The sequence below is a fragment of the Haliotis asinina genome, chromosome 2 (genome assembly GCF_037392515.1).
Source record: "Haliotis asinina isolate JCU_RB_2024 chromosome 2, JCU_Hal_asi_v2, whole genome shotgun sequence".
Taxonomy (NCBI): domain Eukaryota; kingdom Metazoa; phylum Mollusca; class Gastropoda; order Lepetellida; family Haliotidae; genus Haliotis; species Haliotis asinina.
Window position 1 is genome coordinate 61,376,267 of NC_090281.1, and position 144,179 is coordinate 61,520,445.

At 39.0% G+C, this 144,179-nt stretch overlaps 3 protein-coding genes across 5 annotated transcripts in view; 1 reads left to right on the plus strand and 2 right to left on the minus strand.

The window, feature by feature from the left end:
• Positions 1 to 19,956: 19,956 nt before the first annotated feature.
• Positions 19,957 to 45,123, minus strand: LOC137274070 (putative uncharacterized protein DDB_G0290521). Of its 3 annotated transcripts, none has more exons than XM_067807057.1 (5): positions 45,107 to 45,123; positions 22,530 to 23,591; positions 21,955 to 22,056; positions 21,235 to 21,317; positions 19,957 to 20,698 (listed from the first exon to the last, which is right to left on the minus strand). In XM_067807057.1, the coding sequence occupies exons 2-5, from the start codon at positions 23,488 to 23,490 to the stop codon at positions 20,465 to 20,467; spliced, it is 1,380 nt and encodes a 459-aa protein (XP_067663158.1). In that variant the 5' UTR covers positions 23,491 to 23,591; positions 45,107 to 45,123; the 3' UTR covers positions 19,957 to 20,464. The 3 variants fall into 3 exon arrangements, with proteins under 3 accessions (XP_067663158.1, XP_067663157.1, XP_067663156.1); XM_067807056.1 differs by lacking the exons at positions 21,955 to 22,056; positions 45,107 to 45,123 and adding exons at positions 21,821 to 21,916; positions 28,353 to 28,507; XM_067807055.1 differs by lacking the exon at positions 45,107 to 45,123 and adding an exon at positions 28,353 to 28,507.
• On the plus strand, positions 41,541 to 102,416 carry LOC137271933 (uncharacterized). The gene is made up of 5 exons (XM_067804315.1): positions 41,541 to 41,618; positions 80,862 to 81,102; positions 96,502 to 96,610; positions 99,597 to 100,349; positions 102,337 to 102,416. The coding sequence occupies exons 1-5, from the start codon at positions 41,587 to 41,589 to the stop codon at positions 102,414 to 102,416; spliced, it is 1,215 nt and encodes a 404-aa protein (XP_067660416.1). The 5' UTR covers positions 41,541 to 41,586.
• Positions 102,417 to 143,024: 40,608 nt separating this feature from the next.
• Positions 143,025 to 144,179, minus strand: part of LOC137272759 (E3 ubiquitin-protein ligase MIB2-like) — a 2,183-nt gene continuing 1,028 nt past the window's right edge. The window contains exon 1 of the mRNA XM_067805148.1: positions 143,025 to 144,179. This exon is cut by the window's right edge and continues 1,028 nt beyond it. Within this exon, the coding sequence (XP_067661249.1) occupies positions 143,624 to 144,179 (556 nt within the window). The 3' untranslated portion in view covers positions 143,025 to 143,623.

Below are 144,179 nucleotides of genomic sequence, written 5' to 3' on the forward strand. Positions count from 1 at the left end.
GTGTATAGGCAAAGTGATACAGAGAGATAGGGGTGCGTTCATGAGATTTCTGTCTTTGAAATGTTTGTTAACGATTATACTTCCAATCCAAACTGAAAGCTCAGGTTCCCCAACTTTTTTAGAGCCTACAACTAGAGACTATTCTGGCGTGCGCAGGGAACACAACACTCGACGGCATTGTTATTACACTGGTTGGCGTATTATTTTACACCGTGAGCCTTCTTAAGCCGAAAAATCCTTTTTTGCACGTTCTTAAACCAATTTTAATGTCAGTTTGTGAAACCACATATATGCTTGAGAACATGCCACCCGTCTTGCATCAGCTTGTTCCCTGTTTACGCCATATAAGGGGTACGTCAGGAGTATACTACTCACAAATTGTTCATTGCGAACCTTTCACAATAAGGAGCTTCACTTCAGTCAGACTGATAAACACTCACAGACATTATGAACTAACGAACGAACGAACGAATGGACTGCCTCGTGCGGTTTGATGGACGAACGAATCGAACAAACTAGCTTCGTATTGTTGGACAAGGCAGTCCTGTGATCACAGCATGCACATCGGTCTATAAAGCTGTGACACGATGATCTATCAATCAAATCAGCGAACCCGACCATTCGGTCTCGTTAGTCACCTCTCACGACAAGCATGTGCCAGTTTTAACCCAGATCTTCCGAGGTCGAACCTAAAACGTACAAACAAGTAGATGGTTTATCCATGTATTGCGTTATTCATTGATGTGAGAGGGATTGAAGAACACAACAACCGCATCGACAATGTCAAGATGATACACCCACGTCTTCCTTTCAATGGTGTCACCACCATTTAGAGAGTAAGCAAGACTGCGTGACCAATTGTTACAGATATGTGGCTAGCGACTGTTTATCCAGTCGTGATTTTCATCAGGCGACTCGTTGGAATAATTCGATGGATAGCCTGGTCCATCATATTTTTTTGAAAATAGACGAATGCTTCGTTAAAATTGACTAGGTATGAACGTCCTGCAGTGCGCATTCATGATTGAAAGGAAAAAATAAAACACCCAATACGATGAGGCAAAATGAAAAGTTGTCTACAGCCATCTCTTCAACTCTGTCACCAACCGTATAATGATGAGTTGTTTTGATTCCGTTTTAGCGATGTTGCTTGCTGCAATAACGGGACACAGGAGAAATATTGCTGACGCTTTCTACCTGTACTTGTACAGTAATTTTTCTTTAGATGACCAGTCCATGAGCCATACATTAAGGATACTGCTCATCAAAAGTTTAGACTGACGTAGCCACTTACTACCGTCAACTGTTTAAAACTAGATTTTGCAAAACTATTCCATACTGTTTTAAGATACTGTTCACACATGAACTGATGTATTGTAAAGCAAATTAGTAACGTTGAAAAGATTATTATCATGAGTTCAAAATTTAAAATCAGTAAAAATTGGCGAATTCTTAACAAAACTTTGCACCAAAACGCAGCTGTTGACATGTACAGTATTTGCACAAGCCTTTCAATAATTTGATGCACGATGCCCGTACAATTCATCTGCTGGAGATTTACAGTTGATTCCAAATTAGTGGACAAATAAATCTTCGTTGTACCCAGATGTGTGCAGATGTGTATCGATATAAACGAGCGAGTGTTTTAAGTGAAAGGAAGTTTACATAATACCCAACCCACAAGCTTGAGGCAGGATGACATGTCCTCTGTACCGATGCCTTGTCTATGTGGATGTCTCAACAGACTTGTCATTATGCATTCTCTGCTATTCCATTAAAAGTGTCTCAGCGGGTGGCACGTTTATGAGTTATTGAATCCCAGCGTGATGGCACATCAAGCTACATAACTGTAAAGTAGAACTTGATAAACCGCCCACTGTGCTTAGGGACAACAAGCGATCAACATGTTAATGTATACATAATGGTTGGTTGCAAGAATAAAATGTGTCTGTTTATGCAGTCAACCAAATAAATGAGAACTGCTACACTTATACCTTGTTTGATTTTATTTGTCGAACATCGCTTAAAATGACATGTTATTATCTTGCAAATACTGCTTAGTTCATAATTGTTCCTGTTTTCTTACAGCGAAGACCAAGGTATCGCAAATGAACACAACGTGAAATTCAACTGAAATTTAGTATCGTTTGAAACTTTCATTTGTGCGTATTTTGCATCATCGTTATGTTGGTTACGGAGTAATAGCTATTATTATGATGTAATAAATTCATTATGTTTCGTTTTTCAATTCAGAGTTTTCAATATTATGAATAGATCTACTTGAAGTTCGGGTTTCATATCCACGTCCGTAAATTAATTTCTTTCATTCTGTGCAGGTGCTTTAGGAATATATTTATTAGCATGTGTCTGTGTTGACCAAATAACTACTGCCAGTTTGGTCTAAAGTATCGTCCATACAGGTAATACACTTATAGCCAGCTACGTTACAGAATGTATTAATTTAGTGAAATTTGTAAATAAGGTGAGAAGATTTTACGGTAATTACTTTTCCATTAATAGGCAACGTTTCTGATGTAATTTCATCCTCCAGTCATATTTCCGCAGTTACCTCTAAACCGTGAATGAAGAGGTGCGTTTTCTTAATGAGAGAAGTTCGTTTAGAATTCTGCAAGAATATTTTCGATCCAAACATTATTACCAAAACTACATAATTCACACTCGTAAAGAAGAACAGGCGCAACCATGCTATCTGACAATCACAAGACAAATCAAGTAATCTATCTTTGCTCGTAACAAATACATAGGTTCAGTGGCCCTCTCAGTTAAATTCTATTTGTTTAAAGGACGGATAAAGTCAATTTTTTTGTTCTCTTTTAACCTTTTCATATGAACGACTTGTGGTTTGTCTTAAGCGAAACACCAAACTCATTCTGAAAAATACTTTTGGTTATACCGATCGATTACAACTTGCAAAAAAAAGTGCACAGATTTCCACCGGGCCCCGTAGTTTGTGTTAAATGGGTTGTTTGTGTGTTCGAAGCGAGCGTTGTGGAAGGCTATGGTATACACTAAATGGGATAGTTCGCCCCCTATCTCGTTTCCAGGATAGAAAATGCTATTGAGGTTTGTTTTCATCGAGTTATAAAATCAAGACCAGTTACTACACATTGCTGATCAAAAGGATTTTGCATGAACATAACGATTCTTCCTCGGAAACGAGGTTGCGGTCGAAGTGACAATATAATTGTAAGCAATATTAAATTGACCCCTCGCCTCCCTTCCAAGAGTAAAATTGTTATGTTACAAGCAGTGTCATGCAACGATTTTGGCAGAATCGTCTATGAAAACAAGGGTAATAACTCGCAAACTAGGCAAAGCAGGAACTAAATGATAGTAGATTGTGAGAACGTGTAGCTTTCATTTTTCACAACAGCTGTCTCGATTTCAAGTTTGTACACACCTGTAAACGAAATAGTTTACACCCTGAAATGCAGATGAATTCTGCATAGGCCCTCATAACCATACCTCATATTGCATCATGGACACACCGCTCTGATTGGTTGAAATTTCGTTCGCGGCTGAGAATTGTGCACTGTTATCAAAAAGGTCGATTTAATGTGAATAAAGATCAAAATGGGTAGTCTTAATGATGGGGTTTCATTTGTAACAATGCCAATAAGTTATTTATGTATTTGCACCCCCTAGAGTATATGTGATCTTTAAAGTAAATATATTATTTTTTGGCAAAGTAATTCCTATGCGTCTATAACAAGGCATTTACTCAGTAACACGGCTGTCAATTTTGAAACGGTATTTACAATCTTTGTAGGAATCACCTAATATCATTATACTGGATATGGATACATATATCCTAAGTCTCAATGTTTTATTGTATCTATCAAAGCATTCTAACATGGGTTTCATATCATTTGGGTTTTACGCTAGCAGAATGTTGACATCGGAATTCAACAAAACAAATAATTTATCATAGTTTCTTACGGTTATTAAAATCGTCGGGATGTAATCCGACTCATTGACATTTGTCACTTTGTAGAATATATTGACGATCATTCAGAATATTTTCACCTTGTTTAATGCCAGATGTACATAGGGAAAACTGATCTTCGCTCCATTACCTGATACACAAGATTGATATTTTGATACATATTCTCAATACGATTATAGAATTTTCCAGTTATAATGTTTGATATCAGTTTGGCAGCAGTTCACAACATCAGGCAGTGTCAAAAAGAAGTTGGACGCCAATGAAAGCACAAAATATTTTACGTTTTCAGATCCGAAAGATCTGAATGGTAACAATGTGGTCCATTGCCGATTCCTTTTTTCTAAACTTCAGATAATATTGTATTAAAGTTTAGGAATTGTGAAATGGATGTAAATAATTTCCCGAAACAGCTCAAAAGTGTATTAGGTGTTTAGTTATTTGGTTTATCTGAACAGCCTTTCTGTTTATTGATTGGCAACATTATTCCATTTAACCAACTTTCTGGGGAAGCTCCCCGTGTCTAAAACCGTGTTGAAATGTTCTGTATAAATATCTATTTACACATCAATAGTGGGAGGAGCGGGTCTGGTTTTACGAACAATAGGAAATAAACTTTAAACCAGCAGATAAACCACTGACATTAGCCATGACTTACCATCCCAGCATGACTGCCCTTCCAGAGCAAAACCCAAACGGAACAGCTATTATATTACTTACCTTGTAAGAACTGGCGATAGACGAGTGAGTGAGTGTTTTTACGTCACTTGTAGCAATATTCCAGCAATGTCAGGCAGGGAAATGGGCTTCACACATTTTCCCCATGTGGGTAAACGGCGTGACTATCGAACGCTTTCACCACTTGGCTACCCCAGAATGAATACACAAACCGGGAAAATGTCTTTTAAGATCACAGGGCTGATTGTACAGTTCTGTGTTTTGATTGGTTTGTTTTGTAACATCGCACCCAGCAACATTCCAGGTATGTTTCGGCGGTCTCTAAATGATAGAGCCTGGACTGTACAATCCACTGATCAATATAGTGCACATCGACCTTCGCATTTGGGATACGATGACATGTGTCAAGTCAGAAATTACGACAAGCATGGGCTACTGAAGACCAATTGTAACCCATGTCTTTACAGGTCGATGGTGATGATGATGATGATGATGATGATGATACTTTGCAGCAACTGTGAGCTATTCGTGATCTATACCTACATAGACACTATCCATAGACACTGGTCATCGTAAATCCAAGAGTTTTCCAAAATGCTATTATTCATCTAGGCGATCTGATAAGAATAATTAATATTTTACCAGAAACATGGCTCATATATTTTAAAGAGTGTTATGTCCTATATCACGTTATGACTGTGACAAGGAGTGGGGTGCTTAGATTGAAAACTATATTACTGAACATTGTTCTGAACATGATGAACTGATGAAATTATATTCGCAATAGACGATGCTAAGCTGGCCAAGTCACCAGAAGACGTCGATATTCTAACAATTTTCAAAGAAAATTAAGAACATGATTACATCCTACCTTACTTTATTGTTTACTCAAAGATTGTGTGAAGATCATTTCCAAGCTGCATGTACTATTGCTATTATTGTACCTATACATAAAAGGGAACTAATAATAAACCTGGTAACTATAAGGCATATCGTTGTTCAACACTTTCGTGTCATTTATTTACATTCGTCATAAACAAGATAATTAATACCTTTGTCGAGAATGAAGGTGTTATCCCTCCCCAAGGAGGGAGGAGGGAAGGGAGCAGTAGTTATAAATTCTTCCAATAGTTCACAACATATTCATTCATCAATCTATTGTCCAAAAGCATATAACTACTTGTAGGTATCGGCGAAGATATATATATATATATATATATATATATATATATATATATATATATATATATATATATATATATATATATATATATATATATATATGTGCAACGTGCAGTATACATGGACAAAGTACTGTTACTATGTGTCCCAGTGAATGGTGTACTTCGTAAGGATGGGAACGCCACATTAACTCGGTGCGCTGAGTAGGCTGCAAGAGTTGTATGGTCCAAGGGGAGTTGAGACTGCAAATGCAATGTGCCGTGATGAGGGACATACAATCATCGCGGGAAAACTAATCGCCTTTGAGCAGTTGAACTGGCGGAGTGGATATCGGCGCAATACAAATGTCTAGTATAATCACAGGCCTTATCTCAAAAACAGCCAACAAAAACAGGTCATCGAGTATATTTTTCAACGGCTAAGGTCGAAAAAGACGTTTCTGTGGCGACGTGGATCCGAGACTAGTATCACGAAAATGGTTCCGTACGATTTGTTTAAATTCATTCGATTCACTAAGAGCAACAAACTGCTCAACTATTTGGGATTTTTGGAGGTTTTTTGGGGGGCTAAACTTTCAAATCAGCATTTATTTTGAAAGCCTTCACGGTACGAAAGACCTTCTTGAAGAATATTTGCTACTCATGTCACCAAAGGCCACAGACCCAGACAAGACACAGTAATAATAAACTTAATAATACCCCATGCCTGCATTCTTGATATTATACCTACAATTAAAGCCAAATTAGTATTCATCTTCACAGCAGAGATATGTGAGTGATGAACAGAGCAGCTATATATTATGCATGTAATGATTATTCCGCCACAATGACAAGAAAACATGGAGACGGGTAATTGCATGGCGCAAAATGTTAATGTCTGTAAATATGGGGCAAATACACATCGCATTATACTTCCATGCCGTAAAATACACAGTTAAGATTCTATGTGATAATTGTACACAATGCTGAAGTCCAATATTTACTTTAAGTATTAAAGGATTGCGACACTCACCTTATGTTTCAACAATCGTAGCGTGGTAGCGTTTTGTGAAGTGGCGCCCGGTTTCTAACAAGGATTACATTGACGGTATGCATCATGTCTGAACGGTTTGTATCACACTTATCATATCATCGCTGGAACTATATATATCTTATCTGGAACGGTACGATGCCGATGGTACACTGATGGTGTCTAAGTCACGCCGGTCCTAGCTAATTGATTCTGGACCGAGCAATATAGTGATTGACACCATGAGCCTCGATTGGGATACGGTGACATGTGACTTTGAGCATCTGATCCCAGAAGTCGCCTCATGCGACAAGTATGTCAGTTTTTGTTCTCGGATACTGGCAACATATGTTCTTTCGTTGTTTTACGGCAATAACATTTCACTTAGTCACTCAGGCTATATGGTGACAGACCTGAACGGGAACGTGTATCCGCTATTGGGAGGGTGAGGTAGTTTAGTGATTAAAGCGTTCGTTCGTCAGATCAAAGGTCCGAGTTCGATTCGACACGAAGGTACATTGTGTGAAGCCCATTGCTGGTTCATGTTTGGTATTTCAAACTAGCACGTGATCTTGTGCATGGCGCCTAGGTCGCATTAGTTGAGTGAGTTAATATTTAACGTCACATCGGCAATGTTTCAGCCATATCGTGACGGGAACATAACACTGAAATGAAATATATGTGTATTATAAAAACCTGTCGACAAAGGACAGTAAAACAACTAGAATATCACAGAAAAAAATATATAACTAGTAATTATTCCTTACACAGTTTATCTACAGAGGACAGACAATACAATATAAAAATCTGTTATATATCGCCAACAACTGAAGGTAGATCACCATACTAGGGACCATGGGCACTTACAGTACTTTTGCTACCTGCATGGATCCTAGGTGGATTTACATCTTCCCCTCAGTCGTCACCAACTAGCCATAAAGTAAAATGACACTTACTCTACGATTAAAAATGTGGAAGGTTTGAATTTACTTTGAATGTTTGTGAACTTACGTATCCTCTCAGGAAGACAATAGTTTTACAGTACTTCAACCCCCTTTGAGGATACAGCCACTAACAAGCACAGTTATATTTTTATGAATTTAAGCTTTCAATAATAAAATATTTATCTACCTACAATTCAGTTAATAAATCTGATTCTTTTTAAAATGCAATGCTTAAATGAGAACTTGTATTATCAAAAAGATCCTTCATAGTTCGTGAATTAAAATACTGATCCCTTGTGATAGAGATTTCAACACAGTCAAGCAGGATATGCTTGGCTGTGATTCTTTCATCACAAGGGATACAAAATGAAGGATCCTCACCTTGTTTCTGACTTTTTAAATGATGTTAATGTTAGATCGACTAGTGGCCTAACCAATTGCCAAGGAGCAGAAGAAAGAAGACGGGAAGGCAATATACTTTCCAGCTAAATGCCGACCGAAGAAATAAATGGTTTAATTCTGTGCCCTAGAGGCGGAACCAGAGAAGATTTTTCGTTATAAAGCGGACTGAGCACACAGTTATAGGCAGGGTTAGATTCATCAGAATATAATTTAGTAATGTATTGTAAAGACAAGTTTATACGGCGTTGTGTAAGAGATGGTTCATCAGCCTCAATGTAGAGACTATCAATAGGTGAAGTTCTGAAACACCCAAGACAAACTCTTAAGCCTTGATGGTGGACAGAATCAAGACGTTTAAGGTTGCTTTTGCAGTCTCCACCATATACGATGGAGCCATAATCGAGTTTCGAACAGACCAGTGAACGATAAAGGTGTAAGAGGGTACTTTGATCCCCTCCCCACTTTGAGTTGGAAACAACTTTCAATAAATCTAGTGCCTTCTGGCATTTAACTTTAAGAGATTTAATGTGAGGAAAGAAGGTTAAATGAGAATCAAAAATTAAACCCAAGGACTTGGCCTCCTTTACAACTTTGATGGGAGTACAATTTAAAGATAGTTCAGGGTCCTTATGCGGCTTATATTTTCTACAACAATGTATACAATTTGTTTTGGATTTAGAAAATTTAAAGCCGTTTTCAAGACACCATTTGTTTATTTTATTTATACACAACTGTAATTGCAGTTCAATAGTATGCATATTTTTACCACGACAGGAAATATTAAAATCATCCACAAAAAGTGATCCATCAACTGAATCAATTAAAACCTTGTATAAACTGTTTATATTGATAGTAAAAAGTGTTACAGACAAAATACTCCCTTGTTGGACACCCTGATCCTGATTGTAATGGTCAGACAGGGTAGAACCCACTCGGACTTGAAATTGCCTGTCTGTGATATAAAACGAACTAAACGACCCCTTAAACCAAAGTCATGAAAATCCTTTAAAATGTCATGTTACCAGGTTGTATCGTATGCTTTCTCGAGATCAAAGAGGATCGATACTGTGTGTTGTCTCTTTACCAGTGCATTTTTAACAAAGAATTCTAATCGTACCAGATGATCAATGGTACTACGATTTTTCTTGAAACCACATTGAATATTTGTTGTAAGGTTATTGGTTTCAAGATACCAAGTTAATCTGTTATTCACCATAGGTTCCGTGGTTTTACAGACAAAGCTAGTTAGAGATATCGGCCTGTAATTTGATGGATCTGTATGATCCCTGCCAGGTTTTGGTAATGGGATTACAATGCCATGACGCCATGAAGAAGGAAATTCGCCCAAAGTCCATATCTGATCAAACATACCTAAAAGTGTCATCAGACATGGTTCAGGTAAGTCTTTCAAAAGCTGGTAATGGATATTGTCATCACCAGTTGCAGTGTCACGAGCTTGCTCAAGAGCAGTATGCAACTCATGTAATGAAAACACTTCATTATAATCTTCACCATTATTTGAGTCGAAATTAAGTTTTATCTTTATCCTGTTGTTTCTGATATCTGTGAAACTCAAGAACATAATTTGTCGATGATAAATTTTTTACGAGAGCTTCACCAATTTTATTTGCAATTTTAGAGTTATCAGTAATTAAATTACCACCATCTTTAAGACGTGAACTGCAGATTTCGATCCTTTGCTTTTAATTCTTTGAACCATGTTCCACACCTTGGACACTTTCAGGCGGAAATAATGTTCTGCCTTTTTCCTTGCTTTTCTGTCTGTCTACAATCTGTATTAAACCATGGTTTTCGTACGTGTGGAGACGTAGAGGATTTTGGTATACTCTCATCAGCGATTTCATTTAAAAGGTCCGCAAAGGTTCATTTATATCATGAAACATTCGGGTTGCAGTTTCGATTTACTGATAGTTTGACATAAAGACCAGTTAGCTTTTGAAAAGTTCCATCTTGTATACGATGAAGAATCAGAGGGAGTTATACCTGAAAGAACAGTTGGGAAATGATCACTTCCACAAAGGTCATTATGAACAGACCAATCAAATTCATTACGGAGGTTAGAATCTGCATTAGACAAATCCAGAGATGAACACGTACCAGCGGTAGGATGCATATAGGTGCTTGAATCATCGTGGTATATACACAAATCATTATTGGAGATAAAACCTTCCAGTGTTTTGCCTTTAATGTTAGTATTTCTACCACCCCAGAGGGGATTGTGGCCATTGAGATCACCCATTATAAGGGATTCGGAAGTTGATCATAGAGATCTTGAAGATCAGACAGTTGAAGTGTTGAAGAAGGCGGAATATACAACGAGCATATTGTGAAAGCAGCATGAAGAGTAAGTCTCACTGCAACGGCAACGAATTTGTATTAAGTGTGACAGGGCTGTGAGTAACGTTATTCTTAACAAGTACTGAAGACCCGCCAGTGGCCCTTTCACCCGGAGATGAGTAAGAGTTATATGCTTCGAAATGACGTAGATTAAAAGTATCTGTCTGTTTAAGATAAGTTTCCTGCAGATAGAATGCTGATGGTGCTAGATTCTGGACTAATAACTGCAACTCATTTAGTTTAGTCCTTAAACCTTACAGTTCCACTGAACTATATTTGTAGAATGCATTATCTTTTTGGTGGGTTGATTGGGGATCTACCCCACACTTTTCTTGTGGGCGACAGACTATGTGCCCTTGTTTGGATGTTTTCGGATACATCCATATCTTCTAAGGATCCGAACTTATTAAAAAGTTGAATTTTGTTACCAGACCCTTGAGGCTCTTCCACTTTGACCCTTTTGTGGAGATTCACATCTAGATTTAGGCTTGTTTTTTCCAGTTTCTTTCATATTTGACTGAGACGTACGTTTTGCATTTGAAGCACCTTAATGGGTTAAGAACATAGGTATCAACAGTAATGTTACAGTATCCAGCTTTCACTGATTTTGGCACAGCTGGGGATGAAAAAGAAAACAAATAGGTGTTCCTTGGAACAGTGTCCTTATTTTTCCGGGTTGTAAACCTTTTGATGTACATGACACCTTGATCCTTCATCTCTGTCACAATATCTAATTCCGTCATGTCCGCAAACAACTGATCATGATCTCGAATTATGCCTTTGCTAGTGTTTAGCGTCCTGTGAGCCGAGACTGACACAGGAATTCCTACCAACAATTCGGTTGTCATCAGGTTTGTAGCTTGCTGTCGTTTACTGCATTCAATGAGAAGAGCTCCTGAACGCAAACGCCTAACATTTTTGACATGTTGACATCACTCGCAATACCTTGAATAGCCTTCGATACTGCAAACGGGTTCAACTTAAGTGGTATCTTATCATGAGTCTCGATCACTATAGAGCGTGGCCAGTAGTCAATTGATTGTGTCGGTCTGTGTTCATTATCATCTTCAACAATGTCTAGTGGACGTTTTGCGTTTTTATGGGGTTTTCGTAAGCCATAGTTGGTTTCAAAAGATTCATCATCCGAGCTCCCCACCCACCACGGAGTATCACAAAGACAATGCAGATCTCCAGCTGGCAGCAGCAAGGATACCCGGATGATATACTCCAGCAGAAAAATTAAAAGATTAATAGTTCCACAAGGTCGGCCCATGAGGAACCGCCTTCTGGGAACACGACTCTAGGCAAAAACACACATAACATGATGCATTTGGAATTATAGATTCACAATAGTTTGGCCAAGCATGAAAAATCAAATTAACAGTTTCATTAAGTTTTGAGCATTTCAAAGTTGCAGCTCAGGGCTTGGCGTGACCAGCCGATTGATAGAACCGGGCCAGTTCTACCACCCGTCTAGGTGAAGTAAGGGCCGAAGTGGTGTGTTGAGCAAAAGGAGCAAAATGGTTCAGTCTCCTACTGCCCTCAACCACCAGACTATCGTCCTCCACCGACACGGGACGCAATCCTTGGCAAACAGGTTGCCCAACAGGTTGACCAGCAATGGGGTGGTGCGGACACATTCTGTCCCGGGTCCACACGGGAGAAGAGCACTTAGCGTTACCCAGCACCCACCACGAGGAGGTGTCTCTTCACGGGGGCCACATTCTTTAGAAAAGGATGAATGATTTCCTGAACAGTTTGTACAGTTTTTGTGAATATTTTCACAATCTTCGGTTACATGTGTATTCTCAGCACAGTGAGCACATGTAACAGACAATGTGCAAGTATTAACACCATGCGCGTACTTTTGACACTTAAAGCAGCGCAGAGGATTTGGAATATATAAGTCAACATTCAGATTGCAGTAACCTGCTTTGATTGACTGTGGAGGAGTTGGAGTGAGTGAGTGAGTTTAGTTTTACGTCGCACTTAGCAATATTCCAGCTATATGGCGACGGTCTGTAAATAATCGAGTCTGGACCAGACAATCCAGTGATCAACAACATGAGCATCGATCTGCGCAATTGGGAACCGATGACATGTGTCAACCAAGTCAGCTAGTCTGACCACCCGATCCCGTTAGTCGCCTCTTACGACAAGCATAGTCACCTTTTATGGCAAGCATGGGTTGCTGAAGGCCTATTCTACCCCGGGACCTTCACGGGTCGGAGGAGTTGGAGCTGAAAATTAAAACAGATATGTATTGATTTGGACAGTCTCATGATTTTTCCGTGTTGTGAAACGTTTGACGAAAGATACTCCTTGATCTTTCATCTCGGACACTAAAGCGAGCTCAGTCATGTCTGCTCGAATACGCTCACGTTCTCGAACTATACCTTTCCTTGTATTCAGTGTTCTGTGAGCAGAAAATAATACCGGGACTCCGACAAACATATCAGTTGATAACAGGTTGGTAACTTGTTGTTTTCTGCTACATTCAATCAGCAGCGAACCTGATCGCAAGCGTTTGATATCTTTCATCTCACCTGCAATGCTAGAGATACCTTTTGAAATTGCAAAGGGATTTAGTTTGAAAGGAGCCTTGTCAAGGGTCTCGATTGGTATATTGGTTCGTCATACGAGCTCTCCACCCACCAAGGAGTATCACAAGGGCAATGGTAAAGCAAGCGGGCTTCCAGCTTATAGCACCAAGGATACCCGGATTATATACTCCAGCAGAAGAATTAAAAGATTAATAATTCCACCAGTTGGGCCCATGAGCCACCGCCTTCTGGACATAGGACTCTATGCAAAGTTTAGAACAACATAATTCAAAATCAAAAATGTTTTAGACAATAAAACCAAGACCAAAGTTACACCAATTCCAAATGATATTTATGCAGTGATAAATATAATTATTATCCATGCACACGGCTTGGCATGACCAGCCGATTGGTTGAACCGGGCCCAATTCAACCACCCGTCTAGGTGAAGTCAGGGCCAAAGTGGTGTATTAGGCAATAGGAACATAGTTACAGGCCCCTATTGCCCTCAACCACCAGGATCCCTTCCTCCACGGCAAACGGGTTGGTGGGCCAAATATCCCACTGGGTCCACGACAGGGGTGAACGGCTCTCAGCGTTACCCAGCACCCACCACGAGGAGGCGGCCGTTCATGGGTGCCCACATTAGTTGAAATTAGGTAACGGAGAGTCCATAGATGGGTAATCGTGTTTGGCAGCTAGACTGGAGAGTTGCTAGGGCTTGAGTTCTGCCCCAGAAAGAGGCACACATGACACGTCATCTCAAGTTTGCTTCTGTTAACCCAGCTGTTAATAGGTACCCGATGGGATAAGTTACATGACTGTGAACCTTTTAACGCCTTACATGCAGGCACCCGTGGAGAGCCACCTCCTCGTGGTGAATGAATGAGTGAGATTTGTTTTACGCCACACTCAGCAATATTCCAGCGTATGGCGGCTGTCTGTAAATAATCGAGTCTGGATAAGACAATCCAGTGAACAACAACATGGGCATGGATCTGCGCAATTGGGAACCGATGACATGTGTCAATCAAGTCAGCGAGCCTGGCCACCCGATCCCGTTAGTCGCCTATTACGACAAGCGTAGTCGCATATTATGGCAAGCATGGGTTGCTGAAGACCTATTCTACCTCGAGACCTTCGCGGGTCTCCTCATGGTGGGTGCTGGGTAATGCTAAGAGTTCTCCAACCCCTGTGTGGACCCGGGTCAGCAAGCTCCATAGACCCTTTTGCTGGTCGCAAGGAGCGGCCGAATTGGGCAATCCGTTTGCCGTGGGTTGCGTCCCGTGTCGGTGGAGGACGGGAACCTGGTGGTTGAGGGTTATTGGGCCTTTAATCATGTTCTGTTCATGCCTAACACACCACTTCAGCCCTTGCTTCACCTAGACGGGTGGCTGAATGGGCCTGATTCAACCAATCGGCTGGTCATGCCAAGCCCTGTGTATGTATGTATGTATGTATGTATGTATGTATGTATGTATGTATGTATGTATGTATGTATGTATGTATGTATGTATGTATGTATGTATGTATGTATGTATGTATGTATGTATGTATGTATGTATGTATGTATGTATGTATGTATGTATGTATGTATGTATGTATGTATGTATAATCCATGCACAGGGCTTGGCATGACCAGCCGATTGCACATATATGATTGGACTTTTAGTTTCGGTCTTGGCTTAATTGTTCATTGACCTTTTCTGACTTTGAAATGCATTTTTGAAGTTCTGAACTTTGCCTAGAGTCATATGCCGAGAAGGCGGTGGCTGATGGGCCAATCTGGTGGATTAATTATTTATAATTCTTCTGCTGGAGTATATCATCCGGGTATCCTTGGTGCTGCAAGTTGGAGACCCACTTGCTTTTAGCATTGCCCATGTGAAACTCCGTGGTGGTGGGTGGAGAGCTCGGATGACTTAACCATATTACACTAAGCATGGCTAATGCAATTCCACCAAAAAACACAAAACGTCAACTTCAAATTGACCCTGTTGATACTGACCACGGACCATCTGCATCGACTGGTTATTGGCCGCGTTTCCTTGTGATTGAGACTCCTGACAAGACACCGTTAAAGCTGACGCCCTTTGCTGTATCGAAAGGTATTCAAGGTATTGCTGGGAATGTTAACAAAATTAGAGTCTGACGCTTACGTTCGGGGTGCGCTGCCAGTTGAATGTGGGAAGAAACAACAATTAGCCAACCTGATGAACAATAAATCTTTCGTGGGCATTCCGGTCACGGTCTCTACTCACAAAACATTGAAAACAAGTAAAGGTATCGTTAGAAATCGTGATATGGTATCAGAAATGAAGGATCAAGGTGTGCTTTATGTCAAGTGCTTTTCAACTCGGAAAAAATATGAAACCATCAAAACGAATACGTATCTGTTTACTTTTTCATCTCTAAATGCGCCCAAATCAGTGAAGGCAGGCTATTGTAACATTCAAGCTGACACCTACATCCCCAACCCGCCCAGGTGTTTTAAATGCCAGAAATTGGGACACGGTGTAACTACTTGCACGTTTTCTGTTGTGTGTGCTCACTGTGGTGAGAAAACACACACAAAAGAAGATTGTACTAGCGACTTTAAAAAATGCACCAACTGCTCAGGCGACCATTCCTCATTTTCTAAACAGTGTCCTATTTGGAAAGAGCAAATGGAGATAAACAAAATAAAAATTAATCAAAATATCTCTATTTCTGAGGCAAAGAACTGGTAAAGAGATCTGATCTTCCCGAAAGTTATTCCACAGTACCAAACACATCAGCTAAGTCTAGCTCTAAACAAACAAAATCATCCACAGGCTGCCACATTACCTTGACACGGATAAACTCTCCACAGCTTTTGTACCCTGCTATATCATCTCAGACTGAGGAATCACTTGCTGATCATAAATCATCTTCTCAGTCACGCTCAGAATCTCAATCGATAGCTGATAGTCAACAAACTGTTAAAAGTAAACCTTAGCCTAAGCCTGATGCTTCAAAACAACAAAGTGGCAGAACCCCTAAAGGGTCACGAAATAAATTTCAGTTGTTCAATAAATATGGATCTTTTGAAGACTTGGACGTATCTTAAGACGTCCATTCTAGGGCACATATATAGCTTGTCGCCTTCCAAAAACGTGCGGGATAGATCCCCAATAAATCCCCCCAAAAGATAGTTTATTCCAATAATATTGTACAATGGAACTGCAGAGGAGTGAGGCCTAACTTACATGAATTACAGCTATTAGTCCAAGATTTTACACCTTCAGCGATCTGAAGATATCCAAGAAACATATTTAAAACAGATAGAGACATTTGACCTTCGTCATTTTAATGCATATCATTCTTTTTCACCTCCGGGTGATGGGTCACCGGTGGATCACCCATTCTAGTCAGACAAAAACGTTATCCATAGCCCTGTTTTACTTATTACTAATATGCAGGCTGTTGCAGTGAGAATGACTTTGCATGTACCTTTTATACCATGCCCTCTCTATATCCCTCCGTCTTCAACGTTTGCCAAACCTGATCTTCAAACTCTATATGACCAACTCCCGAAGCCCTGTATTATAGTGGGATATTTAAATGAGCACAACCCACTCTGGGGTAGTGTAACTGCCAACACTAAAGGTAAATTGTTGGATGACTTTTATTCTGACAATGATTTATGCATTTATAATGATGGTTCAAGCACACCCTGGTACAGGGACATATTCTGCTCTCGACCTGTCACTCACAAATTCAGAACTACGAAATGAATTTGAATGGTCAGTACACGATGATCTCTGTGGATGTGACCATTTTCCTACTCTACTAAGACCTGTGACTCCATCAGATGTACCTCCATCATCAACTTCATGGGCTTCAGGGACATTTCCTTCTTCATGACGTGACGCTATAGTAGAACCAATACCTAAACCTGGACGTGATCATACGGATTCATCCAATTATCGTCCGATTTCATTAACTAGCTGTGTTTGCAAGACCACGCATGATAAACAATCGACTTGTTTGGTACTTGGAAACAAATAACCTCATAACAGATATACAGTGTGGTTTCCGTAAAAACAGAAGTACTGTTGATCACTTAGTGCGTTTGGAATCATTTGTTAAAACGCTGTAATTAATAAACAACACGCTGTGTCTATCTAGAAAAAGCATATGACACAACCTGGAAATATGGCATTTTAAGAGATTTACATGACTTCGGTTTGCGAGGTCGTTTGCCTGAATTTATACCCAACTTTTTAAATGACAGACAATTCCAGGTCTGCGTGGGTTGTACCCTGTGTGATCGTTACAATCAGGATCAGGATGTTCCGCAAGGCAGTATTTTGTCACACTTTTTACCATAAAGATCAACAGTTTATGTAAAGTTTTAATCGCTTTAATAGATTAATCGTTATTGGTGGATCATTTTAATATGTCTTGTCGTGGGAAAATAATGCATACTATTGAACGACAACTACAGTTGTGTTTAAACAAAATACATAAATGGTGTCTTGAAAACGGCTTTAAATTTTCTAAATCAAAAACCAATTGTATACAAGAATAAAGACCAAGAACTATTTCCAAGTGGTACCCCAATCAAAGTTGTCAAGGAGACCAAGTTCTTGGGACTAATTTTCGATTCACATTTGACCTTTTGCCGCAAATTAAATCCCTTAAATCTAAATGCCTGAAGGCACTCAATTTGTTAAAGGCTGTCTCAAATTGTAAATGGAGAGCTTATCAAGCTACCTTCCTCCATCTGTATCGATCACTGGTCCGTTCCAAACTTGATTATGGTTCCATTGTCTATGGTGGAGCCTGTAATATAAACCAAAAGCTGTTAGATTCTGTTCACCACCAAGGTCTAAGACTTTGTCTTGGGTACTTTTGTATCTCCATTTGACAGTCTCTAAGTCGAGGCACATGAACCATCTCATACACGACGCGGTGGCTTGTGTATCAGATGACAGCTATATTTGTACTGTAGAAACAAACGCCATATTAACGACTCTTAAATATATTCAAAGGCACCCTAAACACAAACAGTATATAATCTATTCAGACTCTCTTTCCTGCCTTCAGGCTATTAAAAATCTTGCTTGTAAACATCCACTTTTAATAGAAATTATTAAATTATATAACGATCTTGCTACTGGACAATACGACATCGTCTTTTTCTGGTAACATAATGGGTGATCTTGCTGCCAAGGAAGCACTCAACAAATTTGTAACACCACTTCTTATTCCATACACTGATTAAAAAGCTATCATTGGATCCTATATACGTGATCCGATGCAAAAGAACTGGGACACGCAGATAGGCATCAATAAATTACATGCAATAAAACCCTCTATCTGTTATACCTACTTGGGTTGTCAGTCCAGATTTGAAAAGGTCATTATGAGACGATGTCGTATTGGTCACACCACATGTACACATGAAAACCTATTGAAGGGTGAAGATCCTCAGTTTTGCATCCCTTGTGATGAAAGAATCACAGTCAAGCATGTCTTCCTTGACTGTGTTGAATATTCCATCACAAGGGATAATTATTTTAAATCAAGAACCATGAAGGATCTTTTTAACAATGACAATTCTCATTTCATTATTGCATTTTTAAAAGAATTCGATTTGTTAATTGAATTGTAAATAGATAAATATTTTATGATTGGAAGTTTGAATTAGTAACTAAGATTCTTAGTGGCTGTATCCTTGAGGGGCGTTAAAGTACCGTAAAATTATTGTCCTCCTGAGAGGGTAGGTAAGTCCCAAAACATTCCAAGAACATTTAGGCTTTCCACTCATTTTAATCGTAGTATATGTGTATTGTGACTAAACTGCTAACATCTGCAGGGACGGTGTAAATCCACCTAGGGTCCATGCAGGAAGCAAAGGTACTGTAAGTCCCCATGGTCCTTAGTATGGTGATCTACCTTCAGTTGTTGGCAATTTATAGCCTGTTTTTATATTGTATTGTCCGAATAGTGATATTATTTTTAACTTTCCACGCTAGTTTTGAATATAATTGTGATATTCTAGTTGTTTTGTCCTTTGTCGACAGGTTTTTATGATATACATATATTCCATTTCAGTGTTAAATGTTCTCGTCACGATATGGCTGAAATATTGCCCATCTGACGTTAAATATTAACTCACTCACTCACTCACTCACTCATCTTACGGGCAGTTTGGGTTAACCGGGAAAATAATGTCTTAAGTGCTTTGAGTGTGCTTTATTTAACGTTCACTACTACATATGTTAATAACATTTGTTCCCAATTGTGACAATTTCATGACTGGCTACCTCTTACATGACCATATTACCCAATCGCCAGCCTTAAACCGTTGTCAGTCGCGAGCAAGTCAACTATAACGATTGCTGAACATCATTGGCGCTATATGGCTGGAACAATATTTAAAGTAGTCGTATTTTTTGGTTGTTGACACACTTACAATGCACAACTAGAAGTGTTTCATTTTCATGTTACAGCTAATCCTTTTTCATACTTTCTTTTACATTTTCAGAACAGTTTTAATTTGTAATATAAGCTATACTGCTTCTAAAACGAAATAGTATTGGGCATTCAAGACCATTAAAGTCTATTCCTCCAGCATAACAATTACAATATGCTGGTTAGCCGAGTGGTTAAAAGGTTCCGTCGCCACGCCGAACACTGGTTCGATTCCCTGCATGGATACAAAGTGCGTTTCAGGTGTCATTGAATATTGCTGAAAGTGGCGTAAAATTATTCTCACATCAACCTATTAGCATCACTCTGTACCTCTGTGTAATTCTGTAACCTTCTCTTTTGTTCGAAAGTATTCAACCGTTGAATACAGTTGTAGGCTTATGCGAGGTAACACAGGACTTTGTAATAAAACATAAAATTCAAGAAAAAATAATGTTTATTTAACAGCATTTTAACAGAAAATACAGCTTCAGTACCGGGTTGAAAAATGAATGGACTTCTGCATCCCATGCTTGTCGTGTGAGGCGACTTATGGGTTCGGGTGGTCAGGCTCGCTGACTTGGTTGACACCTGTCATTGTATCCCAATTGCTACATTGATAGTCATGCTATTCCATGACTGATGCCAGTGGTGCCCATCACTGGCTGATATGGTCCAGGTCTGATTATTCGTATAGCCGGAATATTGTTGAGTGTGGCGTTAAACAACAAACAAATCATATAGTCCTGGTATATTGTCTCACAATAGGCAAGATGGTAAACAGAAAAGAATTTCTACTGCATCACGCACCGGGTCATTTACCTTTGTCGTCATCTTACCCAGACGGCTTGGGGCAAAACTATTTATCACAGAAATTCATGTTTGCGAAGGTCAAACTATGTACAAAACACAAAATAACAACTTGCAGGAAATTGAAGACGTGTTTCTTATGTTTCTAAAGCCTCAAACTCGGCAAGTGAGATTAAAATTTCCGCGTTTTCTTTTTTAACTTTTTCAAGTTCACTGCGAAGAAGCGAGTTTTCTTTCTCCAAGAATGCCGCTCTCATGGCTATCTGGTTCTCCTTGATGCGCCTGGCGTCCCGGGACCGCTTAGCTGCCACATTGTTCTTCTTCCTCCGACACCAGTACTTGTCATCCTTACTGTCATCAGGGACAAAAATCTGGAAAGATGAAAAACTAACACTCACGCTCAGTGCCGTCAAAGCAGAAACGTGGCTGCCATGTGTTAAAAATGTCCGGTCGTCACGCCGAAGATCCTATTCAATTTCCCACTTGGGTATAATGCTTGAAGCTCGTTTCTGGTGTGCCCCACCGTGATACTACTTGAATACTGCTAAAGGTGGAATAAAACTTATCTCTCATTTATTTACTCTAAGCACAGAACACAAAACTATGGTCGTGCAATAAAAAATGAACCACTTGCTTCAAACAAACGTAAGCGCGGGAAAATAACCAATCTCATACCAAGGTAAACAAAATTGCAATGTCAAATGACTCGAAAATGTAGTGAAATTAATACGTTAAATATCAGTTATGTCATCTAAGCAAGTGCAAAGGTTCTGCGACTAGTGTAGCAAGAAAACACGTTTGAGGTGCTTTAACTTTTTTGAAGGCTTTGGTATGAAACGCCAACCTCGGTCCATGGTTACCCTCAGACCACGCAGACACTGATTGTCAAAATGCAAAGTGGATATACCTTTCTTGATTTCTTAAACATCGGCTGGGGTTTCAGCTCGTCTTCTGAAAATGTTCGCTCTCGGGGATCGAAGTTTTCTAAGCCTGAAACAATTTAAACCAAAACTTTAACGTAGGAGAATAATCGGTTTCGATCATCGGAGAAAACAGATCGCGTTCATGGCAAGACGCAAAATAACGTCGATTGGTAATTGAATGTTCACTGAAAATTAGCAATGATAACAAGTGTTGAAGAAACCAAAAAGGTTGGGTATACCCAACTGCGATTTGCAGTTATAAATAACTATTTAAATCCTAACATCTTGCATGAGACATTGATCTGTAAACAAAACAGAGTGGACAAACTGTGCTTTTAACACAAATTTAATATGGATTTGGAAAGGATTTTGTCGCTATATTATGGTCTAAACGATTACCTTAGAATCATTTACATTAAATATTTGGAACGTTTTTTGCTTCTGGAACAATAGAATATATTATAAGGAGCGAGTTGATGAGAGGAAACTATCACCATGTATTATGACATTAAACCACATGATTCGGAAGACATAAGTTCAAACAGAAGAAATCCTCGATGTCTATTTTACCTTCAAAATCAACAAGACGGACTCCACGTTGAGTCACAGAAAGGTCAATAGATTCATCTGGGCATCCTACAGGACTGTAGGATGTTGTGAAGGTCACTACAAAGTAGGAAAACACTGGTCAGAAATATACACACCTGGTATGCTCACCAAAGCCAGTTCAGAAGGTGAAAGGTCAAAGTCTACTTTAGGCTGAACCTCAAGGACCTTCGATTCACCAAGGTTACTTTTAGTAAGAGCTGAAAAGGATACAATGATATTTGATGTTTTGCTTTCAGAATCAAAATACAATTCTTACATCAGATCTTGACCTACCGCATTCTAACATCTACTTAGTACAACCGTTTTACTGATGATCTAATTACAACCGTTTTACTGATGATCTAATTACAACAGATACATTTTGATATGATCGGAGGGCAATGATTGACTGCGTTGAATGAACGAAAATACCAGGCAAGTTTTCGCTCATATCTGAAGGTGTTAATATACCTTCCACAAGAGCAATTGCCCCCAAATGTCACTCTAATTAACCATCATTGTTTCGGAAACATTGGAATAAACTGCATGTAGAGTCACAAATGCTTAGTTTTGTATGAAAGTATCACATGTTCTTAGAACTTCAAACAATTCTTTGAGTGTTCGGAAGGTTCTGATCGCACGAAATGGCCTTGTCCATGCTGTGGTCATATCTTTAACCATATATATATACCTGCTACTGATGCTGCTGACAGTTTGTCGCATTGCGACGCATCGAGTTGTGACTGAAGAGATGGCAACTGCTCGGGAAACGTGGTTGGACTGGACGTAGTTACCCGTGTGATTTGATCGGGAAACGTGTCTGGTGGTGATGGAGAGACTTGTTGGTCGTAATTTGGACACTTGTCTATTGGCAAGGGAATTGTTTGTTGGCTGCTACAAGGAAGTGGCTCTGGTGTCACTGAAGTGACTTGTGTGATGTGACTGGAATACTTGTCAGCTGGCGACGGAATGAGTTGTGGACCTCTACTTGAAAACGTGTCTGGTGCCTCCGAAGTATCTTGTCTTATGTGAGTGGAATATTTGCCAGTTGGTGACTCAGTGAATTGTGGGCTGTTCGTTGGAAACGTGTCGGTTGTTGGAATGTCTTCTTCACTGCCAAAGGAAAACGTGGTTTGAGGCGATTGTGTGCCAAGTGTGATTTGATTGGGATACTTGTCAGTTGGCGACGGACTGCGTTGTGGGCTGATACTTGGAAACGAGTCTGCTGGCGAGGAAATCACTTGGCTGCTACAGGGAAATGTGCTTGGAGGCAATGGAGTTGCACGAATAAACTGCTTAGGAAATTTGTCTGTTGGAGCCTGTTGTCCGTTATTTGGAAGCGTGTCTGTTTGCGAGGACACTATTTGTAGACTGCTACAGCAAAACATGTGTCGTGGCACTGAAGTGACTTGTGGGTCGGAAGTCGGAAACAGGTGTGTAGGTGAATCAATGGCATGTTGCTTCTGACGAGAAAGTGGAGGTGAGTCGATGGTTCGTGGACTCTGACTTGGAACTGGAAGTGTGTCGATGAATTTGGGACTGTGATCACTACTGCTGAGCTGTGGGTTTGTGGAATGTGACTTGTTGAGATTTCGAGCGTTTTGATGATCTTTCGGAAAGCCATTTTCTGTCAAGAAGTCCACCAGATCCATGTACTCCACGCTGAAATCTGCATTGTTGTATGTCCCGTCCCACAAGTCAGGTCCAAGAAAGGCTGATCCATATTTTTCAGTTTCCTTCCTCTTGTCAAATTCTGAAATAGTAACATGCAGTGTTTATCCAATCTGAACTAAAAATGAAAACAATCAGTGTAACTAACACATTCGTGTCATATTCGGACTACACATCTATTTCAATTTACATTTTCATTTAATGTCTTCTGTAGGCTAAAAGAAACACACACTTCAACCTGTCTTTATTCGCCATCCGTACAACGTATATTGTAAGGTAGATTATTCTTTTTTAGGTAGATTATATTGTAAGGTAAATTATAGCTTTATCATAGAAACATTTATTCATATTTACATTTTCATTTCAAGTCTATTGTTGCCTTTCATGTGAAGTTTGTTGTGGGCTAACAGAAACATTTAGACATGTCTCTATCCGCCATACATACAACGTACATGTATATTATAAAGCCGTTCATGTCAAGTCAAAATATTACAATATTTTATATTTACATGTACACAATTCGCGTATCCAGACACTTCTACACAAACAATTTTTATACATTTATTTTGTGATTGTATCGAGCTGAAACACGTTAGAAATTATTTACACCCGTATGGCGCATGTTCAATGTAAATTTGCAGATTATGCAAATTGTCTACCCAAACCTCTCCCAACGCCAAAACAGTTTAGAATCATTTGCTGAATATATACATGTTAGGCTCATCTTCATCCATAAATGTTCACATTCACTCCACTCCATCACAAAATGATGTACACCCAGTTCCAAATGCCCCAAGGCACGATACATTGTGCTCACGTATTACCTGTATTGGTTCATTGCGACAGTAGCTATGCAACACTTGTTCGGGACAACTGCTTCAGACAAGGTGCCGTTCTAACACGCAAGCCCCTCGGGGAAATGTATTTATTTTTAACACAAATGTGTTTGTGGCGGGAGCTGCTATTCACGAACGCTTGTTATGTCTCATTTCCAGTGATCCGTTCGTTTACTTGTCGAGAGTAATTTGCTCCTAACGCCCAATCAATGTTGACGCTTTATATTCACAGTCGCCATCACATTATGGTCGTTTGCAAGTAAAATGAATAAACACTGAAATTATTTAGTAGATGATTGTCAAATTCTGGGTGAGAAGCGATTCGTGGGACCTTAATTTCTATGATTTTATTTTTAAATGTAATCTAGAATTGTTTAAAATCTGTAGATTTGGATAGGTGCATTGATGGGTTTCTTTTCTATTGCCTATGTCTTTAGTAATTGTGGCATCATTTCCCGATAACGTCATATTATTTATTATGTACATAAAGTTAACAAATGCATGTCTATTTTCTTTACATAACTTGTAATTGAGGAACTTTACAAGCTCTCCAAGCAGCCTATCTTAACATTTCACTACCTCGCTCTCTTACTCGCCCACTCTCTTACTCACGCTGTCTTTGAAATTACCAACGCTTATCCCTAGGTTCCTCTGGTATATAACATGGAGACTACCATACAAGGATGTCTAGACACCATGTCCCAGAGTCATAGAAACCACGTGTGTATTTTCTAACAGAACATCGCAAAACAGCACATGTTTTTCGAGCGCCACCTTGTGACAGGATTGCAGAAGCCATTACTTTGGTATAAGCATTCAGATGTCACAGACTGGTTGTTAACATATTTTTATTATTATTTCAGAATTTAGTCTTTTCGGTAGAATTTCTGTTCTCCCCCGACGTGATCCCGCTGAAATATTGCAAAAAGCGAAAAAACATACTCAATCAATCACATATCGGTAGGCATCTTCTCAACGAGGATAAATTTTGTTTTCTCAAAATTAGAAGCCCATTTCAAATTTAATCCATAACTCATCGCACAAGCCATCGTGTCGAGCCTGTAATTGTAGCGTAATGTTCATTGTGCTACAATGAAAATGTCTTAAATTTCCTTGCTTCTTGTTTCGGAGAGTTGATAAAAAGTAAATATTAGCTGACAAAACTTCAACCAACCAGAGACCATTGAAGCTCCTCCCTTCAGTCTGAGTGACGAATGGCAACCTAACGAGTCATGACTCGTCACGCACTGCACCATGTCAAAAGTGACATTGCACCTGGTAATATTGTTTACTTAATACCCATTGAGATTGCATGACGCTATCGTTTCTTTAAGGTGAACATTTGCTCCATTTGGGCATACACACGTGTGTAGCTAGCGTTCAGTGATAGTTAACAGTTAGGTTAAAGATATTTAGTGCCCAAATTATCGGGTGAAAGAAAGTATTTGCTTGAAAAAAGCATTTGACAAAAAATACAAAATGTATTTTCTTTTAATTATAATAACGACAAGTAAAAATCCATGTTATCTGCCTAAATAAATGGAATCAGTTTCATGTTACTGTCAGTTCTTGCTGTCATCGAACATTGGTGGAGGGTTTCTTTTGCCGAGTATTTTTTACTGTTACCATCCCATTGGAATTCCAAATATCGTATACGCAATACTACGAGACAGTTGGATTTTTATATAACAACAATTTGTAGATATACACGATTCATCTCAAAACCAAATTATTTAAAGTTACTGATAAATCTTATTTTCATTATACAGATGAGCTTTGCGCTTAGTCAAAGCAATCAGTATCAGTAAAATTTAGAATATTATTCTCTAATATATTTTGACACTAAACACAACGATGCATTGTTTGAGGTTCCACTAATGTCTTATCATTAACCAGTTATCTATGATATGACGCCTGAGATTAGATATATACAAACAGGATTTATACATATCTTGAAACATGATTGGCGGCCATCTTTATAATTTAACTTAACTTCTCATCAATACACGTCGCTGCTCGTACTGAAAATATCAGATGGGGAGAAAACATTTAAAACAATTTAAAGGTGTCATGGTTTACAACATCGCCGAAGTACACCTGCATGTAGCTCTATATTAATCGAATGTATATATTTATTACATACCTTATCTGTGAACACATTTACCTTGATTAATATCTGTTCTTTAAACCTTTTTGTTCATTTTCAAAACGAAATAATATCAGATACGCACGGATGTGTTTATAGTGTCGTAGAAATAGATCGTCAAGGAACGCCAAGGCACTTTGAACTGCAATTTGAAGTGATATTCCTGCACCAGTCCAGGAGTAGGACTATACTCCGACTGTATTCCTCAAATAAAGACGTTGACATCCATAAATTCTCGCCGACGGGTGGGACAGCCACATTCGTGTTAAGTCAACAGTTAGGTTAAGCATATTTAGCGGATGACTTGTCAGTTAGAAGACACTATATGTTACTGAAAAAGTTTGCTGACCATCAAAAGTCTACGTGGCAGAAAATAGTTTCGGAAACACTGCAAAATCGAACTGTAAACCAGTATAAACAATATCGAATGAATTCCTTGTTTCCTTTGACATTTCCTGTCATTAAACATGGACGAGTGGTTTCTTTTGGGTATTGCATATTGTTACAACCCCTATTAAATAGAAATAAATTCTTGAAAGCCTTGAAGGTTTGCCTGTATGTAATACTACGACACATCCTTATATAAACGGGTGAATTATAGCTTTGATTTCCATAACAGGTAAGAGTCTTTTTAAGACCATGTTATCGTGCTTTGAAAACTCCGACACGGGTCAGGTGAAGATTGTATAGGTCATGTTGCCGGGAATGTTCCATACAACTGACGTTTTTAAATGGATAGTTGAGTGATATGATCTCACACATAAATGAGTAAACCTTCAAGATTCGACACGAATATGCGTTACCATCTCTTTAAATCAGATATAAATGTTTGTTTCGAAATGTTTGATTGCAATTAAATAGCACGTACATTTTAGTGAGTACGTTAATACAGTACCCCCTCTATTTATGTAAAAGTTAGTTAAAATTCATTGTGTGAATTTGTTTACAGTTGCAGAAACACTTGCCCTATCATTCAAATATACTGCGTTTGATTTCGTTGAAGATAGGCTGCATTGGGCACAAGTATAAAGTATACACAGGGTTGATTCAGATCCGTCTCTTCGCCATGATATCAAGACAGTGTGAGGTAAGGTATTACGCTAGCTCCGGCCCATTTCCAAGCATGTTGTTGTTCAATCAGTTCTTGCGAAAATTCAAGGCTTCAGTAAAGTTGAAAAACGTTTTAAATGGCAGGTGGAGGCGTAATTTGATGCATCAGTGATAGGCGTGTTATCTGAAATATTTTCCTATTCCGACTTGCACAATATGTCACCACGTTTGCTCAGCTGAGCGGTTGAGGAGTTGCACCGGTTGAACGGAATACCCTCACCTATTCGCAAATATCTGTTATCATAATTCATAAACGATACGACATAGTCAGGACTATTCATATGATTATGAAGAGATTTTAGATTTATATTTAAAAATATTTAAAGCATTCATTAATTCATTTAATCAATATTACAAAAAGAACGCATCGCATATATGCATACGGTATGGATTTTAATTAACTTAAATATCAGACCAACGATGTGAAAGATTTTAGAATCGGTCATGTAGAATATTTCACAGTAATCGTAACGACTCTGCTATCATGCTGTTTTCTGTTGTGAGCATTTAAAGAAGGAATGATTTGTTGGGTAATTATTATTGCCAAATGCATATTATAAATTCTGTACATACTGTATTGTCACAAGTTGTCGGTTGTTGAAATGTGTATAAAGTATGCTTCCATGCTAATAATATAGTCGAAATCATCTTTGGTTAAATTGTTTTGTGACTTCATGAATTTAATTTATATGATCTTCATATGCCACAGACTGGTCATTCCAAATAGTTAGTGTGTATGTTAAACGCCTACCTGAAACAGTTTGTGGAGTTGCATAACATGCCGAGTACGTCCTTCCGCTGTGATAACAGCGATCGGAATGAAGAGAAACTGGATTTGAGGGAGCTTCCATCCCACAAAAGGCTTACATGCCAGACACGGGCGCAGAAATGTTTGTAGGGAGAATTCTATATTTCTGTCAAACTCCGGTATTTATACCAATACAGCTAATTATATTCATATGACTTGTACAATCTTCAATTTATAGGTCATTTGATGGGCAAAATGAAAAAGCGACATTGCTGACTGAGCACTATTTCATTGGCTTATATGAAAGGCCATGTTCCTTTTATGGTTAGTATATTTAGCATAACGTGCAGTCCATACTTACTATCATTTCACTGAAATGTCTACCCGCTCAAACTATTGTGAGGCTTCGTCTACCTAACCAGCCAGCCATGCGTCGAAACACGAAGTCGTTTTTTGAACATCTTGCTTGCAGGACATGTGGAGCTCTTCCACAAATAAGGACAATGACAACCCAAGATTTAAATGTAACTCGTAAAATTTCATCCATCATAAAATCATAACAATATGTTTCTACGCAATTAGCTTCCAACAAAAAAGGGTTAGTACTAACTTTACCTAACCGTTCTTCAACACCACCTGCGATGCAACCTAACACAGTTCCATATTTTTTCCACACCTTTCTCACTGGCACCTGGTTAGACGATGTGGTGAGACTCAATAAAATGATTATGTGGTTGGGGGAATTTGATAGTGAGAATGGCCCTGGCCTGGAGGCTTGCGGTGTGCACTACGTTTAACAAACACCTTGTATCATCACTGATCTTCACTCGTTCATCCATATAATGTTCATGACGATAGAGTCTTTAATTCCATACAAAGAAGACTATGGTGGGTAGAGGATTAATGACAATGAGTGTGCCGATGGTGGTGGTAGGCTTATTGCGGAAGTGATCAATACGACTGCGTTAGTGACTCTTTGAAAGCATGAGTGTGAGTACTTGGAATGTTCTTATTATCTCTCCATAAACAACAACGGTATAGAGCAAAACAAAGTGCAAATAAAAAGGATATGTCCATCTCAATGGTTGTGTAGATTTCTGTTTTGATTTCGTGGCTTTGAATACAGTTGATATACATTTTGCCATTTCTTTCAGCTTTCTAGTTGTTATGAGATATATAAATGAACGCGGATTAACTTTTTACAGTATTTTGATTGGTTGGATATTGTGCCAGCCAGATTAAGGCCTTGCAGCAGCTAACGCCACGGTGGCTCGTCAAAACGTGTACGCGTGGCCGACTGAATATGATTAAAAGTTGTTTCAAGAAATGCTGTTTCTATTCTGGTATGAATGTATTTAAGTGTGTACATGTGTAGGTGTGTATAAGCTTATGTACGGATAAAACCTCGAACAAATTGAATGTGAAAACGAAACGAATATATGTGCACATGGGATCACGTGTTAGTGCTTTAACTCGGAGTCTGTGTGGATGTGAGTCTGTGTTGCTATATGTGACTTGACCCGTGAAGGTCCCGGGGTAAAATATGCCTTCAGCAAACCATGCTTGCCATAAAAGGCTACTATTCTTGTCGCCAGAGGCGACTAACGGGATCTGGTGGTCAGGCTCGCTAACTTGGTTGACACATGTCATCGGTTCCCAAGTGCGCAGATCGATGTTGATCACTGGATTGTCTGGTCCAGACTCGATTATTTACAGCTGGAACATTGCTGAGTGCGGCGTAAAACTAAACTCATTCACTCACTATTATGTGACTTAAACAAATCTGTTTAATGAGGAGCCATATCTAAACATCGATTATTACGTATTATTCAAATGCTCCGCCTTAATGCTTAAATGAACTTGTGCGTATATAAAAAAACTGAGTGTAGCCATGGATTCTGATAGAAATAAAAGAAGTTCCCGATGTGAGTTTTGACCTAGGTGTTAGACCGTTCCAATACGAGCCGATTCTACATCACGCACGAGAAACTAGTGAAGATGAAAAGAAGTATCCATCGAAACGGAGACACAACTTTATTCAGTTGAATTCATCTATTCGGTATTTCGGTTATGTGGCCCAAAGGACAATTGAATGCGATGCTCTTCATAATAAGGAAAGCACATTTTTCATGAAAGTTTCCATAGAAGTTATGGTTTGGGCATTTTTGTATTGAGAACAGATAGACTTTCGTAACGGATACTTAGTAAATATTTTGTTGGGAGATCCGCATACCTTTCATATACAAATAATACACGGTAAACAACTTTGAGAACTCCTAAATTACATACATACATACATACATACATAAACGGATGCAATTCAATACGTAATTTAAGAAGGCACGAATCAAGGTCGTATCATTCCGATCTGTCAAGTCAAGTAATTCTTTTAAAATGTGCAAAGTGAGTCATGACAGACCTGAGAATGTGTATCACGGACTCTTTGGGTAAAAGTACTGACATTTGTATGTTTCCAGCATCTTGCGCTATCCGAACATGAAATACCAGTTGTGAAAAGTAAGTGACGGACATCTGAAACCCATATATGTTTTCCATTTTCATAATTTATTTTAGGAATAAATAACACTGGTGACTTTAAAAACAAACTTTTATAACGCGTATTTTAGTAAAATATGCACCGGGTGACTACCACACTCTCTCAGTATTGCCTAATGCGATCCATACTTGTCAACAGTAAGAAATAATTTGTAGTATATATTTATAATACCCAGTCCCCCACATTTCTGAATCGTATAGTAATACACGTATGAGTTACCATAAAAACAAGCAACTGTAAAGGAAATATGCTTATTTCGTACGAAATAATCTTTACATGGAGAAAATTACTTTACTATCCCTGAAGGAGATAGTTTGACCACTCAGTGATGATAACAACAGAACACCAAGATAGCTATAGTGGATTAATGTTTAAACATCTTGAGCTCTTGATGTCAAAATCGACTCAGGAACACAAACTGGTAAGTTCGTCACATAAACAACTGATGAATAATCGGTTTTATCGGTTCAGTTGTATTGATAATGTGCCAGATCATTTTAGATGTTTTCTTTAGATATTCTTAGATATATTTCTTGGGTGTGACTGTGGGGAGTGCATCCCGTGCCAAATGGTCTTGAAAGTGAGCTTCGGCAATATGGCGGACTGTAGGCACATTCGACGTCACGTGTGGAAAGGTCACGCGAGTTCCAGCGGAATATGAATAGTGGTCAAATCTCAGATAACAGAAACTGTTTTCGCGAATAAAACATAAATATACATATTTTTTACTTAACATTTGTGTATATGCGTGATGACTTGATGTTTCACACAGCAAATTAACATACTTCTATATCATTTACTGCAAGACAAATGTGAAGATCGACAAACTGGATCGACATTTCCACTGGCGATGCTCAGAAGCATTTATCAGTGCTGTGTGAAGTAGAAAAGTTGTTTTGTCCGAGAAATCAACGCCCATCCCATCTGTGCACTGTGTTGCAGGCCGAGCATATTTCTTTGGCGTTCTCTTTTCTTCACTAGCCTTGGGGCGCTGCGATTGTACTCATCACATGTAATTTAGACGATAAACATACCCATGTTAGTTTTCTACGAAAGCCCAGAGGTGTCAAAATATTTGTATTTGTTTTGTTGTTTTGTTTTTTGTTTCTTTGGGTTTTTTTTTTTTTGGTTTTTTTTGTTTTTTTTATGTTTTTGTTTTTGGGGTTTTTTATTTTCCGTTTTAAAATTAGTAATAACATCTTTTACTTGTAAAAACCACTTTTGAAACTGGTAATTATCTCTTTTGAAAATAGTAATTACCATATTTTTCTGGTAATTACCTCATCTGAAACTGATAATTGCCTCTCCTGTGGTAAATGTCACTTTTGAAATTGGTAATTACTTCATTTTTCTGTGAAATACCACTCTTGAAAATGGTAATTACCACATTTTACTAGTAAATATCGCTTTTGAAATGAAAACTAAATTAGAACTTTACATTTTAGAACTTTCAAGTAATGCCGTTTTATCTTTGATTGCCATAGAATATTACACTGCAACATCCTCCACGGCCGAGTAGCAAGTAGTTATCATTCAAAACTGCGTTCCACGGGAGATATTGCTTGTATGAGATCACACGTTGTGTCTTAGAAGATATAATGTTGACAGTAGATTTCATACAATGCCCTGATGCCAATGGATGACTCAATGCTATGACATCAAAAACCAAATAACATCACAATGCTATGATATCGCCATGCTGCAAGTCAAATGGCAGTACCATGTTGAGGTATGCACATTTTTCATTGAAAACTAGTAAAGAGTGATTTTTCATGATAAATTGAATCTCACCCTAATAATGTCTTCTGATGTCAATCATATCATCGTATAGGCATTGAGCCTATCAAACGTGCAAGGCAGGCTTGTGGGATGTCACGCCAGATTCTCTCAAGTTCTGTTGCAAGGTCAAGGACGTTACCTGGCGGATAAGGAGGACAGCGTAGACGTCGATCCATCTCGTCCCAAACATGCTCTATCGGGAAGAAATCCGGTGAATTTGCAGACCAAGGCAGTAAGTCAACGTTGTGGTGTTATAAGAAATCCATAGCAACCCTTACCGTATGAGTGCGGGCATTGTCCTTTTGGAATGTTAGCCCAGGTCATGCAGAAAAGGAATTGCCACAGGTTGAAGAATCTGATCCCTGTAGCCCACACCAGTTAAGTTGCCCTGAATAATCAAAATCTGAAAAAAGAACTCTTGTACTGTCATGTTGTCCTTAGCTGTATCCATGAGCATATAAAAAAGGGGTAAGTCGGAGCTTAATCATTAGTCAATCACTAAGTGAACATTCACAAAATAAACTCAAACTAAAAGATTTGCCTCACACATTCCTTTACCAATAATAAAAAAAGCTGTAAGCCCTGGCCTTTTTTAATATCGAAGCTGAAATGTTAAATGTGTATCTAGATATTCTGAAATAACAAAATCCACAAATAGCTATAGAAACTATATGAAAACTAAAATGCAATAATTAACGTTGTTTGCTGAAAATGTGAAAAATTAATTCTGTAGGTAAATCAAAAGTTCTAATATTATGAATATTTAAATGATTATGAATAACAATAAGTAAATTTTCAAAATTCTTATGCATTTGTTTCAAAAGTGGTATGTACCAGTTTCAAAAGAGGTAATTACCAGCCTCAAAAGTGGTATTCACACACACACACACACACACACACACACACACACCAAAAGAAAAACACGGTTACTGCCAATTTTATAACAGAAAATTCAAAACACGATATTGACCCCTTTGGGCTTTCGTAGTTTTCACCAGCAAGGCCGCCCGAGTGTGACTGGCTTCCAAGACCGTCGTGTTTTTGTCTTGCTTGTGTAAACGCCGCCGACCCGAGGCAGAATTACTACTGTGTGGAGTCAGACAATATTTGTTTCTATTGTGTGGGGCGAGCAAATGGATTCTTTTTTTAGTGAGCTCCTGCAGTCCTTGTTTTTTGTTGACTTCCAAAGTGGTTGGTGTGTTTGTTAATACCCGGCCCTCCTAAGAGGCCGTTTTGTCGGCTGATCGGGACTGGTGTTGGTGCAAAAACGTTATCATGCAAGTGATAACATTTGATTCATGCAGGAATGTATTTGGGCCAGTCTTTAAAAAAAACTATCGTCTACATCTAAATAGACGGTGCGTACATCTACATAGATGATGCATATATTTTGGCACATGATATTACAATGTACTTGGGTTGAGGAATCATTTCTATCGAATTTTCCACTTTGGCCACCATATTTTTTCTAGAAATCGACAATCAAATATTTACAAACCGCCGCCATATACTGCTGGGTGTGGTGTTAAATGACAGTCACTTAATCTGTGTCTGAAAATAGAGATCGTCCCCTTTTCACTTTCAACCTTGATATGTCTTTAACAGAGGTGCAATCGGATAATTCAGTAAGACTACCCTTAATTAAGGTGTCTCTCATTTAAAATATATTTTGAGTTTACCAAAAGTTTACCAAGGTTTAGTTTGATGATAAGAAATGATTTAGTTGAGTAAAGTCAGACGAAAGCAACCGTAATAAGACCGCCAGAAATCGTAACCGTATACATGGGACCACCGTGTCACTCATTACTTAAATAAAACACAATATATTTTCAAACTATCCTACTAAGATGACAACCTGATTATACAATCATACATTCATAGAGATGCAGAAATGACTGTTTCTTCCATAGGTTTCTACAGTATATGACGACCAGTTGGGAAAGCTAAATAGCGCTGTGCCTAGCCCACGGTAGATAACCTTCCAAGAGTGAGTGAGTTTTGTTTTACGCAGCACTCAGCAATATTCCAGCTATATGGCAGAGGTCTGTAAATTAAGACCAGACAATCCAGTGATCTACAGCATGAGCATCGATCTGCACAGTTCAGAACCGATGACATGCGTCGACCTAGTCAGCGAGTTTGACCACCCGATCCCGTTAACCGCCTCTTACCACAAGCATAGGTTACTAAAGGCCAATGTTCTAACCCGGTCCATCACGGGTCTACGCTTCCGAGACGAACGGTAGATATGAGTTCGAGAAAGGTATTGAAGAGAGGACCACTGGGTTGGAGATGTTGGGGAAGCAGTTCTTTCACATATATGTATTTGTGACTGATACAGGTGAAAACCTTTGATTGGAAGAGTGTAAGTTACGTATTGGAGTTTTTGTCAACAGCTTGAAATTTCGGGTATTTTCTCGGAGTTTTTTTTCTCATTTTCTCACTTGAATTTTCAAGCATTTACTCGTTGCTTTGAGGTTTTGAAAGAAAGTTGAACAAGACAACGCTCGGATCAACTATATAGTTACTAACTGAAGCATCGAAAGAGTAATTTATGCAGCGAGTAAATACTCGTAAGTTCAATCAAATATATGAAATTTCAAGGTTTTGGTAGAAACGTGAAGTAACGAAAAATAATCGAAGCAACGAGAATCGAAGTAACAATATTTGAAACGATGATAAAATACTCCCAGGCACCGAAAAAATAATCGAATCAACGAGAAATGTCGCCCAAAAATAGTTTGTGCGGTAAAAGTGGCAGCATTGGGCGTTCTTAAAAGCAGCTTACTTACCAAGGAGTGGTAGGCTAATTGCAAGTATCAGTTATACCTCCATAGCCATCTATACAGCATGTAGTCAGTCTCGACTTCTGGTTCACCGCCGAAACAAGGGCATTTGTGTACTGCAGTACATTCAGCTCTCTGTGAAAAGACCGCCTGTCATATGATCTGATAGTTTAGCCAGCAGCTTGCAAGCAAGAAATGGTCGGAAATTTGACCACCTTTTCCTGGCTGAGATTTTAGACCTGCATCTGAAATTATCAACGGCCGATCATGATATTACTGTCTGTTGTCATACCAGGAAACAACAGTGCTGATGCTGCTGCAAAGGCTTATCTTGAACGATCAGTAATACCCACCAAGAGCTCATAAACTGATTTGCAAGTCTATTGATCAATGTTGGCAGTTGAACTGGGAAACCAGCCATGAACAAGGTATATGTTACTAAACCAACTATAAAGTGTAATATTGTCAGTGCAGACTATCGAAGAAGTTGTTATAAGACGATGTCGCATCGGACATGTGCATTTTACACATTCTTTCCTACTAAAGGGTGTGTATTACTTGTCAATGCCAATATACCATAAAACATATTCTTTTCGTTTGCGTTGATGCTTTAATACATGAAATATATTTTCATTTAAAAGAGATTTACACAGAAGATTCTAGCCATAAGATGTTAGCATTTTTAAGGGTATAGTTATGTATGAAAACACAATTTTTATCTAACATGATATTTGACTGATATTTTATATTGTCCCTCAGATTCCGTGTCCGTTTTAGTACTGTGCGTTAAATATGCGCATCTATGAATTCATAACGACTATCTCAGTGAATAGCTGGAAACTAGCTGAAGTGGCATAAAGCAACATTCATTCAGTCAGTCAGTTGCAGGATGTTCAGAACATACTTATATAATGCGGGTTAGATACAAACTCCAAAATGCACGTTTAAAGGACAGACTTCGTGTAGAATACAAATATCAGAGCGTAACGGTGGCAGTCGGGTCAACGCCAATATTACGTAGAGGGTCACCGTCTTTTTTCATTCATTTGGTGGCGTTGATTGTACGAAACAAGAAATTACACACACACGAAGAATCATGTCAGACAACAGATGTCAACGTCCACGCAGTTCATTCAATCGTATGTGTACATAAAACAACATTAACCACATCAACAGAGTTCTATTACGACATACGTCTGTCGTTTTCAGGTCGACGAATCGACCAGATCGTGAACTGTGAGAAATCGTTTCAGACATGCTGGTTTGAGCTCAAGGAGGATCATCACACTTTCTCTGTTAACAGATCGTCATCGGAGAGGAACATCATGGATTAGGGAGGTCTGCCACATAATTGCAAGATGGACTTGGTGGCTATTTTGGGAACGGCAACGATTGCTACATCCGGCAAGAACTGAACCCAGTCGTTCCCGATTATGACAACCATACACTTGCCAGCAGACCCGTGTTTATGGACGACAAAGCTTGGCCGCACCGTTCCCATGAAGCAACAGCGTTTATCCAGAACAACGCCATTACCACGTTTCCATGGCCAGCAATGAACCCCGACCTCAATCCAATAGATCTTACTTGGGACTATCTTGCGCGACGTATGGGACAGTGTGACCCAGTGAGGCAGATTTGAGACCTTGCCCTAACTCAACCATTCTCGATCGAAAAATAAAACAACTAACAGTAGAGAGTAACATTCAGATACTATCATATGGAAGAAGTCTTTGCCTACAGGTCGCGACCTCTTTCGTTTTTTTTATTTTACGTTGTGTTATTACGCATGTTTCTCACAACTAACACGTGCATAGATAGTTAAGATACCGGATGCCGCTCTCGCTCTCACCTTTGTGTGCCAACTCTCTTCCTTCAGTGGTTCCTCTATTCAGGATCTCTTTCGAGTTCAGGGCCTTTGGTGCCAGATCTCTTCATTACTCTGTGTGTTCGTTTATGCTCCTAACTCCTACAACTCACGTGTCCTGGAGTTTTTTCACCAGCTCTATCCCACTGAAAACTCTACTCCAAGCCAATGGCAGGAAAACGTCCAAACATAAAAAACCCAAAGGAGTTATCTACAGTTGTGACTGTGACAAGGCCTGTGTTGGTGAAACTTCCCGCCCGATAAAACCTCAGAATTAAGGAACACCAGGCATCAACCAAGAAATCAGACCGAAAATCAGCTATCTCTGAACATAATAATCAACTGTCCTGGTCACAACATTGAATGGGACTAAGTGGAAATATATAAAAAACCAAACCTCCAAGACTTTACCAAAAGAAAACTGACAAAAGCAGTACAAACCCGCCGACATAAGCCTTCAATCAACAGAGACCAAGGATACTTTATTCGCTCCCTCCTACAATCAACTGATGAAAACAACAGAACAGGGCACTCCAGCCATCACAGCCAGTTAATCACATCTGCTATTATACCTTGCCCTCGCCCCACGTGCTGTTTATACCCTGGCTTCCTTCTATTATCATTGTATTACTGTCCAAGTTCCTTAGCTTGTTCACGAAAAATGTGCAAGGTCTGATTCTCAACCGGAGTTTTCGCATTCTTCACAAGAGGATCATCCGGCAAATATTCTGTCTTGAAGAGCATCCACTTTGATCAAACCGCTACCCCTTTTTATTTGATGAATACATAAAACAAAAAGTTAAGCGCCCCTGGTAATTTTCACGATCGTTAATATTTCTTATGATGTCAGTGCATTATCCTATCCACAGTGCTTAATGAACGACCTCTGGAAACAACAGAGCGACACATTAGATTTCAGTGAGAATTGAATGCAATAACAGACTTTATACACACAATGCACTTTCCATACACAAAAGGTGACACACAATGGAGTACGGTCCCAAAGACCTTGAAATGTCACAAAAACAGTTTTTCCATTGAGAAATGTCACTTAATGCTTCAAGATACGTTTAGTGATGGTAAACGTTCAGCATTTAGTGTTACTGCCCTGTGCGCGAATAACTGCCTCAACCCTCCTTCTCATACCCCCAGTTATCGATGCATTCGCTACATTGACTAATGACATTGACCCATGGTACGTTTTTTGCATGAAGTGGGCGAGGTAGTTCATTTTTTAAGTTTATAAAATAAAGTAATTTCATCCGTAACGTATATTCATGATAACTGCATGCTGAATTGTGATATGTCACAAACTTTGTCAGAAACTGGCCACAGTGCGGCGAGGTTATGGACTTTTGGTTTTCCAAAATTGAATTGTGACTTGTTCATTATATCAAATGAGACTATTTTTAGCCGTTTTAAAATACCAATAAGTGAGTCGAGTTTTGCCCCTCTTTTAGCAGCACTCCAGCAATGTCACTGGGAGGGAAATTGTCTTCACCTATTGTACCTTAACGGACTGAAGGAACCCTCCAACTACACGGCTCATTGTGGAATGAAATGAACTTATCTGTTCCACAAGATATCATGAACCCACTTAATCTACTTCCATGCATCGATGGACCCTGGTATGGTGGTCTACCTTCAGTTGTTGGCGGTCTATAGCCCGTGTTTTATAGTGTTTTGGCTTCTTTAATTACAATGTTTTAGTTTTTCGTGCCAGTTTTATGTTTATATCTGTGATATTCTAGTATTTCTACTGTCCATCGTCGACAGGTTTTTATAATGTACATATATTCCATTTTAGTGTTGAATGTTCTCGTCACGATATGGCTGAAATATTTCCGATGTGACGTTAAATATTAACTCACTCACTCATTTGCATGCATCGCATAAGACAACTTTATCTCCTTTCGTGGATCTCGGGAGACATATGTCTGTCAATAAGATCTTCTGAGACTACTATTCGCATTTTGATATATCCCTTCATAGAACCAAGATAGATCGTATACTGTTCTAAAAGATCTAGTTCAAGCTTCTGAGGGTTACTGTTTTTTTTATAATTGTTTATGTATATGCTGTTGAAAAAAGAAGGGACCGATGCTTTCTGAATTCGCACTAAATCTCTATAGTATTGTCATTGGCGCAGTGTCACATACAACATCCGACATGAACACATTCAGAGACATGTCAAGCATTAACCTAAAATAAGTAACAAATTGTATAATCTGAAAAAGGGATCCGCATCGGACATCAGTTATGTCACTGGTGAATATGTCTACCCTGTAACATATTGAAAGCTTTGAGCTTGGATGGTAGGAACGTTTGCAAAAACATTCAGAGAAGCGCTAGGATAATTGAAAGTGAACAAGCTGTCCGCATTTTGAGGTAATTCAAAGGGGTAAAAACTATATTGCGCACATTTGACGCCGCCACCGACTGACAAGATCTTCGCAGGCAGACGAAATGTAATCTCCTCAATATCCTTTGAGCAAAGGCATGTGACGGCGGATCTCAACGGATGCCAAGATCTACTCAAACAACATCCCCAAATCACCCAATCAGCCTGCTGCAGTCACCATTGTGCGACATTCTGAACTGAAGTGAACTAGACTTTAGAAAGTACAAGACAGACAGACAGACAGACATCTTTATTCTGTAAACATGGCCCACATTGCAGAAGAGAACACCAATACATGTGTATATTTTGCTTCATGCTGGTGACAAGTGACTGTCATAAATTGTTGCCGTGGACAACTATCCAACCTGGAGCACAGTGTCTAGTGGTAATACAAGTTCAAAGTCAAACTAAAAGCGTCTGACAAGTATCATTTGGATCTAGGTTGTTGAATAACAACTGGAATTTATGCATTTCTAATTTTACGTAAGACGTTTTCATCCCTACTTGACAAGTCTTACAAAAGTTTCCCTACACGGGGTACCCGTATAAATATAGTGTAAACATTCATTTCTTGCATCTTTATAGCGTTCACATTTCATCAATAAGTGGTATTTACCTTCAACTGATGACATGCCTTTATCATGACAATATGAACAAAGTCGATAGGCTGTTATTATGCCTTCCAGTTTCGATTGCAAGTGTGAAATTATTACATCTGAACTGGCTTAAAACATTTTGTAATGCCATGGAATGTCTAGAGATAAAACATCTTTCAACATGCAGCATTGTCTTAAATTGACAGTATGTCTGACATTTGTTCAAAAGTGAAACAGTGTGGTGCCAATCTTGGTTCAAACAATCAAGCAATCTCTGCCTAAAGAGTGTGATAAACGTTTTTACATTTCCTATTTTCCTATATATTTGTGATAAACGTTTTTACTTGTCCTATTTATCCACAAAACACCAAAACCAAATTGAAATAAATATTTCTTATATGCGATGCCGATGTAGTTTTCCCTACGTCATCAAGTGTCATAAGCATACTATAGGCTTGATAAGGTATTCTGTTTTTATCCATCATAATCAAATTACACCAGTATTTAACTGGTTTGAACATGTAATTATACTGAAGAGGAACAATGCCACATTTACCCAAAGCCATAACATTACATGTATATTTGCTCAGCCTCAGTACTCTCTTGCATAACTGTGTTTGTACTTTTTCAAGAATTTGTGAATACTGGACACCCCATACCTCTACTCCATACGTATTTATAGGTAAAATCATTGTATCGAAAACTTTAAATACATCTATCCAGGAAACTAATCAATACAAGTAATAAAGTACAAGAAGGTAATTCAAATACACAAATACGATATTTTGACAGTCGTTTCTATATGCTACTTAAACCATAATTACTTCAACATTTTAAAAAACTATCCATTCAGTATATGTACGAAAGAAGAATCTTGGGGAATGAGTGAGTAAGGTTTTACGCTACTTTTAGCATCATTCCAGCATTATCGCGGTGTGGTACATCCAAAATTGTTTTCATATTTTACCCATGTGTTGAATCGACGCTTTAATCACCAGGCTACCCCACTGACACTAAATACTCGGACGTTTTCGGCATTTGAAAAGTATTTCTCATCTTTTTGTATTAGAAGCGGCATAACTCTTTTCGCCTCGGAAAGAAATATCTAGAAAACAGTGCCATTTGTTTAGTTGTGAAAATATCATGAGTATACGTTTGTTTCAGAAGCACTGAAGCTGTACGATGTTGTGTGATAACTGATCGATTCTCAGCCGAATAATCAACTGGAATACGGCGACGGAGAATCTGTTTATGAATCACCTACGCCAGGTGTTAACGAAAAGGTGAGCGTATCCTGCTCGTGGCACCCGTCATGAACACATGCAAAGGCTAGTCAGTTGTTAAATTTTGAATACGTTTTGTAAATATTTTAAACATGGCAGTATAAATTAGCAGCTGCAGTTGTTAGTGGCTGTACCCTTAATGGGGCTTGTGGTGACATAAAGTTATTGGCATATAGAGGGTACGCAAGTTTCAGAACTTCAAAGTCAATTTAATTCTACCAGATTTTAATCATAGAATATTTCTTATTTTTGACAATGGCTGAAACTCAGCAGAGCAGCCAGCGGCTGAAGGGATGGAGTAAATCCGGCTGGGGTCAATGCATTAAAATAGCTAGAATTGTAAGTCCCCATGGACCCTATTATGGTGATCAACCTTCAGTTGTTGGTGATACACGATACAGTGCTAGTTTTAAATTCCTATCTGTGGTACTCTAGTGTTTTTACTGTCTTTCAATGACAGGTTTTTACATTTTAATTTTATGTTAATATTGATATATGAGGACAAAACTTTATGGATGAGCAACTTCTTTAATTAGGTGGAGCGACGTTTCGATACAGCTTCGTGTATCGTTGTCAAGCACTTGCTTGGCAAGAAGCTGTATCGAAACGTCGCTCCACCTAATTAAAGAAGTTGTTCATCCATAAAGTTTTGTCCTTATCTGATCCAACAACTTCTAAACATGCCTCTCAAAGACAAAATATTGATATAAATTAAATTGTTCTCCTCACAACAAAGCTGAAATATTGACGATATGACACTAAATATTAACTCCGTGAGACCTGTTACACTTGTTATACGCTGACGGATGGCTGGTCATTAAAGGTATTTTTTTGTCCGTTTCTTTCTGTCTGAATAGGTGAGGGGTTTTAAGCTTTTCTTCTTACACCTAAATTGGAGAAAATTGGTCGAAATCAGTCATCTTCCTTCATCAGTTCGTCGCATGTTTCACTGCTTTGTGTCATACAGTCATCTGTCTTTGGTGTTGTATGTATATTTAAGTATGCTGAGTCAACACAAAAAACCCGTTTGGTCTGAGATATTAAAACGTACCCCCAACGATTTGTAAAATAAATTTTATTTTTCAAAGAAGAACAGTGGGTGGTAGTCCCGTTTGCGCACACTGATTGTCAGTTTTCACCTCATAAAACTCTCACAGTCATTTTTTCTACATTTTCACAAAAAGGGGTTGTTTCTGAGGATGGTCAAGGCTGACGTTCCATATTACATTGGTGAAAATCTGATAAAAAGAGACTGATAGAATATACCCCTATTTTCGTTTTTTTATGTTTAATACAGCGCTCCAAGCTATATGTTTTCGCCATCTAAAGCAAACGAAATCGGGACATATTATCTTATGTCATTTGTGTCGTATCTGTTGACAAGTCGACGAAGAATATAGGAAGGACTCCTAAATACATACAGTCACCTGTGGCGTTGATTAGATTGAAGTTTATAACGTAAAAGTTCAGGTTTTACCCTAAACGTGAGTTGTTATTTTGATGATGACAAGAACAGCTGTTATCTAAATATTAGGGGCAAAAATGTATGTATTTATCCATTTGTTTGTTTATCTATCTATTAATATAAGCGAATTAAGTCGCAGTGAATCTGTTGTAATTTTGACGTTGTTGGTGGAATCTATAACTCCCTCACAGTACTAAATCATCATAAAATTTTGATTGTGAATGTTATTATAAAACAAAGAACCGTTACAATTTTATGTAGCTGAACTGCCAGTTATTATTTACCTGTATTATGGAAACAGGAATATGTAAATATTTGTAGCGGTGTAATTATATAGTATATCCGCGATCAGAATCCATATTTCTGAATCTCATCAAGAAGCTATTTTACAAGTTATCGGTGACAGTCAAGAGTTATATTAATATGAGTCATATCATGCTTACAATTATGAAATGTCAAGCATTTTTCTAAGTGATTTTTCGAGAGGATGCACGCAAAGTGGTCCACTTTCGCCATACACATTTCTTACACGTGCAAAATTTCTTGCCCATATGCTTCGAGAAGGCACAAGGCACAAATTAGCTCGATACAAAATACCACTGGAGGCACTTTGAAGATGATACAATACTTGACTGATAGGTGTCATGCTTTCAGACAAGCCGAGAACATTCTGAAAAACGGGTTTCATTTTCTGGGCTATAAATAGAGAAAGACTAAAACATAATACACTACGAAGTGGGTCAAAACAACAGTCAAATGCACAGTACTATAAATCACCACACTTGTACCTTTGTGACTAATAGGGATTCAGTTTCAACATAATAAGGTTGAACTGACTATGAAAACAAACTAAAAACAACCGACAGTCAAATGACACTACAGTACTAAGTCCCTGTGAAACTTACACCTATCTCAAAAGTCTGAGGATCGTCCTCAAAAAAATTATTTTACCATCTCTAGATCACCTTGTTACAAATCCTAATCCTAAAATGAACGTTATTACAAATCTAGAAACGAAATGAATTAAAATCGTTTGGAAGGGAAAATCTGGTTAGATCAAACGCCCCACTATTATGTTGTTTCATAAACGATTGTATATGATAACTGGAATGTGGAAAATTCATACCCAAATACAAGTCTGAATATTTAAGAAATAACAGGAAACTAATCTGGGAAAGATGTTAATGAATTATGGCCTAAACTACAGCAAACAACAACCTGCACTGTGCTATCAACATTTGGACAAATTATTTACATCATTACCTGAACACAAACATATAATCCATTAATGATCTATATAAATGCAGTCTACACATTGAGAGTAATCACAGGGGAATATATCAGTTAAAATCACTTTTGCGGTAGACAAGCCGTTGCAAGTTATCAAATCATGTAGATATATATTTTTAAATTGTGCGTGGGTGTGTATTTACTCCGTACCACAACAGATTAACTTTAAACTTTAACTTTAAATATCGGCAAAATATTACACGATTTCAATAATATGTTCTTATAATTATGTACTCATGAATAAATGAAATAGTGACAAATATTACTTAGTGTTGAATGATAAAATGGATAGTGGACACAAACACAAATCAGGCATATACATTCCCACGATATTCTCCTCGGCGATAGTTATGGACACGGAATATTATCACATTCATACTATGATGAAATGAATACTGTGAAACCGGGGTTATATGTAAATAATTATCAAATCAAAAATTGAAGACATGACAGGTCAACATTGGTGTATCTCCTGATTGTGCTAGTTGTAATACAATGAAACATTGATTTAGTTTAGTTATACCACGAAAGCTGCCGTGATGCTTCTTTTATCCACGGCTGTCTGTGCCTGGTTCAACATGTCTTCAGTGTGAATACTACATCTATTTTTTATTCAAACATAACATATGAAATTGAGAAGAGAGGAATAGAGCGAAGGTTCAAGAAGGAACAGAGAGAAAGTATAGGAAAGTTAAGGAGAGATGGGGGCAGAGGTGGGGAGGGCACAGCTTACCTTCTTCTGTCAGTTACCGTTGTCTGTGCGGGGTCACCAGACAAAGATGAGATGAATCCTGTATCTGTAAGTTGCCCTTAGGCTAACGCTTACACTCTGACTATATACACTTCCGACAGTAATATATAAACCCATTTAAACTTAGAAGGAGATCGTGTCATATGGGAAATTCAGATCCTGGGGTAATCTAGATTTGCATCATTCGGAGCTTTAGAATTGCACGGAGAACATGGTAGTGGGGAAAATAATGTGGTTCAAGGACTGCACGACAGACAAGGTTGATCTGTGCCTGATTTACATACTGACGTGTTCTGGTGTATCTGTGGGTCATCTGAAAATGGTGAGATTAATCTTGTATCTGCGGGCTGCCCTGTCCCTGGTTCACCCATCTGGCATCACCCTGCCTTCGTCATTGTTAAACTTTCTTGCATGAAATGCTTGTCTTGCCAAGTGGCCGACATAGTGGTGTCATGCATCCCTTATCTTCGGGGTGTCTCGCTATGCCGTAAATGGGGTTTCTTTAACCTTTCTACACTAACTACTGGTGTCTCTACAGGTCCCCAGATAATTGTATAAAGGGTGTTTCATCTTTTGACTGTCTGGACCTGTTTCTGACAGCAAATATCTCGTACTCATGAAAGATTCTTAACTACAAGCCAGATATACCGTATTTTAAACTTCAAGTTGAAGGTTTCTTAAAGATCCACTTCAGGTGTTTTCCATTCTCTCTTCAAGTCAGACCATCTTTCCCTTTCACTTCAGAGCCATACACTGTCATTTCATAATTATCTGATTTCTTGGACAGTAATGGTCTCTTTAAATACATGTATCAAACATGATATTACCAAACCCATGAATTATATATGAGTAACAATACACCCTTATGACATGGATCGTGAGCTGAAAAATTTCCTGTTTTTGTGTGGTGAAGTGAACGAAACATGTGTCGACATGGTGTGTCTATTTCCGTTTTGCTATTCAACCAAAATGCTAACAAAGAGTGGCTGAAGAAAGCTCATATAGGTGGGATAATGGTGCTTAGATTATCTGTAGCGACAGTTACAGAATGTGAGTGTGGGTGGAGTTGGTAGTTCATGAAAAGAATGGATGTGGCGCAAAGGTTGAAATTTTGACAGACGCTATTATAGTCCTAATTTGCTGTGGTCTTTATAGAATATTCCATGGCTTTCAAAATACATCCGCGATGTGTATATTTTACCAACGGGAACGAGATATGAAGAAAAGATATGGCATAGCGCCACACTACAAGCAAATTTTGATTCTCAACATGAGTACCTCATTAATAAGTGATTGTGGGGAGGAAATTATCCCGTGTCTTCGACGTGACGAGCCAATGCTTAAACCACCAGGCTACCCCAACGCCCCTATTCTTGTTTGAATTCTGGTAGGTGAAGATACTAGAGTAGAAATTATGGGGAAAAGCCACGTGAGTATAACTGCCTTCATATGGTCACAGCATACATCTATATTTCTTCTATGATTCTAAAACATTAGTTTTGCATAATAAGGCCTAGGTCCTGCCAACCGTTGTACAGGGTATGAATGTGTAACACCATTTAAAAAGTGGCCATATGTAACATTTTATTTGGGACTGCACTCTTGCGACAAGCATAGTCGCCTTTTATGGCAAGCGTGGGTTGGTGAAGGCCTATTCTATCCCGGACCTTCACGTGTGTAAAGGTTCCAGTGAATCATTAGGACAGTCAGTAATATGGCTCAATCATGTATGACCATATACACAGAGAATTTATGTGTAAGACTGAATTCACATCAAAACGTGTACTCCTCAGATATGTTCTGGAAGGATGTTGAGACGGTTCTTTCTTTACATAATTTCGGACAAGAGTAAATGAAGTGTCCGTCAAAGAAACAGAAAGTAGCGTTCATTCGTGAAATTCTAGGTGAGTGACTTTAGTTTTACGCCGCCTTTAGCGGCATTCCAGCATTATCACGACGGGGCACACTAGAAATGAGATTCACACCTTGTTGTCGGGTTCTCGGGGTGACGAGCGAACGCCTTGACCACTAGGCTACCCCAACGCCACTGAAATTTAGAACGATAATGGAGCAAAGCGTAGAGATAGAGAATCGGAATCCAAAACTGTACTGTTGTCAACGTTATTCAAGGTCGTGTTTAAAAGAGCAGTTTCCAAATGAATAAACCTGAAGCTGTTCCTTATCCAACACGATTGATGGTGTACGTATGTAAGACATCTGATATAAGAATGCTTATGGAGATATCCAGAAGAGAGTAACTTTCTTTACCAAACTCTACTGGAAGGGGGCATGTCTGCATTCATGTCTGCATGTCTGCTTTCATTTTGTTTTGTTTATTTTTATCAACGCCGTACTTGGCACTGTTCCAACTACCTGTAAATAATCGCATATGTACAAGATAATGTCTTGATGGCCATACGAGCACCGACCTAAGTAAATGTGACAAAATGATATGACAACTTCTGACATGGTTGACTACGCCAGCGAGCCTTACCGCGTTGTGTTTTGTCGTAACAATCATGGGTTGCTGAAGATCTTCACTAGTATCTGAGGCACAGGTAGCATTAAAGATGCATAAAAGAAGCAAACATTGTGTCAACAGGTTACAGAAATTGTGGGCAGGTCTGGGATTGAAATAGATCATATCTCCCACAATTAAATATAATTAACAGATACTTAAGATTGTGTTTAGTTCGTTAGCCAATTGTCTCCGGAACGTGTCTGTTTGCTCAAAGATTGTGAGCTGATCGATTTAGTCAAATACTACAAAGGTTTACATAACGCTGACCACATTTACATCAAAAACTTTGATCACATTTACATCGAGAAACTCCATAATTTTTGTCAGCAGAGAATGATTTGCCTGGCATTTCCATGAAGTTTCTGGCTTTTTAGGAAACTCTTCTCCTTAAGGAGAAGTTGGTTAATTTGGAAGGGAAGTCGGTTCTTCCCAAGATCACACACTCAACAGCAGCAGATAACAAAGTCCATGTTTGCTGTGATTTCGAGGGCAACCTGTTCATGGGGACATGTACCCTGCTGAAAGTAAATAGAGGGTTTTGCTTCAGACAGTACTTCCAACGTCGAAAGTAGGTTTTGTGTCTGGTCAATGAATATTTAGGGAATGAAGACAAAAAAACCCCACAGAGTTGGTCTGCTGTTTTGATGCAATCTAGTTTTAGTGTCAGACAATTCATCGGCCCGCTTTTGAGTCAAATTGACTGCAGATCAGACTATCAGTAGATACATCCTATTAAGCGTGATTCCACAAGGTTTGCAGATGTTATCCCATTATGGAAAGTTATGGCGGAGGTTATTATCAAAGTCTGCACTTTCTGTGTTGCCTCACAATTTTCGAACAGATCAAGGTACTAGTTTCGTACCAACCGTTTTACAACCATCTGTTACGTCTACTGCATTTCAACCTGGGCCACGATTTCCGAAGCTCTCTTAGCGCCAGCATAGTCGTAAGTAAATGTTGGTGTATGGCACTTACGACTATCTTAGGACTAAGAGAGCTTCGAAAATCTAAGGTCTCTAGCACGGGGAGCGTTGGAGAGATTTCAACAGTCTCCTAAGGATATGATTAGACTTGGATTGTAAAGAAAGCATTCATTTGTTGTTGTGAGGCAGTCTTTTTGTCATTGTTCAGCCATACTGTTCACTGACACATATATAGTATGTTTCATCTTTTCGGGTTAGGCATTTGAAAGTTTGAAGTTGCTAGGGATAATCTGAAAGAATCCCAGGACAAGATGACAGTAAATTATGACAAGAAATGTTAGAGCCTTCTGTCTTTTCAAAGGAGTAGCCACTACCTGTCATATCACATTACAGTGCAGATCATATCCTGCCTAGCCTACTGTTGCAAGCTGGATTACTTTTTCTTTGTTGTTTGTTCATGCACATTTAATTTAGTTCATAGACGAATCCCAGGATAACTGTTCAGGTTTTACCTGGAAATCAACATGTAAGGACTTTGGTTTCGGGTATATTGATAAATAACATTCAATAACCATCAAACAGATCATTTCTTTCCACTGATATGAAATAACTGAAACCAGTTCAGTAAGAACATATTATGTATTCCATGTGTTTATCTATGCTAGAGTGATAACGGAACTGTCCACAGGACAGCTTGACTTCAACTTTCCCTCTCGGAGCAGTTTCAGCCTGTTGAGGTGCAGTCAACCATGTTATTGTCGCGGTGATTTCCAAGAGTGTAATACGACTCTTGCCCAAAAGTCAATGATCAAGATTCAAGTCCTCGTAAAGCATCATACATTTCGTGGTAATAGACACATGGAGGACATTTGAAAACCTTACGCGTCAGTAACCAACATGATCTCCATGTAGTTTCATACTCTGACGTTACTTTATGTTTCCGTATGTCACATTTAATAGATGAAGAATCGACATGATGCGCGAGGCCCCGGTGAGGTAGGATATACGTTCTGACGGATGCTGAATGTTGAAAGAGAAAGAGAGCTTACCATCACGGCCTTCACAGAATCATGTTGTTATCCAAAGAAAACACAACATCCATCCAGCAAAAATAGAAAGAGTGAGTGAGTATGTTTTGCTAACATTTTTAGCAATATTCCAGCTGTGTCTTCACACATCATGACCATACTAGGAATCGGACCACTGTCTTCTACGAGCGAACGCTTTATCCACCGGGCAACACCAGTGAAAAGAGAAAAATAACGTGGAGATCTCCAGGCTATATGTGTCGTTATAACATCCGTGTTCAGAACATCAACGTTGTAAGTATGTATAAAAAATCCGTTCATCTCCGATCACTATCACTACAAGAATGACTTGGTTTCCTGAAACCCGGAGACCATTCGTATTGTGGGTAATTGACATATATTGTCAGATATGACACTCATTAACAATACAAATGAAGTCACCACGACAGTGGCACGTCTACTCAGACTGAAAGCGCCCTGGGATCAAATGTAAGTGAGAATCAATGGTGTTTCAATGACGAGATGGTTGAGGACATTCCGTGGGATGCTGGTCCAGATCTAAACAACGGCTAGTCGTAGCTGGACCAAAGTCAGTGATGTCGACAACACGTTGACAACACATTGAGATGTGAATGGGTTCACTGGTTTTCTGCAAAGCGCGATGTGAAGTGTCAGTGCTTCTGAAGAATCTGAGGATGTCTTGCGTCAAGATGGGTCATTAGATTTCAGTCCAAACACAGACTGCAAAACGTTGTTGGGGCGGTAGGGTAACCTAGAGTTTAAAGCGTTCGCCCCTGATGCCGAAAACCCGGGTTCAAATCCTCACATGGTTACAATGTGCGAAACCCATTTCTGGTGTCCCCCGCAGTGATGTTGCTGGAATATCGCTTGAAGCGGAGTAAAACTGCATTCACTCTTTCAGAACGTTGAACATTTACGAGGTGAACATTTACGTACATCTACGCCGACAACAACAATGGTGAGGCGAGAGCGTTTGTATGATGTTATGGTGAAGAACACGTTTACACCGAGTAACAACATTTTGTGAATTTCTGACTTTAAGCAATCCAGTTAATGGCAATGGTTAAGATTTTTCTTTTGTGTGATATAATTTGTACTAGGTAAAGTCCTCAGGGAAGTTGATTTTACAGTAATAAACGTCAAAGATTTTCTCAACTTGGCTTGACGTGTACTGTGACATGATGACGATTCTCTTGCTCATGAAATTTTATGCATGCCATGAATGGGTTGCACGTACGTGCAAGATCAGTGTAGGTAATGTATACAATTTTTTGTCGTTGTCGTCATCGTGCAATATTCAGAAACATCTATGCAGTGTCATTGCCACATATGATTCAAACATGTGGGGTGTGAATAGATGACACGTTTTATTGATACCAGCTTCTTTTTATTCTTTACACGACGTTTTAGAGCTAATTCTTGCTCCTTCACCTACCTATCTGTAAATCAAACTTAAATTTCTATTATGTGTCAGAGAAAAAGATTCACCTATTCCAGTTGATAGTTGGTATGAATATTTTAAAACCTTGTTGAATTCAGCAAATGTTAACCATCAATTCGTTTTTGATGATATTGTTAGAAATTTTATTATTAATCACAATGTTTTGGAATGTGAAAGATAATTCTGATTTTGTTTTCCAATCCTGTTAGTGAAAGGGAGATTGTTAGATTGATATTAGGAGGTATGGGTGTAATTACACCTGACTTTATTAAAAAGGCATTAATTTTAGTTCCGTATTTTAAAATTTTGTTTAATGTAGTTCTTGACAGTGTCGTTTTCCTGACAGTTATAACACTGGCATAAGTGAGTGAGTTTAGTTTTACGCCACTTTACCAGAAAATGGGCTTCACACGTTGTACCCATGTAGGGCATCGAACCCGGATCTTCGGCGTGACGAGCGAATGCTTTAAACACTGGGCTACCCCACCGCCTCTACTGGCATGATAGTTACAGAAGGGCACAAGAAAAAAGATTTAGACGTTGGCTGGAATTAAACTCTGTCATACATGAATCATAGACAGGTTTCAGAAGCGATTATTCTACAGTGGATAATATATTTATCTTGCAGTGTCTATGTCAAGAATATTTAAGAAAATCAAAACATTGTTTATATGTTACCTTTATTGATTTTGGGAAAGTATTTGATTTGATACACATATATAAACTATTATACCTTTCGCATAATAGGGGCATTTGCGGTAAATTGTACAGCGATGTCAGTGATATGTATTCTAAGGCTAAATTAAAGTTTTTGTGAATACTAACAATAGCAGGTCAGATATGTTTGATGCATCGTCTGGTGGTAGACAGTGTTGCATGTTAAGTCCAGTTTTGTTTATTTTATTCTTTTATGAATTAATATCAGAATTTACACAGAGTGGCTTAAGGGGTATATTTGTTATTGACCAGTTAGAGGAAATTTTATTTTTGTTGTTTACAGATGATCTTGCTTTGATTGATGACACAGTTATAGGGTTAGAAAAATTATGTTTCATTTTGGAAACGTATTGCAACAACTGGTAAATCTGGATAAGAGTAATGTAATTGAATTTAGAAGTTGCGTTAAATGAATTACATATTTTAAGAATCTGGGACTTTTATGTTCTTCCAGATTAGTTTGGTCAAGGGCATGTGTACGGCAGCGTATTAGGGTCACGGTGAAAATTTTTTTGGTGTCACTATCTCCTACGCAGGACTTAGTATCGCCTAGATAGGAGATACTAGCTCCTATCTAGGACTCATTATCACCTACGTAGGACTTACTATCACCTACGTAGGACTTAGTATCACCTACGTAGGATTTAGTATCACCTACGTAGTGCTTACAATTTTTCACCGTGGTCCTACTACGCTTGGTGGTCCTAATACATGTGAGGCTTTAGCTGTTCAAGCTAGAAAATCAAGCTTTCCGGTTCTTTCACTACTGAAATCGTTTTCAATGCTATCGTTTCATATTGTCAAACGTATTTTAGACTCTAAAATAATGCTTATTTTGGTACATGGTTTGGAGATTTGAGGATATACTTTTAGGTCGTTGATAGAAAAAATACAGAGTGACTTTTTCAGAAGAGGCGTACTTCTAGTGATGTCATTTTAGGAGATGTGGGTATACGTATTTATTGCCGTCGTTTTATTAGCTATTGGTATAGATTGCTCCATATGGACAGGTCTAGATATCATTAAGCCTGCTATGAAATGTTGAAACAGCAAGGTAAACTTTGATGGGTTTCACATATTGGTAAGTTACTCTTTGAATCTGGATTTGCTTAAGCTTGGAATAGCCAAGAATGTTGTAATGTCAAGATTTTCCTATTTATGTTTACGCCGAGATGTAAAGATACTGAGAATCAAAATTGGCATTCCAAGAATTCAACGTCATCTTTTTTCAATAATTATGTTAATTATTCTTTTTTGAGTTTAAAGAATGGAATGTATTAGACTTGTTCTATTCAAAGGATCTCTTAAAAAATTACTTAAGAAATTGCATCAACTGAATGTGCGGTTATTACACTTTAAACGTTTAAAGGGCTGTAACCAAATGTTGTGCTCGAAGTGTAATTTGGGATCTGTTGATGATGGGCACCCGTGGCGAGCCACCTCCTCGTGGTGGGTACTGGGTAAAGCGAAAAGCTCTCCAACACCCCCGTTGTGGACCCGGGGGGATATTTGGTCCACCAACCCGTTTGCCGTGGGTTGCGGCCCTGTGTCGGTGGAGGACGGGAGTCTGGGGGTTGAGGGCACTGGGAGCCCGTAACCGCGTTCCCTTTGCTCAACACACCCCTTCGACCCTTACTTCACCTAGACGGGAGGTTGAATGAGACCGGTTCAACCAATCGGCTGGTCATGCCAAGCCCTGTGCATAGATTATGAATATATTTATCGCTGCACAAGTACGATTTGGAATTGATGTGGTTTGGTCTTGGTTTAATTGTCTCAAACATGTTTGATTTTGAAATACGTTGTTTTGAACTTTGCCTAGAGTCTTATGCCCAGAAGGCGGTAGCTCATAGGCTAATCTGGTGGATTAATTATTCATAATTCTTCTACTGGAGTATATCATCCGGGTATCCTTGGTGCTGCAAGTTGGAGACCCACGTTTCTTTAGCATTGTCCTTGTGATACTCCGTGGTGGGTGGGGAGCTCATATGATGAACCCTTTGACACCAACCATGGCTTATGAAATACCAGCCCCCCAAAAAAACGTCCACTTGAAATTGATCCTGTTGATACTGACAACAGACCGTCTCTATCGATTGGGTATTGGCCATGTTTCCTTGTTATTGAGACTCCGGACAAGACACCATTAAAGCTGAACCCTTTCGCAGTATCTCGGGGTATTCAAGGTATTGCTGGGGATGTTAAGAACATTAGACGCTTTCGTCCGGGTGCACCACTAGTTGAGTGCGGCAAAAAAAAAAACAAGCAACTAATCTGATGAGTATTGAATCTTTTGTGGGTATTCCGGTCACGGTCTCTGCTCACAAGACCTTGAACACAAGTAAAGGTATCGTCAGAGATCGTGATCGGTTGTTTGCTGACATGTCCGAACTTGACATAGCATCAGAAATGAAAGATCAAGTTGTGCTGTATGTAAAGCGCTTTTCAACCCCAAAAAGCAATGAAACATTCCAAACGAATACGTATGTTTTCTTTTTCATCGCCAAATGCTCCCAAATCAGTGAAGGCAGGTTACTGCCATATCCAAGTTGAAACCTACATCCCCAACCCGCTCAGGTGTTTTAAATGCCAGAAATATGGACACGGTGTAACTACCTGCACATTCTGTTGTGTGTGCTCACTGTGGTGAGAAGACACACACAACAGACGATTGTGACAGTGATTTTACAAAATGCACCAACTGCTCAGGCGACCATTCATCTTCATCAAAACAGTGTCCAATATGGAAAGAGCAAATGGCGATTAACAAAATAAAGTTTACCCCAAATATATCTTTTTCTGAGGCAAAGAACCTGGTGAAGAGATCTGACCTTCCAGAAAGTTATGCCAGAGTAACAAAATCATCATATGAATCCAGCTCTAAAATAACAAAATCATCCACAGGATGCCAAACTACCTTGACTTGGGTCAGTTCCGACTCCCCACAGGTTTTATACCTGCTATATCATCCCAGACTGAGGAATCACTTCCTAGTACATCAAAGTCTTCTGATCATAAGCCATCTTCACAGTCACGCTCCGAGTCTCATTCAACAGCTGATAGGCAACAAATTGATAAAACTAAACCCAAACCTAAGTCTGATGTTTCAAAACAACACAGTTGCAGAGCCCCAAAAGGGTTCCAAAATAGAATTAGTTGTTCAACAAATATGGATCTCTTGAAGACATGGATGTTTCTGAAAACGTCAATAAATCCCCAATAAATCCGACCAAAAGATAGTTTATTCCAATAATATTCTGCAGTGGAACTGCAAAGGTTTGAGGACTAATTTACATGAATTACAGCTATTAGTCCAAGATTTTACACCTTCAGCAATATGTCTCCAAGAGAGATATTTAAAAAAGACAGATACATTTGACCGTCGTCATTTTAATGCATACCATTGTTTTTCACCTCCGGGTGATAGCGCCACTGGCGGATCATCCATTCTAGTCAAACAATATGTTATCCATAGCCCTGTTTCACTTATAACTGATATGAAGGCCGTTGCAGTGAGAATTACTTTACATGTAGCGTTTACACTATGCTCTCTCTATATCTCTCCGTCTTCGACGGTTCACAAAACTGATCTTCAAGCTCTATATGAACAACTTCCGCAGCTCAGTATTATAATGGGAGATTTAAATGGTCACAACCCACTCTGGGGTAGTGTAACTACAAACGCTAAAGGTAAAGTGTTGGAGGACTTCTGTTCTGACAACGATTTATGTATTTATAATGATGGCTCCAATACGTATTTACACCCTGGTACAGGGACCTATTCTTCTCTCGACTTGCCACTCACAAATTCAGAACTACTAAATGAATCTGAAAGGTCATACCACGATGACCTCTGTGGAAGTGATCATTTTCCTGCTATACTAAAATCTGTAACACCATCTGAGGTGCCTCCGTCATCAAGATGGAATTTTGAAAAGGCTAACTGGCCTTTATATGAAACGTTGTGTGCTGCCAGGCTTCAACCTGAATCTTTTATTGATGTTCCTGGAGTGATCAAAAGGTTTCCTGGTGAACTAAAATCTATAGCTGATGAACGTATACCAAAGTCCTCTGCAGTTCCACACATTCGAAAACCGTGGTTCAACGATGAGTTCAAACAAGCTAGGAAGGCAAGGACAAAAGCTGAACATTATTTCCGTAGTCATCCCTTAGTGCATAATTTAATTTTTTTGGCAAAATTATGTATCCAAAATTAAATCTCGGACACCCATGTCCATGGTATGGAACATGGTTCAGAAAATTAAAGGTACAGGTACTAAATCTACTGTCCATCGGAAACATTGAGATCAATTACTTACAGATAAATCAGATATTGCAAATAAACTAAGTGAAGCTCTCGCTAAACACTCTTCCTCTTATAATTGTGTACCTAAATTCCAACAGTATCAAAAACAACAAGAAAAGAAAACTATTAATTTCAATTCAGATAATGGGGAAGATTGTAATGAAACATTTTGTATTCAGGAACTCCATACTGCTCTTGATCAAGCTCATGACACTGCTACAGGAGCTGATAGCATACATTATCAATTTCTGAAGCACTTACCAGAATCCTGTTTAGAGACCCTCTTATATATATTTCATGATATTTGGACTTCCGGGATATTTCCTTCTTCATGGCGTGACGCTATAGTAGTACCAATACCTAAACCTGGACGTGATCATACGGATCCATCCAATTATCGTCCGATTTCATTAACAAAATTTTAACTGTGTTTGCACGACCATGAAACGCATGAAACGACTTGTTTGGTACTTGGAAACAGATAACCTCATAACAGACAAACAGTGTGGTTTCCGTAAAACCGATGTACTCTCGATCACTTAGTGCGACTGGACTCATTTGTGGAAAACGCTCTAATTAATAAACAACATGCTGTGCCTATCTTTTTGATCTCGAAAAAGCATATGACACAACCTGGAAATATGGCATTTTAAGAGATTCACATGACTTCGGTTTGCGAGGTCGTTTTGCCTGAATTCATAGCCATCTTTTTAAATAACAATTTCAAGTCCGCGTGGGTTCTACTCTGTCTGATCATTACAATCAGGATCAGTGTGTTCCACAAGGCAGTATTTTGTCTGTCACACTTTTTAGTATAAAGATAAACAGTTTATCCAAGGTTTTAAACGATTCAATTGATGGACCGTTATTTGTGGATGATTTTAATATTTCTTGTCGTGGGAAAAATATGCATACTATTGAACGGCAATTGCAGCTGTGTTTAAACAAGATTAATAAATGGTGTCTTGAAAACGGCTTTAAATTTTCCAAGTCGAAAACTAATTGTATCCATTTCTGTAGAAAATACAAACCACATAAAGACCCATAACTGTTTTTAAATGGCACTCCTATCAATGTTGTTAAGGAGGCCAAGTTCTTAGGTCTGATTTTTGACTCCCATTTAACCTTTCTTCCTTGTATCAAATCCCTAAAAACTAAATGCCTGAAGGCACTCGATTTATTAAATGTTGTTTCTAATTCAAAATGGGACGGTGATCAAGCTACCCGCCTACATTTATATAGATCACTTGTTCGTTCGAAGCTTGATTGTGGCTCAATTGTATATGGCGGAGCCTGCAAGAGCAACTTATTACTACTTGATCCTGTGCACCACCAACGTCACCAGTTGACAGTGAACTCCACCAGTAGACAGCCTGTATGTTGAGACTGATGAACCATCTCTTGAACAGCGCCATTTTAAATTAGCTTTCCAGTTTATAACAAACCTACATTCGAATGAGTCAAACCGTGCATATAACTGTGTTTTCAATCCTCTCTATGAGGATTTATACAATACGAAATCTTGAAATCTTCTCTTGTTCCGCCTCTTGGTTTAAGAATAAAACCATTTATTTCTGCTGCCGCCATTGAGCTGGAAAATATAGCTCCTTCCCGACTTCTGTCTTCTCCTCCTTGGCAGTTGGTTAGGCCCCAAGTGGACCTAACAATAACTACGTTTAAAAAGTCAGAAACTAATGAATTACAATATAAACAAGAACATAATCAATTAAAACATAAATATAGCAATTATAAATCCTTATTTACAGATGGGTCCAAGGACGGTGGCGCAGTGGCTTGTGCCACTGTCATAGGATCCAGAACAATATCTTCTAGATTACCAGACAACAGTTCTATTGTTACAGCTGAAGCTAACGCCATATTAATGGCTCTTAAATATATTCAAAGGCACCCTAAACATAAACAGAATATAATCCATTCCTATTCTCTTTCTTGCCTTCAGGCTATTAAAAATATTGGCCAATACGACATCGTCTTCTGTTGGTTACCCAGCCACGCAGGTATTTCCGGTAACACGATGGCCGATCTTGCTGCCAAGGCAGCACTCAACAAATCGATGACACCACTTCTTATCCCATACACTGATTACAAAGCTGGCATTAGAACTTACATCTGTCATCTGATGCAAAAGAAGTGGGACACTCAAGTAGGTATAAATAAATTACATGAAATAAAACCGTATATTGGTTACACCTACTTGGGCTGTCAGTCCAGATTTGAAGAGCTTATTTTACGACGATGTCAGATTGGCCATACAAGATACACTCATGCGTACCTGGTAAAAGGTGTGGATCCTCCACTTTGTATCCCTTGTGAAGAGAGAGTCACGGCCAAGCATATCCTGCTTGACTGTGTTGAATTGTCCAACATAATTGATAAGTATTTTACTGTAGAAACCGTTAAGGATCTTTTTAACACAGTCAGTACTCATTTAATTATTGTTTTTTTAAACGAAACTGATTTCTTGGTTGAATTATGAGTAATATGTTCTGTTCTGTAAATAGAGGTATTTTAATAATGATAGTTTAGATCAGTAACTTGAATTGTTAGTGGCTGTACCGTCAAAGGGGGTTGAAGTATTGTAAAATTATTGTCCTCCAGAGAGGGTACGTAAGTCCCAAAACATTCCAAGTACATTTACACTTTCCACTGTTTTTAATCGTAGTATACGTGTATTTTTAATTTGTAGCTAGATGTGACTAAATTGCTAACATCTGAAGGGATTGTGTAAATCCAGCTAGGGTCCATGCAGGAAGCAAAGGTACTGTAAGTCCCCATTGTCCCTAATATGGTGATCTACCTCCAGTTGTTGGCAATCAATAGCCTGTTTTGTATATTGTATTGTCCGAATAGTGGCATTAGTTTTAACTTTCCACGCTAGTTTTAATTCCATTTGTGATATTCTAGTTGTTTTACGGTCCTTTGTTGACAGGTTTTTATGATTTAAATATATTTAAATATATGGCTGAAATAATGCCGATGTGACGTTAATACTAACTCACTCACTCACCGTTGAAGATGAATCCCATTGCCTTCTGGTATGCCATCACTGTAAGACACGTAGAGACCTGTTTACACCACCATATTATTATAACCATCCATCCCATGATAAATGTGTCGTATTGATGTCAACAACACATTCTGTTCATGTAATGAGGATATGACTGTTCCTCAAAAGAAATTTACTTTGTCAAGTAGTCGTGCGTTGTATATAAGCACTGTATGAGCTGCATGAAATATGTATTAGAGCTGTTTAAGGCAAAGGATCTCTTAAGAGTATATTATATATTTGGTTGTGCATTACATAAGTTAAGTCTATATACTCAGTGGTCTAAATGTTTGAAAGATGATAACCAACTGTTTTGCTTGGAGTGTAATGACTGATATATTGAGGATGGGCTTCACTTCCTTCTGTTATGTCCTCATTAAATGACATACAGAGTACAACCAACTGTCAGTACAACCATATCATAACATCTTACCTGTCATAAGTTAGTTTTATTAATGTCAACAACAAATTCTGTTCTAATAAAGAGGATACCTCTGTCCCTTAAAGAAATATATCGTATTAATTAGTTTTGCATTGTATATCAAGATATCTTGTGTACTGTATTACATGTAGATGTGTGCAATAGAGCTGTTCCAGCCAAAGGATCTCTTAAGAGTGAAATATATATTTTCTGGTGCATTGCATAAACTGAGTGTTTAGTTACTACGTTGTTTGGAAGATCATAACTAACTGTTATGCTCAAAATGTGGTGCAGCATCTATTGTAGATGAACTCTATTTCTTTTTGTTATGCCCTTATTATAAGACATCTGTAGAACAATATTACAACAATCTGTCTCATGATAAATTTGTCTCATTAATGTTAATAGCATATTTTGTTCGTATGAAGAAGTTATTATTGTTTTTTAAAAGAAATGCATCATGTTAGGTAGCCGTGCGTTGTAGATCTTGCATGCTAATAAACTTGTCATTTGTAGGGTCTTGTAGGAATTACATGAGACTGTCTTGTAGGATCTCCTGGGACTGTCTTGTAGGATGTACCAGGACTGTGTCTTATGAACTGAGACTAAAATTATGTTTGTTGGATCTCACAAGGGTATTTATAGTAGGATCTGAGAAGACTAGGATCTCATGAGGGTCATAAATCCACTTGTGGAATCTCACAAGAGTATGTCTTCCAGGATCTGATGACTCTAAGCTTTGTGGGATCTCATAGGACAAATAAATCCGCTTTGGAGGATCTCACGAGACCATGATCTGTAGGATATCATAATCCTATTAAATCGGCTTTATAGGATCTCATCTGACTAGATTGTGTGGTTTCATCTGATATTACAATTCTACTAAAGCTGTCACGACGCGTCCACTAAATAATCTTGATGAAACGAGGCTCAAAATAGGTTTTGTGTATTGTATCGCATCACACCATTTGTGAGATTTTATCGTGCATCGTAATAGCCTAATCTTGTAAAGGTTTATGTTTGTATTTGTGAAATGATATGTAGTGAATTCATCTCATCACACGAGCTATCAGAGGATTACGTATATTCATGTAAACCTTTGCAATATGCAATGTTAATTTGCGAGTTGGGTAATAAAACGAAATATGAAATGAATTCATTTCCAGACTTGTCACCATAGGAGATTTTTATGGACGCTTATATACTTCAGTAGGATAATACAACATTCACAGTCTTCTGAAAACAGCCGGTTCTAAGTATGGCCCAGCGCTTTTAACTCAGTCGATGGAGTTATACTGCGGCAAACTGCCAGAATACATGACAAGCCTTTTTATAAATGTTATATGCCTGTCATGAACGTCCTAAATGCATCCAGTGTCTTCCTTATAAAGTCATAAAAATGCATGAAGCTTCCAACTGACATAAAACTAAAGATCGTTTTACAAGATGGATCATTTACGCTTTCTATTGTTCACTTTCCCTTAATGTCCAGAAGTAATATTCCAGTGGATCCTGCCTGCGGTGTGGACAATCCTCCTTTGCAATTGAGCATATTATTTCAACGTATATTTCAAACAGCGCCATATGAGTGAGTGAGTTACATCGTGACATCGGCTATATTGCAGCCATATCGTAACAATTAGTAATTATTACATTCTATATCAAGAAAATTACAAACTAAAACCCTGTTGACTAAAAACGGTAAAACAACTTGTATATCTCAGATATCCATTTATATCTAAAACAGTTTAACTGGAGAGGACAATACAATATAAAAATGAGCTATAGATTGCCAACAACTGAAGGTCGATCACTATACCGGGACCACAGCGCTATATGATTCTAGCTCAATCACTGCCAAGTAGGAAGGAATATTGATAATATATATATCCATTATTTTCTGGTGAACAGTTTATTTGCCTTTGCAAATGCACGTTTGTGACATGTATCAGGATACATGTAGGACATGATACTCTACTGTGATACGCTTGATGGTGTTTGTATCCCTGGGAAGAACCGGGGAAGAATGTACCATGAGCAACCCATGGCTGGCCATAACAGCTGAGTGCATCTAGTGGGTGGGTTGCGGCCTTTGTTCCTAAATGACGGATGTCTCGCGACAGACGGCACTGGTTCAAGGAAAAGTTGCATGGGGGTTTGATATTAAACAAAACACCGATAACAGGTAGGGCTGGTCTAAGTTAACGTTCATCAGTTACCACACGTGCATTTGTTTAACTGTTCCAACTACTGCACTTATCCCCTTGTAATTCAATCCAATGATAGGCTACGTCCCCACCTGTTTTTTAATCCATTATCTCTCGTGACATGTGGCTCGCCAAGGTCTCAAATTTAGTATTACACTAATCTGTTGAGTCCACACAAACTGTCATGTCATTAAGTCTTCATTGCTGTTCTGTGAGGAAATGCTCCAAGAGCCGTCGTCATGTGAAGGTGCTGACTGACGATACGATGCAGACCGCGATTCATTTATGTATATGACCATATTGAATTGATTTACACCCCATCAACATTTCCTCCATACACTATACGCCATACCACTGTCATACACTGAACACTATACCACTGTCATACACTAAACGCTATACCACTGTCATACACTGAACACTATACCTAAATCCCTACATAGTTCACAAGTGATTGCAGACAAGCTTGAAACAAAGGGTAAGACTGAGAAGAGCAAACACCATCAACATAATAAGAGCTTGTAAGCTTGCAAGAATATGAAAAGTACCCACCATTATCCATTATGTGCATTTGTTTCTAATATATTATCATCGAAGTAAAGAGCAAAACACCAAGCATAAAATTATGGGCAAAGGATGTCGACACAATGTGTCTCTTAATATGTCCATGTGTTATCAAGTAAAACGGACGTTACATTCCGAATAGCTGTTTGAGAAATAACAGTGTTCGAATTACACTCCCGCATCTCAAAAATGCATAAAATAAGAAACATTTTGTTTCCTTCTGTAGTCTACAGGTTTATAATGAGATCATTATTCTACCATCACTATGCAAAATACTCGAATTTGATTTGACAGTCACTAAAATTAGACTCTTGTAATTTGGATTGAAAATGTATCTGATTTCATGAACTCTTTACTGCGCAGGGACACCTCACTGTCGCACTACTTTAGTCTGATCACTAACATGGCTGCTTTCAACACGACAGATGTGATGGAAATACATTTATTAAAACTAAAAAAAAACCGCATTCAAATGATTTTTGCCCTTCACAGTGATTCGGGAACCTCACTATCACATTTCATTATGAGAAAATTAAAACTAAATTACAATGTACAGACCAAAATATAACCAACCAATAACTAAGTAAGCCTTTTATATTAAATCTACAGAAAAACGTTAGTGATTTAATAAGACCTGTAAATGGTTTATTTGAATTGTTTAAACAACATGAGATATCCAGTAAGTCAGAAAACTTCTTAAATATCTAGAAGGCCGGGCGGGACAACTTAGGAATGGCCAGCGAGTCCAACTTGACACACAGAAGGAAGCAAGCTACAAAGACACATTTTATATCATTGGAAAGATCTCGAGAATATGAACACGAAAAGTTCGTGTGCCAGTGTGTTCACGTGTTAATAAGCTCACAGATTGGCTCCAAAAATGCATTTCTGCAGAAATGTCTGGCAGAGGTTTTTCTTTCTGCAGAAATTCCTTGCGACATTTTTTTCCTGTAGAAATTTCTGGCAGAAATGTTTTTTCCTGCAGAAATTTCTGGCAGAATTTTTTTATTTCACTACCAAAATTATCTTAATTTAACAAAATTAGAGAGTATAAGTAATGATACTGCTGCGTGAGTGGTAGTTTCATGTTTAGTCCAAGTATTAAGCACTTAGCGTGATCAAATGATCTGATATTTTTGTTTCGCTACCAGAATTATCTTAGCTGAATGAGACTAAATACCATCGTTATATAATTTAATATAGACTTTCTTTAAATGATGTAGTTTTCCCTGTTTAAAGCCTATTAGTAACAGACAGCCGAGTATTTTACAGTGTGAATTTGGCCGTATTTCATTATTCCTTTTACAATTTAAAAGACTTATGCATTATTCCCATCCGTTTCATTATAACAAAGTTGTAACTTCTTAGTGGATTCACGTCGTGAAAGATTAATTTAACAGTATTGGGGTGCATTTTCCAATCCTAATAAGCCTACATTGTTTTTGTATGCGATGCAGTAATAACAATGTAAGACATGTGAGCCATAATATGAATTCATCAACATGCCCGAAAAGACCAGCGTACCAGATGAGATGATAAACAATACCTATGCGACAATGCATCAGTGTTCAAACAATGATTTATGCCGAAGTGGCCACCGAGTTTTCACACCTGTTAATCCCATTCAAGAATGACTAATGTGGTACAATATCCCCTTTATATTTGTTATTCCTACCTTTTTTTAACCAGGACCCTAGTGAGTGAATCATCATCCCATCATGACAGAAGCTAGTGAGATAAGTTGATTGGCTTGTTTTCGTAACAAAGGCCAGTGGATGAAATTGTATGTATGTAGTATAGTCATCCGCTGTTTCCAAATTTCAAACTGTTGCGTAACTGTCAGTAATTACATCCGAGAAAGTATGTACGTGACACGATTCCATTACAAACTAGTTCCATTTGTCTGCCGTCCCATGCCGGATTATGCAGTGTTGAATAAGTGCCATATTTCTTCGGTTATAGTAGAAGGGAAATAAACATACTGTGATTGAAAATTAGATAACGTTAGACCGAATTGATAGGCTCTAAATTAATCATTTCAAGCGGTTTCAAATGAAATTTAGAGACTATGAATTTGGTCTAATTAGTGATTCACTGTATACCAACAACACATGGGAACGTGGTACATTTTTGGATACCGTGTACAAAGCACATTTTTTGGATACCAAAGCAACACTCTTTCCAGCTCCTGAGTCCAGTTGGCTTCACAACAATGAAAATATAATTTACAACAAATTTGGATTCAATTATTTATCAACAGATATACAATATTGATTTAGACGTCACAGAAGTAAGGTTGATCATCTTGACTTGAGTTGACTTCATAAATACAAAAAACGTGCATTTCAATGATTTATAAAAGGCCTATGATACTTATATAATATCTTTTCTACCATGGAGTCCCACTGCGCACAATTGTATTATACATTCTTTTATGTCTTGAGTATTGACTATTATAAGTTCATACTGGACAACGACGTCACGTACGTATGATCAAGAAATATGTGTACCGCAGGGAAGTATTCTGTCGGTTGTTCTGTTTAGCATTACGATCAGTATTCTTGCTGAAGTATAACATGATAGCACGCATGGTCCTTTGTTGATGCTGTTAATGTATCTTGTTGGGGAATTAACATGGATGCTATTGAGAGACAGCTATATGTGTTTTCTGAGTTCATTCAAAGACTACAAAGGTTCAGTGTGAGGGTACAACGTAATTGGTTTGGGTTGATGCCCATGTGGATGCTTCCAACAGATGTCTGTGTAATGCTTATTTTAAACTGAAGACATATCCTAGACAATGTTAACATATGAAATGAAACTGTCAGTAGGAATTCTTCAAATATGAAGAATACGTTTTTGTACGTTAATGGTCATGTTTTCAAATATCAAATATATTTTCGAATTAACTTATCCCTTAAAGATGTTCACAACTGCAATTATATATAATGGTAAAGAAAATGTTGCCTTTAGAGCTAGTTTTGTTTTGTATACTAAATAGATGACGTTTTTATTGTAGTAATGCTCAGAGAACTGGAAATCAGAATTATATGGTGGAGAAAATATTTCGATAATATGCTGTTGCCTATAATGTAACCTACCTACAATTAACAACAATATTCATTTTGAATTGAGGAGCGCGTTGCAGGTAAAAAGAGTACATTCTTAATGCTGCTTCGAACTGTTCTTTGTTCGTGACGTTTTATCAGTTTAGTAAGAAAGAACTACACACATCTAACGAGGAGGATTATTATTCTTAACTGCAATATTACGTTCGTTGATGAATGTGTTAACAGTTTGCGTAAACAAGTAACTGTTCTCCGGAGGTTTCTGTTTGTGTGTTTGGTTCTTCTTGTTGAGCGCAACGGGGACAAAACTACTCCAGGGGAATGGTTTTCATGGTTATATGCAAGTCTGATTCATCTGTTTTGTAGCTGTTCGGCTTTTAACGAAATGTTTGCTGTTGAAACAATCACTGGCACTGATGTGTTCATCTATGTGTTAATGTTGTTGTGTCTTTGTGTCCCTGAAACAATCATTGTAGGTACTTCTGTTGCAGATGTTGATGTTACGGCCCCATGTTGTTAATGTTGTGAAGTCTATCTAGCATTCCTGTGTTGCTGATGTTACGTGCTTGTGTCATTTATGTTACGTTCCTATGTTACATCCCTGTATCACTCATGCTACGTCTCTGTGTCACTTGTCTTACGTCCGCTTGTCACGCCTGATGCGCCACTGTCATCGATGTTACGTTCCTGTGTCATTTAAGTTACATCCCCGTGTTACGGCACTGTGTCATTGATGTTACGTCCTCTTGTCACTTGTGTTACGCTCCTCTGTCACGTGTTACTCAACTGTGTCATTTGTCACGGTTAAGAATTTGCCGTGACAAACGATGTAAGAAAGCCCCTTGTCAACCAGCAAAACAGAATAAAGACAAGTTTAAAATATTCAAACATTATTATTAGCAAAGAGAGCAAGTTATATAAAGTCACAATACCGACTTCAAATACAATACAAGTGGGACAAAATCTAAGGCTATGGGTCACAAAATATAATAAAGCAAACTCATCTAAGTGTTAGCGCGAGAGAGAAACAGTCATGCAGAATGTAACACAGCGATCGGTCTGATCGGTTAATGTAGATCAAACGTTGGCAGCGATTTATGATGCTACTCCAGTGATGTGTCCCCGTCTTAATACGGCAACTAGCCTTTATATACATACTCAGTCATTTCCCGATAGTTCGGGCACATACCACCATCGCCAACAATGTAGAAATTTCTAGCAGTGTCCCGGAAGTAACAAACAGAAAACCAAGGTGAGATATTTTCCGGACAGTCTGCTACCAAAATCGTAAAAATGCTGACCATCTATTATACGAAATGTGACCCATAGTAATTATTATTCAAAACACTAAATGTTGTGATCCAATAATAATTATTACTTAATTAATAACAAAAATAGACAGGAAATACACACTCGTAACACATTGATGTTACGTTCCTGCGTAACACGTGTTACATCCCTGCGTTATTGATGTTTCATCCCTATATCACGCGTGTTACATCTCTGTGTCGCTCGTATTGTGTCCCTGTGCCACTGTGTCATTTATGTTACGCTATGTCACTCCTGTTGCGACCTTTCCTGGGCCTCCTATGTTACGTCCCTGTGTCACATATGCTAAGTTCCTGTGTTTCTCATGTTTCGGCCTTGTGTCACTCAGGTTATGTCCACAAGCTACTCATGTTACGTTCATATGTCTCTCATGTTACGTGCCCAAATCACCCATAAACCTGAATTATCACTGTGATCAGTGTACCATTAGATATAGACACAGCTGATTCCTGTCTCAAAACCAAAGTGGCATCACCCACTCGAGAACATTTCACTTAAAGATATATATGTAAATATTTACGCTTATCTCTTCTCGTTCCGTTAAAGTGTACATAGATCTACGGTAGATTATGTGTTTGTATAGACAATATCAAAATGCATTTTTGTACACATCTCTAGCTACATTTGTTTTGCCAGGTTCCCCTGGAAACTATATTTCAAACAATACGATCACATTGTCAGTGAGTTTTTCCACCATTTTTAAGCAATATTCCGGTAGTACATCAGAAACGGGCTTTACACATTGTACCCATATGCATAATGGCAATCGAATCCGGATCTTCATCTTGACGAGCCGTTCTACCCACAAGGCAAACCCCTCACCAGACCCTCATACAGGGAAAATGGTATCATTTTCTTTGTACAGGTGTACTATACACTTATGCCTATGGTTTGAATAAGACTCGCGTATGAATACATGGTTAGGTGAATCGAACCAACGACTATATGGGTCTGGTTGCCCTCATGATATACCTTATATCGACTTTTTTCTGGAGTTTCTAAGTGGTTCCTGTATAGCCTCTTTCACATATTCATCTAGAAAGAGTAATCGTGTTTCAGTAACACTGTCAATGATATTGGCTGGATATTATATGATGGTAAATTGATGACCAACGTCTGTAAGTAGCATTCAGTATAATGAAATCTCTGCTAAGAGGAGAGTTGAATGTACAGTTGTGACTACACCATGAGCACACATTTGTACCATGCGACACGATGACAGAATATGTGTTCATGAATCACTACGAATGTAGTTTAGGGTTGTAGGTTTCTGGAACCGTGTTCCTATTGCTCAACACACCACTTTGGCCCTGACTTCACCTAGACGGGTGGTAGAATGACCCCAATTCTATCAATCGGCTGGTCATGTCAAGCCCTGTGTTGGACATACCATGTTTGGACTCCTATATCGTATTCCTTTGTGTTTGGGCTTCACATTTGTGAAAAATATCAAAGGTTTTTGCCGAGTCCTACGTCAGAAGGCAGTGGCTCATGGGCCAATCTGGTTACTGTCAGCCTCCAAATTCTGTATGTCTCCAAATTTCTGTCATGTGCAGAACCAGCTGGACAGTCACTGGGTAGACAAAAATAGCAATTCGTGTTACATTTGCTGGCGCATAGTAGACTTGTAGTCCTGAACATGCAGAGTGGATTCCTCTGCAACATCGTGTTACTAGTATGTATTTTCTGTATACGTTTGTTATTAATTAAGTAATAATTATTATTGGGTCACAATGTTTAGTGTTTTGAATATTAAATATGATGGGTCACATTTCGTTTTAATAGCTGGTCAACACTTTTATCATTCTTGTTTTCCGGAATTTATCTGCTGCTAGTTTTCTATGTATCTACTTCCGGGAGACTCATTTGAGGGCATTCTACAGTGTTGACGATGTTCGTTTGTGCCCGAACGTTCGGGAAATGACTTAGTAAATATATATAAAGGCTTGTTGCCGTGTGGAGGGCGACACTCACATTCATTCATATTTGCTGGAGTTAGTGCCAACACTTGAAATCCCGTCAACGCCTTACCTACATCATCTGCTGTCGCACCGATCGCTGTGTTGACATTCTGCCATAGTTGATTCTCTCTCACACCAAGACTTTGGTCACTTTGCTATGTTGTATTTTGAGACCCATTTTGTCTCTCTTGAATTGTACCTGAAATCTGCATTGTTATATTGACTTGTGACTTTGTATACCTTGCTCTCGTTGCATAACAATGCGTAATTTGAACGTAAACGAACTGTCTCTGTTCTGTTTTGCTGGTTTACAAGGGGATTTCTTAAATTGTTGTCACGGTAACGTTTTAACCGTAACAATCGTCCTTTGTTGACACTCGATGGCGGGTGGGGGGCAAGTTTGCCGAATATTATTCTCGCACTATGTCTCTCAACCAACACTCAGGTTCGTCGAAGAACAAAAGCCGTCATGTTCATTCTGTGTCATCTGATGAGGAAATTACACCTGTAAGTTAATGATGACTGGCCGAGAGTTATTGTCATTTCATCTCCCGATGGTAATCCGCTCAAGCTGAATCCGTTTGCCATATCCTTGGGCATCAAAGGTGCCTGTGGAAAGTTAAAAACGTTACTAGACTTCGCTCTGGCTCACTTCTTGTGGAATGTGTACGAAGACAACAGTTCGTCAATCTGCATGGATTAAAGCATTTTGTAAATGTCCCGGTTGTTGTCACAGTACACAGTACACTTAACTCCTGCCGTGGAATATTTCGAGACCGTGCTCGTTGTCTCTCGGACATGAGCGAGGAAGAGCTACTGGTCGAATTCAAAAACCAAGAAGTAATTGATGTTAAGCGATGTACAAGGAAACGAAATGACACTGTGGTAAAAACAAACACTTGTCTTGTCACGTTTGCCAAAATCTATAAAGGCCGGATACTCCATTGATGTTTATGTGCCCAATCCTCTCCGGTGTTACCATTGCCAAACGTTTGGTCATGGCGCCAGATTTTGTACACGCACTCATATATGTTCTCGCTGCGGTGGTGCTCATGCCAGTTCTGACTGTAACAATGCAATAAAGTGTGCAAACTGTGATGGTGGGCATTTGGCCTCGTCCAAGTCCTGTCCCATCTTCGTTTATCAGTCACAAATTAGGAAAGTGAAATGCACAAAAAGCAAAAAAGCAAAAAAGTTGATCCCAGATCCGTTTTCAGTTCCCAGTACATTATCCTTTTCTGCTGTAGCATCTTCACCTGCCCCTGCGAAAACAGTCACTACAGTGTCTACATTGTGCCAGACTGAAATTTCATGGATTCATGATAAACATATATCTGTAGGTGAAAGTATCCTATCAAGTCGAACGACAAATGCATCGGCCTCCCGCAGAGCCAGAATCTCCAGACCCTTCTGACACTGAAAACAATGCTCTTCGTCAAACAAGGAAAGAAAAAGAAGAAGGAAAAACCACTGGAAATGGAGGTTACTACTCCGTTTCAAAACAAAAGGAATCTTCTTCCTTCACGTTCTGGTTCACCAATTAACCCACCGTGAGTGCAAGTCACATTATACAGTGGAATTGTAGCGGACTTCAGAATAATTTCAATGATCGACAGTTATTAATTGCAAGATTGCAAACCAACGGTAATTTGTTTACAAGAGATTTTCCTTAAGACAACAGATAAAATGGATTTACGACATTACAATTCATATCATCACTATTCTCCCGTGGGAGATAAAGCTACTGGTGGATCGTCAGTACTGGTGCAACAGGGTGTGATTCACAGTCCCGTTCCTCTGGCTACGCCCCTTCAAGCTGTTGCAGTCCGAGTTGAATAATTTACATCCTGTCACTGGCACGTATTCGTGCCTAGATTTGTCACTAGTTGATTCTAATTTGCTTACAGAATTCGAATGGTCAGTCCATGATGACCTCTGTGAAAGTGATCATTTTCCTACCATTCTAAAATCTGTGACACCATCTGACGTTCCTCCGTCGTCACGATGGAATTTTACTAAAACCAACTGAGCGTTGTTTGAAACTCTTTGCATTAACAAACTGCAACCGGTTCATTTTTAGATGTGCCTGATGTGATCATACCGATCCTTCAAATTATAGACCTATTTCTCTGACTACCTGTGTTTGCAAACCATGGAACGCATGGTGAATAATAGATTAACTTGGTACTTAGAATCCAGTCATTTATTCACAAATATTCAATCTGGTTTCCGTAAAAATCGTAGTACCAATGACCATTTAGTGCGATCTTTTTCGATTTAGAGAAAGCGTGTAACACTACATGGAAACACGGTATCTTAAGAGATTTACATGATTCTGGATTACGAGGCCGTTTGCCTCAATTTATATTATTTTTAACGACAGGCAATTTCACGTCCGTGTGTGTTCTACCCTATCTCATTATTACAATCACGATCAGGCTGTCCCTCAAGGCAGTGTTGTGTCTGTATTTTGTATTGTAGAAAATACAAACCACATAAAGAACAAGAACTGTTTTTATTAAATGGCGCGATCAAAGTTGTTTAAGGAGGCCAAGTTCTTAGGTCTGATTTTCGACTCCCATTTAACCATTCTTCCGCATATCAAATCCCTAAAAAATAAATGCCTGAAGGCACTCGATTTATTAAAAGTCGTTTCTAATTCAAAATGGGGAGGTGATCAAGCTACCCTCCTACACCTATATAGATCACTTGTTCGTTCGAAGCTTGATTATGGCTCAATTGTAAATAGTGGAGCCTGCAAGAGCAACTTAAAACTATTAGATCCTGTCCGTCATCAAGGTCTAAGACTTTGTCTTGGCTCCTTTCGAACCTCACTTGTTGACAGCCTGTACGTCGGGGCTGATGAACCATCTCTTGAACAGTAATTAGCTTTACAGTATATAACAAAAATACATCCGTATGATCCGTCAAACCCTGCATGTAACTGTGTTTTCAATCCTCTCAGTGAGGATATATACAATACGAAATCTTCTCTTGTTCCGCCTCTTGGTTTAAGAATGAAACTATTTAATTCTGCTGCCGGTACTGACTTGGATAATATAGGTCCATTTTGTCTTCTTTCCTCTCCCCCTTGGCAATTGGTAAGGTCATAGGTTGACTTAACATTAAATACATTTAAAAAGTCAGAAACTAATGAATTACAATATAAACAAGAGTATAATCAATTAAAACATAAATATAGCAATTATAAATCCTTATTTACAGATGGTTCTAAAGACGGTGGCGCAGTAGCTTGTGCCACTGTCATTGGATCCAGAACAATCTTTTAGATTACCGGATAGCAGTTCTATTTTGACAGCTGAAGCTAACGTCATTAAATATTTTCAAAAGCACCCTAACATAAACAGTATATAATCTATTCAGTAGTGAGGTGATATACATTGTGGTTTGGCCTGTTTTTATATTGTATTTCCAAATAGTGATATTGGTTTTAACTTTCCACACTAGTTTTAAGTCAAACAGTGATATTCTAGTTGTTTTACTGTCTTTCGTCGACAGGTTTTTATAAAATACATATAGTTCTTTTCTGTGTTAACTATTCTCGTCACGATATGGCTGCAATATTGCCGATGTGACGTTAAATATTAACTCACTTACTATAATCTATTCCGACTCTCTTTCTTGCCTTCAGGCTATTAAAAATATTTCTTGCAAACATCCACTTATAATTGAAATTATTGAATTGCATATTGATCTTGCTACTGGCCAATACGACATCGTCTTTTGTTAGTTACTCAGCCACATAGGCATTTCTGGGTACACAGTGGCCGATCTTGCAGCCAAGGGAGCACCCAACAAATCTGTAACACCACTTCTTATTCCATACAGTGATTATAAAACTATCATTAGATCTTATATCTGTGATCTGATGCAGAAGAAGCGGGACACCCAAGTGGGCATAAATAAATTACATGCAATAAAACCTTATATTGCTTGTAGCTGCTTGTGTTGTCAGTCAAGATTTGAAAAGGTCATCATGCGGCGATGTCGTGTTGGCCATACAAGGTGTACTCATGAATATTTATTGAAAGGTGAGGATCCTCCTTTTGGCATCCCTTGTGATGAAATAATCACGGCCAAGCATGTCTTCCTTGACTTTGTCGAATATTCCATCACAAGGGATGAATATTTCAAATCACGAACTATGAAGGATCTTTTTAGTAACATAAGTTCTCGTTTAATTCTTGCATTTTAAAAGAATTAGATTTGATTACAGACTGGTAAATAGATCAATATTTTATGATTGGAGGTTTAAATTGATAACTAAGATTGTTAGTGGCTTTATCCTCGAGGGGGTTAAAGTACTGTAAAATTATTGTCCTCCTAAGAGGGTCCGCAAACATTCGAAGTAAATTCATACTCTCCGCTATTTTAATCGTAGTATATGTGTCCTCTCAGATGTATGGCTAAATGTGCCTAAATTGCTAACGACTGAGGGGGTGGTGTAAATCCAGCTAGGGTCCATGCAGGTAGCTAAAAGTAATGTAAGTCCCCATGGTCCCTAGTGTGGTGATCGACCTTCTGTTTTGGCAATCTACAGCCCATTTTTATAGTCTTAAATGGATATCTGTGATATATACTAGTGGTTTTATTGTTCTTTATCAACAGGGTTTTAGTTTCTTATAATCATTCATTCTATAATATCATTATTACTAGTTCTTGTCACGATATGGCTGAAACATTGCCGATGTGACGATAAATATTAACTCACTCACTAAAATTCAACTTCTTGTCCAAATTTTGATCTCGCGACCCCACGCAAAGGTTGTGTCTCCTATGCATAAGGAATAGGACTCTGACTCGCAAGAAAGGGACAACTGGAGCGCAGATTGTTGTTACAATGGATAATATGGAATAATAACTTCTGGCATCGACCGTGTTTCGTGGTTCTCGTAGTTTACATTTTTCATATAACTTCACTATGAATCAAGATATCCTAAGGCGAAAGGGTTTCATCGATTGTTTATGTATGTGTTTGAAACCTAACCTAACTAATGTGGTTTCATGACTCACTGAATTGTCTGATCTGAACGTTATGTTTTACAAGCCACACTATGTAATACACAGCCAATGCGGCGTAAAATAACAGAACAGGCTAGGTAGTTAGGTGAGTCGGTCATTTAAGAGTGGGCATTAAGATAAAATGGTATCGCGTTTCAGTTTAGAAAAGGAAGTAAGAGCAAAGGAAAGCTGGTACTGAGTGATATTTTTTAGGAGATCTTAATGTCCTTTTCCTCTTACAAACCTTTTCACACATATTTGATTAATTGCATGATACATGCGTATATAGGATGCAGATGTGTGAACCTCCTCGTAATTACTGCAGCTGATCAACACAGACACATCTTCCACCCATCGAAGGAATTAGTAAAGCAACCTACAGGTGAGGGAAGCTCGGGTTTGGGCGAAAAATGTTATACCATTGCATTCTTGATTTGTGGTTATGAATACGTTTATTTTAGGGGCCTTTTAAGTGATCATCTAGGATAAATCCTCAGATGACAAAAATATGATATTTTGTAACTGTCAAACACAACGTCGGCATTCATAAACAATATCTTATTATAACTACGTGTTTTAGCATTTCGTTTATCAATTTTAGTCGTTGCTGTATAAAAGCGACATGAAAGCGAAACGATACAAATCATGACATGTCGTTAATTCCCTGTAGACCAATACAAAGTGGTCCCCATGATTTTTTTCTCAGCAAACTCCGGACCATTATTCTTCCACTTTTCAAAAAGTATACCCTCATCTACTATGCCATACATGGACATGATGCGAATGAGTATCACGTTTGCTTATTTCACTCACAGCGGAATTATCTGAGGCAGGTTCTCCTCTCTGACTATGATAGTCAGCCTAACTTGATATATTCACTTTGATACGTTTTAGGAAAGATGCTCCGTTTGAAATGTCTGTGCAATCTGTCTGTTTAGTCATACAATCCATAAGTAATTTTTGGTAGTGAAGTTAGCAAATTGTGTGACTCAAAGGAAATTGTGCGTTTCTTGAGATGTTGTACACCGTCACAAAGTTGATGTTGCAAATGTGTTTATTATCTTACTATTGTTAGTAATGGGCCATGTGCGACCTATTGCTGGGCCATGTGCGATCTAATCCTGGGCCTCTGAATTATGACATGTCATTTTCTATATTTTAACTTAACACAAGATGTATTCGTAACAACAGTTTTTTTTATGTAATTATGCCTCACTGAAACAAACTTGGTTGAAAAAGGTTTATTCATATATGAAAGTCTTCATGAACTAATAAGAAAAGATAGATTTTTCTTCGTCGGCCGAATGATGGAATATTTAAACAAAATACTAAAAGGATGCCCAAATTTATTTGCCACATTATTCTACACACTACACATCTGTGCATAATTCCGAAAAACATATTGTCTTGTCTTGATACAAGCATAGCATATCTATTTCATATTTCCATGAGATTCCATTTGTTGGTGTCCTAATTATGTACTAGGAAACATTTTCGAGATGCCATAAAGTAACTCCAAGTACTGGCACTTTGTTGAATCATGTGTTAATCAGTCGAGACATAGACGTCACTGATAGTTGTGGTGTTGATTTCGACAGTAGGTAAGTTGTGTTTGTTGTCTCACGCCGTACTCAGCAGTATGCAACCTATATTCTGCGGTCTAAAAAATAATCGTCTCTTAGAATATGTTATCACAAAGGCACATGTATGAGCATATTAACTTATATTTAAGTGAATATTTATTTATAAAAAAAATGCAAAATGAATACTAATTTATATAATTTAAACGATTGTAAAATGTACATAAATAAAGCATGTAATATTTTCTATGAACAGTTTTGTAACCGCGTCTAGGAATGTATTCCATCGAACACCGTTACTGTTAGACTCAACGATAAACTATGGTTTGATTTGAATTGAAAAGTGAGTCGAGAAAAAAAGAGACATTTTACATAAAAAGGCTAAGAATAGTAAACGTGTCACAGATACTTTAGCACGCACTAAAATGTAATAAAGTTCATACCATGTAATGTCATGGTAAGGATGCAAAAGGAAATGTCCCACTTTTGGAATTACATGCAGAAAATAGAAGCTCTTCTACAACATGTCATGATATTGTTATTAGTGTTAGAAACCCTGGTTCCGGAACTATCACAATTCTGACTTCTACAAGCCTGGAAGGTGAACTGTTTATGTTGAATACATATCTAATTTAAACGGTGATGATGTACGATGTACAGTATTTTCAACTGAGAGTAAATTCACATGTAAACGAAATATTCGTAAAAGGATTGGCAGGTTTATTGTCTATTTTGAAAACATATCTATTTTAAACGGTGATGACAGACACTGACAATATTTTCAACTGAGAGTAAATTCACACGTGAACGAAATATTCGGAAAAGGACTGGAAGATTTGTTGCCAACTTGAAAACATATCTGACTGAAAGAGTGATAGTATACACTAGCAACATTTTCTTCTGTGAATAAATTCACATGTAAACGAAATATACGGGAAAGGGTGGGGAAGGTTTAATTCCTATGTTAAATACATAATATTATCGAATTAAAACGGTGTCGAAGTACACTGACAATATTTTCCACAGAGTACAAATACACGTACAAACGAAACAATTATTTCTAGCAATGAAATTATCTAACACGTCTTCCGTTAGTAAACGCTTATAGGTTTACCGGAGTAGTCAGACATTGAAAAACTGTAGATACAATAACTTCCACTTCATGTACATTTTATAAAATTCTCTTCATAGACAAGCGTATGTCCTACTAAATACAGCTGTGCACAAGCCACGTCTTTGTTTTGAAAAGGCTATCGTTTTTGGGGTCCAGTTACTGGCCCATTTCTCTGTGTATATACACTTGTGTAATTATTTCCATGTAAATAACCTTCTATATAAATACATGGTAGAATTTCAAGTAGTTCACTCAAACATGCATCAGTTAATTGAAATTTATCGTTCAATTTGTTAATCACTCCGTAAGAGAAGAAACCATTTCATGGTATTTTAATAGTAGCTAAAGAATCCTAACGTAAACGGCACAATGGACTTATGTTTAAATTATAAGTGTCTGGTATCAGTGGATCTAAGTCAAAGGCTAATGCACTGGAGCACAAGTGTGTACAATCCGGCGTCCCTCAAGGATCAGGCTTGGCTTCACGTCTTATCACAGTTTACGAATATGATATTGCAGACTTGAATATCAACTTTCTCGCTGACGTTGCATGGCATCTGAAGAAACACTATCAATACCGCTGATCTCACACAATCTGGAGAACCAAAGACAGGATTGTGAGTGGTCTGTCCAGATATTCATCACGTCATTAACCTTGACAAGAGGAAGAATAAACTTTATCTTTTCTATGAAATGCAAATTGGTTTAGCGTTATGTATTTAACAGATATTGCGCATCTCACAGTCGTATGACAAAGTTCATGTAATCTGGTAAATGTGCATAATATTTAAATTCCCTCCAAAAGTTTGAAATATTCTCACCAATCATTTTTGTTCATTTAAGTATCAGATTTAGCAATGACTTGACGATGAACGTGAAAAACAGTGAAACACTAACAGCATTGAAATCACATTTGCAAAAAGATCACCTATGTGCATACAATATAAAACATACAACGGTAAAGTATATGACCAGCTAACCAAACTATACCTCATACAAAATGCATATCTCATATATTCAGCAACGCGAAATGGTATTTATGAATCTGAAAGATAATGTAACAATAGATATATTTTTAAAGTTACATGGAAATATTTAGTGTATAAGATAATCAAAATATTTAAAGCAGTATTGCAAGATATATGCGTATGTGTTTAGTAAAATATATTCTGGCTTCCCTTGTCTTTTCCTGATTTCATATGTATCCGTAATGATGTGATGACTTAAATAATCTGTTAAACAGAGATTTCACGCAAAGGGAAGTTGATAGAGGTGTGGAGGATCTCAAACTGAGAAAAGTTTCGGGTCCTGATGTTGTACCACCTGAGGTTTTTAGACATAATTATGCTATTCATTCTTCTTATTTGCTTGTACTTTTCAACAACGTTTTCAAACGTGGCAATTTTCCAGAACAATGGTCCAAAATTATGATTTTCCATTTGCATAAGAAGGGTAGTAAACATGATGTCAATAATTATCATGGTATATCACTCATGGATATTTTTCCTAATTTGTTTACATCTGTAACCGTTTGAAAGATTTGTTGAATTAATGCGTATGGATACTGAGAGTCAAGGAGGTCTTCCGTGAAGGGTATTCACGATAACAGTAGATAACATTACGGTGCTTTTATTGTTTATATGTAGATTTTCGTAACGTTTTCGATTCGATTAACAGAGACTTGTTGTATGATGTTTTATTTTCTCACATTATTCACAATCGCATATTTAATGTTATCAAGGATATTTATTCAAAAACGAGGGCTTGCATCAAAGTAGCTCGTTCTCTTGTAACAGGGTATTTTGATTCTTTCAACGGAGTGAGGCAGGGGTGCATTTTAAGTCCTTTGCTGTTTTCCTTATTAATCAGCTTCATGGTGAAATGGAGAAATCGGATAGGGGTATTTATTTGCGCAGAGTTTTTGGAATTTTACCTTTTGCTATATGCGGATGACCTGTGTTTATGTTCAGATCGTGTTATTGGTGTGCAAAGGAAAAACCAATTAACTAGCAAAATTTTGTCACAGGTGGGGATTGACTGTTAATTTTGACAAGACAGAAGTGTTATTTTTTCGAAATGGTGGTAAACTTAGGAAAACTGAGGCATGGTGTTTTGAGGGTCATAGACTGAAGATGTCATCGTATTACAACTTTTTAGGACTGTTGTTTTCCATTAAGCTTTCGTGGTCCAAGTCTGTTCAAAACCTTGTCACTAAAGCCACAAATGCTTCATCCCCAGTTAAACTGCTTGCTTATAAACTCAGAAATATGTCTTCAGTAGTTCTCTTTAAAGTTTTTTATGTTTTTGAAGTTATAAAAGTAAATTAAATTATGTAGAACGTGAATTTCACTTTCTTCATAAATGTCCAGGATATAAGGAATTACGGTTTAAATACTTTGAACATGTACCTATGATCTATAATCTTCAAAATGATAATCCAACCCATTTACTGCACATCTCAAATTATATTAAAGATGCCTTACGCAGTTCACTTGTTGACAGCAACTCATAAACGTGTTTCATACGTTAACGTTGTACGTGGGCCGAAGGCCTTTCTACCTAATAAATGATTGATTATAGGCTAATATGTAGCATCTGAAATGAAGATATTTTGATATTTTACACAATAAATGGTTCTAAGTTACTGTCATAAAATATAATGAAAAGTTCTCGGAAACAGTGGCAATTTAGACTTGTACGGGATTTCTTGGATCTATATGTCTTGGGGTTTGTATGACACACTACATGAAAGAAGAACTGGTTCCTAATCCTTTTCACATTAGTGTCCCTTGTATGCTGATCTACTGTAAGTTATTGTGATCTACAGCCTGTCTTTATATTATGCACTGTCCAAACTGTGCTCTTCGTTTTAACTTCACATAATAGTTTTACATTTTACTGTGATACACTAGTTGTTTTACTCTCCTTTGACGATGAGTTTTATAAAATATGCATATTCTTTATACACGTCAAATTTGTTCTCGTCAAAATATAGCTGAACCATTGCCGATGTGGCGTTAAATATTAACATTATCATACAAAGTAATCGTTCTTCATATATAATTCTCCTCGCGAGAGGATACGCAAGTCCCAATATATTCAAAGTATTTGTTATAAAATTAAATAATCTCTCGTACCGTGCACATTTATGAGAAAATCTCCTTCAACCTGAAGTCACATTTGCACGTTTATACATTATTTTTGATGTTTTGTGTTTGCTGGAGCACGACGTTCAGCACGTGTGTGATAAAATTTGTATTGTTTAAATGTAAACCGCACTCTATGACTGCTTTGCTATCATATCCTGATTCAAACACCTTGTTTAAACGTGGGTATTCCTATAATGGGGTGAAACGAACGAGTGTGTGAATATGGTTTTACGCCGTTTCAAACAATTTTCCAACAACGTAACGTCAGGTAACACATTAAGGGGTTCACATATTGTAACCAGGGCAAACGTCGAACCCTTAATTGAGCGAACGCTTTAACCACTAACCGCCTGATATTTCATGTTCGTCGAGACATAGTGTCATCTATCTTCGGAGACGTGATCGTCTCCAGGGAAGAACTCACGACCTGTTTCCATCAGGCCAAGACAAACATAATAGTGGTGCGTTTGCAGAATGGATACCAAACTGTGACATAAACACCTCGGACAATCCATGGATTGAGACATCATGTTGTATCAATGGAAGAGATAAAACCCTTTCCACATTCATGAGAAATCTCTGCTAAAAGCAGGGGTGATTTTCCAGTCTATGTCGTGAACACATATTTGATTCAGCAGTATAGTATCAGTACGATAATGTTTAGAAAATTTACTGGGCCGAGCAAAAAATCCCCCTTTGTGTGGATTTTTATGTAGCTTTGAACTACACAGACTGGAATAAATTGATATTAGTGGCACTCTTTGGAATTATTAAATAAAATAAATAACCCATCCTATATATGGTGCGACAGCGCCGCGTTTGGGCCAAGATAGCGCCCTAATCTGTCAACAGTTCGCTTTATAGAGACCTTATAACTTCCCAAAACACAAACCCATACCTTCTTACACGACGTACACCAAAGACACTGGATTTGGTCACGGTAGAAACGCTTCTTCTGCGATGGAATTTGTTTTGTTGTTTAACGCCACAAGCAGTAATATTCAAACTATATGGCGGTGGCGGTCTCTGAATAATCGAGTCCCAGACCACCCATAGATCAACAGCATGAATATCGATCTAAGCCATTGTGATGACATGTGTCAACCAGGTTAGCGAGCCTCGCCATCATTACTTCATACTACGTTAAATATAATCTTGATCTTACACAATGGCTATTATAACGAAGGAAATATCATATGATAGATTGTCGAAATCCATGGAAGCACAACTTGAAGACAAGCTAGCCATATGAATAAATATTGTCGTACACTGAAACTTAATGTGTTCCTGTTTACCAGAATGATGCCCCGAATGCTGGTGTACTTTTGTGTGGGATTAGCAGGACAATGCCTTGCTGATGATGATGGCAACAGGATTGTGAGGCAACCGTATGGGATCGCAATGTGCCGTCAACTCTGCCACGAGATGGTCGACTGTGGCGTTTACGTGTTCTCAAGGTCGAGTCTCAGTTGTTGTATACCACTATCAAGCTCTTTGAACTGTCATGATGGTATCAAACCTTTACCCGACACTAAGCAAGTAAGTAATTCTAATTGTACTTATTTCTCACTGCCATTTACGGCGAGCCCCTTGCATGATGATCTACCGTCAGTTATTGGCGATCTCTAGCCAGGTTTTATATTGTACTTCCCAAATAGCGCTATTAGTTTTAACTTCCCTTGCTAGTTTAATCCTAACTGTGATATTCTAGTTGTCCTTCGTCGACAGGTTTTTCATAATATGCATATATTCCTTTGCTATGTCAAGTATGTTCTCGTTACAATATGGCTGCAATATTGCCGATGTGATGTTAAATATTAACCCACTCACTCATTCAGATAACGGTTTCACAGGACCATTGGGGCGCTTTTTCAATGTGTGGTGTGGTGTCGTTTGTCTTTTCACGCCGCACTCAGCAATATTTCAACTATAAGGGTAAGGGTTCGTATATGTTGGGGTCGACGTGGATGGGCGGGACAAAGGGTCTGACGTTGAACAACACCCACTTGGTAGGTTTGAAATATTACATACCAATAAGAAATGTCGGAGAATTCTGTACAATCATCACAATTAACGACTTTCTAATACACAATCTGTTGCGCTTTCAAAGTGACCATTTGAACTGCAGTTTTGCTAAATAAAATATCAGTGTTATTGTGAACGTGGATGACGATAAAATTGGTCGATACTTAGGATCTTGAAGTTCAGGGTGTGCAATAATGTCATGATTACGGTTATTTTATCTGTAATGCCCCACATGGATGCGATGTGTGAAGTCCATTTCTGGTGTCCTCCGCCGTGATATCGCCGGATTATTGCTAAAAGCGGCGTAAAATGAACTCACTCATTAATTAATCTGTATTATTCAGTTGTTATCATACGGCAGGTCTGGTGGTACACCGCTGCAATGTTGCAGTAGTGTGGGAGTTCTGAATACAATATTGTTTGCCTTTCTATTTCTTCACCAAACCCGGCATATGCATCTGGAAGTGTGCTAGATCAGGGCAGGTAGAGATAACCCGAAGATCAAACATATTATGTACATGTAAATACAAGAAAGGGACAAAGTTACAAAGTTGATGTAGATGTATTTACAATCATTTTAGTCGAGATGGTTACCTAAAGCTGCAATTTACGTAAGAACAAGGATTTACATTTGTATACAATTAATGTATACAAGAAACATCCGAAGATGGACATACATCAATATACATCAGCAGAGATCAATCAGTGTAGCACTGTAGGAGGAATAGTCTTATTTGCTAGATGTATCTGCCTTAGGAAAACTTTTAAATAATTGTTTCCCATGTCCCTCGATCAACATTATCATTAAAGACATTTTCACCTCCAAATAGAAAAGAGAGCATATCGAGTTCATCCTGTGATTCAAAGGAAACATAGGTTTCCGCATCAAGAATGTCAGTCATAAACGCAAAACAAGTTTCTCTCAATGTGAAGTCGTTGGCAATGTAGGAGTATATGAAAATCATAGTCACAGGTATATTTGTTACATAGTGATGTATTGCTACGTGATGAGATCTTAATACATATTTGGAGGGGAGATTTATAAGTGGGATGTAGGTATGCTAGTTGCCATAGAATATGATAGTTAAACTTGCATTGCACTCATGCATAAAGCGTCCTGTTTGCATTAATTGAGGTTTGCATAATCCATCTGTTTTCTTCACAGCTATGTTTACAATTTTTCGCCATTCGTACTTTGATGGGAATACACCCTCTTTCATAATTCTATTTTTCTATGTGAACATGTAAGTTATATTTGTGGAACACTGATACTAGATCATCACAGATTCAAGGGGGTTGTGTACATGTGTTTATTGCTGAGCAAAATATGTTTTTAGCAAAATTATCACAAGAGACTTTGCATAGACGTCCGAGAAATATGAGTTTACGTCTGTCCGTTTAACCAATGAGCGACCACAACCCCAAATTTTCAATAGTAGAGTCTGTTGGTGATCTTTCATTAAGTCCCCGCACGATACGAGCAAAATATATATCGTTGTGTACGTTCAAGTGCATCGGCTTGTTGACCTCTAATGTTAGGTTATATTTCACAACCACAGAGACTTGCAAGTATCATTCTCAGCCAGATTTGGGTGAATGGGTGGAGTTGAGAGTGAGGACGTCCCACTCACTGATCGTAGGGAGTTTATGTTCTGTCTTGCTTTCTGACAATACCTATTGATTCTTGTTTTTGTTGAGAGATTATTAGTTAGGAGAACACTTCCATATGTAGTTGATTCGGACAGGGGAATAGGTGTATCACCAAGACGGTACTGAAAGTTAGAATATGTGCCTTTTCTTTTGCTGAAGACAACTATAGTACTTAGACGCCATTTGGAGACTTAAGACGAAACGATGTCCAATGATGTTTGTAAACCTTTAGGTGATGCACTAACAAGCGTAGTGTCGTCGGCAAGCAAGATTGCGGGAACATGCATACCGTATACACAAATACCACAACTGGTCTCTCTGAGAGAAGTGATAAGGTCATTTATAAAAATAAGGAAGAACCAAGCTGAAAGAACTCTTTCTTGACCAACACCTTGCCTGACACAATAGATCTCTCACCCTGGTGACAAACAAAAGATTCGCTATTAGAATAACAGTCATGTAAAAGATCTCAGATATTGCCGTTTATACCAATTTTCAGGTAGTTTGTGAAAATTCAATCGTGCCAGATTCTGACAAAGGCCTTTTCGTTGTCGAGAAAGGCGGAGAAAACAGCAGAGTCTGTATGCATATAAAATTGAATACTTTCCATGAGTGTGAAAACTGACAAAATGGCTCCATGTTGGCGCAGAAAAACAAACTGTAATGTATCCGTGAAATTTGGCTTCGATTTTGCTAATTTATGTTCGATTCTTTTAAGAAGGAGCTTTTCGAAATGTTTACCCAGACAGGATGGTTAGGTGATATCTCTGTAATTCCGTGGGTCACTTTTGTCTTTTTGTCCTTTATGTATTGGTATAACCATACCGAGTCTATATTCCTTTGGGGCATATTGAGAAGTAGTGATAGCATCGAATAGTTTTCACAGATGAGTGATGATAAAGTCATCTGCAAAGATGATGTATTCATTTGTAACTCTATCAGGGCCGGTGATTTGATGTAATGACATCTTTAACTTCACTGAAAGAAATTCCTTTTCCAACTCTTCGTCATAGTCACGATGGGAGTTTTTTTTTATATCCGTAACCTGTTTAGATACATGATCTTAAAAGACAGAATCAAATTTGTCTGACTCACGTGGTTGACCTAAATATTTCCCTCAAATTCTACAAATGTCAAGAGGTGTTGATCCACTCTCTTTTCCAGAGGTAAGCACAAGGACATTAGTAACAATTGCTGTCTTCGAACAGTTTTTTACATCCACTTGAGATGAAACTTCGATTTCTTTCAACATTTCATTTCTGTTGAGCCTTTTGGATTTTCGCAAAAGTCGCCTACAATTACCCTTTTCATCTATTAAAGCTGAACGTGATTGAGATTTTGGATCACGAGGTTTATCATTGTTTACCCATTGGCGTCGAGCACCACGCATGCGGTACTGAGCATCATTTAACCTGGCTGCTTTCCAAAATTGTTTTAAGTATGGCTTATAACTGCCATGTGGTATGGTGTGCACACCTGTATGTATTAAGGCAGTTGGAATCATATCATTATACGTATCAATGGTGTTTTCCTGATGTTCGTGGCACCCGTGGCGAGCCACCTCCTCGTGGTGGGTGCTGGGTAATGCTAAGAGCTCGCCAACACCCCCCTAGTGGACCCGTGGGGAAATTTGGTCCAATAGGGCCTTGCAAACGTGTTCCTATTGCTCAATACTCCACTTTGGCCCTGACTTCGACTAGACGGGTGGTCGAATGGGTCCGGTTCGACCAATCGACTGGTCATGCCAAGCCCTGTGCATGGAGTATATATATATATATATGTCATTGCACAAATTTTATTTGGAATTTTACTTTCGGTCTTGGCCTATTTGTTCATTGAGTGTTTCTGATTTTAAAATGCATTTTTGAAGTTCTGAACATTTGCCTAGAGTCTTATGCCCAGAAGGTGGTAGCTCATGGGCCAATCTGGTAGATTAATTATTTATAATTCTTCTACTGGAGTATATGATCCGGGTATCCTTGGTGCTGCAAGCTGGAGGGCCGCTTGCTTTAGCATTGTCCTTGTGATACTCCGTGGTGGGTGGGGATCTCGGATGATGAACTATATTACACTAACCATGGCTTATGAAATTCCACCCCAAAAAAAACAAAACGTCCACTTGATATTGACCCTGGTGATACTGACCATAGATTGTATGCATCGATTGAGTATTGGTCACGTTTCATTGTGACTGAGACTCCTGACAAGACACCGTTAAAGGTGAACCCCTTTGCTGTATCCAAAGGTATTCAAGGCATTGCTGGGGATGTGAAGAACATAAGACGTTTACGTTCGGGTGCCCTGTTAGTCGAGTGCGGGAAAAAGTAGCAAGCAACAAATCTAATGAATATTAAATCTTTTCTGGGCATTCCCGTCACGGTCTCTGCACACAAAACCTTGAATACAAGTAAAGGTATCGTGAGAGATCGAGATCGATTGTTTGGTGACATTTCGGACCTTGATATAGGATCTGAAATGAAGGATCAAGGTGTACTATATGTCAAGCGCTTTTCAACTCGCAGAAACAACGAAACCATCAAAACAAATACGTATCTGTTTACTTTTTCATGTCCAAAAATCAGTGAAGGCAGGCTACTGCAACATACATGTTGACACCTCCATCCCCAACTCGCTCAGGTGTTTTAAATGCCAGAAATATGGACACGGTGTAAATACTTGCACATTGTCTGTTGTGTGTGCTCATTGTGGTGAGAAAACACACACAACAGAAGATTGTGACAGTGATTTCAAAAAATGCACCAACTGCTCAGGCGACCATTCCTCATTTTCTAAACATTGTCCTATTTGGAAAGAGCAAATGGAGATAAACAGAATAAAGTTTACTCAAAATATCTCTTTTTCTGAGGCAAAAAACTGGCAAAGAAATCTGATCTTACAGAAAGTTATGCTACAGTCGCAATCTAGAAGTCCAGATCTAAAGTAACAAAATCATCTACAGGCTGCCAAACTACCTTGACTTGGGTCAGTTGCGACTCTCCACAGCTTTTATCCCCTACTGTCTCATCTCAGACTGGGGAATCACTTTCTAGTACCTCAAAGGCTCCTTCTGATAACAAATCATCATCTCAGTCACTCAGAGTCTCAGTCGACAGCTGATAGTCAGTAAACTGGAAAAAGTAAACCGAAGCCAAATCCTGATGCTTCAAAACAACAAAGTGGCAGAACTCCTAAAGGGTCACAGAACAAAATTCAATTGTTCAATAAGTACGGGTCTCTTGAAGACATGGACGTTTCAGGAAACGTCCATTCTAGGGCACATGGCTTGTCGCCCTCCAAAAGAGTGCGGGATAGATCCCCAATAAATACCCCCAAAAGAAAGTTTATTCCAATAATATTGTACAGTGGAACTGCAGAGGAGTGAGGACTAATTTACATGAATTACAGCTATTAGTCCAAGATTTTACACCGTCCGCGATATGTCTCCAAGAGACATATTTCAAACAAACAGATACATTTGACCTTCGTCAATTTAATGTATATCGTTGTTTTTCACCTCAGGGTGGTAGGGCCACTGGCGGATCATCCATTCTAGTCAGACAAAACGTTATTCGAAGCCCTGTTTCACTTAATACTAATATGCAGGTTGTTGCAGAGAGAATTACTTTACATGTAGCGTTTACACTATGCTCACTTTATATTTCGCCGTCTTCGACGTTTGCCAAAACTGATCTTCAAGCTCTATATGACCAACTCCCAAAGCCCTGTATTATAATGGGAGATTTAAATGAGCACAACCCACTCTGGGGTAGTGTAACTACAAACACTAAAGGTAGGTTGTTGGAGGACTTTTGCTCTGACAATGATTTATGTATTTATAATGATGGTTCCAACACATATTTACACCCTGGTACAGGGACCTGTTCTGCTCTTGACTTGTCACTCACAAATTCAAAACTACTTAATGAATTTGAATGGTCAGTCCATGATGACCTCTGTGGAAGTGACCATTTTCCTCCGTTACTAAATCTGTAACTCCATCTGATGTTCCTCCATCATCAAGGCGGTATTTTGAAAAGGCTAACTGGGCTTTATATCAAACACTGTGTGCTGAAAAACTTAAACCTGAACGTTTTATTGACGTTCCTGAAGCTATTACATGTTTTCTGGTGAACTGAATTCCATAGCTGATGAGTGTATACCAAAGTCCTCTGCAGTTCCACATATTCGAAAACCATGGTTCAGCGATGAATGCAACCAAACTAGGAAGGCAAGGAAAAAAGCAGAACATTATTTCCGTCGCCATCCTATGGTGCATAATTAAAATAAATTTAAAATTTTAAATGCTAAAGCGCGGTGTACTTTTAAACAGAACAAACACCAATCTTGGCAAAATTATGTATCTAAAATAAATGGAACATCGTCCAGAAAATTAAAGGTAAAGGTACTAAATCTACTGTCCATCATCTTAAACATGGAGATCAATTACTTACTGATGAATCAAATATTGCGAATAAACTGGGCGAAACTCTCTCTAAACATTCTTCCTATCCAAATTATATACCTAAATTTCAGCAATATTAAAAACAACAAAAAAAGAAAACTATAAATTTCAATTCTGATAATGGGGTAGATTATAATGAAACGTTTTCTATTCATGAACTCCATACTGCTCTTGATCAAGCTCATGACACTGCTACAGGTGCTGATAACATACATTATCAACTCCTGAAGCACTTACCAGAATCCTGTTTAGGGACGCTCTTATTAATTTTGATGATATTTGGCCTTCCGGCAAATTTCCTTCTTCATGGTGTGATGCTATAGTAGTACCAATACCTAAACCTGGACGTGATCATACGGATCCATCCAATTATCGTCCGATTTCATTAACTAGCTGTGTTTGCAAGACCATGGAACGCATGATAAATAATCGACTTGTTTGGTACTTGGAAACAAATGACCTTATCACAGATATACAATGTGGTTTCAAACAGAAGTACTGCCGATCACTTAGTGCGTTTAGAATCATTTGTGAAAAACGCGTTGATTAATAAACAACACGCTGTGTCTATCTTTTTTTATCTTGAGAAGGCATATGACACAACCTGGAGATATGGCATTCTGAGCGATTTACATGACTTCGGTTTGCGAGGTCGTGTGGATGATTTTAATATTTTTTGTCGTGTGAAAAATATGCATACCATTGAGCGGCAACTGAGTTCTGTTTAAACAAGATTAATAAATGGTGTCTTGAAAACCCTGAACTATCTCGAGATGGCGCACCAATTAAAGTTGTGAAGGAAGCTGCGTTCTTGGGTCTCATTTTTTATTCACACTTAACGTTTTTACCGCATATTAAGTCACTTAAAACTAAACGCCTGAAAGCACTTGACTTGTTGAAAGTGGTTTCAAATTCTAAATGGGGAGGGGATCAAGCTACCCTTTTCCATCCATATCGATCTTTCGTGCGTTCTAAACTTGATTATGGCTCCATCGTCAATGGTGGAGCCTGAAAAAGCAACTTAAAACTATTAGATTCAGTCCATCATCAAGGTCTAAGACTTTGTCATGGCTCCTTCACCTATTGACAGCCTGTATGTCGAGGCTGATGAACCATCTCTTGAGCAGCGACGTATACAATTAGCTTTACAGTATGTAACAAAACTATATTCAAATGAGTCCAACCCTGCATATAACTGTGTTTTCAATCCTCTCTACGAGGATTTGTACAATAAGAAATCTTCTCTTGTTCCGCCTCTTGGTTTAAGAATACAACCACTTATTTCTGCTGCCAGCATTGAGCTGGAAAACATAGCTCCTTCCCGTCTTCTTTCTTCTCCTCCTTGGCAGTTGGTTAGGCCACAAGTTGGTTAGGCAAACAAGAATATAATCAACTGAAACATAAATATAGCGATTATAGATCCTTATTTACAGATGGGTCCAAAGACGGTGGCGCTGTGGCTTGTGCCACTGTCATTGGATCCAGATCAATATCGTCTAGATTACCAGATAATAGTTCTATTTTTACAGCTGAAGCAAACGCCATATTAACAGCTCTTAAATATATTCAAAGACACCCTAAACACAAACAGTACATAATCTATTCTGACTTCAGGCAATTAAAAATATTTCTTGTAAACATCCACTTTTAATTGAAATTATTGAATTTTATAATGATCTTGCTACTGGCCAATACGACATCGTATTCTGTTGGTTACCCAGCCACGTAGGCATTTCCAGTGACACAATGGCGAATCTTGCTGCTAAAGCAGCACTGAACGAATTTGTGACACATGATGTTTATCGACATTGTAAACACAAAAGTAAACCAAAGGGTTTTACTGTCTGCACTCGTTTACATCGAGTACGGGTACAGCAGTGAAGTGTCATCAGCAGGCCGTTTCAGCTGGTTCCCCTGGTAACGTCTGGAGTTGCTCAGTTGTGACGTCATTCTGACTTTACGTCACAATATTATTTGAATGACGTCACCACTGTTGGTGACTCAACAAAACAATTGTTTGCGAGGTTTCTACGTGTCAGTACGCAGTAAATAGTCTTGCAGTTTCCGGGAATCTAATGCCATTTGATCATGTTTTTCAACCAATCAGATTACAGAACACAGTGACTTTTGGTTTAAAATTTCGATTAATCTATGGCAGAAAACAAACGACGGTGTGCGGGACCTAAATTAAGAATCCTCGCACAGGGCTAACTGACGCGCTGTTCTTTTGACGTGTCAGCCCCCAACGTTAAGACAAAGGATACTAGAAAAACAAATGATGAACAGTTTGGTGATGGTTTATGTTCGGTTTAAATATCTTCTCTAGATCATTTTAATTACATCCTTGACCACTCTTAAACCATACAAGGCAATATAACCACCTCATTTCTACTACTAAGGAAAGATTAGATCAGTACATTCAGAGGAAGCTGACAAGTCAAGCGACGTTCCACGATGGCATTGTGGGTATGTAAACATTGCCAACATTACCGTGCCTCTGTAAGATTTTGAGTATAACTATGAGACATTTTATCCCTCGGAAAACATAAACGTAATGTTTCTACAGTGATGCTAGATGTGTGATGTAACTGCAAACCAAGAAACGGGATGCGACGAAGCAGTTTGCTGTGGAAGGCTGTACGAGGCGATGACAGCTGACATCCATCGTGATGTCGGTTACATTGTGACGTAATGCAAACAAGTTCGATTACGAGGGGGCAGTCTGGAATGGCGCAGTGACGTCAACAGATTTTGACGTAATGCAAAAAGTGCACATTATCGTCTTATAAAGTATTGTCGGCGCCTTTGATCTTTCACCGAAGCATCTTATACACAGTATAAGAATATACATATATTTCATTTCAGAATTAAATGTTCTCGTCACGATATGGATGAAACATTGCCGATGTGACGTTAAATATTAAATCACTCACTCACGCCTGATGTTCGTTTACAAGGGAAGGATAATGATATTGTATGTAATATTCAACTGAATACTGACAGGAGTCTATATCATTTTCATTGACCCTTCCCCTTTTGGGAATACCGTAATAATCTCCATTACTATACTGTTTAACTACGGATAAGTTGATGGATATTAGGCAGGGTAGGTGCATGAACATGCATCAACGATATGAACATCACTGATATAGTGGCTTATACACGAGGAGACTAGTACATAGTCAGTCAGCTGTGGTGGAAATTGTCCTTCGTTCTATAGGTATATGCTGGTATGTTAAAACTGGTTGTGCTTAGGGCGTTTATGAGGTTTCTTTCCTATAACTGAATTTTCAAGATTGCGTCTCTTTTTGACAAAAGAGATTTATAGACGTCAGAGTTAAGGTCGCCAAGTATAACTGTTGTACATTTCTCAGATAAGTAATCATACAGTATTTCATTGAGAGCATTGTGGTACACTGCACATAGTACATTGGTTGAGGATAAACGGCATAGGGTACATAAACACATACACATCACAATAGCCTTGTCTGATACATTTAACTGCTATTGCGCAGTCCGAGAGTACTATCAGAGATCTCGCTCTCCACGGAGAGCGAGTGTTGAAGGTCACATAAAACCAACAAATCATTCATAATTAAAACACAATTGTCACGTATTCATGACATACAAAATACATTACTGCTTGTGAAAAAAAACAAATAACAAAATTATAACCGAACAATCGCGATTCAAAGTGCAACAGTTTGAACTTGGGCTTATTTTCCCTCGAAACGAAGCCCTCGGGAGACCAAACCCTGTCATAGCGGGTGGATATGCACTCAAGTGTAACGATTGGCTGGTTCATTTGCTGATGCTCTGGGTGCTCATTGTGTGTACAGAAAAATGATCTGTTTGATGGGCATTTTTTTAAAGGGGCACTGATGCGGAGCAATTTCCGTGGACTGGTGTAAACCTTTTGTTATTGTTTTTCTCCCGTGAATATCCGGATGATATCCCTGAATTTGTGACTGGTTTGTGACCTCTTGGGCGCAGTCAATATGCGCACTTGATAGTTTTATTATAGTCAGATCAACTTAGGTGAAGTCATTCTTATTTCATTACAAGTGTATTATGAAAACAAATGAAACACTTTGAAGGTTAATCATCTGCCAGTGGTAGAAATGGTAAAAAAACATATTTTGCCTCATAACCCTAATTAGTTTATTGTCACATTTGCATGATTTTGAAAATTAATGAAAGAACACACGATATGCTCATACTCATAGTAAATTTCTAACATAACAGCAACATTTATACATTGTATATATTGCCAATGTGGATCCTATTTCACACACATACGCGATCTAGTGTGTGTTTTCTGTCACATAGATTCTGCTGAATGCTACAACAAATAAATTAAAACAAAATGCAAATAATGAATGTAAAACAGACTAATTTTATAGCAACGATGTCAGGCTACTACCTTGTTCAGGAATGTATCCATCAATATCCACGTGAAAGAAATTGTGTTCCATTCATCTGCAGATGGTAAATAATCCTGCTCTGTGTCACATGTCTTACAACTGTCTAGTTTGCGAAAAAGTAACACATCGTTTCACGTCTTTCGTTGGTGAAAACCTGATAGCCCTCTCATTGGTCACCTAAGGTAGCACACCTGGCAACTAATTGTATGATGTCCGCTATTGTAAGTAATTTAGTTAACCAATAATGAGCAATCAATCAATCAACGCAAGGGTGGTTAATTCTTTGAAGGGAGGATATTGTTTTTACACTCTTTTTACGACAGAGTGTAGTCATCTACACACACTGCCTTTTGACAAATCCGCTAGAAGATAAAAGTATTTAATCAATCAGTGTGTTATCGGTTAATCTTCTGATCGATGTTTTTTTTTTTGTAACTCAGCTGATAAACCCTCTTGCATCACTTACATGCACATATTACATAACATACAATACACTTGCCATTACAGACCTTAATTTATAATGTTGAGTATTTACTCCAGACAGGAGAAATGCCAAATGGGAACCTTTGTTGAGTAACCGAAGTGGTGTTACTACTAATTATACCTGTTATAAATTCATTAATTGACCATCCAGAGAATGATGACAAATAACACGTGTAGGTTTACACCATCAAATGCGAGTTACAGCAAGGAAGATGTAGTCTCTGTGTCGCATGCAGCCTGTAAACACTTATGGGCCGAAACTGTTTTGAGGATACCAACGGAACTTCGTTACATATGGAATACACACAGGCATTTGCTGTGTACTTAGGTAAATAGGTGTAATAAGGGGTTTTTTACGTCAGAAAATTTTCAGATTTCTCTACCAAAGGCAAAGTCATCGTTTTCTTGTTTACGAATTCAAATGAATCAACTGTGTGTTTTTATTATCATAAATAATAAACCATTGTAGCTACCATAGCTACCAAAATTTACGTATGATATTTCCTATCACAGCTGAACCAACACTCAAAACTACCTAAATATAAAGCTTTGCAATATTTAGGACTGAAACAAATGGCTTGCTACGTGCCTGTAGATATCATATTTTCATGTAACATGATTAAATATAGAGGTTAAAAACACAGAAATAGGATCAAATTGGATCAGTAACTATACCATCCAAGCATCCGAAAAAAACCTACACTGCTGGGATATTTTGGTACGATCAGACAAAGAATACCATGGATATTAAATAATGGTATATGATGGGCATCCGGCCTCCTGATTGTTTAGGTGAAGAAATTCTGCTAATATGGACAGGAGCCCAGTTCCTTTGTCCGTCACGGTCGAGGGAGTGGGCGCTGGCCAATTTGCAGTTTGGTTTCGTAATTAGACTGTTGGCGAGAAACATTATTCGCTCCGCATCAGTGCCCCTTTAAGTATGGCGACTTACAAGAAAGTAAGATTCTTTATGGATAACATCTTCTTTTATTGTACCTGATGACCCGTTTCAGAATGGACTCATATACCGTTGTCAAACAAAATCATTTACACTAGAGGAAGTTGTTATCCATAAAGAATGTATATAGAGATTGGGTTTGTTTTCTGAATTTGCGTTCGATCCAATCAAAAATCATCTCAGTAGAGATAGTGAACTACTGCGTGGCTGGAAACTGTTATTCGTCCAAGTCCAGAGCAGGACTTTAGACAAGACAAGAGTTTGCACCAGTTTCCGTCAGATCCAGTCATCCGAGAAAAATGGATGTAGTTTGTCTGCAACCCACAGACATAAAACATCTCATCTGTTCAAGTATCACACCTGCCTAATTACATAATGAGGCAGAGACAGGACTCGGGTGCACGAGTCATAAATCAATTCATTTTCTTTTTGGCGTATAGCTTAATATGTGGTCAATGATTGAAGCTGTGTATTGCATATTGTCTTAGCAGACAGGCAGACAGACATATAGGTGTCAAAAAACCAGGCATTGAACTTCTCTGTGACAGAGGCTGCATACCACAATCAACAAGGTTTTTTCGTTCTTTTTTATGTAACGAATAGATTATTTACTTGTTTGTGTACACAGCCAAGATTAGACTACTGCTCACGACGTCATACTCCGAGTATGCATACTGTATTCACTGCGCATGCGTTATGGGCGCAGCACAGCACAGTTGTTGAAACCACTTTTCCCCCTAGCGCTGGGGGGAAGTTAGTGAATCGTTTGAACTCTGATTTTGGGGGAGTGGGGGTGGTGGGTTCATTGGGTTTTTTCAACTTTTTAGGCTGAAATGACATTTTGGATGATTTGTTTCGGTAAGTGCATACCGAAAGGCGTCAGAATCTGCAAAGTTGTGTTTTATGTTGCATGTGCCCTTAACAAAATAGCAAGTCGGTGAGATCCACGGTAGCACGACGGGGTAGCTTTCATGCAGTCATATGTTACCAGACTGACGTTACTAAGAACGTGTAGATGATTTAGGTTGTCTGGGGGAAGCTAGTGTTCTTGTAAGGCCATTACATCTACATTCTGAGATATTATCTGAATAATGTATTCAGTACCATGTAGAACACTGCGCAGTTTCGATGTTAATAAGTCATGATTGCGACTATAAACTTCATAAATATTTGGTCCTTGCTATTGTAGTAATTTAATGTGACAGTTAATAGCTGTTGTGTTTGTCACCACTGTCACTGTATATCCTATTCCTGGGTATGTAGTCTCCCACACGGATTCTTGGGGGCCAGGAATCTCTAACACCTGACACATATAGTCTTCATAGTCATCGAAGTCAAGGCTGACTTGCACTGTATAGGTGTCAGGGTAGTTATTACGAAGGTTTTTCTTCATCAATCTCTCAAACGTAACTCGAACATTTTCATCTCGATTATAGTCACAGATTAAATCTTTAACAGAGTCAAATGCTTGTTCCGCACTAACATTATATAGCACAAGACGTTTCGTTTTGACTCTGGGAACACTGTGTAATGCGTGATACTGCTTAGAGAGCGATGTGATAGGATGAGACACATTATTCTTTACCTTGTTGGCTGTGTTCTTTGAATTCCGTGAAGAGGGGGTGTCGTCTACTTGTTGAGAGCGTAAAGAAGGAAAGTCGTTGTCGAAGTCGTAGCTGGGGCCGATATCAGCATATTTAGCTGCAGGGTCTGTGCTGGTGTCGGGTGTACTGTTCTCACCATGTTGTCCTGTTATCACTGCAATGTGGTGTGGTTCGCTGGATTCTGTCAACGTTGTGCCTCTCTCCGGCGTTTTCTGTGACGCTGTCTGTGACGTTGAAGTTGACACATCGTGCGTTTCCTTTCTTTGCTGTAATGGGACTTGGGGTTGTCATTAGATCTGTGCATATCCTTAGAAAGTACTGTTAATTTAGTTTCAGTTGTCTTAGTTTATTTTCCAAGTGTAGGATATGATCTCGATAAGACTTGGTTTGCTGATTTGACAACTTTAATTCTGCCCTCAATTCTCTCCTTCTCTCTTCTGATTCGGTTAGTTTCTTATCTTTTTCTTGAATAGTTTCGTGCCAACGTGTTATCTCTTCTTTAAGTTTGATTTCGAGTTCTCAAATCTTTCATTTGACAGCTTTTGTCTATCATTTACAACTTGCTTCAATTGAACAATATGGCTGAGCATCAGTGATATAGAAGCATTTTGCTCACCTTGCGTAGTTGACGTGGTGGTAGATGACGACGTGGTGTCGGACGTGGTGGCATGCTTGTTGACGTTGGGTGTCGATGGTGTTGATGGCGTAGACTCAGGCGGTGGAGCTGAGATCGATAGATGTCGAGCACTAGCTCTACTGAGTACTCTCGAGTACATAGTCAGTCTTAGTGCCTTCAATGGGTAAAACAAACAAACAACATAAAAACAAACATAACAACATAAAACAAATTGTATAACGGATCATCAGTTGCGAGTGTGTAATGTGTGTGTAATGTGGCACGCGAGTGATTTGACCAACATGGAATACAAAGGGTCCTGTCTCTGTTAGCTTAAAAGATACAGGTCATGGATCATGGTGACGACGGCGTAGGCTGGTGGTTAAAGCATCCGCGCGTCACGTCGAAGGCCCGGGCGCAATTCTCCACATGGCTACAAAGTCCAGTTCTGGTGTCCCTCGCACTGATATTGATGAAATATTGCTAAAGCTGTGTAAAACTATACTCACTCACTCACTCACTCACTGCGTCGTTTCATTTTCTACGTCAGAATCTAGAACTTCTTCCATCCGTGAACCCACTGAACGACCACGCAATTAACGTTGTACTAATCGTATTCAGATACATGCCCGGTTCATGTAGAAGAGTCGTAATCGATGAACACCTGACGTTTGGCGAGTGTCCTGTTGGTGTCGATAATTATGTTCCATTTTTAGATTGAAGCAAACATCAACCTGGCTTTGACCGGAAGCTGCCAACAGAATGTGAGGAGAGTGATCTTCAGCAGGACGAAGGGGCGTCAGTGTATCGAATGGAATTCAGAAGGTCGGTCTCTTAACCAATCCTTGAGTGAGTCTTCGGCGTGATGAATGAACGCTTCGTGAATGAAGAGTTTACCGTCATGAAGCTCACAATAGTCACATAGATAAAAATACAAATGTACAGGTTTGTTATTACTATATTATTATTGCGAACTTTTATTGCTACATTATGAACAGATACGAAATGGAATCCAAGTAAATTTGCAGTTTGAAACCATAAGAGGAATTTTTCTAGTCGTCCAAAGGCAAGTAAGATACAATTATTTAATTGCCCGAAATGAAAACTGACTTAAAGCACACACTTTAATTCACTCTAATTAACAATGAAAACGAGGACTGAAGTCATATTTGACAATTATGGGTAGCGTATTTTCGGAAATTACACTTAGAGTTCACATAAAGAAAATCACCAAGAATGGCAACATTAAGGTACCACAAAGTCATGTTTATAGCCTCTGTGGGCGTCGATCAAAGCGTTGCATCGTCTATACATTGAGTCAATTGGCTGCAAGACGAAGGCCTCTCGACCCATTTTCGGCAAACTTCCTAATCCAGCCCAGTTGTCGGCCTTGGTTGGAAGTCAGTCAGTCTTGCTGGAAGGTCTGTTTTCTGTAACGTCCAAATTATGGTACGACGTGGGGTCTTATGACTTGGTGTCAACTATCAGGTACAGACCGTCTGCATCCCACAGCATGATGCTCGAACCACACCACGAGTCTCTTTCAACAATACGCTCATTGGAAGACAGCGCAAGGCTGTTGTGTTTGGGCGTTTGAGTCAAACATGGTGCTAGTCTCTTTCAGCACCCTTTGTGTTTCATTGGTCTTGTGATTTGATCAATAATTTTCCTTTCAGCTTTACATAATCTGCCTGTGCAAGTAAATATTATACTAAGATATACGAATATATATGCTGAAACGATTGCAAAATTTTGCTGTTGTAACATACATGTTGTGTTTTATCCGGCCTCTTTACAAAGCATAATGTCTTAAGTTTAGAAACATTTACAGTTAATTTCCATCTTTAACATTTCATATCAAATAAAAATGACGATTTACACAGATCAGAAGGGGATTCGGAGAATGAAACTATGTCATTTGCATAGATGAACATTTATGCGTTTATGAAGTTTAAAAACTCTTTAAAACGTAGGGGAAGTTGAACTTTCAATTTGGATAGGAAGTATAACGTTAACAAACATTTCAAAAACAGACATCTTATATACGCATCTCCAAATGTAACCACAAAAATGTCTGTAAGTAATCGAGTCTGGATTAGACAATCCAGTGTTCAACAGCATGAGCATCGATCTACGCAATTGGGAACCGATGACTTGTCAACCACGTAAGCGACTCTGACCACCGAAACCTGTTAGTCGCCTCTTATGACAAGCATAGTCGTTGTTTGTGGCAAGCATAGGTTTCTGAGGACCCATTCAATCCCGCGTCTTCAACTAGTGTTGGTTTAGTGTGTGATGATAACGTATGTAGATATATCGTGTGATTGTAACTGTGTAAGTACAGCGTTTGATGATAGTGTATGTAGATATATCGTGTGATGCCAACTAGTGTTGGTCCCTTTCTCTACAACCACACAAAATTACCAACACTGATAAGTGGAACAACACGACACAACATTCGTACTTGCAGATCCAGGTGATTATATCAATGACGTATGCTGCAAAATGCAGTTTTCCAATTTGAGCCCCAGCCTCCTTAAGGAGCAAGTGTTCTTCCATACAATCACATCAAGCAATAGAACCGATTAGATCTGATCGCCTACAGTCCAGTGCCACGTTGATGAGATCAGATCACATATGATCTCCGATATGAAAACCAATATCCCCTTTCCTTTTAGGCAGAATATATTATGCATGTAGGTAACGAAGTGTGTCTATACAGAGAGTGACTAAAAAACGATCAATCATGTGATAGTAACCAACATGGTTGATATAGGGTACATATGGATTGAGCATCAATATTGTACTATTTAGAAATCACCGTGTAGATATATCATATGATAGTAAGTGGTGTTGATATATTGTGTGCTGTTATAAGTATCGACATATTGTGAGAGTAGTAACTAACCAGGATTATATATTGTGTATGTCAATATCCAATATACTGATATATTTTCCATGTTAGTAGTCATCAGCGTCCGTATATGGAACATATTAGTAGGCATTAGTGTTGATATATCATGCATTTTAGTAAACACCAATGTCGATATATTGTTCATATTAGTCGGCATCAGATCGATATATTATGTATGCTAGTGGGCATCACATGAAACCATCATTGCCACTCTACCATATATGTCAAGGCCATTTGCAATTCAGACAGCTTCAGTCAAGAAATTCATCACCTCAAGCACCCTTTTCTCTGTTGGAGAAAAAAACATATGCAAAAACCAAGCCTCTCGGCAAAACGACCCTGACCATGTCCAAACTAGCCCCGAACAGTCAAAATATACGTCACTTTAACCCCAGACAGTAAGCTTAATACACATTACATACTAACGGGAAATGTCCCACTAGGTCCAAAAATTAGAGGATAAGTGTATGAAATAGAATGCATCAGCGGAGATCTGGAAAAACAATCAGGATTCTGCACTCTAACGTCAACCGCTGGAAAAAGAGGAAACTTCGAGAACCAGAGAAAAAGAAGCCAGCCAATATATTTACCTTCCCAGCGTATACTCTATTGTCCTGTGATCGTCATATTTGTTAAATTACACCGTTTTTCTCTCTCCTTCAACCCTACGTTGTTAATTTAGTCCTATCTAACTTACTTCCTATTTTGTTGTTATCGTTGTCCATGAATACTTTCCACCTAAACACCACTGTCGGCATATTGTGTAAGTGAACATCACGGTCGGTGCATTGTGCATATAAGTAAACATCAGTTTCTATATATTGTGCATATTACATATGCATTCCATGTGCAGAAGCGAAGGTATTTGACATTTGTAAGTGTTACTAAATGTTTCAGTTAACGAGCAGAAGAAACATCTTGGTCTGCCAAGTCTGTTGCTAACCCCGAGAAGACTCAACACAGTGAATCAATTCCAACAACTACAAATAAACACTAGCCTTCAGGAAGGATATCCCTTCGTTGAAAATCCCAGGAGGGTCAGAACGATTGGGTATATACCTTCACTGAAGAGGATTGTTGTTGATATGGAACTAACCCCGGTCCTTTCCTCATTTGCACTAGATAGTACCGAGCAAACGGTTATAGTGAAAGGACTCTTAACCACTACTATGTGCGTGGATGACACGAAACAACTGATTTATGTTCTTGTAAACAAAAAACCAAAAACAGGCATATGGCGTGTTCCAGCGAATGGACGGAATATTGAACAAATTCCGGGTCTCCGAAGGTACACTTTTATCTCTTTCTCAGTTGACACCCAAAGAGAGACGTTCTATATGTTCAGCGAATCAGGCTTATACTTATCTAAATACGACGGAACTTACTTGGCTCTTATTAAAAAACATATCTGCTCCAGGTTGTCCCTGTTTGATGACATTAACCGGGATCTGTATTACGTCGAAGTTAATGTGCTTCATAAAATATCTGTTTTGACCGATAGAACAGCTAAGGTACAATCGTTTAAACATTCACTGGCATCTCTGGTTAAGTATGGAGGGCACATGTACATAAGTTTCAGTAATAATCTTCAGATTGGTGTTATATATTTGGGCACTGGAAAATATGAATTGTTACAAACGGTGAACGCCAGTTGGACTACATGTCCTGTAATCTTTTGTATATTATCCTAAAAGTGTTTAGCAATATTATTCAGATAGTTTATAGGGGACTGTTTTTTTACAAAAATGTAGGAATGTATCGTGCATCTTCCAGACTGAGCAGATTTCAGAAATTAGTCCACAATCAAAATTACGACAGTAAAAAAGTTGCTAACTTTTTCCAGACATATTTTAGTCTGTTGTCATTTGGTATGAAGGACTTCCTAAGGAAGACAAAATTACATGGCCAGAACTTAAACAATCCTTTCTTCAATGGTATGGTCCAGATTACAAAAATGCCTTCGTCGTCAGGAAACAAAGGAATACGAGGACGTTTATTTCTTAAATCTATTCGACATGAGTCATCCCTGCTGAAATCTAAAGATGACCCATTCATAAAAGACCTCGTTTTCAGAAATTTCCTTTCTCACATCATTTAGTTTATTGCCAAGAGACGCCATGACTTTTTGTAGGGTATGATAGATAGTGCCCTGTATAGCTGAAGAAAACACCAAATGTTGGCTATAGAAGGAATCATGTCCATTATCTTGTCTATGAACGTCGGACTGAACAGGCCACTTGAAGACTGCAACTAATTACCTTCAGCCCTCCCCAGTCAATGCATTCCTCCAACCCATTCATTCCCACGGTCATCTCCGAGCCTTCGTAAATGTGTTCAATTCAATGTGCCTGTTCTGTGTTGGTAACCTACATGTGGTTGTATGTATCATTAAATTAATGTCTGTTTTCGTGTCTGCTGCTCATTAATATGTATTGAAAAGATGTGAAAATACCCTGGTGTAGCGTCATTTTTTTCAATTTTCAAGGAATTTGTTTTGTATAAACATGAATATTTCCTCATACATACACTCTTGTACCTGAATCTGTTGTGAGTATTATGTTAATGCATTGGTACAAGAATAATGAATTCAGTTATACTGCCAAGTGTGCTGCTGTGTTTAAAAACGGGTTCCACGACACACACTCTTCATCTGTACCAAAGACACCTTTTCAGCAAATATTGTTATTTTTATGTCAATGTTTCTATCTGCAATATGGATGTTTTCATCACAGTCAACACGTTCAGTGAACTTTCTTCATGAACAAACCACCCTTTGTCCAACCCATGTGCCTGTGTCTGAATGTTGATGTGGCTATGTTTGGATTTGTCGGATACAAAGTGACCAGATAAACAGACTATGTCCATGAGAATTGCTGACCTATGCTGGTGTTGCGTGTGATAATTATTGGTGTATATAATCTACCTGGGCAAGAGAAAGTTATCACCCACATCAGTTGACCAAAAACAGAAAGAAGATACATGTGAAATTTATGACAAAATGAAAAATTACTCAGATCAGGGTTCATTCAAAAAGTACATAAACAGTTATACAATGAACCGCAAAAAAGTCATTCCCCTTTTGAAACTGATAAACAGTTTAATTCAAACACATGTAAATAACATAATAATTATGACAGAAAGATTTTCCCAAATTGACATGTTTGATCATCAATACTTAAAGACGAATTTCGACGAAATTGTGAAAAAAATAGTTAGAATTTAGATGAAACATATTTGGCAAAATCTTTGGTAGGGTGGTGTTTCTTTTGTGATTCAGTATATTAATGAGACAGGAGTCAGGAGATATGTCATCAATAGGGAGTGTGAACACCCTGGGCATCACTAAACTCCCCATTGATGCCTTCAGTTGGTGGATGAGCTCAGCAGGAATCATCCAGTTCCATAAGTAGAGAATTCTCGTTCTTGCCGGTTCACTCAGATGGTTCACGCTGTCTCAGCTGACGATTAAGATGGTCCCACAAATGTTCAATGGGGTTCACGTCTGGAGAATGTGCTGACTAAGGCAATGCATTGGCTTTAACGTTGTGCACGTATTCTCACACGATTTGAGCCTGGGCAGTATGCCAACTGACCACGCATGGTACTGAAGCCATCAGTCATAATCTGATGGGTCCAGGGTGTGATATAGTAGATGCACAGACCAAATATGGGAAGATGTTGGGATTCAAGGAGGAAATTAAGAAAGAACTGTTCTAAAGCGGTATATTGGAGTGGACCACATATTCACATGTTAATCACAGTGATTGTGGAAGCACAAACCTCCCCTCCTTGAAACATATATTTCACCTTACCCACTGATAAAAATTCATTTTGGATCCGTCTGGACCATATCCCATATCGCTTTGGGCATATTAAACCATCACGTATAATCAACATATTAGGTTATTTCAGTGAAGTGCCTTAGGCTTTTGTGGATTTTTGTCTTGTCCCTGCAATTGAGATTGTCGCTGATAAAGGGTTAGAAAATGTACACTGGGCTTTCAAAGAAACATTGGAATCTTTGGGTACACTATGACAGCACATTCTTCCCGTCACTCCCAAGAAAACAAAAGATTCCAGAGGATACTCCATGCCATCCAACATGCCAAATAACATCTGAGGACATGGATGCTGTACCTCAAATATTAGCGACAATCCCATTCAACACATCTGAATCATCCAAATTCTCACCATTCTTCGTCCTCTTCATTCAAAACGTTGTGTTACTCATAGACTGATAAGACCCCAGAAGAACTGTTCAGGGGAAGATAAGTACACATTGTTCTTCAGCATCAACACATTAGTATTTCACACTTTTCCACAGACACATGAAAAAGCTAAACGGAGGCAGGTTAAGAATGCAGACGGGACAATTAGGCTGCATGAAATGAAACTAGGTGACTCAGTCTATTGAAAAAAAACATCTAAGGAAAACAAAATGCGAAATATATTGAAACCCTTTTACAGAGCAATTCAGCAAACATCTCCAGAGACATTTTTTTAAATCCAAAATCAGTTAGATGGAAAAACTACCAAAGCACTAACAACTAACGACTAAGAATAGTCAGGTTAGACGAACGGGAAATTCATTATTAAGTTCGTTGTCTCCCTGTACAAGCAGGCTCAACAGAAATGGGCCACGTCCCAGGAAACGCTTCACAGTCGACAGCAAGAACGATGGGGATCCTGCTTTTCCTAAATCCTGTCAATCACATAGCTGTTAAAGGGACAGAAAGTTCGGTCACATATGTAATTCCATTGTTTTATTTAAAATAAGCAAGCAATAAGCAAGTTTGATGGCCTGGATATGCCAGAGGCTGAAAATGTCAAAGGCCTATTCAAAAAGATATGCAGTTGTCATTTTCCATGATGCCCTTTATATATTTCAATGCTGCCCTCTATATATTCTGTATGAATGCCAGAGACAATAGACAGGCCTTGTGAAGACGGTAGTGAAAGGACCGAAAGGATCCACTTTGGATCCTAGGTCTATGTCAGTGCTGGGTATCCACTCACAAGATGTTGGACAGCCTTATTAAGCCCATTACACAATCAACGTGTCACAGTTGGTCTGGATTGGTTCAGCAAGGCAAACAGAAAGCCTTCTGTTTCAGTCGTCTTTCCAGCCGACATCGTTCAAGTGAAGAGCTCAACACATATGCTCTTCTCATCAGCGCACTGCACATAAACTCGATACAGCTGTCGTTTAGAAAGCATTCACTTAAAAAAATGTGAGGTTTCATATGGCACTTTACTTGGTTGACAATGATTTCAGTACAGAGCGAGGGCGGTAGAGTCTGTGGTCTGACATGATTCTTATTGTGAGCCTGACAATACCTTCGCCAATAGGGCGGTGGGGTAGCCAAGTGCTTAGCGCGTTCGCTCGTCACTCCGAAGACCTGGGTTCGATTATCCACATGGGTACAATGTGTGAGACCCATTTTTTGTGTGTTTCTCCCGTCGTGATATTGCTGGAATATTGCTAAAAGTGGAGTAAAACTAAACTCACTCACTCACTTTGCCAATAGTGTCTTGTTTCGTCTAATCAGATATGCCAAAAGAAGGACTGACACACCATACGTGTTTATTGTTCAGACCTTGTTCTGAGCAGTTTGCGACAAAACCCTTCCCACATCCAGAAGAACATGATATGTTTGTAAACAAATCCAGTGTGGACCAGACAATCGATTGATTGTCCAGATTTTCGCATGTCAACAACTGAATTCTGCCCATTTAGTCTTTTATATAATTTCTCTCTAACCTGCATTCCAAAGTACCTATAGCCATGACCCCGTTCAGGCACTACTCTGCTCAGTATACTGACTGATACTCCTTCTATCTTGCCAAATAAAAGTAGCTGCAGGTGTTGAGCCGAAAGGACATGCCGATGTCATTAGAAAAGAAGGAGCATACATGTATACTTTTTCATTGAAAATTTTCCATTTGCAAGGGGTTCAAGGTTATCTCAAGGGTGAGTATGAAGTGTTTAGCATATGAACTGAGGTGGTCCCGGATGATAACTTAGTCTTTGCTACGCAAAAAGCTCAGTGGATGTGGTGGATATATATGTAAAATAATCGCTCAAACATATTACTCTTCTAATGGAACTTGGTTCTAAGGTGAGTGCCTGTCCTTGCAAATACATCTCAAGTTGAGCTGATCAGCAATTCATTAATGACTTGAGCAAAACAAGCAGTCCATCAGATAGGTCTGTGTTGTGGGTACGGAACTTTCAGAAGCTAATCAAGGATCATTTTCTGAACCGAAATCCCTGTCTGGCTGCTTTCTGCTCCACATAACAATATGTAGATGCACTTAGATGACACAAGAGATACTGTAAATATTGTGTATAGGATAGTCAGACAAGGAACAGGGCGGAGGTTTTAGGGATCAGACAAATCAGGAGAAATATTGTTCGACCTTTGTAGAACCAGACAGGATCATTTCAATAAACAGAGGAAACGGTCAATTAATACACTGATAAGGCTGCACACGTGATAATGATCTCATGCTGGGGGACCCTACCCAAAACTGACCATAGTCGGCAAACATTAGGATGTGTCAGATAACACCAGGCCGTGGCTGTCAAGGGTTTGTCACTGATTTGACGGAAAACGTCGTTATCGACGTAGTAGAGAGCGGTATCCCAGGAGTGCAATACATGACCGTGTTCGGTATTTGGCTGGAAGTGTTCAAGCATGGAGTGTTATCACAACTCACAGGCGTCCTGATATGACGTTCTGATCTTGTTAACTGTGAATGGAAATTGTAGTCGCCAGCGATATTTTGATAAACGTTTTGCATTCTGTGATATGTTAATTCTTCATTTGGAACTATCGATAGAAACTTTGACATGCCAACGAGAGCAATTGTTCTCAAGTCGTCACCGATGAGGGGAAAAGCGAGGACCGACCAGCAGATAGGCAATCATGGAGAGGTAGAGACGGACACTGATCAGTCAATCCAGCCACCAGAAGTGTCAGCATGACTTTGCCATCTTCCCCTGCTTGTCTCTGTCGGCAAGAACATGCATTCTTTCATTGCAACAACGACTCGAATTTTTTGAACAGGTATTACAGTGTTCTATACCTTTCTAATATGCTCCCACTATTCACCTAGGGTGAGGGTTTTACGTCGCACTCAGCAATATTCCAGTCATATGACGGCGGTCTGTAAATAATAGAGTCTGGACGAGACAATCCAGTGATCAACAATATGAGCATTGATCTGTGCAGTTGGGAAATGATGACGTGTCAATCAAGTCAGCGAGCCTGAATACCCGATCTCGTTAGTCGCCTCTTACGACAAGCACAACCGCCGTGTATAGCAAGCATGGGTTGCTGAAGGCCTATTCTACCCCGGGACCTTCACGGGTCACAATGCACTTACAAAGCAATGCATGGTTTGATTTATACAACCCATACAAGGAAGTACCCTGCCTCCCTGTCTAATGACGGCAGAATATAACAGTTTTTGTGCACCCGTGCTGTCAGGTACGTCAGTACAAACTCAGTCAACGTAACATTTCGCGCTGTGCACCTGGATGCAATACTGATCACTGCGTCAGATAAGCTTGATATATTTGACTTACATTGTCAGATATTTCATTGCTTCATAACTCTGAGAGGTGTGAAATGAAAACACATTTCGTTTGATCTTAAAAATGAATAGATTTTATCTATAAAGAGTGTATTTGCCTTTTCCTAACGACTTCCACTGGGAACGATGTGACATGCAATATGACATTTTATGTAACGTTGTACTACACTTAGGGAGAGGTAAGGATTGAACCGACACTTTCAAATCTTTGGTGGCAGATCTTGATCAAACATTGTTATTTTAATAGTGTGCTCTATAACCATGAGATGAGGAGGCTTGTATGGATATCAGTTACTATGTGTTCCTCATAATAAAGAAGTTGACATCCACACAACTCTCGGCACCCGTGAAGAGCCACCTCCTCGTGGTGGGTGCTGGGTAACGCTAAGTGCTCTTCTCCCGTGTGGACCCGGGACAGAATGTGTCCACAGCACCCCATTGCTGGTCGTAAGAGGCGACCAAATTGGGCAACCTGTTTGCCGTGGGTTGCGTCCCATGTCGGTGGAGGACGGGATCCTGGTGGTTGAGGGCAGTGGGAGCTTGAACAGTGTTCGGATGGTAGAATCGGCCCGATTCTATCAATCGGCTGGTCACGCCATGCCCTGAGCATGGATAATTGTAATTCAGTGTTCATATTGATATTTCATGTGGTTACTATGGAAACCATGAAACTGTTACTATATCACACTTTTGCCTAGAGTCCTATGCCAGGGGGCGGTGGCTCATGGGCCAATCTGGCATTAATGACCTCCGGGTTTCTTTGTCATCAGGTAACTGTCTAGGGCCGGACCAGCCTGACCTTTTACTCTGTTTGACTATTATAGCCACCTGCGTCCTTCTTGCATTATTGTAGCCCTGGTTTTGTAGTTGGCTTCCGCTGCAATTCCGTCCATGTTGACACTCAATGGTGGGTGGGGAGCAAGGGTGTCGAATATATTTTTCATTATGGCTACCCAACTACCTACTGGTTCCAGATCAAAAACTAAAAGAAGGCACATTGATAGTGATGCTGCCACATCTTCTGATGAGGAATCCATAAATAGTATTGATTCATGGCAACGATTTCTTGTTGTCGATGGAAGTGATGGTACACCCCTCAAAGTTAATCCTTTCGTTATTTCAAAATCTACTGAAGGCATTTGTGGAACTGTTAAAAATGTTACACGTCTCCGGTCCGGTTCTCTTATAGTTGAATGTGCATGGAGGCAACAGTCTCAAAATCTTCTCCAAGCTCATCATTTTGCCTAGACTGAGATTGTCGTATCAATCCATAAGACCCTAAATTCATGCAGAGGCATTGTATGTGATCGTGCAATGTGCCTCTCTGATATGTCTGAAGAAGAGATTGTGGCAGAAATGAAGTCTCAAGAGTGCTGTCTGTAAAACGGTTTACAAGGAGAGAAGGTAACAAAACCATAAAAACAAACACCTACCTTTTCACTTTTGCCCTTACAAAGATTCCACCTTCTGTTGAAGCAGGATATTTCAACATCGGTGTGGATGTGTACAAATCCACTCCGTTGTTTCAAATGCCAATAATTTGGTCATGGTGCAAGATCTTGCAAAAACACCCAGGTATGCTTCCGGTGTAGTAAAAACCATGATGGCACAGACTGCACTTATAACATCAAGTGCGTAAATTGTAAGGGTGAGCACATGAGCTCGTCAAAGGCATGTCCTTCTTTCGTGAGGCAGACAAAAATTTTGAAAGTCAAACACACAAATGACATTTCCTTTGCTGATGCAAGGAAACTGGTTGATAATGAATTATCTGCTTCATCTACTACTCTCACCTATTCTGTTGCAGTCTCCTCATTCCCACTCAAAGTTGATTCTGGTTGTCAAACTGCCATAAACTGGACCTCGGATGACCAAGTTATTTTATACCAAGTCAATACTGATCATACCTGCCTCGTCACCAGCATCATCACAAACTACTCTTACAACAAATCCTTTACCACTACCTAATATGACGTCTGAGCACAACAATCATCATGAACCTAAAAAAGAAAACAATGTCAAAAAAAGAACAGAAACAACAAAGACGACAGGAAGCCAGGGCCCTTTAACATATTGAGGTGCCTTTACCATTAAAAGTGCCTGTAGAGGTTCAAAACACCTATGAACCGCTAGCTATGGAGACAAGCCCTTCTCAGCCATCTCAGCTTAAAGGGACTTCGTCTCGTGCACGCTCTACTATTGAGCCCCCATGAGTTTCTCTCATAATGTTATCCAGTGGAATTGCAATTTTAATGATCTTCAACTATTATCACAAGATTTTAAACCATCAGCTTTTAGTTTACAAGAGACATACCTGAAACGTGCAGACAGATTTGACTTGCGTCAGTATAACTCATTTCATTCGTTTTCACCTCCAGGTGATAAAGCCACTGGTGGTGCTTCTATTTTGGTGAGGCAGGGTGTTATTCATAGCCCTGTTCCCTTTAAAAGCAATCTTCAGGCTGTTGCTGTACGGATTTCGTTACAGATAACTTTCACGCTTTGTTCCTTGTACATTTCACCATCTTCAGCGGTTCAGCAGTCTGATCTTCAGGATCTATATGACCAACTTCCCAAACCCTGTATTTTCATGGGTGATCTTAACGGACATAAAATTTTATGGGGAAGTACTGATACTAACACTAAAGTGAGTGAGTGAGTGAGTGAGTTTAGTTTTACGTCACACTTAGCAATATTCCAGCTATATGGCGACGGTCTGTAAATAATCGAGTCTGGACCAGACAATCCAGTGATCAGCAACACGAGCATCGATCTGCGCAATTGGGAACCGATGACATGTGTCAACCAAGTCAGGTAGTCTGACCACCCGATCCCGTTAGTCGCCTCTTACGACAAGCATAGTCACCTTTTATGGCAAGCATGGGTTGCTGAAGGCCTATTCTACCCCGGGACCTTCACGGGTCACTAACACTAAAGGGAAAGTACTTGAAGACTTCATATCTAATAACAACGTGTGCATATTTAATGATGGATCAGCCACTTAATTACATCCTGGTACAGGAACGTATTCCGCACTTGATTTGTCACTCTCTGATCCAGATATATACAATGAGTTTGAATGGTCAGTCCATGATGACCTTTGTGGAAGTGACCATTTTCCAACAATTCTTACAACTATAAATCCGACTGATAACCCACCTGCAACGAGGTGGAATTTCAGTATGGCCAAGTGGCCATTATTTCGGACACTGTGCACTGACAACTTGAAAACTGACGTTTTTGTCAATACTCTGGATCCGATCCAGGTATTCTCTGATAAACTGAAGAATATAGCTCATGAAACTATACCTAAGTCCTCTCCAAATCCACATGTTAGTAAACCATGGTCATATTTTCGGCGGCATCCTACAGTCCATAATTTAGACAAAGTTAAAATTCTAAATGCTAAGGCTCGACGCGCCTTTAAGCAGAATAAGCATCAATCTTGGTGAAATTATGTTTCCAAGATAAATTCCCGCACACCAATTTCAAAAGTTTGGAATATGATTCAACGTATAAAGGGCAAAGGTTCTAAATCTACTGTCCACCATCTGAAGGATGGTGACGATGTATTGGCAGATAAGGGTGACATTGCCAATAAGCTTGGAGAAACTCTCGCCAAACATTCGTCTTCATCAAATTACGTCCCTGAGTTTCAGAATTACCAGAAACAGCAAGAGAAGAAAACAATCAATTTTAACTCAGACAATGGTAAAGATTATAACGAACTATTTTCATTACATGAGCTATATACAGCCCTTGAGCAAGGTCATGATACAGCAACAGGGGATGATGATATTCATTATCAACTCCTGAAACATTTACCCGAATCATGTCTGGAAACATTGCTTAATATATTTGATATGATATGGACTACAGGGAATTTCCCAAATTCATGGCCGGGATCATACTGATCCTTCGAATGGCAGTCCATACTAGATATACTCATTCATACCTATTGAAAGGTGAGGATCCTCCGTTTTGCATCCCTTGTGATTATAGAACCACGGTCAAGCATATCCTGCATAACTGTGTTGAATTCGCCATCACAAGGGATAAATATTGCAATGTAAAAACAATTATGACCTTTTTAACACCGTAAGTTCTCATTTAATTCTTGGATTTTTAAAAGAAATTTATTTCATCATTGAATTTTGATTATTATGTTCTGTAGATAGCTGCATTTTAATTCATGGTAGTTTAGATTAGTAAAACTTGAATTAGATTAGTAACTTGAATTGTTAGTGCCTGTACCCTCAAAGGGGGTTGAAGTACCGTAAAATTATTGTCCCCCTGAGAGGGTACGTAAGTCCCAAAACATTTCCTGTGCGTTTAGACTTCCACTGTTTTTAATCGTAGAATATGTGTATTTTCAATTTTTGGCTAGATGGGACTAAATTGCTAACGGCTGAGGGGATGATGTAAGTCCAACTAGGGTCCATGCAGGTAGCAAAGGTACTGTAAGTCCCCATGGCCCTAGTATGGTGATCTACCTTCATGTGTTGGCAATCTATAGCCTGATTTTATGTTGCATTGTCCGAATAGTGATATTATTTTTAACTTTCCACTCTAGTTTTAATTCAAATTGTGATATCCTAGTTGTTTTACTGTCCTTTCCCGAGAGATTTTATAATATACATCTAGTTCTTTTCTTTGTTACATGTTCTCGTCACAATATGGCTGAGATAATGCCGATGTGACGTTAGATATTAAGTCACTCACTCACTCCACACAACTCTCTTCCTTGGATGTGTCACTTCTAAATATCATTCAAAGGCCTATAACCATATATTCTTCGTTTATGCTGACCACAGAATACCATATGAAACAAACCTTAAAGATAATAAACTGACAATTGTTTTGATACTAGGAAAAATGCCCACATGTTGTGGCTACAGAAAATGAATAGACTAATTGTGTGCATGATACGTCTGCTAAAACTTGACTGTTGCGATTAAGCTCGCCGGGCAAGATGTTCACAACACCAGTCAACACACAACACAAGATCTGAGTAAATATACCAGTACATATATAGACAGAGAGTATTAGTTAACATCACATGCAGATTCGTTACACACGATACATCCTTTCATAATAATCTATGTACACAGTGTACAGTAGTTCACATACGATCAAATATAGAACACCCTAAGTACTCTAAATACGCTCATACGCTCTGTAATAATCACAAAACAGCGTAGTGTTACTCAGTGTTGAAATAAGCAATATTGTAATACAGAATACCCGAAAAAGATGAAAGGATGCCACGTCCCACATAAATCTGAAAGTGGTGCCAAGAGTCATAACTTATAGCTAAGACACAATAGACTAAACGTAGGCCTGAAACCATAGAGCTTTTAACAAAGTAGAAGAAAGTAAAGTTTCTTAACGTTGATGAGTTAACTACACAGTCACCGAATTATTTGTGACTGTCGTCCATATTATATTCCTAAAACAGCGCTCTCAGATAATCGCATTTACTAATAACGTTGTTATTGCGATTAAAGCATTTACTGTGACAGACGCATCAACGATAAATGTGTAAAATGGATGACCAGTCAAGGGTTCAAAAATCCCGTCGCTCAACGCCCGGGACAAGTCGGTTTTCAATTCGGGCAATCAAACAGTGCTGTCTTACTTGTCCCTGGGCTATTAGACAATTTCCACATATGGTTGTAAAGTACAAATAAACGTTTCAATTCATATCTGCTCAAAATGCAGCCATTAAGTTTCGTGGTGAGGATAAAGTAGAGTTATGTCACTTTCCGTTAAGTAGCCCAGTAGACATTAACATTAAAATAACGCATACACCATAAATACACCATAATGCCATGATACATATTTACAGTACGAGTATTTGGTAAATTATGGTACAGAAACAACTGGTATCGCGTAACCAGCCACGTCCATAGTCTGAGGGAGTGGAGTAGAATCGTTGACAGCAGATTCAGAGTGGTCCTCTGGTTGCCAAGTGGTAATCTGGTTGCCATGTGGCAATCGTTTGCATGTGAGTGCAATATTCTCACGATAACACAAAGATCTTAGAAGTTGGAAATTTTGAGTGAGTGAGTGAGTGAGATAGATTAGTTTTACGGAACATTCCGACTATATGGCGTAAATATAAATATATATCTGAGTCTCGTCCCTTGAAACATGGCAGGTATGAAGACAGCTGAAACGATGGCTTACAACACAGAACATGCCTTATATGAATATGAAGTTCCATGAGAAGACAGATATAGAAACTAAAGGGCAAAAGAGACGTGTCACTTGTAAATTAACGTTTCCGCAATTACAGATACTGCCATTAAGTGAAATGTTTTCAGAAAACATTCAACACACATTCTGTAGCAATGCATAGGGTCGTGATCATGTGAATTTCGTGCTGGAAATAAACATTCCAGAAATGCTGAAAATACCCGTGCACAACTGTTGCATAAACACCCATGTGGAACAGTACAACCATGCAGTCTCAAAAAGACCATCACAGAAATGCTCAGACTTTCACAAGACCTCACGTCACATTGCAAGAGTCTTCAGTTGCACAATTACACGAAGCCATTTAGAAAGTGGTCAAATACAACATATGCCATATCTGGGATTTCACGTTCTTAGTAAAGTACAAATTCTTGTGGAACTCGCGGTAGCTGTGCGGGCAAGGCGGCTTTGTGTGCATTCGATTAGGGGACTGACTCTGAGGGTGTGGGTTCGAATCATGGATGGGACTCAACCAAAAAAGTGCTTTACTAAGAAAGTGAAATCCCAAAAATGACATATGTTGTCTTCAGTTGCAGCCAAGCAACCATCAGCAACTTGTTGAGCCGTTACCAACAGACAGGCCTGACACAAGGCCGTCCAAGAACGGGTAGAGCAAGTGTTTCAACGTCAGCCGAAGACCTCTACATCCGGGCAATGCACCCGCGGAACAGATTCGTCACGGCGACGACGGCATTGGGACACCTCATCAGCAGACGAAGCGTACAACGACGACTCCGTATGGCTGGCATCAGAGCTCAAAGTCATTTTCAAGGAATGGCCTTGGCACTGTCAAGTTGACAGTGTCAGGTTACAGTAGGCTCGAACTCGTTGGTGGCAGCGGCCTTTTCGATTGGTCGTGTAGCTGTCATTTGACTGTATGGAACCGACAATCCTTGCAGGAATAACAAATTCCCTATCTAACCATCCCCAAATTAGACCCTTTCTAAGAAAGTCATATTTGGCATTCCCGCTATTGGGAACCAGAAATGTTTCTTGAATGTACGCTTGTCACCGAAAATCTGGTAGCGGGAGTAAGCTGACCCCCGTGTCGCATGTCTCAAGTTGGTGCAAGCAAAGGCAGTGGGGAACCAGCTAAGTGAGTTTTACGCCGTGTTCAGCAATATTCCCGGTATATTGCTTCGGTCTGTAAATAATCGTTTGGAGCAGACAGTCCAGTGATCAACCGCATGGATATCGGTCTACGCAATTTAAGAACCGATGACATGTGTCAACCAGGTCAGCGATCCCATTAGTTGCCTCTTACGACAATAATAGTCGCATTTCATGGCAAGCATGAGCTGTTAAATGCCTATTCTATCCCGGATCTTCACGGGTCTCGTCCGATTTATAGGTCACTTTGAAAGCGGTATTCTGCACCTTCTGAGACTTGTGTGTTTGATACGTTCCAGGTTTCGTAGAAGTCTGCCGATGTTGCTATTGTAGTTTTTGTCATTGATGTGAGCCTCCATGGACACTAGTAGTGCACCACGTCCCCGTGGGTCTTTTTCAAGATGACGTCACTTCCGGTCATGTGACCCAAGATGGCGACGCACCCGGGCCCAAGATGACGCCCTGTTCAAGATGTTAAAGCTTTTTTTACTCCGCTTTCTCTTGAGCGAGATGGTGGCCGTGAAAAGGACCGTAGTGGTGTTAAAGCATGTTACCAATGACATATTAGACTGAGCACTTGGAAAATAAACTTTTGAGTTCTTGAGCTCCCTTCCTGATGCGGCACCCGCGAATGGCCACCTCCTCGTGGAGGGTGCTGGGTAAGGCTGAGAGCGGTTCACCCCAGTCGTGGACCAGGGGGGATGTTTGGTCCACCAACCCGTTTACCGTGGGTTGCGGTCCTGTGTCGGTGGAGGAATAGGGGTCTGCAACTATCTTCCTATTGCCAAATGCACCACTTTGGCCCCAAACGGGTGGTTGAACGGTCCCGGTTCAGACAATCGGCTGGTCATGCCAAGTCCTATGCATGGATTATAATTATATTTATCATTGCATAAATATCATCATTCTCTTCCCACAGATTCTGATTCTGAATCTGATTGCCTCCAATCACGAGTCTTGAACACTCGCACCATGAAAGGGTCGTATTAGAACAGAGGTTAGGTAGGAAGATATGACCTCTGTGGGAAGAGAATGAAATATCATTTGGAATTACTGTAACTTTGGTCTTGGCTTTATTGTCTAAAACAGTTTTTATTTTGAATTATGTTGTTCTGGACTTTGCCTAGAGTCTTATGCCCAGAAGGCGGTGGCTCATGGGCCAATCTGGTGGAATTATTAATCTTTTAATTCTTCTGCTGGAGTATATCATCTGTGGTGGGTGGGGAGTTCGGATGATGAACCATACTACACTAACCATGGCTTATGAAATTCCACCCCAAAAAAACAAAACGTCCACTTGAAAATGACCCTGTTGATACTGACCACAGACCGTATGCATCGATTGAGTATTGGCCACGTTTCCTTGTGATTGAGACTCCTGACAAGACACCGCTAAAGTTGAACCCTTTGCTGTATCAAAGGGTATTCAAGGTATTGCTGGGGATGGGAAAAATATTAGACGCTTACGTTCGGGTGCGCTGTTAGTTGAGTGCGCGAAAAAACAACAATCAACTAACCTGATAAACATTAAGGATCAAGGTGTGCTTTTTGTCAAGAGCTTTTCAACTCGGAAAAACAACGAAACCATCAAAACAAATACATATCTGTTTCCTTTTGCATGTCCAAATGCACCCAAATCAGTGAAGGCAGGCTACTGCAACATTTACGTTGACACCTACATTCCCAACCTGCTCAGGTGTTTTAAATGCCAGAAATACGGACACTGTGTAACTACTTGCACATTGTCTGTTGCGTGCGCTCACTGTGGTGAGAAAACAAAAGATTGTGATTTTAAAACGTGCACCAACTGCGCAGGCGACCATTCCTCATTTTCTAAACAGTGTCCTATTTGGAAAGAGCAAATGGAGATAAACAGAATAGTTTACTCAAAATATCTCTTTTTCTGAGGCAAAAAATGGTAAAGAGATCTGATCTTCCAGAAAGTTACGCTACAGTAGCAAAACCATCATCTGAGTCTAGCTCTAAAATAGCAAAATCATCCGCAGGCTGCCAAACAGCCTTGACTTGGGTAAATCGCGATTCTCCACAGCTTTTGTACCCTGCTATACAATCTCTGACTGAAAAATCAGTTCCTAGTACATCAAAGTCTTCTTCTGATCACAGATCATCTCAGTCACACTCAAAATCTCAATCGACAGCTCAATAATCTGTTAAAAGTAAACCTAAGCCTAAGCCTGATGCTTCAAAACAACAAAGTGGCAGAGCTCCTAAAAGAGTGCGGAGCAGATACCCAATAACCCCCCCCCCCCCCACCAAAAGATAGTTTATTCCAGTAATATTGTACAGTGGAACTGCAGAGGATTGAGGACTAATTTACATAATTTACAGCCATTAGTCCAAGACTTTACACCTTCAGCGATATGTCGCCAAGAGATATTTAAAACAAACAGATACATTTGACCTTCGTCATTTAACGCATATCGTTGTTCTTCACCTCCGGGTGATAGGGCCGCTGGAGGATCATCCATTCTAGTCAGCCAAAACGTTATTAGAAGCCCTGTTTCACTTATCAGTAATATGCATGCGGTTGCAGTGAGAATTACTTTACAGGTAGCGTTTATATTATCCTCTCTCTATATTTCGCCGTCTTCGACATTTGCCAAAACTGATCTTCAAGCTCAAGATCTTCCAGCAGCCCTGTATTATAATGGGAGATTTAAATGAGCACAACCCACTCTGGGGTAGTGTAACTACAAATGCTTAAGGTAAATTGTTGGAGGACTTTTGTTGCCGTGAATGTGTTGCCCAACATGGTGGACACACCAGATATTGAACTTGACGCCTAAAATTGATTTAGTGGATATTTAAAGCAGTTTCAAATTCGCTATTATTTCATTAGTTCCCTTATTTCTTGTCGGTAGTATATATTAACTCAATCACCCTTCCTGGTGCTTTCATTGGAGTAGATACAAACGCAGACGGCAATCAGCAGCATGGAAAACTGAGATGAGGAAGGACACTCATATTCTCCGGCTGAAACATGGAAGTAGGTGTCCGGTAAAAATAGAGGTGACCATCCATCCATATCAGTGCAACTGTGGTCCCTGTGAGAAACACACCTCACAACTCCACAATGTTCCTTTTCAGGACCACCCATCTCGCTCAAAAAAATGCTACATTCAATGCATACAACAATAATAACAACAGCTTGACATTTTTCAACTATATATTTTCCCCGCTAAGAAAAACACTTGACAAAAGAAGCGGGATTAGGGGCGTCCCTATCTTTTGTTTACAAACAGTATGAACTGTAGCATAAGAACATCTGAACATCAAACGATAATGTTGTGTGCTTTAGCAGGGTTGTGGATCATAGGCTTTGTTTTCTGTCAAGCGTGTGCGCTGAAACCAACGTCTTACATCCGTTTCATTGACGAAGTTATCGTAGGGATCAAACTGTTCCATCATCTCGTCAAGAGACCATCCACGGACATGATGAGCCAGTACATACACACAAGAGGCACTGAAGTAGGGTTGCGGTGATTGGCAATTTCACAGTTGTCTGCATCATCTGGTGAAGGCCATGGCATTCCAAAAGTCTGGAGGCAGTTTGTAGGGATCGACTCTATAACTGTCAAAGTAGTCAATGGCAGCAGGTGTACACGCACATCGAGTGTTGTCCTGGGAGATGGCATTGGTGACAATGTAAGATTTAGGATACTGCCCCTGCTCTTTATGCAGCACAGTGGTTGCAAAGTGATCTGGGGCAAAGGTACCTTGGTAGAGGGGATGCAGTAGGACATCCTGTTGTACAGGTGTTCAAATGCTGGTAGTCAAGTCAGAGTCGTCCATCCTCAGACTACCCGAATACGGCGGAACCGATAATGCTAACTTCACACTATGGTGCGATTCGTTACTAATGACACGACCATTCGTAGCTGATTGTGAACAACTGCAACGACTGACCTGAAGTTCTGATAGGACCACCACAATTAGTCTACGATTAAGGCCGACCTGTCACTTCCACTTCTGGGGTGAGCAGAATGATCCATCTGATCCGTCGTCCATTGGCATTTTGGATGACATCATTGAAATCATCCCCTCTTTCAGGTTCTTCTGTGTAACATCATGGGTCCTGGGGATGTGTTCCTTTGGCGGCCTTCCCGTAACTCAGTAACGTTTCCAAATAGGCTCGGTAGGCTTAGGTTCCCATGAAAGGGCAAATTCCAGCTTGTGTCCCACTTGCACACGCACTTCTCCAAAGAGGGAATGCATCATGTTGTTCACAGTGAACTTGAGGGGTCGGTGGTCCCCACCATCAGTTGCATCCATACCATTTGTGTTCTTGATTTTTAGCTATGTTGATTTGGAGAGGACCCACGACTGAAGGCGGCGCAAGAGGAATGCATCGAATCGGCTGAGCTTCTTGGACTGAGGTCACCACAAGATTGACAGAAAAGAGATGCAATTGTGCCATGGAACATTTGCAGATATTCTGGCACATCATCTTGACAGCTGATCTGCACACCAGGTCTACACAACAGGTCTTGACAGTACTGTGTCTGGTGATAAACTGAACCCCTTTTCCATCCGGATGACTCTTTATGCTGTTTGATCAAGGACATCTCAACTCCAGTGGCGTTTTTTGATGTACCTTTTTGAAAGCACGTTGCTGTGCATTATGCTTCTTCTCCTTTGACCACCAGTTATCTGTAGTTGTCATTCACTTCTTCTTGAGGACAAAACATGCACAAGTGCTCACAAAGGACTTAGCATGCTTCAAGCGTTCTCGCCAGGGTCGATCTCTGTCTTCCCACTGACATGGTTTCAAGCTGTGGCAATAAGAGGTCACAATATCACCTCGTCCATGATAGAAATACCCAGTCATGGCCATGTCATAAGACGTCTGAGATATCTGTTTAGGCTATGTTCGAAACAACCTCACACGTTGATGAAACAGAGCATACATGTGGTGAGTGGGTTCTCCCCAATGAGATGACTGAGGAGCATATCGTCAGGTTGTCTTCATTGGGATATATCTTGCGCCTGGTCTATTGAGACACCCTCTCCACATTGGGGACGACATCTAAAGCAGTCATGCCGATGCCTTTACATCTGCACTGCGAATCCAAATAATGACTCAGAACAAAGCTTTACGTTTCTTGGTGACTCTAGGCCTGTTTCCCATGATGTTTCAAATTATTCCCCTAAATTCGGTGTCCAGAGCGGATATCTTGCACCAGTCCTGGCTGTATCTTGATGCCTCTTTTGAGAGCTGATTTTCCCACTGTCTTGAGGGTGGAGAGGGCTGAACGCCCCAAGTTCTCCAAGATGTTTCTGAGGCCTCTCCTTAGTTTAGTTAGAATACTAAGCCCTGTACACGTCTAAGCCTGGTCCTCACTGTTGTCCACCAAAGCCAGTATCACAGTAGTGTATGATACACTTGTGTCTTACCATGATGGGCTTCTGTGGACGATGGGACAGAAATGAAATGTCACGATGGTCTTCCCACTTTGGAATGGCACGGGACGCCCTATGTCAGTCATTAAAAAGATTTTGATCGCATTCATGGTTCGCTGTCTTCCATCATCCGGTGGGACACGGGGGCATACATCAGGATGTGAGCCATGGTACCCCTACAGTTTGATCTTCCATCACGTCCAAGTCGACATACACTGTATCCAGCAAGATCTTCTGTTTCCTGTTTGTTCATTACAGAATGACAAACACACTCACCTAAACAGGGTGAATAGAGACGTGGCTTATTTCCATTGCTTTAACGGCTATGGATAGTTTTATAAATCCCAGCAGCCAACACCAATCGAGTGGTGTTTGCGGGCCTGATGTCATCGTGACCAGGTTATGTTGCACATGTCTTTCAAAATGGATGCATAAAAGTTTACCTGCGTTTGGCGTTTGGATTTCAAACAGGACTCAGGACACACGATTCATCACATCTTGGGAATAGATTTGGATTTGGTGGTAGGACGTCAAACGTTGGCTAAAAGATCCCACGTGACATGTCCTGTACACGGGCCCTCTGGAATCTTGAGATCTTGAATTAAGTTCTTGGCATCCCTCATTTGGGTTGGTCTACGATGGTCATATATGCTTGGTCCAATTCTTGGTCACAGGATCCGGTTGTGTCCATGGAAACTGGCCTCGATCAGGGCATGGGCAAAGAAGGGTTGGTCATCATTTTGATTTGTACAACGCATTGATTCTTCTCCAGGAAGGTGTTTAAGATGACAATGTCTGTTAGCCATCCTTTGCCATGGAGAGCAGGATCTTCCACGCGTAGTAATATCCTTGTGTCATCGAATAAACTCGTGGTTTCTTTGCCCATTTTTTCCACTTTGTCTATAATATGTCCTCCATGTGCTGAAACGGATGGTGGTATGGCACAAGCTCCTCTTCTGTTTCTTCTTAATCTGCTTCAATCCGTGGTGACTGCGTTATTAAAACTGGAAAGAACCACACTGAATCTGGTTTAGTTAAACGTAATCCTATGACGCCTCAAGAGTTCATTTGGGCTTTGGATAGATGACGTCATAGTTGGGTTTTTGTTTCATAGATATGTCCATGACGTCACACCCTATGACGCCACGGCACACACTCGACACGATTCGACCCATGAGACGATTCCAGCTAGGTTTTCCAGCTGTTCTCATCAGTTGCTGACTGAAACTGGAAGTATGCAGATGACACCCGCCTCCGCGTCCGCCTGTGCGAAACAGATGACCACAATTATCTGTGTTCAAGGCCATCGTCATTACAACTCCCTTGCCGGAGGTGACACCATCTTGGGTCACGTGACCGGAAGTGCCGAGATCTTGAAAAGGACCCCAAGGTCTACAGACAGTAGGGTTTGGCTGAATTTCACACTGAACGATGCTTATCTGGGAGGATAACCACTCTTTCACGAAGCAACCTCAAAATCTTAGTGCTTTGTGAGGGAGGCCCAAATCGCACGATATTACCACTCATTTGTTCTAGTGTGTATTCTTCCCAAACAAAACATGATATGAGTTTCAAAATGTATGAATATATTTGTAAAGCATTACTTTCAAGTAAAATGCATTTGTAACGAAAATCAGATGGAAAAGATACTCGTTACGAAAGGCCGCCAAGGGAAAATGTATACCATATGAGGATATATCGAGCATATTTTGTATACAACCCCAAAAGCAATGAAAATGTCGCTTTTTAAAGAGGCTTTTGTGTATTTAACCCCATAAATCTTTAATCAGATACAAAAAATAAGATGTATTAAAAATACTGACAAGCATTCTTAATACCGTAAACAGCATGTCTGTTCAGCACATTTTCAGGCTTGTCATTTTGTTTAAGTTTTTAAAACGGAAACACACAATTCACAGCATGTATCATGTAATATATAACAAAAAACGGTATGATTAGTGTCAAGACGGGTGAACACATTTTATTCACGCATCGACTGCGATTTACAGTCTGTTCTTGTAACGGGAAACCGGATACACGGCCATGACTGGCGAAATTTGCTTGGCTCATACGTCTAGATTAGATTTCCTTATTCTGCCAAGGCCACGTTTGTGTCTACACGTTTTCTAGCTTGCACAAAAGGTATTTGAACAGCGATAGTGTTTTTGCGTTATCAGTTTTAAAAGTATTTCCAAACTTGACGCGTCTGTGACTAAGCAGTATGACCGATGATATTCTGTATTTCACCATATTTCTCATGTGCTGGAGAAAATAATTAACTTGCAGTTAAAAGGTACATACCGTTGAGATACACAGTTGTAAGGAAACGAGGTGCTTAGAGTCAACATGTGTTTCATAAATCGTTGTACATATTCACGAGACAATAATTTCTCCTTTAAATTGCAAATACTGCTTGTATTTTGTGTACCATCGATTGGCGGCCAATGAATTGGCATTATGGAAACGTGACTTCGTGTCAGCCAAGGTGAGATACAAACATGGTTTCCATATGATTAGTCGGTTTTGACTTCATGCCGATGACCTCATTGGTCCATGGTTGCTGAAGTTTATTTCGACCCTGTTTCGCACAGGAGTGATCTGTCTGGTCGCTAACTATATCCCTATCCAACACTAGTCGAACATGCTGCAGTTATCGCTCTCGCGAAATGATATCGTTCAAGTAATTCTTTAGGAACTCGGCAATGCTGTTACTGAAGCGTTGAACAACCATACCTTGGCAACGATCCTGACTCACTGCATTAGGAGACAGTGTCAAACTGCCATTACATCACTCAGAGCACACGTGCGATACTGAAAGTTGTCTTTTAACGTGAGGTCAGCAGGTATCTCCACATTACACTGTCTACGTTTTGACGAATTAACTTTCAAAGGGATTACTCTTAGCAAACTTTGAGTAGTATAGGTCTTCAGTGTTGTTTGGGAATTATCAGCTAACTCAAACTCATATTTACTTCAAGCATACAAATTGTTGAAACACGACACTTCCCTTCTTTCCATTGAATTTATTTCGCGCATTTGATTTAATGTACATCTGTTCAGTTCAGTTTCTCGGAATTGCAAAAACGAAAACATTCTGAATTCTGGTGAAGCAACATCGGGACGCGCTTCGTTTGTGAGTGGCTTTCGCTGAGAACAGGCAGCTTTGATTGAATTAAATTTGTCGACTAGCAGTTTTGCTAACACAAACTCCAAGTATAAAACTACAACAATTGTGTTGTTAGCCTCTGTTAAGACCAGGGCGACAAACTACAAACACGTCATTGTGTATAATATATGGCGGTACTACCTTGTCTCTAATGACATTTTTTTTATACGCCAAGCATGGACACAAATACACTTTATCCGTTCTAAGGGTGCTCTATACAGTCTTTGTTCGAACATGAGTGCCCGCATAGAGGGCCCACTTGCTTACCCTGTTCATTTAATGATACGTCAGAATCTGTTATGTACGGATAACAGAGATCTTGTCAGTTGTTATTTACTTTATCTTTAAAAAAATAAAAATGATCACTTTTCTGTTTAGTTTTAATTAACATTGTCAGGCACGATACTTTATTATGTGTAACACATATACACACACTCTCAATGGCATAAGCATTACCTGTCACAAGCATTGTATGAGGAAAATATACATGAATAGATAATAGACACCTTCACTGCCTTATGTCATGGGAGTTTTATCAATCATTCCTGGTTTTAGCAGGGTTGCGGTCTGTTCCAGTACTAGGTTTGGTATGTATGTATCAGGTTTGTTCGTCACGCCGCTCAAAACGTTCATTTCGATGTGGCGGTATTTCTGGTTTTCTCCGTTGTTATAAATGGGTAAAAGGCAGCATTAAATCATGGTTATTCACTAACATTAAAGTTAGACGGTATCCGATATATGTCAAAAGAGACAAAAGTGTTGTTGACGTGAAGTCAGGCTTTGCGTTGTTTACTTTTTAGTTGTTACTCAAGAAAACAAGTCAAGTATTTTCCCTGCTACAGATAATATAACACCGTAACGTTTTGTGTTGGACACTGAATCCATTAAGGGGTTAAGAATCCATATATGCTGTATGCCAGGCTAAACAATTCCCCACAATGCTTCAAAACCCAACATGGTCGCAACGCCAGGTCTGACCATGGTCCATGTGGCACTGGGGATTCGTGATGACACGGCATCTCATCCAAAATCAATTAAAGACATAGTCAACAACGAAGACAGTGCCCTTGAAGGTCCCGGGGTAGAATAGGCCTTCAGCGCCCCATGCTTGCCATGAAATGCGACTATGCTTGTCGTAAGAGGCGACTAACGGGATCGGGTGGTCAGGCTCGCTGACTTGGTTGACTCATGTCATCGGTTCCCATTTGCGCAGATCGATGCTTATGTTGTTGATCACTGGATTGCCTGGTCCAGACTCGATTATTTACAGACCACCGCCATATAACTGGAATATTGCTGAGTGCGGCGTAAAGCTAAACTCACTCACTCACAGAGTATTAGACAGCATACCTGATAGTTTGTACATGTTTCTATACATGTAACTTGGTTGTCAGCGCCTGTCAGATGAACGCGACCTGATAGATAACGTTAATGACGACCAGTGACAGGCTAAGATCACCAGTATTGCTCAAGATCTCATGTGCCCTGATGATAGAGACAAGTTATTGAAAACCCAAACACATACCGGTAAACACATATAAGATGATCCACGACCTCACAAATGACCCCAATTTGCATACTTGAGAAAGTCCCACAGAACGATTCACTTGAAACAACAGGGAGACAGGTTGTCTGATAAATATCGAGAAGTTCATTTTCCCCGTGCGTTTCACGCATGAATTGTTATAGTACACTCGATTTGGGAACAGGTACAATCCCAACGAATTGAATCAACACAATATACTGAGCAAATATGTTTAGGACCACCGATCCATTTCACGAAGCAAATGACATTTTCCTGGGGGTTTTTTAACAAAATTGTTGAATATCTAAAATGCTTGTCAATGCCCCAATCATCTATTTGTCTTCGTCTTAACTAAAGGTTAGCGTGGAATATCAGTATTTTATGCCTGAAATTGCAGTCTTATCATTCGAAGGAATATGCGGTGTTGTTTTAATGGGTAAAGTTGACTTTTCGTCTGCTAAATATTAAATAGATAATAACTACATATAGTTAATTGTGTTTCATTTTACTATTTAATATGTTAAAAGTTATCTGTTACTGAATGGTGGTGGCTAAATCAGAGTAGCAAGGGGGAAATATATTTATCCCATAATTTTGTTCCTATTTCTCTGTACGGGCTGATTTTCGTCCATAATTCCGCTGGTGATCGACCGGGAATACATGTCTTGGAAATTTATATAACCGGTTCCAGAGAAATGGTTAGTATTCAAACAATATTTCCAAATTTCTGTCATATTTTTATTATGGTCACCAAAATTGTGTACAGAAAACTGAAAATACCTTTTGACATTGATAAGTCAGTGAGAAATATCTTTGTCGGTTTGGGGATTACTCAGTACCAGACTCAGTAGATTTATCAGTGACTAAAAAACTATAAAATACAGACAACTCACCAAAGATTACTCTTTTTTATGACAAAGTATGGGAACAGTAAAAACCTGATATAGTATGTGTCAATTATTATACAAGACACAACAATGCTGGAAAATTAGGCGGAGTTACTGATTTATGCTTTAATTATCACTCTCTGAATCAGTCTCGGTGTCTGAATCACTTGTCTGTCAATTTCCCTTTCTACTGCGATTTCGCGTTTCCAGTAACCATCTTCAATTGTTTTTAACATGTTTACAACATTCCGACTATTTTTTTGCACCGATTGCAGACATCCTTTCATTTATGACAACTGTTAAGGAACTTTTTGTGAACTGCAAGTTTTGTGAAGCGACATAATTTTTCACATTTGCCCAAATTAACGCAATCGGGTTTAGTTCTGCGTGGTATGGAAGGGGACGTAGTACATCATGACCATGTTGCTTCAACATCGTGTCTACTCTGTAGACAGGGCCCGATTTGTTGGATGTTGCCAGAAACAACAGTTCGGCTTTAAGTATTTTCTCATTAAACGAGATAGTGTGCCTTTGTAGCCACGCTTATATGTCATCTTTTCTGTTGGCGGTTGGCGGTTGGCGGACATTTGTCCACTTGCTTGCTGTGATATGGTGCATTATCCATAACGATGACAGAGTGCAGTGGAAGGTTTGGTATCAACTTTTCCTGGAGCCATTTGGAAAAAATATCAAAGTTCATCTCGTCATGATAGTCTGCTGATTTGAGTTTGGAATCAAAAACAAGCAAAGCATTTGGAACAAAACCGTTTTCACCCCCTGCATGAACCACAATAAGCCGAGGTCCGGTGCCAGACGGAGGTTGAACCCCATTTATTACGACTTCACCCTCAAGTTGCCAACACTTTGGGACAATGTGGTTGTCACATACCAAAGTAACCACAACAGAAGAATAGTTTGTTTTGCAAAACTTTATTCCTCCCCTTAAGATATAAGTAACCCCAATACCTATACCAAACTAATTCTACAGGTGCAAATACAACTAACTAATCTAACTACCTAACCTAGCTACATAAACAGTTCGGTCTACCACTTATATTGCTAAAGTTATAATAACACTGCTACTACTACTAACTACACTAAAATCCTAATACCCTCACTAATATAGATATTGATTACATATAATCCCAATCAGAACCTAAACAATTGAACTAAATAACAATAAAGGAATTTGCCACTCAGAGAGAACACTTTCTCTTTACAATGTAATCAGAATGTCAGTGCACTTTGGTTCCACTTGGTGACGTCATGGTATTTGTGTGGTATCCCTCACACCCAGACGATGGTTTCCCTCACGGAGTTTAAGGGGCCTGTGTAATGGTTGATGGGTGTGCCATCCACATCTCACATTACTAGGAGATACATGCTCCTTGTACAACAGGGAAGACTCCTCTCCTTACTTTAAGGATAACCGGCCAGTTCCGGGACACTACAATGCAATATAAGTAACTACAGTTACTCATTAAGACATGTGTCAATGTCTTATACTTTATACATGTACTTTACTCCGATTTACATATTTGAAAGTGGAACAGTTTTTGTGGAACGGTAACATTCAAATTTTGAATGGCTTTGTGGCTATATAGTGTTACAATATGCACATATATCTAGAAATACTACATCAGTTAAACAATTTCTTGCTACATCTACTCAATCAATAAATACAAAAGTAATAATGATAATAAAAACTTACGCCAGCCAGCGTGAGATGCAATCCCATACAAAAGTTGAACCCATACAGGTGAACACAGTGGTGACTGACTGTGCAGATTACTACCCTTCCTCTCTATTTATACTGACCTCCCATACCCAAGCTACTCAACACCTCTCTATTGTTTACAAATTAACACCCCAGCTCTCTGGCCATACCTGGTCACGCTTCCCTGAACATAACCCTGTTCCCATAGTATTACCGAACATAATCTAACAACAACTCCCAACAATATATAACACACTCTAACAATACCATACTACATTTATTTACAGTACCATAAGCTAATTATATAAACGAAATCATCTGTGATCTTGACAGTGGTGTACATGCAACCATGTTTCATCGATAAAGATGAGTGTTCGATTTTCTTCTCTGTATTTCTTTATTGTACGCACGTATTGCAAACGCTTGGAAACAATGCCTTTACGTTCCATTAACAGTTTACGGTTTGACTGCGTTTTTCGCCACCTAAACCCCATGTCTTTGAGATTTTTTCGAAAACTTTCCTCAGAACCCTTGTAGTTCAACTGGCACTTTGCCATATCAAACATCCAGAATGGGTAGTTGTTTTTTTACGCCATACAAATTGACGGACTGCACACCGGTCGAAATCATCAAGTTTGTAACTGCAAGTTTTGGGTTTGCGCAACTTGGTGGGACTAACAAATGTAGGTCCACTCGCACTCCTACCACCTTCTGTCTTAATGCGTATTAAAGTTGCCGTTGAGAGTCCAGTAGCAAGGCTACTTTGTAAAAGAGAATCTGCTTTGGTTGCACAATGTTTGTCCATATACATGATAACATTGTATGCTATCCCCCTTGCCTGAGAATGAACTATTTGCCCATGTTTTCCTAACTTGCACATTTTTACTACAACTGAAATCTGTTTAACATTATTGAGACAGGTGTAAAACAGTAGCGAGACAGATGTTAATCGTTCATTTCATGTCACGGTTAGCATGTATTGCACGTGCATAATTGTCAAGCTACCTGTAGCAGCCAAGTGTACTCGCCCAATTCGTTGTACCGCCTCTCTTGTCACAAATACGTTTAGTGCGCAGGATCATCTAATATGTGTCTAGCAGTAGGATGATTCGCCAGTGCCTTTCAGCAAGCAACATGATCGGGAGAGCTAGTGAACATGCTTCACCAGACAGGTCATAACATGAGTTACCGGAATGTCATCAAATTTCACTCTGCACTAGCCAAGAAGGGCCTCGTCCACAGTCAGAACAACATGCTTTTGTCCCACAGATGTGGCTATATCATCAACCGTGGTCTCTCATATCTTCCAGTCTAAGTAAACTTAGCCTCAGTACCTTCCGTTACACTTCACTACTGAGTCCAACAAAACCTATTGGGAGATCGCGTCAGGTAACCTTTGAGATTGACCAATCAGAGCACAGCTTACCATCTCGCGAAAGTTGACATTCGCACATACCTTTCGAACTTTTTATCTCGAAAAGGTTCGTAGCCGAACGATTCCAAATGCCATTTAGCGTACGCTTGCTTCCGGGTGATGCACACGGCACACGTTACACCCATGACAACGGTGACTAAACAGTCGCTGAAAATAGTGTTTTTGGCAATATTCAAAGATGTCATCTTGCGGAAATATTAGCTAATGGTAACCACGTCAACAGAAACCCCAAAGCGTATATACGCAAGCCGATTGACTGTGTTATTTGCGGATTTTGTTTGTGGAGAGATCTATGTCAGTGATCTGAATATTTTGTAAGTCTCACCGATCCCAAAGCAGTAGCCATTGTCTGATTGGTTAAATCTATTTAATCGTCTTGCGTTTGATTGGACGGTCATAGGTCCCTCAAATGTTACCTAACGCGACCTTCTACTAGGTTTTGTTAGACTCAATGGTGAAGTGTTACGAATAGCACTGAGACTATGTTTACTTAGACTGGAAGATATCAGAAACCACGGTTGATGATATAGCCAAATCTGTGGGACACCAGCATGTTGTTCTGACTGTGAACGAGGCCTTTTATCCAAAGGTGTTGGATCTGAAGCGGTCTGTAGAAGAGAATAAGAACGTCCTCATACCTTGCCTTGAACTTTGTCAGTATAACTGGACGACATATGAACATGTGCGGTCTCGCCGAGCTATGGGTAGAATTTGATGCATTGGGAACCAGCATGTCATGGGAGTAAAGGGATACGCGAATGCACAAATTTACTTTTCAAGCTCTTTGGCAAATACTCCTCCTACGACTCAATGCCTACGAGGACGAGGTGGACGCAGCTGACAAACTGACTACTGACAGATTTCAGGCAGCCATTGAAAGAGTTCAGGGCAGATCTTGCAGCTGATAACCCGAATCCTTCTGGTGGGACTACCTGATTACTTTGCTTCACAAGGACACAACGCGATGGGTCATGGGATGTCCACTTGTGTGCTTTCAAAAATATGCCGCCATTCCTCTTCAGGTACGGTCAGGTGAGCTATGCCCGGTGGGGTAGTGTATGTCTGGCTGAAATGGCATGTCTCCATGCCGAAGTGAGCCGTAAGATCAAATTTGTAGTGAAACGCTCTCAAATTTCAGCAGATCAAGTTACTAATCGGTCGCTACAGGGTAGAGGAGCGGAGGCTTAGTAACATCACACGAATACCATCAGCCCTCAGCAGATTGACTTTTTCTCAGATCGGTGATAGTTGCTCAGACAAAGGAAATGCTGATAATGACCAAGAACGGCGAGTACACACACTACGTGCACAGCTAGGATTCAGAAAGACGAATCTTATGAAAACAAACTAGTTATATCATTGAAACAAAATGATGTTTCAAAATGGTGGTGACACCTTGATAAATGTGATCAACAAGGATGTGACCACATCACTGATCCAACAAGCTCTGCTTAATGCAGGACACCTTGGACGGTAGCAAATGAAAGTCTTCGTGGACAGTTATCTGTCGGAGTCTGCTCATAGTAGCCAGCACCTGGATCTGAAATCGTCTATTCAGAAGAATAAGACCAAGACATTTGCCTCTTTGTATAAAGTAGGGAAAGCAAAGCCCTATCACAGTGGACCGGAATATTCTATACAGGCTCTTAGAGCAGGGCATGAGGTAAAGCTGGAAAATATCCTACAGCATGAATTCGTGACCGTCCCGCTATCATTGTCTACAACTGGCAGTACCCTACGTTCTGAGTTTTCAAACCTGTGTTAGCCATTATGCTGATCCAACAAGTTCGAACACCTGCTAAGATCACACTTGATGAGTCCAGTTGCCTGGTCGTTAGAGAGACGCCTGACATTAGGTTTGTTGACTATGCCGGGACCTTTTCACCTTGTTCAAGATAGGCTCAAATTATCACAGAATTGGCCTAGCATTTGACAAGTATCATTCTGATTCCATAAAAGTGAGGACTGGAACAAAGCGCAGGCAGCGCCTACGACCGATACGCCGTCAAATAACGTGTGGATCAGTTCCTCCGCCCATCAGACTGGTTTAGATTTATTGCACTGGAGTAAAATATTGTTAATTTTACTGTACTACTGTCAAACCATATCACTGAACACGGCCCAACAGATAATCCTGTAGTTGTAGCAGGAGGTTCACTAGGGCCACTACTGTCAAGTCGTCAGATCCAGATCTTGAAGTCTCATTTCTGGCAGATGATCATGAAGGAGCGGACACGTGTGCTTTTGCATTGCGTCCGTACTCAGATGACGGTTGATATGTCGGTGCGTGACGTGCTTCTACTGCTTCTGGTTCACTATGACAAAATGAGATTCACTCATCTCTACATGAAAGCTGGGACATCCCAAAGTATCTCGCAGTATACGAAATTCGCAGGCTACTGTCTGCGGATCAGGTTGATACACTGCATGCTTTCCATGACATCACTGGATGTGATGGTGTCTCGGTTCAGTGGCCACAGTACGAAAACAGCATGGAAGGTGTTCCAGCAACACCATACTAGTCACACTAGAAATGAAAACGGAACATTGACCGAAAATCTATCTATATTAAAAATTAACAGAGAAGTCCTCTGTAAAATAAATGGGGTGTATGTGAGGTCGGTACATGCAACAAGTAAATTGTTTTGTCTTGGCCGTGTACAAGGGACATACTCTACGCAAAATAAAGTATGAATAAGGGGGGCTGAAATAGATTCCTTGAAAGCCGAATCACATTTTCTCGTCTGGAAATTCCAGACAAGAGTCTATTCAGTCCTGAGTTTATGACACCAAAACAATGTATGGATATTTTTAAATCGTTGCGGTTTAAACGTTAAACGTGAAAAAAATATCACAAGCATCATCTACATATTGTTGCAAGTTTGAATCTGTAGTTATAAAATGAATAATTCAGCCTTTAAAAAGCCAGTCGCGAAAAATGTGTATTATGGCCTAAATAATTTGTATTCATTTCCTCGTGGTTATTTCTTTGCTGCGCTTAAATGCGTTGTTGAACATGACGCTCTGGTTCAGTCAAGTCTATTGCAGTTATAATTTTAGGCTAAATGAACATACTGCATGTGGCAAATATAATGTGTCTGTTAAGAGTTTCAACGTATACAAGTCAATCATAACTTCAAATATATGGCTATGCTCCAGTAATCTTGGGAACCTACAATTGTGAAACTGGCGAAATTAAGCAGATTGCAGGAGTATTGCAGTACCGTGTGAATGATTCATCAAAATGCTACGATTGTAAAACTGTTCTGATATTCATAGATGTAGTAAAAACATGTTTATGCTCGGAGGTCCTCCGGCGTTTACATATAAATCTGTTCAGTTGTTTGACGTTGTTTAAAAAATTATATTCAGTTTCGTTCTTATTAAAAGTATATATGTAAAGTTTAATGCAATCGTTTCAAAAAAGTATTTTGAAGCCCGCCTTGGGGCAGCAAGGCGTATAACTAACGTCTGTGGTTTCTGTAAATTTAAAGACGTGCAGGGGTTTCACATACAGTGCATGTTTCATTTGATCAAATGTCTGACGAATACTACTCAAAGTTTGAAAAAGCCACGATTTGATTACATAAAATAATTACATGTATTCAACAAATATATATTCTTCTAAAAAATGATGTTTTGGAGTTTATTTACTGAGTGCATATAACATCATTGTTCAATTACAATAAAATCGTCACTTTATAGACTTCCAAAACCCGAATGTCCAGAAAGTCATGTGTAAAACCACTGAAGACTATTGAAACCACTGAGTCAGGGGAAAATGCTAATAACTTGTATGACCACCAAGAGCATCGATAACAGCTTGGCAACGGTTGCCCATAGAAGAAAGGAGATGCGGAATACTCTCTTGACGAATGTTTGGATATTGTTGCAGTTCTTGTGGTGTCTGAGGTGGCGGACTACGCTGGCGCACGCGTCGATCAAGACTATCTTATACATGTTCAGTGGGGTAGAAATCGGGTGATAGAGAAGGCCTTTGCTGGAGGAAGTCTTTGCTAACCCATGCAACGTGAGGTCGAGCATTGCCATGCTGGCAAGATCCCCCTTTGACAGTACGGCGAACTGGTCCGCTGGCAAAAAGTCCAACTTACCGAAGTCGATTGCGCACTGTCTGGTCGGAGATTGCCGAGCGTGAACGGAGATGTCTAGTGAGGCTGGGTAGAGGTGGTAACTCTAGGTCGACTTGACCTAGGTCTGTCATTAACACTCCCAACATTGTTGCATTGGGTCAATAGGTTTGGGATGGTCCGCCTAGACACTACGAAGTGAGTGATGTCGTTGAATATCTGTCGGCCCACAGTCACAGGCTTCTGATCGGGGGGATACACAATTTCATGATTCAATGATCCACGTGTATTTCATATAGTGCGTTTAGTGTTTCATTACAAACGTGAATGTAACGTTACGCGTTCGTGCAATGTTTCATTTTTTCAAAGTTTCATCGTCGGCCACTATACCTGCATATGTTGGGGTTCGGCACCGATTGGTTTGAGTAAGATATTTCCTTAAAATTCAAATTGCACCTACGTCGAGGTAGACTGAATATCAAAGTACACAATTATGTGGCGTCAACCTGTTCCACACATTGTGACAGAATCGTTGCACGTCATTATGGAACATTCATTTCTGTTGTGAATTACACACTCTACGAAAAAATTCATTTTACCATTTCCTGTGGTGTCAGCCAAAGTGCGGTATGAACATTTATACAACATATGTCATATTTGGGATTTCACTTTCTTAGTAAAGTACAAATTCTAGTACTTTTGGGGTTGAGTCCCATCCGGGATTCGAATCCGTACCCTCAGAGTCAGGCGCCTAATCGCCAGCACACAAACATTTATAGTTTCGACACCAGCAAATGGGTGTGGCGTGGTCGCACAGGAGGTTACTAGCTACAACCCTATCGAGCACAAGTCGAACATGCTGCAGTTATCACTCTCACGAAGTTATGTCAAGTAATTCTTTAGGAACTCGGCAAGGCTCTTACTGAACCATGGAACAATGTTACCGTGGCAACGATCTTGACTCTTAACATGGGGCGACAGTGTCAGACTGTGACTATATCACTCGGTGTACATGTGCGATTCTGAAGGTTGTCTTTTAACGGGGGGTCAGAAGATTAAACTATCATCGAATAACAAATTGTCATCAAAGTCTAATTACGAACCCAAGTGAATAGTTCTTTTACTTTTCCTTCAGGTGTGATCTTAAACACCTCCTACATATTCAATAAAAACTATGAATAAGGACGACTGAAATAGTTTTCTTTAACGCTCAATCACCTTTTCTAAATATCAGTCTGCAAACTACAGACAGATACCTATTCATCCCTGAGCTGAAGACACGATGTATGGACGTTTTTAAATGTTTGTTTAACACAGCTGTGATTTAACCCAAAAGTGTCACAAACGTTTATTATAATCATATTCAACATAGTGTTGCGAGTGTGGATCTTTAATAACAAAGATGTGGTGAGTCAATCGCGAAAAATGCGTAATATGCGTACTATGGCTTAAATAACGTGTGTTTATCCTCTCGTGATTATTTCTTAAGCTCCTAAAATCCTTGCGTGTGTCTAAACGCGTTGTTGAACAAGAGGCCCTGTTTCAGTCAATTTTATCGCATTTATAATTTTAGGCTAAAAAAACATATTGCATGCGATAATACGATGTGTCTAAAATATTTGTTGACTTGAGGTGGGTGCAACCGAGTGGACACGACGTTAGCTGAAGGACCGAGTTCGATTCCCCAGATGGGTACAATGTATGAAGCCTGTTCTTGGTGTTATTGCTGGAATAGAGCCACAAGAGACGAAGCTATTATCACATACTTAGAATATGTTGCAGACATTATTTATGGTGTCAGAAGGATCATAACCAGAAGTATGGAATGTCTAACTGTTTAACCAGAGGCATTGTGCACAAAAGTAGTATAAATATGAGGTAACGTCTTACTATTTATTCCCTATTTTACATCATTAAATGGTTTATTGCTACTCTAAATTACATGTTTAGATATCATTAATTTATTTATTGATACCAAAATCGATCTTAAGCGATCAAAACACGGCTGTATTTTTAAATCGTGAGATTGCAAGAGCAATTATTGTCACGAGGGGAAATAGTGAAAATTAACAGAGATTCAATTCATTTGATCAATTTATGGATATGAGTTCATTGTAAGACATCACAAATTGAATTATTGATATCACAGATTTTAATATGAAGAATGCGAATCAATCATCATCACAAAACAGAGTTTGTTACACTTCAGAAAATAAGATCATACGATCACACATTAGATTCAGTGATGTCATAAATTTAAATTTTCTAATTATCATTTTTGAAAGTCACAAATTTGCTTTGTGATATCTGATAATCGAATGGGTGATATCAATAATTACTGTATGTCAGCTGTATGTCGAGTTTGTGATGCTAAATGATTTACTGACCAAATGAAATCGGTAATGCACTGTATAACAGCGGGTAGTGGGGTGGCCTAGTGGTCAAAGAGTCCGCCCGTCACGCCGGAAGACCGGGTTCGATTCCCCGCATGGGTACTATGAGTGAATCCCATTTCTGGCCTGATATTGCTAGAAACGGCTTAAAATTAAACCCACGGAGCTTCACACATTACGGGGTCTTTACCCCGAGTGCACGCGATAGAATACATCCATGTTCATGCTGTTGAATACTTGATTGTCTGGTCGATCATTTACAGACCGCTGTCATATAGCTGGAACATTGATGAGTGCAGCGTAAAACTAAACTCATTCACTCACTCCAATAAATCCAGCAAAACGGATGCGTTGCCATAGGCCGAATAAGGTGATGTATAATCCAACAAATAATAGGTCATTCAAACACACATCACTCGTCTACTACAGTGTGGGGCCCTGTGATCTGATGCCAGCACTTATACACCGGGTTACAATTTGTCTACAGCAACCCGTGCTTGTGGTAAGGGGCGACTAACGGTATCGGGTGGTCAGGCTCGCTGACTTGGCTGACACATGTCATCGGTTCCCAGTTGCACAGATCGATGTTCATGCTGTTGATCACTGGATTGTCTGATACATACAGTTGTCAGCATCCAGCTGTTGCCACTGAAATACGACATCTGCATGTATGTACGCATATACTTCACATCCAAAGGTATGCAGAGTTGAGGCCCTTGTCCGCACCAGAATCCTATGGTTTGAATGTTGTACACATCTCATTTCTGTCTCTGTCAGCAGCACACCTTCACCAAAAATGTATCCGTATATGGCTTGCATTGGTCGTGTGCCGATCCGTTTATTTTTTAACGTTTTAACTTATCTTTGCCTACTTGTGTGCTATAATGAGAAATTGATGGATTAAATATATGTTTTGACTCTCTTCAATTTGGTACCTTTGCCAGTCAGTCAGTCAGTCAGTCTAGTTTTACGCCGCGTTAGCAATATTTGAAAAAATTCACTGTGGGAGACTTTACTTGTGACGTCAATTCGTGGTAAATCCAGTGATCAACAATATGAGCATCGATCTACGCAGGTGGGATACGATGACATGTGTCAACCAAGTCAGCAAGCCTGACCACCCGACCCCGTTAGTCGTCTCTTGCGACAAGCAGGGTTGCTGCAGAAAACTGTTGGATTACCAAGTCTTTCAGAAAGTTATTGGACATACATAGAGCCTTGGAATGACGTACAGCAAACTCAGATAACTGATAACACTTGGCATGTACGGCCAAGTCAGATAAGAACGACACTCTTGATTGAACGGCTTGGTTTGAATATTTTACAGACACTTCAACTGTATACGATTTCCATGCATCTGATGAAACACGAAATTATTCAGAAATTGTCACATTTGCGCTTTCTCATTGAACGCTAGTATTGTTGCTTTTTGTTTCACACTTCTCATTGGCATGACTGTGTATGTCCAATAATCAAAAAACCTGCTATTTCCATTGAAATAAGTGCAAACCTGTATTGTCCTCAAGAGATAATTGCTCTGGGACAAGAGATTCGGAGAACTCTTAGCGCAAAGATAGTGTTAAGTGCCAACATTAACTTACGACTATCATAGTGTTAAGACAGCTTCGAAAATCTAGTCTTCTTGTATGCTGTTTAATGTTGCCATTGGCAGTATTCGTCTTACATGAGGCAGTCTGAACCTCACAATTCAGGCATAATGGATGATACACAACACTATATAAATATTATACTTATAAATAACTGGAAGGGGTCGTCTTGCACATAATATGTAGGGGGTCGCTTACTTTCTACATAAAATTTAGTCTTCAAAATCACAACCACAGTGCCCAAAGAAGGCAACTCCTCACAGATAATAGGACGCATGTACCAGTCTGTCCACTGCATTATTTAAAGTAAGTATGTGCATTTATGTTTACATTGCTTTTAGCAATATTCCAGCAATGTCAGAGCAGACCACTTCAAAATGGACTTGATACATTGTGCCCACTTGGGGAATAAAATAAAGGCATTAGTGTGATGAGTGAACACCTTTAATCACTAAGCTACTCCACCACCCCAGATTACTAGTAATAATAATTGTGAATATGTAATAATCCTTTTCCATGTAGAAGGCACATGATCAAAGCACTAATGCAAAATCTGATTATTAATATCCCAGATAAACCAAGCTCCGTGTATCCCACTGGATACCTATTTTGTGTTCCGTGAACAGAGTCAAGTTTGAACAAACTCACTTGCCTAGGGTGAGACCACATCTGTCACATGTGCTTAGTTGTGTGACTGGACAGAAGTCCAAGAGACTCCCAGCAGTCAGTCACCCATCCAACTTCAACCTGATTAGTGACCTGAATTCCACAAAGGACCACAAAAGCTAAGTTAACACTTCGAATTCATAATAATTCAAAATAAAGACTCGAGGCTCATTTATATTTACCAGTACTGTTTTCAATTTATTTAAACATTGAACATCATCAATGCTAACAAAGATCATAGCATACACATGCAGCAATATGTACAGGGTCATTGAGCATCATCATGATTATGGCAAGTACAGTCAGAAATATAACAGTAATGATCACACAGTGAGTGAGTGAGTGAGTGAGTGAGTGCGTGAGTGAGTGAGTGAGAGAGTATGGTTTCATGCCATTTTTAGCAATATCACGACAACGAACACCAGAAACGGGCTTCACACATTACAACCTGAATTGAAATCAGTTCTTCAGTGTAACCAGTCACACTTAAACCACAAGGCTACCCTACCGCCCCTGATGTTCACAGAGGTTGCCAGGATTTGTTTAGTAACAACTCACAGTTCCAGCTTACACATTTTCATCCTAATCTCAACCATGGGTGCACTGTTATTACAAGCATGGGTTAATGGACCCATACTCCTGCAATGGGAATCAGCATGAACACACTTAAACATTTCCATCACACAAAATGTTCACATTCAAAAATAAGACCAATGAGTACCATAAATCATTATGTGCTGTGGTCAAAGGGCAAATTTTCAATAACACCTTCATATCTGAGACACAATTCCTGGAGACAATATTGTGCCAGATTTATCAACTTCTTTAATGTGGATAACAGAATGTTTCGGAATGTACTTCCGAAATGTTGTGTCATCCACAATAAAGAATTTAATATCCATAAATCTGGCTTTTTTATGCTTTCCACTTCTAAATGTCCTTCAAAGACACAATCCTGTTTGTTGGATGCATTATTTACACCATATAAAATAAGTGAAGAAACAACTGAAAGACTATGAACAGCATACCAACCAGTCCAGGCCGATTAACTACAGTCCAACAAGCTGCATGTTTATTAACTTCTCTAGAGTAGGATATTTGTAAAGGGAGAGAACCTTTAAGTTTAATTATTTGCACTTAAACATAGGGGCTGGGGCTGTCCTGCAACAAAACCTTCAATGTCTTCCTTTCATTCTATATGAACACTTCTTCAGTATTGAAACATTTCTGAAAAGTAGATACATTGCACATGTAATATTCCAAAACATACAAGGAAATTAGTGATACAATAAACTGAAAAGGAAGATGTACTTTAGTTGTTCAAACCATTCCTGTCTCTCTTCCATATACAACCATGGCAACAGCTGTTTGAAGCAATGACCTACATAGTAACATACCACCAATATGTTTGCTCCCATCCACATCAATAGCCCACACTCAAAGTTCAAGGACACACTGTTTCAGATCAAGTAATTATGTGAAACAACCTCGTCTTCCTTAACTGGTTTTGAGTAGTACATGAATAAATTCTACATTTAGAGATGAAAACATCTGAAAAAGGAGCAAGCATAGGCTCCAAAACACTGTAATTTACAATAATGAAGCTGACATCTATAAATCTGGCTACTTGTTCTGTAGATGCAAAATTCATGTGATGTTGAAAAAACACACTAAATATGACAGTAATGTGCCACATTATGCTTTCATATAGAACACCTCTACAGATAGCATGCTAAAATATGTTTGACTGTAAGCTCACACAGCTTCTTTTTTATTTCCAAGGAGCTGTGTGTTTCTATCAAAATTATATAATTTCAGACAATAACCATTAGTCAAGCCATTCAAAGTAGTCCCTTACTGAAGATTCATGAAGTTTATTCTTATAAAAATTCTAGAGTGTATAATATCTATGTTCATCTCTTAAGCAGTATCTTTTCTTTGTGTAGCATGTCATATTTGGAATTACACTTTCTCAGTAAAATACTGATTCTAGTACTTTTGATAGGTTGCATCCCATCCATGATTCAAACTCACACCCTGAGAGTTAGGCACCTTATTATCAGCACACAAAGTCAGCCATCTAACCCACTCAGCCACCAAGACTTCCACAAAAATGGAAGTCTAAATTGGCAGTCCAGAAAACATACTTTGTGCAATGGTCTGATGAGTGTAAAGTGACACAAAAGCTATAAATACATGGTGGTGTTTATTTACACATGTCTATTCTAAATATTTGTGCATACCTGACACTATTTTGCCTCTTACAATACCTTAAACTACACACTTGTGCTCAATAAGCAAACCAGCAAAATAAATCAGCATTACACAACTATTTAAGAGTTCCTAAAGTACAAAAATGCATAAATATTTGTTAAACAAACAAATGAGTACACAGTGTAAAGTGTAATGCCTCCAGACAAGGTATTTAGCTGGTATAACCTAACATCTCTCAACAAGTTTGTTCACCAAACAAATGAGACCATGATCTATTAATAAACAATATTACACTTAATAATTCACCAAGGGCTACATCTGATTCACTAAATGAGTAAATGAGTGAGTTTAGCAATATTCCAACAATATCACACTGGGGACACCAGAAATGGGCTTGACACATCGTACCTCATGTGAGGAATCAAACCTTACTCTTCGGCATGACGAGCAGATGCTTTAACCATTAAGGATGCCACACATGTCATAAGTCCTGATTATGTTTGATTGTCGCAGATAGTGCAAGATTGTGAAGTGAAGCCCTGATGCTTTTACTATTCCCCAAGAAATCTCTTTCAGAATAAAGTCAAGACAAATAAATAAATAACACTTACTTCTGATTCAATACCAGTCCATCACAATAGCAGAAAATCATGACACACACTCACTCTCTATGTATTTATACAATATTATTAACAAAGTGGTGATCATAAATCTTTTCAGCAAAAAAACATACTCAATTTTTATTGCAAGTCAGTCAATCACAATAGTGGAAGATTAAATAATATACACACTGAATATATGTAACATTAAAATTCACTGGATAAAACATATCTGTATTTAGCATGTGCACTGACAAATTTAAAGATTAAAGTTAAATAATAATCATGCTTTCGAACATAAAGGAAGCACTTGTTCTTAGATCTGACACTTAACAGTTTAATACTGCATTGAAATAAGATAAAGATCGTGAGCGTTTATTGCTGAATGCCTCATCAGCCGTCTTGCAGCTATTTACAATGTGTCTCAAAATGTGGGCAGTGAGATATACTATCTCACAGATATGAAAAGAAATAAGCATGCATGCATTCCATCATGCCTTTATCTCATACTGATGCATTCATATGATATCAACAAGTTTCAACTTCAACAATCAACTGTGTACCAAGAGTCAATAAAGCTCCACACATGCAAACAGCAGCCCTGTTGGGAGCTCTTGATCAACAGATCACTGTGCAAATAAAAAACATTTGGACAGGGGCTTATTATAATAAACATGAAGTACATACAGAAAGAGCTAAATGGTATGGTAAATGTCAATGTTTGGAGTTCCAATTCAAACAGGGGAGCAGACAGAGTGAATGTGTGTGGCTGTTTGTGGGTCACGAGCAACTGGCAACGTGTAACAAGAAGCAACATGAAACCTTACATTGTGAATCCACAAAAAACAATTAAATTTTTACCCTTTTTAAATACTATGGAAATCAGTTTTTCACTGAAAGTATATTGTTCAATTTTAGAAGTGAGTGAATTTGGTGTTACGCCACTTTTAGCAGTATTACAGAGGTGGACACCAGACATGGGCTTCACACATTTTACTCAAGTGGGGAATCAAACCCTGTTCTTCAATGTAACAAGCTAACACTTTAACCACTAGGCTACATCATGCATAGACAAATATCACTCTGCATACTTGAGAAATCTTAAAGGCCAACGAACCAAGTCCCCATAACACTAGCAATTATTTGACAGTGGTGTAGGCTTCAATTAACGCAAGCAAGGTAGTTTAACGTTTTTCGTTTAATAGATCCATTAACCTGACAATATTTTTTAAAAAACATAAACTGACTTTTCTGATATTTTCTGAGATGGAATAACATTGGGAACATACTTGGTGTTTTACATATAATACTGCCAAAGAAAAGTCTGATTAAAAATATTAATCGCCTAAAGAACAGGTGATATCGTGTGGTTTAAAAAGCAGCCATTTCATTACATGTGAAATTTCTGTGTACTCAACATTGATTGTCACACAGTATATCTACATGGGATCAACCAGATCTTCAGCAGTGCCAAGAAACACAATACCGTTTTGGCTAGCGGTCCCTCTCCTTATAAGGCTGTGAATGTATGACAAGTATGCACAATACACAGCTCAGTCAGAACATGCACTACATGAAATACCATCATTAATACACTTGTGCTTGTTCAGAACATTTCAGATAAATCAGAGCTCTACATAAACCATTCCTGTCATACTGTCATATATGTTGATGTATTGCTGTCAGTCTGCACCTTTCCATCATGATCATGATGAATGTTCAAAAAAGAATTCCAATATTAATGTGATAAAAGTGAAATTCCCTTGAAATCAGTGTGAAACACAAACTCGTTGAACTCAATTTTAGTTGAGACAAACAAACCAAAAGAGTTTACATAGAAATTCATGTGGGTTTCTCCTGTGATGGGTGATATTTTTAAACAACATTTTCCTCAATAATTTAGGTTTTCTGAGGGCAAGATAGGAAAATAAAATTGGTCTAGCTTAACTAGGAAAAGATAATTTTAAATTTACACTGAATTTGTAAGTTATTTTCATTTGCATGAATATAAATATGTGACACTTGCTGAGAAGATGAGGCCGTGATTTATCGCAACAAACTTCAGTTTTTACTCAAATCTCAAACTGAGTTTGATAATTTGAAACAGCTGAATTTCTAACTCAATTGCATTTTTGAAATATTAAAGAAGTAAAAAAAACTAAAGAAATCTGTCCACCAAACTCAGACTGTCTACTGAGTTTGATTTGAAAGTGATATTCGTTCATTCTAGAAAATGCCTGTGTCTGCGTTTTCTCAAATTTGAGCAAAAATCTGAACTTAAGTCAAAACTTAGACCTAAGTTTGTTCCGAGAAATCGGGGCCAGATAAGAATGTGGTGGCTATAATGCCAAACACTAGATCTTCAGTCCAGGTTGCAGAGAGACATGACTGGGTCAAGACATGTATCTCGCTGCCACGCCAACAGCTTGTGATAAGTTGGAGAAGTATTTTCTATATTGAATGCAATAAATCAACAGCAAAATTTTAGAATTAAATAAATTTACCACTCGAAAACTACAAGCTCATGCTTCAGAATCTCTTCTGAACAAATGACCAAACGTTACAATCTGTGATCAAGAAACCTGCTCATTTACGACTTGAAATAAGCATTTATTTACCGGGATTTTAAGTGACGCTTTAAACATATGCACCATGTTTGACACCTTGTGTGACAGTGATGGTGTCACAGTGATTGAATTAATTAGGGTCAAGTGCCTGACTTAGTACCACAAATTATAACTGTCTTACATACAAGAGAGGGGAGGCAATGTTGCATACGTTACGTCTCTGGCTATCAATCATAAATATTTTGATGACCTGTCAAATAAACTTTAAAATACAAAAGGATCAGATGACCTTTCGAGGGTGACTAGTGTTTGATAGCAACTGACATCACATGATTAAACAATGAAACAATGCTAAAAACAAGTATCCCCAAAAAGGACTCCAAGTAACTCATGAACTTGAGCTGCAAAAAATATTGATATAAAATACAAAAAGAGGATTTTAACAACATTCCTTGCCCTTTCTTCAAACAGCATTTAGAAGTTGAGTGATACAAGTCAAATGTTATGGATAACAATTTCTGTTTCTCAAGACATTTCTGGACTAGTTTTTGTTCCTTCTTAGCGTCCAACTGAAGAAGAGGCAAGAACTAGCCCAGACAGTCATGAGAAACAAATAAAGAAGTTGTTATCCTTTCATCTCTGCTTAGTTGAAAGATGGTCCTATTTGCTGTGCTATATGCCTTCTATATACTGGATATATACCACGATATACATGTGAACATAACAGCAGTATAAATAATCCTACATGAGATCCTGATGCTTTACTACGTATTGCATGCACAAAACCTTTGTATGTAAGTCATCAATGGAATTTGTCCAGGATGGTGTTCGTTAAGGTGGAGTGCCAGATGTCAACCAAGAAAATAATCAGATAAAGTACAGTCTGTGAATGTGAGTCCAAAGCATTCACGCTGGCTGACTAGAATGGCACAAGGGCAGGCATTGTGTGATTCATATCTTAATTCAATTTGTCCACACTGTCATTTCACAATTTTAAATAAATAAATAAATATAAATAAATAAATAAATAAATAAATAAATAAATAAATAAATAAATAAATAAATAAATAAATAAATAAATAAATAAACTGGGTGGGCCTTTGTGAATATATATGTGCCCATACCTTCTGATGATCCAGTTAAACTTAAAACATCACGACAATCATCATTTCAATTCATTGTTTAATATTCATCAAGAATACAACGATAGTTTAACTTCATTTTCCCTTTATCCATACACTAACCCCCAAATTATAGCATCATCCAAAACGGGACTTCCTGTTATGTGCACTGGCATTCAAAATGGCCACACCCATGTTTACTGTTAGATTGAGAGTGCCACTGATACAGTTTGATAAGATGCAAAAACATTTTTTTAATCATTTGTGTTGGTCACATTTATCACATTTGCAATTAAATTAAGTATTATATCTAGAATTTTGTCGTGGCACCAGGGCACATTTGATAAATAAATAAATAAATAAATAAATAAATAAATAAATAAATAAATAAATAAATAAATAAATAAATAAATAAATAAATAAAATTCTTCCATCATTTCCTCTGAGACTTAAGTGCACTAAGCACAAGTGCCCTCAGATTGTAACTTGACTGATATAAATCACATCAGGTTATTCCTATCCTATAATACCTAGAACACAGGCAAGGTATGTTACAAGCAGTTTAGTTTAACATAGTTCTTCAATCTTTCTGGAAGTGGGAGTTTATCAAGTTCATGAAGTTTCTGTAACGATGCCAAATGGTTCCGTACAGTCTGCTTTGCTAGATGCATCAACTTTGGTGGTTTTGTGTGTTGGTACCTGGTCCAGAACTCAAAGATTTCTTCTAGTAATGGAGTCAGTGATGGGTATCTAGTAAACAGTGTTTCCTTCTGTGTGTTAATTTCAGCACCTGATAGCATAAGCAAGCGTACAACACCTGCATACAAAGAGAAAGTTTCCTGTCCAACAACAGAATATTCCTGTGGTTCATGAAAAGTATCTGCACTAATTTTTTCCAAGTTCTGAATCTTTTCTGTTGAAACTAAATGCATTGTGTTGGTATATTCAAGACCATGACTGCCAGGTTCATCCTGAAATCCATTTGTTTCATCCAGCCTACACAAATAGAGGGCATGAAATAGAGGAGAGGATAATCCATCTCGGCAATTCATATTTGCATCTGCACCTGCTAACAGCAAACTTTCTACTATTGACACTGAACAATGC

Excerpts from the sequence above, each read along its gene's own strand:
- LOC137274070 (XM_067807055.1), bottom strand. The coding sequence starts at position 28,452 with ATGGAAGCTCCCTCAAATCCAGTTTCTCTTCATTCCGATCGCTGTTAT. Across the intron at positions 22,057-22,529 it reads GTCAGCAGCATCAGTAGCAG|CTCTTACTAAAAGTAACCTT; the intron begins GTATATATATAT and ends TATCCTTTTCAG. Across the intron at positions 20,699-21,234 it reads TGTTTAAGAAATCAAGAAAG|ATTTTTGTCCCTGATGACAG; the intron begins GTATATCCACTT and ends TCATCTTTCCAG.
- LOC137271933 (XM_067804315.1), top strand. The coding sequence starts at position 41,587 with ATGAATCACCTACGCCAGGTGTTAACGAAAAG. Across the intron at positions 41,619-80,861 it reads CGCCAGGTGTTAACGAAAAG|AATGATGCCCCGAATGCTGG; the intron begins GTGAGCGTATCC and ends CCTGTTTACCAG. Across the intron at positions 100,350-102,336 it reads GTTACAAACGGTGAACGCCA|GGTGTGATATAGTAGATGCA; the intron begins GTTGGACTACAT and ends TGATGGGTCCAG.